The sequence below is a fragment of the Somniosus microcephalus genome, chromosome 34 (assembly GCF_052327205.1).
Source record: "Somniosus microcephalus isolate GS21.2 chromosome 34, FLI_Smic_1.0, whole genome shotgun sequence".
NCBI classification, from domain to species: Eukaryota; Metazoa; Chordata; class Chondrichthyes; order Squaliformes; family Somniosidae; genus Somniosus; species Somniosus microcephalus.
Genome location: NC_141020.1, coordinates 25,945,684 through 26,089,862, shown reverse-complemented (window position 1 = coordinate 26,089,862; position 144,179 = coordinate 25,945,684). Strand labels below are relative to the sequence as shown.

The following is a 144,179-nucleotide window of genomic DNA, read 5'->3' as shown; positions in this document are numbered from 1 at the left end:
AATTCATGCAAAACAGTTCAAAGATTCAGTCTCTGAGGAGGCCTCCTGATTCGAGTTGGATAACGCCTTTCAGGGGTCTCTGATTCTCGTTGCTGGGGTGACTCATCTAGCTGGTCTCTTATGGATTGGACATCATCATCAGGTACATTCACTTCTGAGGTAGATGCTTCAGGTTCACTAACTTCTTCCACGGTTGTCTCTGCCGTAACCATGGGTTCGACCCTTGTTCTCGATTCTACCAGTTGGTCAGCATGACGCCGTATTACATTTTCACCAATATCTACCGTGTACATCAGGGGTCCTTGTCTGGCCCGAATTGTTCCAGATTGCCATTTCTCGTTTTTATAGTCCCGGGCTAACACTGGTTGTCCTATTTCGAAACTCCGAGTGGTCTTGTTATTTATATGCTGGAACTGTTTGTTTTCAACTTCCCTCCGCACATTTGGTTTTAACAAGTCCAACCTGGACCGCAACCTCCTGTTATAGAACATCATGGCAGGACTTTGGTTTGTCACTGCATGAGTGGCGTTTCGATATGCCAGTAGGAATTTGTCCACCTTGTGTTGTAGTGGAATCTGATCTTCGCTCATGGCCTTTATTGCTTTTTTGAACGTTTGTACAAATCTCTCGGCCAACCCGTTTGTAGCCGGATGATATGGGGCAGAGGTATAATGTTTCACCCCATTCTTCTTCATGAATTTCTGGAATTCTTCTGACACGAACTGCGGTCCGTTGTCTGAACATATTTGTTCTGGCAATCCATTTCTTGCAAATATCATTCTTAGCACCGCGATCGTCTTTTCCGAGGTAGTGGTAGTCATCTTAATCACTTCTGGCCATTTAGAATGTGCGTCCACCGCAATTAAAAACATGGAGTCCATGAATGGACCAGCAAAGTCAATATGTACACGTTGCCATGGGGTTGAAGGCCATTCCCATGGATGCAGCGGTGCAATCGGAGGTGCATTTTGCACTTTTTGGCACCCTGAGCAGCTTTTCGTCAGATCCTCTATCTGTTGGTCGATACCCGGCCACCACACATAAGCCCTAGCAAGGTTTTTCATCTTGACTCCCCCCAGATGACCTTCATGCAGTTCCTTTAGAACTCTCTCTCTTAACTTAGGAGGAATAATCACCCTTGTTCCATGCATCAATGTTCCTTGACAGACGGACAGCTGTTCTCGTCTTGCTGAGAATGCCGGTAACAGTGGATCACCATGTGTTGGCCATCCCTTCACTGTCACTTCGTAGACCCGGGACAGTGTCGGGTCGTTCCTGGTTTCTCTTTCAATACTTGCATTGGTGACTGGTAAACATTCGATGATGGTCGAGTGAAATAACTCAACAGGGTCAACCGTCGGTGCCTCCTCCTCTGTAGGTAGTGGCAGGCGCGACAGCCCATCAGCATTACCATGCTGCTTTGTACCTTTGAATTCAATCTGATATTGATGTGCCCCTAGGAAAAGGGACCATCTCTGGAGTCTCTGTGCTGTCATCACCGAAACACCCTTCTTAGGGTTAAAAATGGATACCAACGGCTGGTGGTCTGTCAGAAGCGTAAACTTTTGGCCCTGCAGGTAATGATTAAACTTCTTTACTCCCCACACAAGGCTGAGAGCCTCCCTATCTATCTGAGCATAGTTGCGCTCAGCGGAGGTCAATGATCTGGATGCGAACGCGACTGGCCTCTCCAGGCCATTTGGCAACTTGTGTGAGAGTACTGCCCCAATACCATATGGAGAAGCATCACAAGCCAAACGAATAGGCAGCGTTGGGTTGAAGTGAGCCAACACTTCCTCTGAGGTGATCAATGCCTTGATTTTGCGAAAGGCCCTCTTACAGTCCTCGCTCCACTTCCATGGTACTCCCTTCTGCAAAAGAGCGTTCAGCGGGTGCAGCACCGTGGATAAATTTGGCAGAAACTTATGGTAATAGTTAATCAACCCTAGGAACGACCTCAACTGGGATACATTATCCGGAGCGGGAGCCTTCACAACAGCTTCGACCTTGTCAGGAGGCTTATGAAGCCCCTCCTGGTCAATGACATGACCACAGTACAAGATCCGCTTCTGAAAGAACTCACATTTCTGGCGATTAACTCGACGTCCATATTCTTTCAATCTGGTGAGCACCAGTTCCAAATTTGCAAGGTGTTCCTCGTCATCATCTCCTGTAATCAGAATATCATCCAGGTAACATTGTGTGCCTGGAATTCCCTGTAATACCTGCTCCATGACCCTCTGCCAAATTGCTGGAGCCGATGCCACTCCAAAAACCAGTCTATTATACCGGTACAAGCCTCTATGCGTGTTGATCGTGAGATACTGGCGTGACTCTTCCTCAACTTCCATCTGTAAGTACGCCTGCGCCAGGTCTATCTTGGTGAAGTGTTTCCTGCCAGACAACGAAGCGAAGATATCCTCAATCCGCGGAAGCGGATACTGCACCGTGTGAAGCACCGGATTAACAGTGATCTTGAAATCGCCACAGATGCGAACCTTCCCCGGTTCCCCCGGCTTGTTGCTCGATGAACGCTTCATGACGGGAACAATGGGCGTGGCCCACTCACTCCAATCTACCTTAGACAGTACTCCTGAACATTCTAGCCCTTCCAGCTCAGCTTCCACAGCAGGTCATATCGCATAAGGTACCGGTCTGGCTTTGAAAAATTTCGGGTTTGCATGTTCTTCAACCTTGATGTTTGCCGTAATTCCTCTCAGTGTTCCCAGTCCCTGTTGGAACACCTCTTTAGCATCGTCCAATATTCTGGACAATCGTTTAGGTTTGACATCTTTTTTACCAGAATCTACCGTTAGTGCTTTTAAGGAATGCCAGTCCATATTTATTTTCCTAATCCACTCCCATCCCAGTAGTGGTGGACCTCCCTCAGGTAGCACATATAAGTCCATTCCTCGACTTTCTTTGCCCTTGTGGACCACCTTTACCTCTATCTTCCCGATGGGGTATACTCTTTGCCGCGTGTATGTTTTCAATACAATCTCCGTATCCCGTAGGGGAATATGTGGGAATAACCTTTTGTAATCTTGCTTATTCATGACCGTCAATGCCGATCCAGTGTCCAATTCCATCTTCACTTGGACTCCTGCTATCTGAAGTGTGACCCAAATTGTTTGGAGGTCTGCTTCCTTACCAACATTGTGTACTCTTAGACTACCCAGTTCATTACTGCTGGAGTCTGAATCTGACTTCTGTTCGTTCGAACTGTTCTCTGTCACCTTGTGTACCTTTCTGTACTTTTCCTGCGGTGACTTTTTGTTGCTGGTCTTCTTTCCTGACCGGCATACTTTAGCTATATGACCAAGCCTGCCCCATTTTCTGCATTCCTGATTTTTGAACCAGCACTGGTTCTGATCGTGCATTGTCTTTCCACAACGATAACATTTTACTGTACCCAAGACCATTTGATTGGTGCTGAGTTCCGGTGACCGTAGCTGCATTTCCGCCGTGCCTCTCGCTGCGGCTTCGTGCGATGCTGCAATAGTGACAGCTTTATCAAGCGTAAGATCATTCTCCTCAAGCAGTCGCTTTTGTGTTCCTTCTTTTAACAATCCACACACAAATTTATCTCTCAGCGCATCTGCTAGTCCTGTTCCAAACTGACAGTACTTTGATAGCTTACGCAGTTCAATTAAAAATTCAGCGTTGCTTTCGTCTTTCAGCTGCGTTCTTCTGTAAAATTTAAATCGTTCCGCTATCATCAGCGGCGTGGGGTTTAAATGATTTTTCAGGACAGTAACAATATTCGCGAAAGTCTGATCCGCCGGTTTATCTGGTGATAGAAGGTGCTTCAATAGCCCGTATGTCTTCGCACCCATTGAGCTTAATAAGGTTAGTGCTTTCTCATCATCTGGTACCTTATTTGCTTTACAATAAACTTCCATGCATTCTACATACGTGGTCCAATCTTCGATATCGCTATCAAAGGTATTAATGTTCCCATGTTTAGGCATCCTTGCAAGTTTTTTAATTTTTCTTTTTCTCAAAATGGCGGCTTCCCGCGCTTGTCTTCTTCCCCCGCCTACTAAAATGGTGGCTTCCTGCGCTTGGCGGTCTTTCCCGCGCTCGTCTTCTTCCCCCGCCGACTACAATGGCGGATTCCCGCGTTTGCCTTCTTCCCCCGCTGGCTGCAATGGCGATTGCCGTGCTGCTGCCGTTCTCGCCTCCCCAGCGGTTCTCAATTCCCCGACGCTGCTTTGCCTCGCAGCTCCGCTTGCAGCCCGGTCCTTTACACCGGCTGCGTTTGAGTTCTCCGCGGCTCTCGTGCCTTAAGCTGCCCCAGTCGCTGCGCCTCTCGGCCTCGATTGCAGCCCGGCCCTTTTTACCGGCCGTGGTCGAGTTCTCCTCCCTTATTCCTCCGTTTTCCCTCCCCTACTCCACAGCCAACGCGGCCGACTTTCTGCTCGTGTCGCTGATCGGCTTACCCACCACCGTGGTAGAAGGGATGATCACTGCCTGTCGCTGATGGAGGGCTTCGTGGTCAGAATTTTTCTTTTTAACCCGGGTTCTCGATGCCTCCCGTGCGATGGTGCTCAGCAGGATGATGAGGGCGATGCCTCTTCTCGACGCCCGTTCTGAGGACGAAGCTGCCTTGGATGTAAAACTGCCGCAGGGTAAGATCGGACTCGTCGCCACTGTTAAGTCTGTGTGTCCCAGTTAAGCTTATTATAAATCACTGGACACAGACCACAAGAATAACTTTTAACAGGTCTTTACTATTCGGAGGTCAGGGCTGAACTGCCCAGCAAATCCCTACACAACACTTATATACCGGTGTGGTCACCACCGGTATTACAGTATACAGCAGCCAAGAGAAAGTAGTACGGCCTAGAAATTGAGTTGACGCCGCGCCAGGGCTTTAGCGCCGGAAATTTAGCGCCGGCGCTAATTCCCTTGCGCGCGCCAAAAATTCAGTAGCGCCGCGCCCAGACGGCTGCCGGCGCTACTGGCGGGCGTGAGCGCCTCCCAATGGGCGCTGAGTGCCGAATTGCGGCGCTAATCCGGCGCTGCGGCACCCGATGCGGTGCGGCAGGCTGGGGAAGTGCAGGCCTCCTCCTTCAGTTAAGGAGGAGCTGCCTGCACCCGCCCGCTGTCCGTTCAAATATTGAAAAAATGAGCCCGGCACCTCGGACAAGTGCCGGGCTTGCAGGCCAGACGCATCTGTTCCGCGGGGGGGGGGGGTGGAGGAGTCCGGGGAGGGAGGTGCGGCCAGGCAGCCGACGGGAAAGCGGCCGGCCGCCGCGCGACCTTAATGCGCCGGCGCAAACTCGGGGAAGACTCGGTTGCCAGAGTCTTAGTTGCGGCTGCCACGGGCGAGGCGGCCGCAACTGAATTTCGGCGCTGGGGCCCGTCGTCATGGCAACCGGGACGCTGCGCACACCGATGACGTCATCGGTGCCGGCGCAGCGCTACCGGTCTACCGCGGCGTAAGGGCCCCAGGCAATTTCGGCGCCGGCGCCAAATGCAGCGCTAGGCCCTCTAGCGCCGCAAAATCGGCGCTAAGGGCACTCAATTTCTAGGCCTACATCTCTTAAGGTAGTTCTCTTAAGGTGGAACAGGTTACATACACGACACTTACCTTCAGCGACTGGTGCACAAGGACACCAGGTCTCGTTGCACTTCCCCTTCTCCAAATCTATTGCCATTCAGATAATAATCTGCCTTGCTGTTTTTGCCACCAAAGTGGATAACTTCACATTTATCCATGTTATATTGCATCTACTATGCCATTGATGACATCATCAACCTTTTCCTTAAATAGTTGCAAGCCATTTGCATCAACTTTCAGACCAAGGTACACAACCTCGGGCTGCACAAAAGCACATTTGCTCCTTTTCAATTTGACATTGTGGACATTCAACCTTTGAAGCACTAAATCTAACACTTCTAGATTGTCTTCATCGCTGCTTGGTGCGATCAGCATATTGTCTTGATTGCATAAGCAATTTGGAACTCCTTGCAAAATCTTATCCATCATAGCCTGGAAGATTTTGGGGGAGGACTTTACACCTTACGGCAGCTTGGTGTACGAGTACAGTCCCTTGTGTGTGTTGATGGTGAGATACTGTTAACTCTCTTCATCAACATTCAGCTGAGCGTAAGCGGCGACAGGTCAAGCTTGGAGAAAACCTTTGACCCAGAGAGTACTGCATACAAATCTTGGGATGTAGGTAACGGGTACTGCTCATCGTCAACTGCTTGGTTGATAGTAACTTTGTAGTCGCCGCACAAGCGGGCAGTTCTGTCTGCTTTGGGCACTACCACAATCGGGGAAGCCCATTCACTTTTGTCAGTTTTTACGAGCACTCAGTTCTCTCTGAGCTTCACTAACTCTTCCTCCACCTGACTTTTCAACTCATAGGAGACCGGCCTTGCCTTACAATAGACAGGCTTCGCATTGGACTTGATGCGAATATGCACGTCATACCCAGTGATGCCCTCATAACTGTTTGTGAACATGCTTCCGTACTTGTTCATCATTGTGTCGAGTCGCTTCTTTGAAGCATCTACAATGAAGACATTTTTCCAGTCTAGATTAAACTTTCTCAACCAGTCTTTGCCCATGAGTGTTGGCCTGTTGTTGTAGCTCACTACAATAGGCAGCTTTACTGACTGGCCATTGTGTTGAACTGTACATTCCATTTGTCCACATGTCTCTAGGATTTCTCCGGAGTAGGTTTTTAACTCTACGGTACTCTTTGTAAGTGGTACTTGGTTAAACTTACTCTCATATGTGTCCTTACTCATGATAGAGCAGTCTGCCGCTGTGTCAATACACATATTAATATATTGCTCAAAGGTTGATCAAAGGTTTTGTACGGAAGTCTTTCTCACAACTGCCAGCATTGCCGCTAGTGGCATAGATACTGTAGGTGCCTAGTTCTTGAGCATCAGGTGTGTTCACTTCAATATTGTGAATTCTTCCCTTTTGTTGTCACTGCTCTGCATTGCCACTAGAATGGTTCTTACTTCCTGTTATATCCGAGTAGTAAGGTCCAATTAATTGATATAAGTGAGACTTCAGGAACTCAAAACTTTACTTTTAATTTACACAGAATAAGGAGAGAACAGGGCTCTTACAAGCTGCAAGCTTACAACTCTATTTCTTACTGCACGATGCATCCAAGATGGATGATCCTATGATGTCATTCCCACAATACAACATTACCTTAAAACACTGGTAAATGAACCCTTAACATTTGTCTCCCTCTGGTGGATAACTTAAGCATTACATCCAAGATTACTATATCCCCCCCTCTTAAGTTACAACAATTCTTAACAACATTCTTAAAAAGTCCATAAGGAAACTCCTTCAATGATAGTCCATCCTGAACAAATTTAACAGGTCGTGATCAATCGCTCGGGCAGCTTGTGAGACCTTGTTGAACGTCTTACAGTCAAGTCCCTGCTTGGTTGTGGTAGAGCCACCTGCTGCTCCTGAGCAGTACTCAGAGTATCTGACTCTGCTACGATGGTTTCCTCTTGATTAAGGGGTCCAGGTATCACTGTCTCTGTTCGTGGTGGTGGGACCACCAATGCATTTGGATAACTGGGGACCAACTTATCCTCCAACCTTTCCTCTGGAACCTCCAGTTCGATTTCCCTTTGTCTGGTCAGTATCTGATCCACATGTCTGCGTACTACCTGACCAGTTCCCAACATGACCCTATATGAAACTGGACCAGTCATTGAATCTATGATGCCAGGAATCCATTTTGGACCATAACTGAAATTTCTGATAAGGACCGCATCTCCTTCTCCAAAACTGCGGCTCTTTGTCCTTCTGTCATGGTTCTCCTTTTCTTTGAACTGTCGGTTTTCCACCTTCCTTTTTAGATCTGGGTGAACCAGGTCAAGAGTGGAGCGTAGTCGACGTCCTAACAATAACTCAGCAGGAAAGAGTCCTGTGGTAGATTGAGGTGTTATTCTGTAGCTGAACAGAACTCGTGACACCTTTGCTGTCAAACTCCCTTCTGCACTTTTTTTCATCATCTCCTTAATTGTTTGTACGGCTCTCTCCGCAAGTCCATTTGAAGACGGATGATATGGAGCTGAAGTCACGTGCACTATGCCATTGTTTCTCATGAACTCTTTTGTTTCTGTACTCACAAAACACGTGGCATTGTCACTTACTACGATCTCCGGTAGCCCTTGATTACTAAAACTCCTACGCAGGCAGTCTATAGTAACAGTAGATGAAGCAGAATTTACAGGATACACATCCATCCATTTGGAATGTGCATCAATGATTATGAGGAACACCTTTCCCATGAATGGACCCGCATAATCTACATGTAATCTCCTCCATGGTTTATCCGGCCACTCCCAGGGGTGGAGTGGAGCCGCTGCTGGTGCCTTCCTGTGTTCTTGACAAGTGCTGCATGTCTTGACAAGATTTTCTATCTGCTCATCTAGCTTGGCCACCACAAGTAACTCCTTGCCAAGGCTTTCATACGTGAAACTCCAGGATGACACTGATGTAGTTGCACTAGGATAGACTATCGTGCTGGCTGTGGAATAATCACTCGAGCTCCCCACAACACGCAACCATCCTGCACACTCAGCTCTGTTTTCCTGACACTGTAAGGTGTGAAATCAGTCCCTTCCGGATGTTGTGGCCAACCCCTCATTACATAGTCTCGGACTCTAGACAGTACTGGATCCTTACCTGTCCATGTCCTTACTTGTTCTGCGGTCACAATTGCCGTGTCCGTGTCCTCCAACATCAAAACTCTGTCCTCTGGAGCTGCATGGATAGGTGTACCTGGTAGTGGAAGACGGCTCAAGGCATCTGCGTTCCCATGGTACTTGCCCGCTTTGTAAACGATGACATACTCATATGCCCTCAACGTCACTGCCCATCTCTGGATTCGGAGTGACACCATCTGTGGTACTGCTTTCATCTCATTAAAAAGAGATAGAAGAGGTTTATGATCTGTGCATATGGTGAATTTCCTGCCATACATGTACTTATGAAACCTCTGTAACCCAAACATTACTGCTAATCCCTCTTTATCCAACTGGGAATAGTTTTTTTCCGCTGGGGTCAGAGTTCGAGACATAAACCCGATCGGTCTTTCAGTTCCATCTTCCATACAGTGTGAAAGAACTGCCCCAACCCCGTAAGGTGAAGCGTCACAAGAGAGAATGATGTCTTTCTCTGCATTGTAGTGAACCAACACATCCGAGGATAGCATCAGTTTCTTGGACTGTTCAAATGAACCCCTCTGTTCCTCTTCCCACTGCCACTGTGTCTCCTTGCGCAGTAGTTTGTGAAGAGGTGCTAACACTGTTGACAAGTTTGGTAAAAACCTGTTATAATAGTTTAGCAGTCCCAAGTAAGCTTTTAACTCAGTCACATTTGTAGGATCTGGTGCCTCCTGCAGTGCTTTTACCTTCTCCTTGATTGGATGGAGCCCTGTGGCATCCACTCTGTGTCCCAGGAACACTGCCTCATTCCCCATGAAAGTGCACTTACTCCTCTTGAGCCGTAACCCAGCCTTATCCAATCTTAGTAGTACCTCTCTCAGAGTGCTCAGATGCTCCTGGTCGGTTCTTCCCATCACCAGAATATCATCCAGATCGATGGAAACATGTGGAATCCCTTGCAGTACACCCTCGATAGTCCTCTGGAAGATAGCTGGACTAGATGAGACACCAAATGGCAAGCGGTTATAGGTAAACAAACCCTTGTGTGTATTTATGGTTACATACTTCTTGGATTCCTCATCTAGCGTAATCTGCAAGTAAGCATGGCTCATATCCAGCTTCGTGAATTTCTTCCCACCAGCCAGGTTTGCAAAAAGATCCTCAGTTTTAGGAATAGGATACTGTTCTAGTTTAGACACCCTATTTACAGTCAATTTATCATCTCCACAGATTCTTACCGAATTGTCCGGTTTTAAAACAGGTACAATGGGAGCTGCCCATTCTGAACATTTTACGGGTTCCAGAATGTTCTCCCGCAACAGACGATCAAGCTCAGCCTCTGCCTTCGGTTTCATGGCATAAGGCACAGGTCATTGTTTAAAAAATCTTGGCAGTGCCTCCTTGTCGACATAAATCTAAGCTGGGGGGCCATTAAATGTTCCAAGTTCTTCCTTGAACACATTCTCATGTTCACTCAACACTTCTTGCAAAGACAACTGTTTGCCTCTCTCCATTTGATTTATTGCTCTCCAATCTAATTTAAGCTCTCGTATCCAGCCCCGGCCTAACAAGTTTAGTCCAGAACCCGATACTACAACTACAGGTAGCTGTTCCACGATGTCCCTGTGTTGCACAGTTACAGTAGCTGTACCCAATGTTGTCACTCGTTCACCAGTATACGTTTTAAGCTTCATAGAGCAAGACTTTAACTCTGGAACTTTTGCACGGTTCCACAATTTTGAATACTCTTCCCTGTTCATTATGGTAATGCCACATCCAGTATCCACCTCAAAGTTGACCTTAGTGTCATTTACTATCAGTTGCAAAGTGATAGGATCCACTTTTGGAATATCCTCTACCATACTATGCATTATGAACACGTCATCTTCTTTCTCAGCTTCTCCACTGATGTGATGTGCTCCCTGTTTTTTCACTTCTCTTATTCGGTTTTGCTTTTCTCCCCCTTTAGGTTTGTATTCCTTTTCAGGGGCTTTTGCCCTGCATGCACGTTTTATATGTCCTTTTTTCCCACACTTGTGGCACTTTTCCTCCAGAAACTTGCATTCCCTTGCCAGGTGATCTCCATTGCATCTATAACATGCTTTTAAATGCTCACGTTGTGGTGTACGACTCATATTTAACTTGTGCACCAGCGTCTGACCTGCAACTTGCTTCGTAGTAGACCAGTCGCAACCTTGTATTTCTTTTACATCTCGGTTCGCTGTCTCTATTAATTGAGCAAGTTCCAACGCTTTTTCATATGTAAGCCCAGTCTCAGACAATAATCTCCTCTGCATTCGAGCATCCATTATTCCGCAAACCAGCCTATCTCTCAGCATGTCTTTCAAACTATTCCCATAATTGCAATCATGTGCCAGTTTTCTCAACACCGCTACATAATCCAACACAGACTCTCCCGGTATCCTGTTCCGTGAATTAAATTTGAAACGCTGTACAATCTCACTCGGTCTGGGATTGAAATGTTCCTTTAGCAAGTCCACTAATTCAGTAAATTATTTATCTCCAGGCTTTGCAGGACTGCATAAGTTTCTCAATAAACTATATGTCAGATGTCCCACCGAAGTTAGCAAAAAAGCTCTCCTTTTTCCAACATCGACAATATCATTTGCTACAAAGAAATGCTCCAATAACTCACAGTATTCGATCCAAGTTTGATTTTGAACATCAAAAGCAGAAATCTCTCCTACTCGAGTAGCCATGATTCAGATGCAGTGTTCTTGTATTTTCCCTTCTTCAAGTTGATACAGTTAATCCTCGTCACCAAATGTTATATCCGAGTAGTAAGGTCCAATTAATTAATTGATATAAGTGAGACTTCAGGAACTCAAAACTTTACTTTTAATTTACACAGAATAAGGAGAGAACAGAGCTCTTACAAGCTGCAAGCTTACAACTCTATTTCTTACTGCACGATGCATCCAAGATGGATGATCCTATGATGTCATTCCCACAATGCAACATTACCTTAAAACACTGGTAAATGAACCCTTAACATTTGTCTCCCTCTGGTGGATAACTTAAGCATTACATCCGAGATTACTATACTTCCTGCTTTCGATCAAGCTCTGCAAGCTGTTGAAATATGGCCTTGCTTCTGGCAGTGAAAACACTTTGCATTTCTGTATTGGCAGGACTGTGGTGAGTGATTTCCATTGCAGCGATAACAATTCACAGAATGTCAAACGTTAGGATTAGAGGGGGAAAAATTCGGTATCGCCCCGTTTGGGGCGTTAGTATTGGCGGTGCGCAAAGTTTAGCGCCAGGCGCAGGTTCTCGCCACCTCGAGCGATATTGGGTTGCAGCGCCCCTGAAGGTGATCATGGCACTAAATCAGGCGCTGCACGGTAGTCTTAAGGTGCTAACCCGGTGGCGCAACGCAATTTCTCCACAGGCGGGTGCAGCACAGGTGCTGTCAATAATCGATTTGACCTAGACACGCTGGCGCCAGTCAGCTCTTAAAGGGACGGATCGGTTTTCATCTGCAGCCACACTCTGCGCCTTGTAGGCCTCAAAATCGACGGTGACCTACCTGTGGCGGCCAAAACTTCAAGGACATGGAGAGGGTCAGGGAGAGAGTGCAGCGCTTCAGCGAGGGGGCATTGGATGCTCTGGTTGGCGCGGTGGAGCGCCGGTGATCTGTGCTGTACCCGGAGAATGGCAGGAGGCCTAATCAGACCGAATACCGCAGAGCTTGGAGGGAGGTTTCCCAAAGAGTCACCTCCAGCAGCATGGTGCCCAGGACTCCTGTGCAACGACATCACTCGGGTCGTTAGGGTGAGTGCCTTTTTCAGATTTATCTTCATCCCTCCCTTTGCACCTCACTTTATGGCCAGAGGGTGCGCAAAGCCCCAATGGCCAGCTGTCATCCAGCACCCATGGCCCTTTCTGGAAACACACATGCACATTCAGCTCAGTGCATAATGTAAGGGCTATTCTACCATGGGAGGCATGTGATGTCAGCTCAGGGCAGCATGTTTCATCACACCCCGCCCTTTCTCTTGCAGGCCAAGCTGGCGAGGAACCGCAGGCAGCAGCTTCGTACCGGAGGAGGCCCGCCTCACCTGCAGACCCTCACAGACCTGGAGGAGCGAGTCCACCAGATCGTTGCAAGCCGAATGAGTGGTCCCGTCGCCTCTGGAGCTGCCGACCCCATTGTGCACAGCGATGGTAAGGTCATCACCTTTTTGAACTCTCTCCTTCCACTTGTTCCCCCCACCAGCATGCTTTTTCACTCTGGACCCAACTCAGAGCATTGCAGAACTCATGCATCCCTTGCTGCCAACCTGTCCTTCCGCTAAAGCCACTCTTCAACCTCCCTGCTTTCAGATGCTGCATCACCAGCTCGGGAGCCGGGCCCTCAAGCTGCCACTGCGACTGACTCGGGAGGCGACGAGCAGGAGGAAGCCGGGCCATCCGTACCACCCTCAGGCGAGCCAGCCCATCTGCAGACTGGGGAGACTACTTCCCTGGAGCGGAGCGGGGGGGAATGCTCTGAGGAGGATCCAGCTCCAGGAACCAGCGGCCTGCAGCAACGCAAGGGGGGTAGGGAAGGTCGGAGGCCATCTCCCCGGAGGGCGAGTCAGGCCGCGAGTGCTGCTGCACAGAGCGCAGAAGAGGTGCGTGCCCTCGCAGAAATGAGCGCCCAGGCTGGGCAGAGGCACACTGAGCTCATGGCTGCAGTGGCAAGGATGCCTGAATCCATCAAGACACTGGCAAGGAGTGTCCAAGACTTCAGCGCAGCACAGGCAAGGAGTGCGCAGGACTTCGGGACAGCACTGGCAAGGAGTGCGCAAGACTTCGGGACAGCACTGGAAAGGATTGTCCAGGGCTTCACCGAAGCACTGGCTCCTGCCACGCAAGTGCTGAGTGCTGCCACGCAGTCACTCGCTGGCCTCATGCAGACACAGATTGAGGCCACGCGAGCACTGACTGCTGCCACCCTCGCTGGATCAGGCAGGATTACCCGGGGCCCTTGCAGCACCACAGCAGGCCAGCAATCTGTGGACCAGCCGATTGCTGCGTATGCTGCGGTGCTGCCCCGTCAGAGTGCCAGTGTGTCGGCCGACCAGGGAGCTGCTGTCCGTTCTCAGGATGACAGCATTCCTGATGCCACCACTGGCACGCCTCCACTGCAGCTGCCACCACCTGTAGGACAGACTGCTTCCACCCATGCAGAGTTGGAGCAGTCAGCAGCCGGGCCCTCCAGGCCCAGAGCTCGTCCAGGCCGTCCCTCAGGGGCATCTGCACTTTTGGACAGTCAGCAGGCCTCCCCCAGCCTTGCTGCAGCCACTGGGGTCCCATTACGGAGGAGCTGCAGGGAGGGAAGGGGCCAATCTCGCAAGCGAAGCAGATCACCATCGAGGGGGAAAAAGTAAAAGATGCTGCTGATGCCTGTTATTTGTAGAATTCAAGGCCGAGGATGCTGGTCTGAATGTTAGTTATGTTTTGGACAGTCTCCCGGGTGTGCGAGCCACTTATGTGGCAGTCTGTTTGTTTTGCTTTTTGTTGCCATTGCTTTGTCATGCGGGAAGGAAGCACATTTTGTAAAATAAACAACTTTCTTTATTTACAATGGCCATGTCTGCTCTTTACATACATTTTGCCCTTCACAGGCTTTGGGGTATCAGAACGGTTCCATTCCTGTTCTTGGAATGGCAGCAAGCATTCCCTCAGAGGGGCCTAGAAGCGACTTGCTATAAGCCTCTGACGGACGGCCCTTCCAGTTTGTGCCTCCCTCCCGTCTTGGTCCTCCTCCTCCTCCTCCTCCTCCTCCTCTGCTGGTGCTTCAATGTCTGGTGGCATTGGCTGGGTCCTGAGGATTGCCAGGTTATGCAGCATGCAACACACAACCACGAAGTGGGAGACTCGCTCTGGTGAGTACTGAAGCGCACCTCCGGAATGGTCCAGACAGCGGAACCATTGCTTCAGCACGCCGATTGTGTGCTCAATATTGTTCCTGGTCGCTTGATGGCTCGCATTGTAGCGTTCTTCAGCAGGGGTGCTGGGCGAATGGAGCGGGGTCATCAGCCACGGGCACAGAGCGCCAGGGACCCGGGTTCGAATCCGGCCTCGGGTGACTGTCTGTGTGGAGTTTGCACATTCTCCCCGTGTTTGCGTGGGTTTCCTCCGGGTGCTCCGGTTTCCTCCCACAGTCCAAAGATGTGCGGGTTAGGTTGATTGGCTATGATAAATTGACCCTTAGTGTTAGGGGGATTAAATACGTGGGGTTACGGGGATAGGGTGGGATATGTGTTGGTGTAAGGGTTACGGTGATCGGGTGGGATATGTGTCGGTGCAGGCTCGATGGGCCGAAATGGCCTCTATCTGCACTGTGGGGTTTCTGTGATTTTCTGTGAGGATAGCCCTTGTCCCCGAGAAGCCAACCTCCTGGGTGAGCCAGGGCCTCGAAAAGGTCTGCCACAGAAGTCTGGCGCAGGATGAAGGCATCGTGGCTGCTGCCTGGAAACTGGGTATTCACAGCGAGGGTCAGCTGTCGGTGGTCACAGACCAGCTGTACATTCATGGAATGGAACCCCTTGCGGTTGCGGAACTCCTCCGCATTTTCTACAGGCGCCCGCAAAACCACATGCGTGCAGTCAATGGCGCCCTGCACCATGGGGAAGTCCGCTATTCTTGCGAAGCCCTCTGCGCGCTCCCGCTGCTTGTCCGGGGTCATTGGGAAGGAGATGTACTGCCGCCTCCGTCTAAAGAGGGCATCAGTCACTTGACAGATGCAGCAATGCACCGCGAACTGCGAGATGTTGGCTATGTCCCCAGTTGCGGCCTGAAAGGAGCCGCTTGCATAGAAGTTAAGGGCAACAGTGATCTTCACAGCCACCGACAGAGATGTCCTGCACCTTAGCTGAGGCTGCAGATCTGGCTGAAGCAGGTGGCATAGCTCAGTCACTACCTCCCTACTAAAGCGCAGCCTTCGGAAACACTGCTCCTCCGACATGTTCATATATGAAAATTGCTGTTGGAAAACCCTGGCAGCGTAAGGTCTCGTGTGGCGACGTCTGTTGGCCCTCTTCCATCTGGCCATGCCTGCCCCTCTATCCCTGCGTCTCTGTGCCCTGTCAAGATGATTCAGCAGCAGGACATTCCCATCCAATGCAGCCCCCATATTAAGTGCGCACAGAAAGTTATCCCGTTTGAGATGCTCACCAGCAGCAAGGTAATGGTCAGAAGGCTGAAGTTCTTCTGCCAGCGCTGGCTCAATGTTGAAATGGCTCTCCGTGTGCAGCTGAGCAACTCTCTGTATCTCTCTAAGAAGTTGTGGTCCAAAAATGGCTGCCGCTTTTATACCACAACAGTCCCCTTTAAAGAATGCCCCCCGAGCCCGACAGTGACTGGGAAACGTTCCAGGTAAGCTGTCCTTATTAGCGCCAGGCGGAACGGAGGGGGGCGCCACTGAATTTCCGGTCCGGGGCGCCCCAAAGGCGTTGCACACTGAAATGATGTCATGATCTGCGTGCGCCGGTGAGCGGGCGCTACGGTTTAGCGCTGGCGCTAAATGTCCACTCAATATGGGGAGAGGCGCAGGGTTCGCTGCGCCCGGGCGCTAGTTGGTTAGCGCCCCACTTGTCGGCCTCTTTAGGCACTAACGGGTGGTGCAAACAACCGAATTTTGTCCCCCAGAGTGTTCTGTAACTTGGTCTGTGTGCGCTCCTTCACCAGTCCACACACAAACTCATCTCGCAACGCATGATCCAAAAATGTGCCTAAGTTACAATGCAAAGACAGGTTCTTAAGAGCCACAATGTGCTCACTGATGGTTTCACTTTGTTTTTGGTTTCTGGTACTAAACTTGTAGCTCTCTGCTATTTCTAATGGCTTTGGGTCGAAATGATCCTCGGGTTTCTCGACAATGTCTTCAATCGATGCATCCTTCGCTTTCCCAGGACTGCTTTGTCTTGGATGGTGTCGAGCTTCGTGAGTGTGCGAGAGGACAGAAGGCTGGAGGAGGTTGCAGAGTTAGGGTCAGGCAATGTCTCAAAAGGGTTTGAGGACTGAGGGTTGAGGATTTTAAATTTAATGTATTGAGATACATGGGACAGCGCAGGCCAGCGAGTATGGAGGAAATGGGTGAGGAGGACATGGAGCGGGAGAGGGTATGGACAGCTCGAAGCAAAACACTTCAGAAAGAGAAACAAACCTAGAGGATTTAAACAGTTCCCTTTGTGGAGGAGATTTTTTGGTAGTGACATAGCATGTGGTAGCCCTCTCGCCTCTGAGTCAGAAGGTCGTGGGTTCAAGTCCACTCCAGAGACTTGAGCACAAAATCCAGGCTGACACTCCAGTGCAGTGCTGAGGGAGTGCTGCACTGTCAGAGGTGCCGTCTTTCAGATGAGACGTTAAACCGAGGCCTCATCTGCTCTCTCAGGTGGACAATTCCGAAGAAGAGCAGGGGAGTTATCCCCGATGTCCTGGGGCTAATATTTATCCCTCAATCAACGTAACAAAAACAGATGATCTGATCATTATCACATTGCTGTGTGTGGGAGCTTGCTGTGCACAAATGGGCTGCCGCGTTTCCAACATTACAACAGTGACTACATTTCAAAAAGTACTTCATTGGCTGTAAAGCGCTTTGGGACGTCCTGAGGTTGTGAAAGGCGCTATAGAAATGCAAGTCTTTCTTTCTTTCTGGTTTTAAAAATATGCTCACCAGCAATGTTTCCCGTAACTTTTTTATGGACTACGTGGCCCCTTTAACGGCCCACTCCAAAGTCCGTGCATGCGCGGTGTTTTTCAATTTAAAAGCCGGCTCGGCGGCTGCACAGGACCCCCGGAGCGTTGCGCGGCCGCGCAGCTTAAAGGGGACATTGCTGACCGGGATTGCCAGTGTCTGAGCAGAGAAGTGGACTGCCGAGTGTGGAACTGACCCAAACAGAGCAGGAACATTGCAGCTTCAATCACCTATCAGTGCTGAGTGTGTTGGTTAGATCACAACAGGAGCCCCAGAAACCCCGAGGCTAAGGAGTGGGGAAATACCGGCCAAGGCTCCTGCTCCGGCCTGCTGTCTCCTAGCCCCGTTGAAAAGGACAAGTGAGTAAAAAGAGAAGAAAGAACTTGCCTTTCTCTAGCGCCTTTCACGCCCACAGGACGTCCCAATGAAGTACTTTTTCGAAGTGTCGTCACTGTTGTAATGCAGGAAACACGGCAGCCAATTTGCGCACAGCAAGCTCCCACAAACTGCGATGTGAAAATGAACCTCCATTCTGACAGATCCTTTAGCTCACCACCGTCTGGAGATGTGACCTGGAGCAGGCTGGGCCTGTACGGTTATAGCCTCGCAGCCGTGTGCTGCCTGTGTCAGGCGTGGCTCAGTGGGTATTGAGCCGATGTGAGGTGAGACAGAATTGGGTTTGTTTGTGATTCACGCCTAGATGAATATCCTGTCACACATGCAGAAAAAAAGACTTGCATTTCTATAGCGCCTTTCACACCCACCCGCCTTTCCAAAGCGCTTTACAGCCAATGAAGTACATTTGACGTGTAGTCACTGTTGTAATGTAGGGAACGAGGAATGGTAGTACAGTGGTTATATTACTGGCCCAGTAATCCAGAGGGCTGGGCTAATGATACAGAGACGTGAGTTTAAATCCCACCACGGCAGCTGGGGAATTTATATTCAGTTAATTAAATAAATCTGGAATGAAAATCTAGTATCAGTAATGGTGACCATGAAACTACCGGATTGTCGTAAAAATCCATCTGGTTCACTAATGTCCTTTAGGGAAGGAAATCTGCTGTCTTTACCCGGTCTGGCCGATATGTGACTCCAGACCCACTGCAATTTGGCTCACTCTGAAATGGCCCAGCAAGCCGCTCAGTTGTAATAAACCACTACGAAAAGCAATAATAAGAATAAAACCGGACGGACCACCCGGCCTCGACCTCGGCACCGGCTCCAGACACGACAACGGCACACCCAGCCCAGTCGACCCGGCAAAGTCCTCCTCGCTAACATCTGAGGACTTGTGCAAAAATTGGGAGATCTGTCCCGCAGACTAGTCAAGGAATTGCCTGACATCGTCACACTCACTGAATCATACCCTTCAGCCAATGTCCCAGAGTCCTCCATCATCATCACTGGGTATGTTCTGACCCACCAGGGGTGGCGGCAGTGGTATACAGTCGGGAAGAAGTGGCCCTGGGAGTCCTCAACATTGACTCCGAACCCCATGAAGTCTCATGGCTTCAGGTCAAGCATGGGCAAGGAAACCTCCTGCTGATTACCACCTACCGCCCTCCCTCAGCTGATGAATCAGTACTCCTCCATGTTGGACACCACTTGGAAAAAGCACTGAGAGTAGCAAAGGCACAGAATGTACTCTGGCTGGGGGACTTCAATGTCCATCACCAAGAGTGGCTCGGTAGCACCACTACTGACCGAGTTGGCCGAGTCCTGAAGGACATAGCTGCCTGACTGGGCCTGCGACAGGTGGTGAGAGAACCAACACGAGGGAAAAACATGTTTGACCTCGTCCTCACCAATCTGTCGCAGATGCATCTGTCCATGATAACATTGGTAACAGTGACCACCGCACAACGTTTGTGGAGACCAAGTCCCATCTTCACACTGAGGACACCCTCCATCGTGTTGTGTAGCAATACCACCGTGCTAAATGGGATTGATTCAGAACCGATCTAGCAGCTCAAAACTGGGCATCCATGAGGTGCTGTGGGCCATCTGAAGCAGAATTGTATTCCACCACAATCTGTAACCTCATGGCCCGGCATATCCCTCACTCTACCATTACCATCAAGCCAGGGGACCAACACTGGTTCAATAAGGAGTGTAGAAGAGCATGCCAGGAGCAGCACCAGGCGTACCGACAAATGAGGTGCCAACCTGGGGAAGCTGCAACGCAGGACTACACGCAGGCTAAACAGTGGAAGCAGCATGCTATAGACAGGGCTAAGCGATCCAGCAATCAACAGATCAGATCAAAGCTCTGCAGTCTTGCCACATCCAGTTGTGAATGGGGGTGGACAATTAAACAACTAACGGGAGGAGGAGGCTCCATGAATATCCCCATCATCAATGATGGCGGAGCCCAGCACGCGAGTGCAAAAGACAAGACTGAAGCATTTGCAACCATCTTCAGCCAGAAGTGTCGAATGAATGATTCATATCAGCCTACTCCTGAGGTCCCCACAATCACAGAAGCCAGTCTTCAACCAATTCGATTCACTCCACGTGATATCAAGAAACGGCTGAGCGCACTGGATACAGCAAAGGCTATGGGCCCTGACTATTTCCAACAAGCGAGAGTCTAACCACCGCCCCATGACATTCAATGGCATTTCCATCGCCGAATCCCCCACCATCAACATCCTGGGGGTTACCATTGACCAGAAACTTAACTGGGCCAGCCACATAAATACTTTGACTACAAGAGCAGGTCAGAGGCTGGGTATTCTGCAGCAAGTGTCTCACCTCCTGACTCCCCAAAGCCTTTCCACCATCTACAAGGCACAAGTCAGGAGTGCGATGGAATACTCTCCACTTGCCTGGATGAGTGCATCTCCAACAACACTCAAGAAGCTCGACACCATCCAGGACAAAGCAGCTCACTTGATTGGCACCCCATCCACCACCTTAAACATTCACTCCCTCCACCACCAGCGCACCGTGGCTGCAGTGTGTACCATCTACAAGATGCACTGCAGCAACTCGCCGAGGTTTCTTCGACAGCACCTTCCAAACCCGCGACCTCTTTCACCTAGAAGGACAAGGGCAGCAGGCGCATGGGGAACACCACCACCTCCAAGTTCCCCTCCAAGTCTCACACCATCCTGACTTAGAAATATATCGCCGATCCTTCATCGTCGCTGGGGCAAAATCCTGGAACTCCCTCCCTAACAGCACTGTGGGAGTACCATCACCACACGGACTGCAGCGGTTCAAGAAGGCGGCTCACCACCACCTTCTCGAGGACAATTAGGGATGGGCAATAAATGCTGCCCTTGCCAGCAACGCCCACATCCCATGAATTAATTAAAAAAATACGGCAGCCAATTTGCACACAGCAAGCTCCCACAAACAGCAATGTGATAATGACCAAACAATCTGTTTTTAGTGATGTTGGTTGAGGGATAAATATTGGCCAGGACACCGGGGATAACGCCCCTGCTCTTCTTCGAAATAGTGCCATGGGATCTTTTACATCCACCTGAGGGGGCAGACGGGGCGTCGGTTTAACATTTCATCTGAAAGACGGCACCTCCGACAGTGCAGCGCTCCCTCAGCGCCGCACTGGAGTGTCAGCCTGGATTTTTTTGCCCTCAGGTCTCTGGAGTGGGACTTGAACCCACAACCTTCTGACTCAGAGGCGAGAGCGCTACCCACTGAATCACGGCTGACACAACTAGCCCTTTGGGTGAGGTATGGAGGGAGGCCTCCAGCCCAGGGAACCATGTCCCAGCAAGACTTTGGAAGAGGAGAATGCATTAACTATTAGTCCTCACACTGAGCGCCTGTGATCAGATCAATCCCTTCCAGGAATTCCTGGAGTGTATACGGGATGGTTTCCTGGACCAGTATGTTGAGGAACCAACTAGAGACCAGGCCATCTTAGACTGGGTATTATGTAATGAGAAAGAATTAATTAGCAATCTTGTTGTGCGAGGCCCCTTGGAGAGGAGCGATCATAATATGATAGAATTCTTCATTAAGATGGAGAGTGAAGTAGTTGACTTAAGAGACTAGGGTCCTGAATTTAAATAAAGGAAACTACGATGGTATGAGGCACGAGTTGGGTAGGATTGATTGGGGAATGTTACTCAAACGGTTGACGGTGGATAGGCAAAGGCAAACATTCAAAGATCGCATGGATGAACTACAGAGTTTGTTAACATAAGAACATAAGAACATAAGAAGTAGGAGCAGAAGTAGGCCATACAGCCCCTCGGGCCTGCTCCGCCATTCAATAGGATCATGGCTGATCCGATCCTAGACTCACATCCACTTCCCTGCCCTCTCCCCGTAACCCCTAATTCCCTTATCTGCTAGGAAACTGTCTATCTCCGTTTTAAATCTATTTAATGTTGCAGCTTCCACAGCTCTCTGGGGTAGCAAATTCCATAGATTTACTACCCTCTGGGTAAAGAAGTTTCTCCTCATCTCAGTTTTGAAAGGGCAGCCCCTTATTCTAAGATTATGCCCCATAGTTCTAGTCTCACCCATCAGTGGAAACATCCTCACCGCATCCACCGTTTCGATAAGATCGCCTCTCATTCTTCTGGACTCCAATGAGTAGAGTCCCAACCTACTCAACCTTTCCTCATACGTCAACCCCCTCATCTCCGGAATCAACCGAGTGAACCTTTTCTGAACCGCCTCGAGAGCAAGTGTATCTTTTCTTAAATATGGAAACCAAAACTGCACGCAATATTCCAGGTGTGGCCTCACCAATACCCTGTATAACTGCAGCAAGACTTCCCTGTTTTTATACTCCATCCCCCTTGCAATAAAAGCCAAGATTCCATTGGCCTTCCTGATCACCTGCTGCACCTGCATACTAACTTTTTGTGTTTCATGCACCAGGACCCCCAGATCTCTTTGTACTGTAGCACTTTGCAGTTTCTCTCCATTTAGATAATAACTTGCTCTTTGATTTTTTCTGCCAAAGTGCATAACCTCACACTTTCCAATATTATATTCCATCTGCCAAATCTCTGCCCACTCACTTAGCCTGTCTATGTCCTTTTGCAGGTTTTTTATGTCCTCCTCACTCACTGCTTTCCCTCCCATCTTTGTATCGTCGGCAAACTTGGATATGTTGCACTCGGTCCCTTCCTCCAAATCGTTAATATAGACTGTAAAGAGTTGGGGTCCCAGCACTGACCCCAGTGGAACACCACTAGTTACTGATTGCCAGCCCGAGAACGAACCATTTATCCCAACTCTTTGTTTTCTGTTAGATAGCCAATATTCCACCCATGCCAGTATATTACCCCCAATCCCGTGATTTTTTATCTTGATCAGTAATCTTTTGTGTGGCCCTTGTCAAATGTCTTTTGGAAGTCCAAATACACTACATCCACTGGTTTGTAGGAATGTCTAGTTCCTATCAAAAGACTGAGGTCCACTCAGGCGATCAAATAAACGAGGTTTAATTAAAACTAACAGAGTTTAACGGATAATTACAGGAGAACATCGAATATAGGTCTAGTCAGTTCGGAGGCTCCATGAGGACTGCTTGGGCGGTCCCGTGGCTGAGGTCATGACGTCATCACGTTTTTCCCGCCAGTGGGGGATCAAGTGATGAACGGCTTGACGTCATCGCGTTTACCCGCGCTATTAAAGTGATCGCGCTCTGTACATGTAAACAGTGAAAACAAAGATACAGATTCAGGCTGTAGCTAACATATTATTAAAGGGAATTATATACAATTGATCAGAGTCCCTTAGTGGCTCCGCCACATGCGCCCCCCCAGAATTGTCTTTAACAGCAAAAGTTAAATAGCGAGGAGGCCTGACAAGCCTGTCAGATCGACTTCTGTAGCTTTGAAGTGGAAGCTGATGGACGGCGGGCGAGCTGGCGGGCGGTTCCATTTGATCTGGCACGGCGACTGTGGGCGGTCGGCCACGTTTCGGCAGTTGTGCGATCTCGACTGGGCGGTCAAGGTCCAAGTGAGCCGGCTTCAACCGGTCAACCGAAATGTGGTCTGGTTTACCTCTGATGTCGACCGAAAAAGTTTTGTCTCCCGGCTCTATCACGCGGAAAGGACCAGTGTAAGGGGGTTTGAGCGGATCCCGATGAGCGTCGTGGCAGATAAACACATAGTCGGCGTTCTTCAGCTCAGCTGGGACGTGGGAACTCTGCAAGCCGTGATGCGACGTAGGCACTGGAGCGAAACGTCTGGCTGCCTCCTGGTGGCTGATGAGCTGCTGGGATACGGACCATGGCTCTGTTGGGGTCGGAAGGAAATCCCCTGGTACGCGTAGCGGCTGGCCAAATACGAGCTCCGCCGAGGACAATTGAAGATCTTCTTTAGGTGCCGTACAAAGGCCCAAAAGGACCCATGGAAGCCTGTCCACCCAGCCCGCGCCTTGAAGGCTGGCTCGCAGTGCGGCTTTGAGCGACCTGTGGAATCGCTCGCACAGGCCGTTCGCCTGTGGATGGTAGGCAGTGGTGCGATGTAGCTTGACGCCGAGCCCTTGAGCCACAGCGTTCCAGAGCTCAGAAGAAAACTGCAGCCCATGATCAGACGAGATGTCCGCCGGTTCCCCGAAACGGGCGACCCAAGCGGAGATGAATGCCCTGGCGACGTCTGTGGAAGTGGTGGATGACAAAGGAAATGCCTCAGGCCATCTAGTGGTGCGGTCCACCATTGTAAGAAGATGAGTAAACCCATGCGAAGGCGGAAGTGGCCCCACCAGGTCCACATGCACATGATCAAACCTACGTTCCGGAACAGCGAAAGTGGCCAATGGAGCCTTGACGTGATGCTGCACCTTGGCCTTTTGGCAGACCACGCAGGTGTTGGCCCAGTCGCGGACATCCATGTGCATGCCCCGCCACACGAATTTGGACGACATCAGCCATTGCGAGGCCTTCATGCCAGGGTGCGACAGCCCGTGTATGGCATCAAAAACTTTTCGGCGCCAGGCGACCGGCACGATAGGGCGAGGATCTCCTACGGAGACGTCGCAGAGTAGCGTAGTGCCCGCGGCATGGAATTTGACGTCGGCCGCTTGGAGGCTAGAGGGGTTGGCCCTGTAAGATTGGACTTCCAGATCCGAGGCTTGATCCGCAGCCATGTGGGCATAGTCGATGCCGAGCTGGACTGCATGAATGGTCGCACGGGAGAGGCAATCCACCACCAGGTTGTCTTTACCGGACACATGCTGAATGTCAGTGGTGAATTCTGAAATAAACGTCAACTGACGTTGTTGCCGAGCTGACCACGGTTCGGCGATCTTGGCCATAGCGAACGTTAGTGGCTTATGGTCCACAAAAGCCGTGAACGGACGGCCCTCTAGCAAGAACCGCAAATGGCGGATGGCCAGAAAAAGGGCCAGCAACTCCCGGTCGAACGTGCTGTACTTCCGTTCGTTTTGCCGTAGTTGACGGCTGAAAAACGGCAGCGGTTGCCACGTCCCATGCACCCACTGTTCCTGCACTGCGCCGATGGCGTAGTCTGACACATCGGTGGTAAGGGCGATGGTGGCACCTGGCAGCGGGTGTGCCAGCATGGTTGCGTTAGCTAAGGCGCCTTTTGTGTCGACGAACGCCCGGTCCATGTCGACCTTCCAGCTGATCGGATCCTTGCCGGACTTGCCCTTGAGGGCCTCGTACAGGGGCTGCATGAGCAGAGCTGCATTAGGGAAGAACCGGTGATAAAAATTTACCATCCCGAGAAACTCCTGCAGGGCCTTGACAGTCTGCGGGCGCGGGAAAGAAGTAACTGCCTCCACCTTCGTTTGCAGGGGAATTGCGCCGTCCGATGTGATGCGGTGACCTAAGAAATCAATCTGCTGCAGGCCGAACTGGCACTTGGCCGGGTTGATGATCAAGCCGTGTTGACTGAGGCGTCTAAAGAGGGTGCGCAAATGGCAGATGTGCTCCTCTTTATTAGGGCTGGCGATGAGGATGTCGTCGAGGTAGACGAATAGAAACTTGAGGTCCCGAAGCACGGAGTCCATCAAGCGCTGGAAAGACTGTGCAGCGTTCTTCAATCCAAATGGCATCCGCAGAAATTCAAACAGGCCGAATGGGGTGATGACTGCAGTTTTCGGGACGTCTTGCGGGTGTACGGGGACCTGGTGGTAGCCACGGACAAGGTCGACTTTTGAAAAAATGGTATTTCCCGCCAAATGGGCAGAGAAATCCTGAATATGAGGGATCGGGTACCGATCAGGAGTAGTGGCGTCGTTCAGGCGTCGGTAGTCGCCGCAAGGCCGCCATCCGCTGCCAGGTTTCGGAACAATGTGGAGAGGCGAAGACCAGGGACTATTCGACCGGCGAATAATCCCTAGCCACTCCATCATGTCGAACTCCGCTTTCGCAGCTGCGAGCTTGCAGGTTCGAGGCGCCGGGCCCGTGCGTAGACCGGGGAGCCAGTAGTGGTGATGTGATGTTCGACACCATGTTTCGTGGCCGTGGAAGAGAAAGTGGGTCTGGTGAGGTCTGGGAATTCTCCGAGGAGGCGAGTGAAGTCATCCAGAGGTGGGAACGCACAGGAGACAGTGCGCGACACGGCGTTACCGCGGTGGCACGGGATGGAGTGAAAAGTGGCCGCATTGATCAACCGGCAGTGCCTTACATCCACCAGGAGGCCGTTGGCGCACAAAAAATCCGCCCCAAGGATGGCTTGAGAGACTTTGGCCATGATGAAATCCCAGTAAAACCGCTGGCCGCCGAAGCACACCTGGACCCGCCGTCTTCCGAAGGTCTGAATGGCCCCGCCATTAGCCGCCTTGAGGGAGGGGCCGTGCCCCCCCGGCTTGTATATCAAGATTTGAAGTGGGTAGGATGCTACACTGCGCCCCAGTGTCGCAGAGGAAACGTCGACCAGATAGGGAGTCGGTGATGAAGAGGAGTTTCACCGAATTACCGATTGCCATCGCAGCCGCGGGGCGCTCGCTATAACCGGTCCTCTTTCGACAGGGTTGCTGTTAGGGTTTTTTTGAGCGAAAAGCTGCAGGGAGGGCGACAGCATCTTGCTTTCGTGCCAAAACGGGCGTGGTAGGAGCACAACCCCGCAGGTTGAGGGACTGGAGCAGCGTCTGTAAGGGATGGGCGCCTCGTGGCAGCGCAGTACTGCTGTGTCACCGCGAAAACCTTGTCCGCTTCGGCAGCCAGCTCTGCGCAGTCTGTGACTTCCGACCTGGCTAGGGCAGCCTGAATTTGCTCCGGTAGCTGGCTGAGGAATAGCTCCCTGAAGAGGAAGCATTCCGGTTCGGGGCCCACGGCTTGGAGTCCCCGAGGCCAGGCATAGCGAGCAGCCGGCGGGCGCGCTCCGACTTCGTGAGCCCGAAGACCTGAAAGAACTGCGCCTTTATCGTTTCATACTTGCGATCTTCTGCTGAATTACCAAGCAGGCTGATGATCCACGAGGCTGTGGTGCTGGTTGGTTCAGTTACATACTGCTCAAGGAACCCATCCCTAATACACTCTATGAACTCTTCCTCAAGGCTGTCAAGCCCAATTTGATTAGTCCAGTCAATATGAAAGTTAAAATCCCCCATGATTATAGCTGTTCCCTTATTACAAGCCCCAACTATTTCCTGATTTATACTCTGACCAACAGAGTTGCAACTGTTAGGAGGCCAATAGACTACACCCACTAGTGACTTTTTCCCCTTATTATTCCTTATCTCCACCCAAACTGTTTCACTATCCTGATCCTTTGACCCAATATCATTTCTGACTATTGCAGTGATTCCATCCTTGATTAACATAGCAACCCCACCTCCCTTTCCTTCCTGTCTGTCCTTCCTAATTGTCAAATACCCTTGTATGTTTAGTTCCCAGTCATGATCATCATGCAGCCATGTTTCCGTAATGGCCACCAGATCATAACCATGTGTAGTTATTTGTACCGTCAACTCGTCTATTTTGTTACAAATGCTGCGTGCATTCAGATAAAGAACTTTCAAATATGTTTTCTGACAATTTGTTCCTGGTTTTACCCCTTTTACTACTTTACCTTTATCATCATACATTCTGTCCCTTCCTGACAAGCTCTGGTTTTTAATTCCCCCACTGCTACCTTGCTCTATTGCCTTCTCCGCTGTCATTTTTATTTTTCGCTTGTTCATCCCTGTTTAGCATAAAAATAAAACAAAGAAGGTGGCTCAACCATGGCTAACAAGGGAAATTAGGGATAGCATAAGATCCAAGGAGAGGACATATAAATTGGCCAGAAAAAGCAGTAATCCAGAGGATTGGGAGCAGTTTAGGATTCAGCAAAGGAGGGCAAAGGGATTAATTAAGAGGGGGAAAATAGAGTATGAGAGTAAGCTTTCAGGGAACATAAAAACTGACTGTAAAAGCTTTTATAGATATGTGAAGAGAAAAAGATTGGTGAAGTCAAGCGTAGGTCCCTTGCAGTCAGAATCAGGGGAATTTATAGTGGGGAACAAAGAAATGGTAACCAATTAAATACATACTTTGGTTCTGTCTTCACAAAGGAGGACACAAATAACCTCCCAGAGATGTTGGGGAACATAGGGTCTAATGAGAGGGAGGAACTGAATGAAATCAGTATTTGTAGGGAAATGGTGTTAGGGAAATTGACGGGATTGAAGGCCGATAAATCCCCAGGGCCTGATATTCTACATCCTCGGGTACTTAAGGAAATGGCCGAAGAAATAGTAGATGCATTACTGGTCATTTTCCAAAATTCTATAGACTCTAGAACAGTTCCCATGGATTGGAGGGTAGCTAATGTTACCCCGCTATTCAAAAAAGGTGCTAGAGAGAAAACGGGGAACTATAGACCGGTATGCCTGACATCGGTAGTGGGGAAAATGCTAGAGTCTATTATAAAAGATGTAAAAGCAGAGCACTTGGAAAGCAGTGACAGGATCGGACAAAGTCAACATGGATTTTGTAGTGTATGTGCCTTTAAGAGCCCCATGTGTACTGTAATGCCGGTAATGGCCACTCGGGCTATATAAGCCTGTATATTGTGTTGAATCAGTTAGTTCCCCTCCAGACTTTGTTTAGTAAACGCCTATGAAACCAATTCCTGTCTTCAGTGTCTCTATCAATACACAGACACAACAGTGGCGATGAATTGGAAACGGACTTACCTGCAATTCGGCAGCACCTCAAGGACATCGATTCCTCTGGCGTCCAAAGTTGAAGAAAAATCAAGAAAAAGAAAAAGCTGTGGTTTCACCAGCTAGCCAAGCTGGTGGCAGGTACTGCAATAATCCTTCCTGGGCGTCGGGCTGGGGCTCCAGCAGCTGGGCCAAGCAGCGAAAGCGGAGGCAAGCAGTAACAGACGGGGAGGGAGCACTTGGGAGATGGCCGGCGCTGCAAGCAGGTCGGCGTTCAGACCTAGAGAGAGAGTCCGGCGGGAACGAGTCTCCAACTGTAAATAAATAAATAAAAAGAACGGAAACCGCGGGAAACAGCATTGTCATCGGCAGCGCCATATCTTTTCTGCAGAAAAGAAAGAAAAGTGCGGAAAGCGCCATTTTATTTCCAGGATGCCTAAGTCTGGCAATATTGATGCTTTTGATAATGAGATAGAGGATTGGACCACATATGTGGAAAGAGTGGAGGTATATTGCACCGCAAATGGAATAGAAGATGAAAAAAAAGCTTCAGTACTGCTAAATCTAATGGGCGCAAAGACATACGGGCTGTTACGAAATTTAATCACTCCAGCCAAACCAAAGGACAAGAATTTTAAAGAAATTGTTGATACCCTACAGGAGCACTTAAACCCTACACCGCTGCTGATAGCAGAACGATTCAAATTCTTCAAGAGAAATCAACACAAGAATGAAAGTAACGCTGATTACCTCACTGAATTAAGAAAGCTATCAAAACACTGCCGATTCGGGGCAGGACTAGCAGATTATCTTCGAGACAAATTCGTCTGCGGTCTCTTGAGTGAAGGAACACAGAAAAGGCTGCTTTCTGAAAAAGATTTAACACTGGACAAGGCTTTCAGTATGGCTGTATCATACGAAGCAGCCGCAAGAGGAGCTGCAGAGATACAACAAAAGACACAAGACTTCGGCACCCATGAAATGACACAGGGTTTCGAGAGATGTTATCGCTGCAGCAGATCCACCCATGACCAGAGGGACTGCTGGTTCAAGGATAAAGCATGCAGGCAATGCGGAAAGATTGGACACATTGCACGGGTATGCCGATCTGGACAAAAAAAATCCACAGACAGGAAAAAAAAAATCAATAAAGAAAAGTACAGAAAGGTACAAATGATGACGGACAGTAGCTCCGAAGACCAGAAGAGCGATAGCGACTCCGAAAACAAGAGACTAAGCTGTCTCAAATTACATAATGTAATTGCCAAAGATGATTACCAGACCATTTGGGTTACCCTCACGATAGCAGGGTCCCCAGTTAAAATGGAGCTAGATACAGGATCAGCTCTGACCGTCATAAATCGACGGGATTACGAGCAGCTATTTCCGCATATACCTTTAAAAGACACATCCATTATCTTGAAAACATATACGGGGCAGAAAGTATACCCCAAAGGAAAAATAAAGGTGCCTGTTGTATACAACGGCAAGGAAATACAAAAGTTGTATTTATACATTCTACAAGATGGTGGTCCACCGCTGTTGGGACGTGAATGGATCAGGAAAATACGGTTAGACTGGCACTCCATTCAGGCACTGACGGTGACCAGTAAGAAAAAAAACGATGATGACTGTATTGATTTCTTTGTGGGTTCAATGACGAGACATTTATGAAAGAGAGTGGCCTAGAAATTGAGTTTTGGCTTAGCCAGGGCTTTAGCGCCGGAAGTTAGTGCCGGCGCTAAGTCCCCCTGCGCGCGCCAAAAATTCAGCAGGGCCGCGCCCAAACGGCTGCCGGCGCTACTGAAGGGTCTTTGCGGCGGTAAATCGGCGCGAACTGCCGTTTCGCGCCGCAATTCCGGCGCTGCGGCACCCGATGCGGTGCGGCAGGCTCGGGAAGTGCAGGCCTCCTCCTTCCCTTAAGGAGGAGCTGCCTGCACCCGGCCGCGGCCCGCAAAAATCTTTTTAAAAATGAGCCCGGCACCTCGGACAAGTGCCGGGCTTGCTTCTGTTCTGGGGGGGGGGGGGGGGGAAGTCCGGGGAGGGAGTTGCGGCCAGGCGGCCGGCGGGAAAGCGGCCGGCCGCCGCGGGGCCTTTAATGCGCCGGCGCATTTGCCAGAGTCTTAGTTGCGGCTGTCACGGGCGAGGCGGCCGCAACTGAATTTCGGCGCTGGGGCCCGTCGGCATGGCAACCGGGACGCTGCGCACACCGATGACGTCATCGGTGCCGGCGCAGCGCTACCGGTCTACCGCGGCGGAAGGGCCCCAGGCAATTTCGGCGCCGGCGCCAAATGCAGCGCTAGGCCCTCTAGCGCCGCAAAATCGGCGCTAAGGGCACTCAATTTCTAGGCCAATGTCTTTTAATCTAAAGTCTGTTCAGCTTCTTTATACAGCTTTTACAGGAGACATCAAGCTAGTGTTGCATCTAGAACGAAACTGAAACTAAATCCAAACTGCTTGTCTCCCACATGACCTCTGCTGGTCAGGCATAAGTAATCAATACCTGCAAACATGCTATTAAGGCATCATAATCGAACAGGCAAATACCATCTCTATTTGCTGATATCATTACATCTCCTTTCCTTAAAACAAAAGTATTTTACTTTTAACTAACAACATGTTTGCTTTGTATTAATCTGCATTTTAACTGTAACACTTAATGAACTTACATTATCATTATCATGATCAAGGCTTTTTAACCTTGCTTTGTGTGTTCACATGAAATATGTCAATACACTGGAACTTGAAGAAAGAATAAGATAACATTACTTCCTTCTATAACAATAGTCCTTAAATTTGCTCAATGAGTCTCTCAGGAGGCTTCACATGTCTTGAGGATTTTCTGATTGATTGTCCTTGAATCTGAGTTGTTGCCTCAGATGATTGGTTCTCAGCTGTGTGATCAGGTTGTTCAACAGTATCAGTCTCTTGACCTGCTGTGGCTGGTCCCATGAGAAGATCCCTACAATTTCTTCTCAGAACAGCACCCTCATCTGTCTGAGTGGTGTATGATCTTGGTTGAACTTCACTCAGGACAGTTCCCTTCTGAGTCCATGTGTTTGTTTTGTCTTTGAACCTTACTTGGTCACCAGTGTGGAGTTCAGGTAGGTTTTGTGTTCCTCTGTCATAGTAGTACTTTTGCTTTTCTTTCTGTTGCTCCTTGAACTTCCTCACTTTCTCCCCCTCTTTTATTTTCAGCAGGTTCTCCGGGATGGGTAGGTTTCACCTTAGCCGACATCCCATCAGGAGTTGGGCTGGTGACATACCACACTCGAGCGGCGTTGTGCGGTATACAAGCATGCTCTGGTAGAAGTCAGTTCCACTGTCTTTTGCCTTGTACTTCAGTCTTTTCACTGTGTTTGCGGGCTCTCCTGGGTCAACAGCTCTGGACAACGTGTCTGCTGTATACATCAGCTTACACAGTGTGTACGCAACATTCAGTTCATCATAGACTGTCTCTCCTTCGCTTTCCACAACGAGGACTCTCTTTACCAGGTTCAGTCTCTCACAGGCTTTTAAACCTAGTATGGCTTGCACATCCTTTGGCACCACGATTAATGCTAACGTGTGCTCTCTGTCCTTGTGTGTCACTTTGACAATGCATCTTCCTTTCACTGGTATTTCAGTACCTGAGTATCCTGTCACTTTCACTTTGATTCCATGTATCTTTGGTCTGGGTCTAATTTTCTTAAAATCAGTCTCTGATATCACATTAACTTGTGCTCCAGTATCCAATTTAAATGGAATGTGTATGTCATTCACTTTTAGTGTCAACATCCAGTCTCTTTCTTCTTCTTTGTTTTCAGACACAACATCTACATTGAACTCCTCTATCTCGCTTTCATCTACTGCATGGACCTTGCTTTGTTGCATTTGGTTCTTACAGCAACGGGCATAATGGTTGTTCTTGTTGCAACTATTGCATGTTTACCATATGCTGGACACTTTTTTGGTGGATGCTGTGTACCGCATCGACTACATGTCTTTCGATTGTCCCTTTCATTTTCGTTCGCTGGCCACGCCTCTTTTTTCACATTGGCGCTCTTTTTGTTAAACGGTTTGTGTCCGTTCTTACTCACTGCATCCACGTTGCAGCTATTGTCACTGAACAGCTCCTTTGCCTGCAACTTCACAGTCTCTGTAGCCCTACACAGTGCTATGGCTTTTCCCAGGTCTAGATCTTGCTCTCTTAGCAGTCTTTCCCTTAGACCATTATCTGGAATACCACACACCAGTCTGTCTTTTATCAGCGAGTCTGTCAGTCCCCCAAATTCACATGTTTTGCTTCGGTTTCTCAGTTCAGTCACATACTGATCAATAGTATCACCCATTTTCTGTACACATGTGAAAAATCTGTGCCTCTCAAATGTCACATTACATTTAGGTATGCAGTAGGCCTCAAACTGTTCCATTATTTTATCTAGCTTCATTTTGCCTCCATTAGCAGCGAATGTGAAGTTATTATACACCTCCAGCGCTTCATCACCCACGACATGTAAGAACAGTGACGATTTCCTTTCATTACTTTTCTCGTCAGCTCCGATTGCTGATAAATACAACCCCACATGTTGTTTGAACCTTCTCCAATTTTCAGCCACATTACCTGTCAACTGAAGCGTCGCCGGTGGGAGTAAACCTTCCATTTTTTCACTTCGTTAGCTATTCTCCAATGGTAAGCAATGATGTTCTCTTTTGGCTTGCTAATTTGTGGAGAGCTGATTTAACTTCAGATATTTTCTCTTCATCTCTTTCAATCACTTCTGACACCATGTATTGATTTCTTTGTGGGTTCAATGATGAGACATTTATGAAAGAGAATCAGTTTTAATCTAAAGTCTGTTCAACTCTTTTATACAGCTTTTACAGGAGACATTATGCTGTGATGCATCTTAAACGAAACTGAAACTAAACCCAAACTGCTTGTCTCCCACATGACCTCTGCTGGTCAGGCATAAGTAATCAATACCTGCAAACATGCTATTAAGGCATCATAATCGAACAGGCAAATACCATCTCTATTTGCTGAAATCATTACAATGACGTCATACCTGAATGATTAAAAGACATCTTGGCCAACGCCAAAGAAGTGTTTCAAGAGAAACTAGGAACCTTGAAAGGCATCACCGCCTCAATAAAAGTGGAAGATGCAGCAATTCCCAAGTTTTTTAAGGCAAGACCGGTGCCATACGCAATTCGTCCAGCAGTCGAGGCAGAGCTGGAGAATTTGGAAAAGGCAGGCGTATTATCCAAAATAGATTGGAGTGAGTGGGCAACACCCATCGTTCCAGTCATGAAGAAAGCATTGAATAATGATAAATCTGAAGAACAGAGAAAAATTCGCATCTGTGGAGACTTCAAGGTGACTGTAAACCCGATCCTTCACACGGTACAGTATCCTCTTCCGAGGATAGAAGATATTTTCGCCTCACTATCCGGAGGGAAACGTTTCACCAAAATTGACTTGGCACAGGCATATCTACAGATGGAGGTTGAAGAGGGCTCTAAAAAATATCTCACGATAAATACACACAAAGGTCTGTACCAGTACAATCGACTGGTTTTCAGAGTAGCATCCGCTCCAGCTATCTGGCAAAGAGCTATGGAGCAAGCCCTCCAAGGGATTCCGGGGACTCAATGCTACCTAGACGACATCCTTGTAACAGGAGAAAACGACAATGAGCACCTTGCCGATTTGGAGCAGGTGCTCAGTAGGCTGAGAGAACGGGGCCTACGAGCAAATCGCCCCAAGTGTGAATTTTTCCAAAATCAAATATCATATTGTGGCCACATAATTAATAAGGAAGGGTTGCATAAGTCACCTGAAAAAATTGAAGCGGTCATAAAAGCCCCAGCACCTGAAAATGTTTCACAATTAAGGTTGTTCCTGGGATTAATAAATTACTATCATAAATTTTTACCGAACTTATCAACTCTTCTACACCCTCTTAATGAACTGCTACAAACAGGAGTAATTTGGAAATGGAGCGAAGACTGTAAACGTGCCTTCCATAAATGCAAAGACTTAATCACGTCCAAAGAAGTTTTGGCTCATTACAACCCATCACTGCCAATCAGACTGGCGTGCAATGCATCCCCTTACGGCGTAGGAGCAGTATTATCGCATAAATTCCCTGATGGCTCAGAACAGCCGATAGCTTTTGCGTCACGCTCATTGAACTCAGCTGAGCGTAACTATGCCCAAATCGACAGGGAAGCACTCAGCCTGGTATGGGGAGTGAAGAAATTCAACCATTACCTACACGGACAAAAATTTACCTTGTTGACTGACCGTCAACCCCTCATCTCCATATTCAACCCTAAAAAGGGTGTTCCCATTATGACAGCGCAAAGGCTACAGAGGTGGTCCCTTTTTCTAGGGGCACACCAATACAACATAGAATACAAAGGATCAAAACAGCATGGGAATGCTGACGGGTTATCACGCCTACCGTTGCCAATGGTAGAAAAAGCACCTACCGTAGACACAGTGGAGATTTTCCACTCTACCATAGTCGAATGTCTACCAGTAACAAATTCTGCCATTGAAAGGGAAACTAGAAATGACCCGACTCTCTCACGAGTCTACGATTTAACAGTGAAGGGATGGCCAGCACATGGCGAACCACTCTTAGTCATAGAGTCATAGAGTAATACAGCACGGATAGAGGCCCTTCGGCCCATCGTGTCCATGCCGGCCATCAAGCCCTGTCTAATCTAATCCCATATTCCAGCATTTGGCCCGTAGCCTTGTATGCCAGCATTCTCGCAAAGAAGAGAACAGCTGTCAGTGTGCCGAGGAACCTTGATGTGTGGATCCAGAGTGGTGATTCCACCCAAACTCCAGGATAAAGTTCTAAAGGAGCTTCACGAGGGGCATCTGGGTGGAGTGAAAATGAAGAACCTAGCCAGGGCGTTTGTATGGTGGCCAGGTATCGATGGAGACATTGAAGAAATGACCAAGAGCTGCCTAGGATGCCAGAAGGTCCAAAACGCTCCACCCCAAGCCCCTCTACATCCATGGGAGTGGCCCTCATCTCCCTGGCAAAGGGTACACATCGACTTTGCTGGTCCATTTATGGACTCAATGTTCTTAATCGCGGTTGATGCACACTCCAAGTGGCCGGAGGTAATAAAGATGTCCTCCACCACCACGGAAAAAACCATCACAGTATTAAGGACCATATTTGCCAGGAATGGGCTGCCAGAACAGGTCTGTTCTGATAATGGACCGCAATTTGTGTCCAAAGAATTCAGGAAGTTCTTAAAAAACAATGGGGTTAAGCACTACACGTCCGCCCCATACCATCCCGCCACCAATGGATTGGCTGAAAGGTTTGTCCAGACCTTCAAGAAGGCCATAAAGGCCATGGGTAATGAAGACATAAAACTTCAGCACAAGGAGGATAACTTCTTGTTCGCATACAGGAATGCAACACATATGGTTACAAACCAAACCCCCGCCATGATGTTCTTCAATAGAAGCCGAAGATGCCGGCTGGACTTGATCAAGCCCAACATCAGAAGGGACGAGGAGAACCGGCAATTTCAAGGCATGAATGAAAGGCCAACTAGAACCTTCCAGATAGGTCAACAAGTTTTGGCCCGGGACTACCGTACCGAGAAATGGCAGCCTGGAACTATCTGCACACAACTAGGACCACTGATGTATACCATGGACATCGGAGAAAGCATAATAAGGCGCCATGCTGACCAAATCATAGAGTCATCCGAAAAGGGACAACCTACACCACAACTCTATACGCCTAACGATGAAGTAGAGATACCCATATCTACCTCCGATCCGGTGATACTGGAACCCGATGAATCCGACACTGGCATTCAAGCCGAATCAGCCTTGCCAAAAGAACCTACTACACCACCAGAAACTACTACACCACCGAGGCGTTATCCGGACCGAGTCAGGAAGCCTCCAGAGAGATTGACTTATAATTAATTAACTGCAGCAATGTGTAGATTATTTTTCTTGTAACATGTAATTAATAATTGCTTAAAATATTATGTACTGGTTGGCTAAAAGGGGAAGAATTGTAGTGTATGTGCCTTTAAGAGCCCCATGTGTACTGTAATGCCGGTAATGGCCACTCGGGCTATATAAGCCTGTATATTGTGTTGTATCAGTTAGTTCCCCTCCAGACTTTGTTTAGTAAACACCTATGAAACCAACTCCTGTCTTCAGTGTCTCTATCAACACACAGACACAACAGATTTACAAAAGGTAAATCGTGCTTGACTAATCTACTGGAATTTTGTGAGGATATAACTGGTAGAAAAATAAGGGAGAACCAGTGTATGTGGTGTATTTGGACTTTCAGAAGGCTTTCGATAAGGTCCCACATAAGAGGTTAGTGTGTAAAGTTAAGGCACATGGGATTGGGGGCAAGGTACTGACTTGGATAGAGAACTGGTTGGCAGACAGGAAGCAAAGAGTTGGAATAAACGGGTGTTTTTCCGAGTGGCAGGCAGTAACTAGTGGGGTACCGCAGGGATCGGTCCTAGGACCGCAGCTATTCACAATATATATTAATGATCTAGACGAGGGAACTAGATGTAATATCTCCAAGTTTGCAGATGACACAAAGCTGGGTGGGCATGTGTGCTGTGAGGAGGATGCCGAGAAACTCCAGTATGATTTGGACAAGTTGGGTGATTGGGCAGATGCATGGCAGATGCAGTATAATGTGGATAAATGCGAGGATATCCACTTTGGTGGTAAAAACAGGAAGGCAGATTATTATCTGAATGGCAATAGATTGGGAGAAGGGGAAGTGCAATGAGACCTGGGTGTCCTTGTGCACCAGTCGCTGAAGGTAAGCATGCAGGTGCAGCAGGCGGTTAAGAAGGCAAATGGTATGTTGGCCTTCGTAGCAAGAGAGTTTGAGCACAGGAACAAGGATGTCTTGCTGCAGTTCTACAGGGCCTTGGTGAGACCACACCTTGAGTATTGTGTGCAGTTTTGGTCGCCTTATCTGAGGAAGGATGTTCTTGCCATGGAGGGAGTGCAGCGAAGATTCACCAGACTGATACCTGGGATGGCAGGAATGACGTATGACGAGAGATTGGGTCGATTGGGCTTATACTTGCTGGAGTTTAGAAGAATGAGAGGGGATCTCATTGAAACTTATAAAATTCTAACAGGACTAGATGCAGGAACGATGTTCCCGATGGCGGGGGAGTCCAGAACCAGGGGTCACAGTCTAAAGATAAGGGGTAAGCCATTTAGGACTGAGATGAGGAGGAATTTCTTCACCCAGAGAGTGGTGAACCTGTGGAATTCTCTACCACAGAAGGCAGTTGAGGCCAATTCATTAAATATTTTCAAGAAGGAGTTAGATATATTTATTAAGGCTAAAGGGATCAAGGGATATGGGGAGAAGGCAGGGAATTTGGATGATCAGCCATGATCTCATTAAATGGCCTACCCCGCTCCTATCTTATATGTGTTTCTATGTTTGCAGTTCATTCCCGTCAGTTAATTCAGCCCCTATTTTCTGGTCCGTGTTTAACGGGGACAGAGTCTGGGGGAGGTGCTGCGTTATTTAAAAAAGTCTCCTCCACAAAGACGTACGTTTGAACCACAGGGAGAGCCTCTGTCTCAGTGACACACCTGCTGTAATCCATCACCCAGACTGTTGGACAAGTCCCAGTCAGACTGGGAGAATGCTACATTTAAAGGGGCAGTTCCCACATTAAAGGAAAGTAATTTAGAGTGTCCCACAGGCTCAGCGGGTGAAATAGAGATAACTTGGATTTCACGATGTCAGGACATCCCAAATCACTTCACAGCCAATGAAGTACAGTCGCTGTTGTGATGTGGGAAACGCAGCAGCCAATTTTACGCACAGCAAGCTCCCACAAGCAGCAATGTGATAATGACGAGATAATCTGCTTTAGTGATGTTGGTTGAGGGATAAATATTGGCCCAGGACACCGGGGTGAACTCCCCCTGCTCTTCTTCAAAATAGTGCCATGGGATTTTTTACATCCACCTGAGAGGGCAGGCGGGCCCTCGGTTTAACGTCTCATCCGAAAGACGGCACCTCCGACGGTGCAGCACTGGAGTGTCAACCGGGATTATGTGCTCGAGTTTCTGGAGTGGGACTTGAACCCAGGACTTTTTGACTCAATTGCGAGAGTGCGAGCCACTGAGCGACGGCTGCCACGCACAAAACAGCTCCCACATTTGTGGTTGCACCTCAACGTGTGTGTGAAACGCTGATCAATGTTTCTTGATCATTCCCACTCTTTGCTGCCCCCCTGGAAGCACATGGTGTGACCTATAATCTACAGACCCAGGGTACTGCAGGTTCGAGCTCCAGCCTGTGCTGAGTTAACGGTGCTTGGAACACTTCATTGTCACATTGCTGTTTGTGGGAGCTTGCTGTGCACAAATTGGCTGCCACGTTTCCTACATTACAGCAGTGACTGCGCTTCACAGAATCACAGAATCACAGAAACCCCACAGTGCAGATAGAGGCCATTTCGGCCCATCGAGCCTGCACCGACACATATCCCACCTGATCCCCGTAACCCCTACACCAACACATATCCCACCCTATCCCTGTAACCCCACGTATTTAATCCCCCTAACACTAAGGGTCAATTTATCATAGCCAATCAACCTAACCCGCACATCTTTGGACTGTGGGAGGAAACCGGAGCACCCGGAGAAAACCCACGCAAACACGGGGAGAATGTGCAAACTCCACACAGACAGTCGCCCCAGGCCGGATTCGAACCCGGGTCTCTGGCGCTGTGAGGCAACAGTGCTAACCACTATGCCACTAGTACTTCATTGGCTGTAAAGCGCTTTGGGATGTCCTGAGGTTGTGAAAGGCGCTATATAAATGCAAGTCTTTCTTTTCTTTCTTTACAAGTTGAGTATTTACAATTCGGCATAAATAGTCTGGGAGGGGCTGGTTCCTGAGAAGATTGCAATGCCCATTAAGTCTGCCGCTGGGGTCAGATCTAGGGTACTGTTGACCTAAGACCTGTGATTAGCTGGGGTAATGCAGGTAGAATCCACAGTTACTATTCGTTCGTAAACCATCCAGTTGGTGGTTGAATAAGAGGTTCCCTCTCCCAGGCTTCATTGCATAATCTAGGCCGAGACCAGTGCAATACCGAGGGCGTGCTGCACTGTCAGAGGTGCCGCCCTTTTGGCGTGGCATTGAGCGAGTTTTGATCATCCCACACCATTATTTGATGTCGAGCTGGGAGTTCTCCCCTGTGACCTGGCCAACATTACCTTCCCCAAGAAGGAAAAGAACAGATCAACTAGTCATTCATCGCCTGGCACTTTTTGTGGGATCATGCTGTGCGCAAAGTGTTGGCCGACAGTGGCTGCGCTGTGGATTCCTCTGTGGAACTTGGTTGTGAATTCAGCGGGACTTGTCTCTCAACAAATTGTGACCTTATCACTAAGCCCAGTTACCAGGGTGGGGTGGCCTCTTGCAAGAGAGGACAAGGAGATATAAGGGTCCCACCCACTTCTAGTGCTTGGTTTAGTGACAGTGTTCTTGTAATTCCCAGTACAAGGCTGGGCCCTATCCTCTGGAGTTCACTCCCTGAACCTCTCCGCCTCTCTACCTCTCTCTCCCCCCCTTTAAGACGCTCCTTAAAACCTACCTCTTCAACCAAGCTTTCGGTCACCTGTCGTAATATCTCCTTATGTGGCTCGGTGTCAAATTTTGTTTGATTACGCTCCTGTGCAGCGCCTTGGAATGTTTTACTACATTAAAGGCGCTATATAAATACAAGCTGTTGTTAAGTGGAGTGAATCATTTTTTTTATGTAAAGGAGCTCCCCACAGTCACAAGTTACTGTTCCTGAGACAGAAGCTGATGATTTGGAGCTGAATTTGGCTGTTTTTCTCCTGCCCAGGGGGCGGTAATTGCAAACTGCAGTCAGGTGAGAAGGAAATTGGCCCTAGAAATTGTGATTCTGTCTATAAACCTTGACTTTTCACTTCCAATCATTAGACACGCCCCCTCCGAGCTCTCCTCAATGGCCTCGTGGGGAATCGCACAACCTCGTGTGGTCCTGAGCCGTACCAACCAGCACGCTCCAGATTCACCCCCCTGACCCCTACCGAGCTACTCGATCGCAACTGGAGCTCCAGTTAGCCTCAGTACCTCTGGGTTTCTGAGGAGAGTTAAAAAAAAAAATGCCAGGGTTCCTGCTTCTGATCGCCGCCCAGTGATCACCCCAAAAATGGAGTGTACGTGCGCAGAGATGTTGGAATCTTGCTTGACTGTGATGCCACATGCAGTCGAATAGCCAGACTACATTCACTGGCAATGCTTACACACGGCCCTTTGTGCGGAGGGGGGGTACTGGAGGGTTCCTGGTGGTGCTGCCCCCACTCCTATGAATCAGCACCTTCAGCGGAGGGAGGGGAAGGAAAGAAGATGGATGCATTTCGTGATCTCAAGACAACCCAAAGTGCTTTACAGCCAATGAAGTACTTTTGAAGTGTAGCCACTGTTGTAATGTAGGAAACATGGCTGTCAATTTGCGCACAGTAAGCTCCCACAAACAGCAATGTGATAATGACCAGATAATCTGTTTCACTGATGTTGATTGAGGGATAAATATTGGCCCCAGGACACCGGGCGATAACTCCCCTGCTCTTCTTCTAAACAGTGCCGTGGGATCTTTTATATCCACCTGAGAGAGCAGACGGGACCTCGGTTTAATGTCTCAGTGAAAGCCGGCACCTCCGACAGTGCAGCACTCCCTCAGCACTGCACTGCACTGGCGCGTCCACCTAGATTGAGTGCTCGAGTCTCTGGAGTGGGACTTGAACCCACAACCTTCTGACGAAAGAGGCGAGAGAGTGAGTGCGACCCACTGAGCCCCGGAGAAAAGCAAACGCTTTCTAAAGAGAATCAGAAGCTTTGCTTTCTCTTCACGTGGCCCCTGGATTATTGCAGCTGCAGTAGATTTCACAGCTGGTATCAGTGTGAGTGGCAGTCTCGAACATCACGGATTAGGGGCACCAATGAAAAAGCACAATGCAATGCAGAGCTCTGAATCCAGTCATTGTTCGAAGATGTGTTGTTGCAGGTCAAAGAAACTGGTTGGGTACATCAGGGACCCAATTAACGAGGGTGGGGCTCTAAACTACCCGCAGAACTCCTCCCCCCCCCCCCCAAACCATCTAGCAGATGGAGCTTTAATGAGCTGCTGAGGAGCCCTGTCATTGGTGAGATACGTTGTCAATCAGGTTGTAGGGCAGATCATGCGCTGTGAAAGTTATGTCCAAACTGCAGGGAGATTATAGTGTTGAGGGAGGTAGTGAGTGGTAGGGAGTAAGTGCAGGCTGGAAAATGGGTTCGTATTCTTCACATGCCTCCAAGATTGATGATCTGCAGGGAATTATACAGGAGACAGGCTGTGAGTAAGCTGAGAACGGTTTGGAGATTCCTTTGTTTTTGCCTGTTCAGCTGTAACTGTTGGAGAGATTTCCTCCTGCGTGTTGCGTGTCGCAGAATTATAAGTGGGTTTTAAAAAGAAAGCATTTACATTTTCAGCATCTGTACTGCACAGACTGCATCTTCACTCTCTTCTGCTTTAAGTGCTTTTTTTGTTGGTTTGGGGAACTCTAAGCAAGCTCTCCTTGTCTCTCTTTATGTCTCTCAGTACTTGTGCCTGGGAGGAGTCGCTATTCAGGGTGTTTCTTCAAAGTTTGAAACTTGGATTTCAGCAAAATGGGCTTGGCAACGTGTCGAAGGTTCAAAAAATCAAATGTGTGCAGGCTATAAGACACGGCGTTGGGAAAGAGGAAGGTTTAAGTTTTAGGTGGAGACTCGGCATAAGGATTTAAGGTTGGTATGAAAGAAAGACTTGCATTTATATAGCACCTTTTAGGACATCCTAAAGTGCTTCACCGCCAATGAAGTACTTTTTGAAGTGGAGTCACTGTTGTAATGTGGGAAATGCGGCAGCCAATTTGCGCACAGCAAGCTCCCGCAAACAGCAATGTGATAATGACCGGATAATCTGTTTAGTGATGTTAGTTAAGGGTTAAATATTGCCAGCAGAGGAGTTGACCGGGGAGAACTCCCCCTGCTCTTCGAAATAGTGCCGTGGGATCTTTTACATCCACCTGAGAGGGCAGACGGGGCCTCGGCTTAACGTCTCACCCGAAAGACGGCACCTCCGGCAGTGCAGCAACTCCCTCAGCACCGCACTGGGAGTGTCAGCTGAGATTTTGTGCTCAAGTCTCTGGAGTTAGATTTCAACACATGACCTTCTGACTCGGAGGTGAGAGTAAAGGGTTTATACCAGAGATACAACCTTGTATAAAAAGTTGTGTGTGTGCGTGTGGATATATTGCAATTTAGGATTTGGAGAAGGGGTGAAAAGAGTGGGAATAATCCAGAAACATCGATCAGTGTTTCATAAGAACATAAGAAATAGGAGCAGGAATAGGCCACTTGGCCCCTCGAGCCTGCTCCGTCATTCAATAAGGTCATGGCTGATCTTGGGCTCAAAGCCACTTCCCCGCCCACTCCCCATAACCCTTCACTCCCTTATCTTGCAAAAATCTGTCTATCTCCATCTTAAATGTATTTAATGACCCAGCCTCCACGGCTCTCTGGGGCAGAGAATTCCACAGATTTACGACCCCCTGAGAGAAGAAATTCTTCGCACGCTCGTTGAGGTGCAGTGACTGTTCTGTAGGCAAATGTGGTAGTTGTTTTGTGCAGGTCAGCTGTGGCTCAGTGGGCAGCACTCTTGCCTCGGAGTTAGAAGGTCATGGGTTCAAGACCCACTCCAGCGACTTGAGTACAAAAATCCGGACTGACACTGCAGCGCAGTGCTGAGGGAGTGCTGCACTGTCAGAGGTGCCGTACTTCGGCTGAGACATTAAACCGAGGCTCCATCTGCTCTCTCAGGAGCATGTAGAAGGTCCCATGGCACTATTTTAAGAGGAGAAGGGAAGTTATCCTGAATCTCCTAGCCAACATCACTAAAAAAAACAGATTATCTGGTCATTATCACATTGCTGTTTGTGGGAGCTTGCTGTGCGCAAATTGGCTGCTGTGTTTCCTACATTACAACAGTGACTACACTTTTAAAAAGTATTTCATTGGCTGGGACATCTTGAGGTTATGGAAGGTGCTATATGAATGCAAAGTTCTTTCTTTATAGGGTTAAATGGGAAGGGGTTGGAGCCATCAGAATGGGAACAGGTTGTGTCCATTGACTATCAGTGGGAGTCAATGGGAAGAGGGCTGGTACATTGGCATTCTCCATACTGAGAAACATTTTGGCCGATTAACATTCCGTAAAATGGGGAAGAGTTGGTCGATTGGCATTCTGGGGACTAGGATTCTACAGAAAGAGATGGGGTTTTATACATTGGGAACAGGTTTGGCCCATGGGGTTCAGTAGAATGGGAGCTAACTTGGTCGTTTGGAATACTACAACATAACTGTGTGTATTGTACTGGGATCTAAAGTGTTAATGGAAAGGTTCCAGGAACCAGGAGTGTTCTTTTAACTGGCAAGGTCAGACAGATGATTAACACTTCGCGTACTGATAACATTCTTCTCTTTTAGTTACCAAGGCTCACATCTGCCGCCTGTACGATCGATTTGAAGGTTTGGACCAAAATAATCGAGGAAAGTTGACGTAAGTGGGGGGGAAAAAACTGATTGGTAACTAACCTTGGAAACCGAAGATGCTGGAAGCACACACAGCAGCCCCTGAAAGAGAGAGGTTAATGATTAGCTGGGACTTGGCCCTTTTCTTCTTAGGCAGTCCCTCGGAACCGAGGGTGACTTGCTTCCACATTAAAAATGAGTTCTCGGGTGACTGATGAGTCTAATGCAGGACCTACAGTCTCTGTCACAGGTGGGGCAGACGGTGGTTGAAGGGGCGGGTGGGTGGGGTGCTTGGGTTGACGTGCGCTCCTTCCGCTGTTTGCACTTGGCTTCCGCTTGCTCCCGGCGAAGAGACTCGAGGTGTTTGGCGTCTTCCCGGATGCTTCTCCTCCACTTCGTGCGGTCTTGGGCCAGGGATTCCCAGGTGTTGATGTTGCACTTTTTCAAGAAGGTTTTGAGGGTGTCCATTGAAGCGTTTCCTCTGCCCACCTGGGGCTCTCTTGCCGTGACAGAGCTCCAAGTAGAGCACTTGTTTTGGGAGTCTCGTATCGGGCATGCGGACGATGTGGCCCATCCATCGGAGCTGATCGAACATGGTCAAAGCTTCAATGCTGGGGATGTTGGCCTGAGCGAGAACGCCGACGTCAGTGCGCCTATCCTGCCAATGGATTTGCAGGATCTTGCAGAGGCAGCGTTGGTGGTACCTCTCCAGTGCTTTGAGGTGCCTGCTGTACATGGTCCATGTCTCTGAAGCATACAGGAGGGCGGGTATCACTGCTGCTCTGTAGACCATGAGCTTGGTGCTGGGTTTGAGGTCCTGGTCTTCAAACACTCTCTTCCTCAGGTAACCGAAGGCAGTGTTGGACTTCGTCATCGACATCTGCTCTTGTTGACAGTAGGCTCCCGAGGTATGAAAAGTGATCTACGTTGTCCAAGGCCTTGTCATGGATTTTGATAATCAGGGAGCAGTACTGTGTGGCGGTGGCAGGTTGGTAGAGGACCTTTGTCTTACGGATGTTTAGTGTAAGGCCCATGCTCCAGTATGCTTCGGTGAAGGTGTTGACGATGGTTTGGAGTTCGACTTCCGAGTGAGTGCGGACGCAAGTGTCGTCTGCATACTGTAATTCGATTGACAGAGGATGGGATGACCTTTGATCTGGACTGGAGGTGACGGAGGTTGAACAGTTTCCCGTTCGTTCTGTAGATTAGCTCCACTCCAGCGGGGAGCTTACTGAAGGTGAGATAGAGCATTGCAGCCAGGAAGATAGAGAAGAGCGTTAGTGCGATGACACAGTCTTGCTTGACTCTGGTCCGTACGTGAATTGGGTCTGTGGTGGATCCGTTGGTCAGGATCACGGCTTGCATGTCATTGTGAAGCAGGCGGAGGATGGTAACAAACTTTTGAGGGGAGCTGGATTTGAGGAGGGCACTCCATAATCCCTCATGGTTGACGGTGTCGAAGGCCTTTGTGAGGTCAAAGAAGGCCATGTACAGCGGTTGGTGCTGTTCCCTGCATTTCTCTTGTATTTGACGTGCGGTGAAGGTCATGTCCATTGTGCCCCTTGCTGTGTAGAATCTGTATTGTGATGCTGGGAGGAGCTCTTCAGCCACTGGCAGAAGGTGATTGAGGAGGATTCTTGCGATGACTTTCCCTGTGGCAGACTCCTCTGTAATTACCACAATCGGACTTGTCACCTTTCTTGAAGATGGTCACAATTACTGCGTCTCTGAGATCCTCGGCATGCTCTCCTCCTTCCCAAATGAGTTAATGTATTCGCGCCAGTAGTGCTTCTCTGCCATGTTTTAGCGCCTCGGCGGGGATACCATCTGCTCCTGAGGCCTTGTTCTTCAGTTGTCGGATGGCCTTTTCAACCTCATGCCCGGCTAGGGTTGTGCTGAGGTGGCGGCGGGTAGCATGCTGCGGGATGGAGTTGAGGACACTCGCGTCGAAGACAGAGTCTCGGTTAAGGAGATCTTTGAAGTGCTCCTTCCAGCGGGCACTGACTGCCCCTTTGTCCTTGATGAGCACCTCTCCGTTCTTGACCTGCAGTGGGGTAGGACCTTGGGTGCTTGGGCCGTAGGTGGTCTTGACTGCGCTAAAGAATCCACGCACATCATGGTTGTCGCCTAGCTGCTGGATCTCTTGCGTTTTCTCCACCCACCATCTGTTCTTTAGGTCGCGAGTTTTTTGTTGGACCTCAGGCTTCTGTAGAGCTGCTTTCTTGCTCACGGGTTCTGTTGCTGTTTCCAGATCAGGAATGCTTTGCGCTTGCGAATTATTAGCTCCTGGATCTCCTGGTCATTCTCGTCGAACCAGTCTTGGTGTTTCCTGGTCGAGTGACCGAGCGTCTCTTCACAGGTGCTGATTATGGAGGCCTTGAGTGCAGACCAGGCGCTGTGGACACTCTGTGTCTCTGCATCACTGGGAGTCGTCAGGTTGTTTGTGAGGCGCAGGCTGAATAGGGCTTTCTTAGCGGGGTCTTTGAGTGCTCCAGCGTTGATTTTCCTGCGGCATTGCTTCTGTTGCCGCCGCTGTTTTGGGGCTACATTGATGGAGATGACAGAGCGGATTAGACGGTGGTCTGTCCAGCAGTCGTCCGCTCCTGTCATGGTACGGGTGATGTGGATGTCCTTTCTGTCCCTCGCTCAGACGATGACGTAGTCCAGTACATGCCAGTGCTTGGAGCGAGGGTGTTGCCATGAAGCCTTGTACTTGTCTCTCTGACGGAACAAGGTGTTGGTTATGACAAGACCATGTGCTAAGCATTTCGTCAGGAGGCGGGTACCGTTGGAGTTGGCTTTCCCTACCCCCTCTCTGCCGATCACACCTCCCCAGGGGTCTCTGTCCTTTCCAACTCTGGCGTTAAAGTCTCCAAGGAGGATCAGCTTGTCGCCCGTTGGGACTCGGGACAGGGATTGTTCAAGGCTGGAGTAGAATTCCTCTTTGGTCTCATCTGTGGCTTCCAGTGTTGGGGCGTACGCACTGATGACTGCAGCGCACTGGTTCCGGGTTAGGGTGAACCGTAGAGTCATGAGGCCTTCGTTTATACCGCTAGGAGAGTCTCTGAGACGTTCAACTAGCTCATTTTTTATGGCTGCGAAGTGGGTGTGCAGTAATTGGCAGAGAGTGTTCTGTGCCATTGACTCACATGCCTGTAATGATCCATTGATCGTAATTTTTATGTGAAACCTTTGTACCTTCTTTGAAAGTAAACAGACCTGCCCAGGGAGGGCAGAATCCTTTCTCACAGGGAAGATGACAAACTTTGATCCAAATCTGTGCACTGGCTGCACGATGTCAGAACAGTCAGACCTGACCACCTCATGGTGCATTGGTGGCTTCCTAGCTTCTGTGTGGGGAATGCCCTGCCAGTATTTGACAAACTCCCGGGGATGCCATGCTAACCTCCGAAGGACTGTCAACTCAAAGGAAAACCGAGCTGTCGTTGGCATCCTGTGGACCCCCAAGGATTCCCCTCGTGTCTGGCAGTCCATCAACCCCAATTTGGAAACTCTATATTCTGTGGGGTTTTTTTAAAAGTGGGAAACACAGTTCAAGGACGAGAGCTAGAATTACACCGAATCTACAGGCCATTCGGCCCAACTGGTCTGTGCCAGTGTTTACAGGCCACACAAGCCTCCTCTCACCAGCTGTGGCTCGGCGGGTAGCTCCCTCGCCTCGAGTCCCACTCCAGAGACCTGAACACAAAAAACAAATGAGGGGCAATCGCACTGCTGGGAGGCCTGCAGTACCGCGGCGCTACGTGCCGACGCGCGTGTCGCTGCTGCACGTAGTGCCGCGATATTCAATGGGAGCGCCCCAAGAGGGAGGGGGAGCGCTTCCAGTAGCACCCGCCTCCTGCTTGGGGTGCTACCATTCAACTTCCGGCGCGGAGACACTAACTAACTATTTCAGTGCGCTAAAATAGCGCCCCGGCGAAGTTAGCGCCCCAAAGGGGGCACAAGCCAATTTCCACCCCCCCCCTATGATTCTATGATCTAGGCTGACACTCCAGTGCAGCTCTGTTGGAGAGCTGGATTGTCGGAGGTGCCGTCTTTCAGATGAGACATTAAACCGAGGCTCCGTCTGTTCTCTCAGGTGGATGTAAAAGATCCCACGGCCACTATTTCAAAGAAGAGCAGGGGAGTTCTCCCCGGTGTCCTGGGGCCAATATTCATCCCTCAACCAACATCACTAAAACAGATTATCTGGTCATTATCATTTTGCTGTTTGTGGGAGCTTGCTGTGCGCAAATTGGCTGCCACATTTCCCACATTACAACAGTGACTCCACTTCATTAGCGTAAAGCGCTTTGGGACGTCCTTTGGTCGTGAAAGGCGCTATATAAATGCAAGTCTTTTTCTCATCATCTCGCCCTATCAGCACATCCTGCTATTCCTTTCTCCCTCGTGTGTTTGTCCAGCTTCCCCTTAAATGTATCTATACTATTCACCTCAACCACTCCCTGTGGCAGCGAGTTCCACATTCTCACCACTCTCTGGGTAAAGAAGTTTCTCCTGAATTCCCGATTGGATTTATTAGTGACTATCTTATATTGATGATTGAAAAGTGGTTGAGGTAAATCAAGACATAAGTGGTGATGTGACACTGGGCTGAGGTTTATGTCCATAGAGGAAGGGGAGGGAGGAAGCGAGGTTCCCAATACTGACGCGCTGTCTCTGCGTCTGTCGCTGTCTGTATGTAGTTTGCAGCCCAGACCCATCTCGCGTTCGACCTGATGCTTGAAGGGAACAAGGGGCACGCACCAAGTGTCACTCATTTGATGTGCGACTCCTCAATCTGCTTTATAACTAACCTATTGTGATGCATCATTCTTCAATCCAATGGGCCTGTAATCTGTCTCCGACTTCCTTTGATTTTCAGTATCGCTCCTAAATACAACCTGCAGTTATTCCAATGCTCTTCTGGCTGCCAAAGTTCCCTTAAAGCTGCGCACCTGTGCACCCTCCAGCGCAGCGTCCATTCACCCGTCCACTGCACCCGCGCAGTGTCCATTGCACCCGTCCAGCGCACCCTCCAGTGCAGCGTCCATTCACCCGTCCACTGCACCCGCGCAGTGTCCATTGCACCCGTCCAGCGCACCCTCCAGCGCTGCGTCCAGCACACCCGCGCAGCCAGTTTTTCAATGTAAAGACCGCGTATGCATGGTATTCCGAATGGCCAGCACAGGGCAAAAAAAATGATAGGGAACATTACAGGCCGTTCCCCCCCCCACCCCCCAATCTTCCACATCTGTAAACATGAGCTTATCCACCATTCTGCTGCCCGTATCTGTAGTGTATATACCTTTAAGGGGGGAACTATGTTTTACAGCTCATGTATACTGCAGTACCGGCAGTGACCACACCTGTATATAACACTGAGTAGTAATCTGTACAGATCAGTTGCAGTGTGAGCCACGTTGAGTAAACACCTGTTGTACCATTCTCCGCAGTCTGTGTCTTATTATACACGGACGTAACATTGGCGACAAGGCAGGTTCGAACCTACCTGCAACTCTGAATCACCTCCCGGGGATTCGTTCCTGGAGATCAGTGGATTGGAGCTCAAGGCCAGAGACTCGGGCGTCGACCACGGGCAACCGCCCAGTCATCCAGCAGAGACTCAAGAATTGCGGGGGAGGCTGTCGAGAGCCAGGCTTGGCTTTCCAGTTGAGGTGGTCCAGCGAAACGGGCTGGCAACAGGTAGTGCGCAGACCCTTCCCGGACAGCGGCGGGCTAGAGCCCGACCGAGCGGCACAGCAAAGGGCCGAGCAGCGTCGATGGGGGAGAGAGAGAGAGGGCAGAGCGCACAGGGCGTAGCCGGTGTTCAGGGGCCGAGCAGCGTCGGAGAGAGGGAGAGAGAAACGCGCAGAAACCCGCGAGGCACTGCCATTGCCACGAGGACTGCCGAGAGCGGCGTTGGCAGCAGCGCAGGAGAAGCGCGCGAAACATACAAGGTGCCGCCATTGCCACGAGAACTGCCGGGAGCGGCGTCGGCAGCAGCGGGGGAGGAAGGAAAGCGCAGGAGACGCCATTTTAAGCCATTGGGAGACGCCATTTTAAACCACACCCAAAATGCCGAAGAGTGGCAGTATCACCGCATTTGACAATGAAGTCGAAGATTGGACTACATATGTCGAACGAATAGAGGTGTACTGCAAGGCAAATGGGGTGTCAGATGACAAGAAAGCGTCGGTATTGTTAAATTTAATGGGTGCAAAGACGTATGGTTTATTACGAAATCTGGTAACGCCAACGAAGCCAATAGAAAAGAGTTTTGAAGATATAGTAACGATACTAAAGGAACATTTAAACCTCACACCGCTGCTGATAGCAGAAAGATTCAAGTTTCACAAATGGAACCAGCATAAGGATGAAAGCAATGCTGATTATTTAACAGAACTGCGCAAACTATCGAAACACTGCCAGTTTGGAGCGGGACTGGCAGATACCTTAAGTGACAAGTTTGTGTGTGGGCTTCAAAGTGAAGGAACCCAGAAACGGCTTTTATCTGAAAAGGACCTTACGCTGGAAAAGGCTTTCAGCATTGCGGTATCATATGAAGCAGCAGCACGGGGCGCTGCAGAGATACAACAGAGACCGCAAGAATATGGCACAAATGACATGTCATGTGGAACAGAGAAGTGCTATCGCTGCGGCAGAACAACACACGACCAGAATGATTGCTGGTTCAAAGACAAAGTGTGCAGACAGTGTGGAAAAGTAGGGCACATAGCACGAGTCTGCAGGTCGGGAAAGAAAACCAACAATAAGAAACCGACCAAAGGGAAGTACAAGAAGGTACATAAGATAACGGAGAATAGTTCAGACGAACAAAAGAGTGATAACGACTCCGAAAGCAGGGAACTGAGTTGTCTGAAACTACATAATGTGATCACAACGGAAGATCACCGAACCATTTGGGTCACTCTCAAGATAGCAGGAGTCCAGGTAAAGATGGAATTGGACACAGGATCAGCCCTAACAGTCATAAACCGACAGGACTACGAGCGGCTATTCTCACACATACCCTTGAGAGACACAAAAATTATTTTGAAGACGTACACGGGGCAAAAAGTCTACCCCAAAGGAAAAATAAGGGTGACCGTTATATATAACGGTAAGGAAACATCAAAACTAGACCTGTATGTATTGCAAGATGGAGGACCACCATTACTGTGATGTGAATGGATCCGGAAAATACAACTGGATTGGCATTCCATACAGGCACTGACTGTGGCTGACAAAAAGGATGATGACGCCACACCTGGGCGACTGTCAAAGATCCTAACTGACGCGAAAGAAGTGTTCCAGCAAGGACTCGGAACACTAAAAGGCATGACAGCGATGATTAAAATTGAAGAAAACGCAAGCCCAAAATTTTTTACAGCCAGACCGGTACCTTATGCGATCCGCCCAGCCGTCGAAGCAGAGCTGGAGAGTCTGGAGCGTTCAGGTGTACTGTCCAAGGTAGACTGGAGCGAGTGGGCTACACCCATCGTCCCTGTGATGAAAAAGTCGTTGAGCAGCATGCCTGGGGAACCAAGGAAGGTTCGCATCTGTGGGGACTTTAAGGTAACAGTGAACCCGGTCCTTCACACCGTACAATATCCACTTCCGCGGATTGAAGATATTTTCGCCTCGCTATCTGGAGGTAAACGCTTCACTAAGATTGATCTTGCCCAGGCGTATTTGCAAATAGAGGTAGAAGAAGCATCAAAAAAAATCTCACAATCAACACCCATAAAGGTCTCTACCAATACAACCGGCTGGTATTCGGGGTAGCATCAGCTCCGGCTATTTGGCAGAGGGCAATGGAACAAGTCCTGCAAGGGATCCCAGGGACCCAGTGTTATTTGGACGACATCCTGGTCACGGGCGAAAATGACAGTGATCACCTTGCCAACCTGGAGCAGGTGCTCACTAGATTGCAGGAATATGGGCTCCGAGCTAACCGCCCCAAATGTGGGTTTTTTAGAAAACAGATCTCGTATTGTGGCCACGTTATCGATAAAGAGGGGTTACATAAGTCCCCAGAGAAGATTGAGGCAGTAGTCAAGGCTCCAGCACCGGAAAATGTGTCACAACTGAGGTCGTTCCTCGGGCTGGTAAACTACTACAATAAGTTCTTGCCAAATTTGTCTACAATACTACACCCACTGAACACCTTGCTGCAAACTGGGGTGCCATGGAAGTGGAGTGACGAATGTAGACGAGCTTTCCAGAAGAGCAAAACACTAATCACATCGAAAGAGGTATTGGCCCATTACAACCCAGCATTACCAATTCGGTTGGCATGTGATGCGTCACCCTACGGCATTGGAGCGGTGCTGTCGCACAAATTCTCGGACGGCTCAGAGAGGCCAACAGCCTTTGCGTCACGATCACTAACCTCAGCTGAGCGTAACTACGCCCAGATTGACAGGGAGGCCCTCAGCCTAGTGTGGGGAGTGAAAAAGTTCAATCACTATCTGCACGGGCAGAAATTCACCTTGCTGACTGATCACCAGCCTCTTGTCTCCATTTTTAATCCGAAGAAGGGCGTTCCGGTGATGACTGCGCAACGACTACAAAGATGGTCACTTTTTCTAGGGGCGCACCACTATGAGATTGAATATAAGGGCACGAAACAGCATGGAAATGCTGATGGGCTATCACGCCTGCCACTGCCTACTGCGGAGGAAGCACCAGCAGTGGATCCTGTCGAAATATTCCATTCGACTATAGTTGAATACCTACCAGTAACTAACGCTTGTATCGAAAAGGAAACCCGAAATGACCTGACACTGTCTCAGGTATATGATTTGACGGTGGAGGGATGGCCAGCACATGGCGACTCACTGTTGCCAGCATTCTCGACAAGGAGCGAACAGCTGTCAGTGTGCCAGGGGAGCTTGATGTGTGGATCCCGAGTGGTAATTCCACCCAAGTTAAGGGATAGAATGCTCAATGAGCTTCATGAGGGTCATCTAGGAGGGGTAAAAATGAAAAGCCTAGCCAGGGCTTATGTGTGGTGGCCGGGAATCGATAAACATAAGAACATAAGAAATAGGAGCAGGAGTAGGCCAATCGGCCCCTCGAGCCTGCTCCACCATTCAATAAGATCATGGCTGATCTGATCCTAACCTCAAATCTTCTATCACTCTCCATCCACCCAAACCCATGTGATCTCCCGGGAGAGGCGAAAAACCAGATAAAAGACCCAATGGCCAATTTGGGAGAAAAAAATCTGGGAAATTCCTCTCCGACCCATCTAGGCGATCGAAATTCTTCCAGGAGATCACTCTGTCCCTATATTTTCTACAGTACTTACCTTCTGTAAAGGTGATCTCCACCCCAGCCAGGAACAGGAATAAAACCATCTCCTGAAATCTAACACAGAATTAGAACACAGTAGGAGCAGAACCAGGCTACACGGCCCCTGGGCCCACTCCACTACACACAGGGCCATGACCATTCCGAACCTAGACTCATGTCCAATTTCCTGCCCGCTCCCCGTAACCCTTAATTCCCTTTACTTCTAGGAAACTATCTATTTCTGTTTTAAATTTATTTAATGATGTAGCTTCCACAGCTTTCTGGGGCAGAAAATTCCACAAACCTACCACCCTCTGAGTGAAGAAGTTTCTCCTCATCTCAGTTTTGAAAGAGCAGCCCCTTATTCTAAGATTATGTCCCCTAGTTCTAGTTTCACCCATCATTGGGAACATCCTCACCGCATCCACCCGATCAAGCCCCTTCACAATCTTATATGTTTCAATAAGATCGCCTCTCATTCTTCTGAACTCCAATGAGTAGAGTCCCAATCTACTCAACCTCTTATCATATGACCACCCCCTCATCCCCGGGATTAACCGAGTGAACCTTCTTTGTACTGACTCGAGAGCAAGTATGTCTTTTCTTAAGTATGGACACCAAAACTGTATGCAGTATTCCAGGTGCGGTCTCACCAATACCTTGTACAACTGCAGCAATACCTCCCTGTTTTTATATTCCATCCCCCTAGCAATAAAAGCCAACATTCCATTGGCCTTCTTGATCACTTGCTGCACCTGCATACTAACTTTTTGAGTTTCGTGCACCAGGACCCCCAGATCCCTTTGTACTACAGTACTTTCCAGTTTCTTGCCATTAAGATAATAACTTGCTCTATGATTTTTCCTGCCAAAGTGCATAACCTCACACTTTCCAGTATTGTATTCCATCTGCCAAATCTCTGCCCACTTACTTAGCCTGTCTATGCCCCTTTGCAGGTTTTTTATGTCCTCCTCACTCACTACTTTCCGTCCCATCTTTGTATCATCTGCAAACTTTGATATGTTACACTCGGTCCCCTCCTCCAAATTGTTAATATAGACCGTAAAGAGTTGGGGACCCAGCACTGACCCCTGCGGAACACCACTAGTTACTGGTCGCCAATCTGAGAACGAACCATTTATCCCAACTCTCTGCTTTCTGTTAGAGAGCCAATCCTCCACCCATGCCAGAATATTACCCCCAATCCCGTGATTTTTTATCTTGAGCAATAATCTTTTGTGTGGCACCTTGTCAAATACCTTTTGGAAGTCTAAATACACTACGTCCACTGGTTCCCCTTTATCCACCCTGTATGTTACTTCCTCAAAAAACTCAAGCAAATTTGTCAAACATGACTTCCCCTTCATGAAACCATGCTGAGTTTGTCCTATTAAATAATGTTTATCCAAATGTCCCATTACTGTCTCCTTAATAATGGACTCTAACATTTTACCAACCACAGATGTTAGGCTAACAGGTCTATAGTTTCCAGCCTTCTGCCTACTACCCTTTTTAAATAAGGGTGTTACATTAGCAGTTTTCCAATCTGCCGGGACCTTTGCTGAGTCCAGGGAGTTTTGGAAAATTATTACCAATGCATCCACAATCCCTACCGCCACTTCCCTCAAGACCCCAGGATGCAAGCCATCAGGTCCAGGGGATTTATCCGCCTTGAGTCCCATTATTTTACCAATTACCACTTCCTTAGTGATTTTAATCGTATTTAGTTTCTCCCCCCCTAGAGCCCCCTGTTTGTCCAGTGTTGGGATATTCTTAGTGTCCTCTACTGTAAAGACTGATACAAAATAATTGTTCAGTGTTTTTGCCATCTCCATGTCGAGAGCAAGTATGTCTTTTCTTAAGTATGGACACCAAAACTGTATGCAGTATTCCAGGTGCGGTCTCATCAATACCTTGTACAACTGCAGCAATACCTCCCTGTTTTTATTACCATTACCACCATTAATTTCCCGGTCTCATCCTCTAAGGGACCAACATTTACTTTAGCCACCCTTTTTCTTTTTATATAACTATAGAAACTTTTGCTGTCTGTTTTTATATTTTTTGCTAATTTACTTTCATAATCTATCTTCCCTTTCTTAATCAATCTTTTAGTTATTTTTTGCTGTCTTTTAAAGACTTCCCAATCTTCCATCCTCCCACTAGATTTGGCTACCTTATATGCCCTTGTTTTTAGTCGGATACTATCCTTAATTACTTTACTTAGCCACGGATGGCTATCTTTTCTTTTACACCTTTTTTTCCTCAGTGGAATATATATTTTTTGGAAGTTGTAAAATAACTCCTTAAATGTACACCACTGATCATGTACCGTCTTATCCTTTAATCTATTTTCCCAGTCCACTCTAATCAATTCTGCTCTCATACCTTCATACTCTCCTTTATTCAAGCTCAGCACGCTTGTTTGAGATCCAACCTTCTCACCCTCTAATTGAATATGGAATTCAACCATGTTATGGTCACTCATTCCAAGGGGATCCTTTACTAGGACATTTTTAATTAATCCTGTCTCATTACACAGGACCAAATCTGTAGTGTATGTGCCTTTAAGAGCCCCATGTGTGCTGTAGTGCCGGTAATGGCCACTCGGGCTATATAAGCCTGTATATTGTGTTATATCCGTTAGTACCCTTCCAGACTTTGCTTAGTAAACACCTATGAACCAACTCCTGTCTTCAGTGTCTCTATCAACACACAGACACAACAGTGGCGACGAAGTGGAAACGGACTTACCTGCAATTCGGCAGCACCTCAAGGATATCGATTCCTCTGGCGTCCAGAAGACTCAAGAAAGTGAAAGAAGCTGTGGTTTCACCAGCTGGCCAAGCTGGTGGCAGGTACTGCGCTAATCCATCCTGGGCGTCAGGCTGGGGCCCCAGCGGCTGCCTCTACAGCTGGGACAAGCAGCGAAATCGGAGGCAAGCAGTAACAGATGGGGTGGGAGCACTCAGGAGACGGCCGGCGCTGCAAGCAGGTCAGCATTGAGACCTAGAGAGAAAATCCGGCGGGAACGAGTCTCCAACTGTAAATACATAAATATAAAAAGAACGGAAACCGCGGGAAATAGCGTTGTCATCGGCAGCAGCGGCGGGAAAGCGTGGGAAACGCCATATCTTTTCTAAGATGCCTAAGTCTGGCAATATTGATGCTTTTGATAGCGAGATAGAGGATTGGACCACATATGTGGAAAGAGTGCAGGTATATTGCACTGCAAATGGAATAGAAGATGAAAAAAAAGCTTCAGTACTGCTGAATCTAATGGGCGCCAAGACATACGGGCTGTTACGAAATTTAATCACTCCAGCCAAACCAAAGGACAAGGATTTTAAAGAAATTGTTGATACCCTACAGGAGCACTTAAACCCAACACCACTGCTGATAGCGGAACGATTCAAATTCTTCAAGAGAAATCAACACAAGAATGAAAGTAACGCTGAGTACCTCACCGAATTAAGAAAGCTATCAAAACACTGCCAATTCGGGGCAGGACTAGCAGATTATCTTCGAGGCAAATTCGTCTGCGGTCTCTTAAGTGAAGGAACACAGAAAAGGCTGCTTTCTGAAAAAAATTTAACACTGGACAAGGCTTTCAGTATGGCTGTATCATACGAAGCAGCAGCAAGAGGAGCTGCAGAGGTACAACAAAAGACACAGGACTTCGGCACCCATGAAATGACACAGGGTTTCGAGAGATGTTATCGCTGCAGCAGATCCACCCATAACCAGAGGGACTGCTGCTTCAAGGACAAAGCATGCAGGCAATGCGGAAAGATTGGACACATTGCACAGGTATGCCGATCTGGACAAAATAAATCCACAGACAGGAAAAAAAAAATCAATAAAGAAAAGTACAGAAAGGTACAAATGATGACGGACAGTAGCTCCGAAGACCAGAAGAGCGATAGCGACTCCGAAAACAAGAGACTAAGCTGTCTCAAATTACATAATGTACTTGCCAAAGATGATTACCAGACCATTTGGGTTACCCTCACGATAGCAGGGTCCCCAGTTAAAATGGAGCTAGATACAGGATCAGCTCTGACCGTAATAAATCGACGGGATTACGAGAGGCTATTTCCACATATACCTTTAAAAGACACATCCATAATCTTAAAAACATATACGGGGCAGAAAGTATACCTCAAAGGAAAAATAAGGGTGCCTGTTGTATACAACGGCAAGGAAATACAAAAGTTGTATTTATACATTCTACAAGATGGTGGCCCACCGCTGTTAGGATGTGAATGGATCAGGAAAATACGTTTAGACTGGCACTCCATTCAGGCACTGACGGTGACCAGTAAGAAAAAAAACGATGATGACGTCATACCTGAACGATTAAAAGACATCTTGGCCAACGCCAAAGAAGTGTTTCAAGAGAAACTAGGAACCTTGAAAGGCATCACCGCCTCAATAAAAGTGGAAGATGCAGCAATTCCCAAGTTTTTTAAAGCAAGACCAGTGCCATACGCAATTCGTCCAGCAGTCGAGGCAGAGCTGGAGAATTTGGAAAATGCAGGCGTATTATCCAAAATAGATTGGAGCGAGTGGGCAACACCCATCGTTCCAGTCATGAAGAAAGCATTGAATAATAATAAATCTGAAAAACAGAGAAAAATTCGCATCTGTGGAGACTTCAAGGTGACGGTAAACCCGCTACTTCACACGGTACAGTATCCTCTTCCGAGGATAGAAGATATTTTCGCCTCACTATCCGGAGGGAAACGTTTCACCAAAATTGACTTGGCACAGGCATATCTACAGATGGAGGTTGAAGAGGCCTCTAAAAAATATCTCACGATAAATACACACAAAGGTCTGTACCAGTACAATCGACTGGTTTTCGGAGTAGCATCCCCTCCAGCTATCTGGCAAAGAGCTATGGAGCAAGTCCTCCAAGGGATTCCGGGTACTCAATGCTACCTAGACGACATCCTTGTAACAGGAGAAAACAACAACGAGCACCTTGCCAATTTGGAGCAGGTGCTCACTAGGCTGAGAGAACGGGGCCTACGAGCAAATCGCCCCAAGTGCGAATTTTTCCAAAATCAAATATCATATTGTGGCCACATAATAAATAAGGAAGGGTTGCATAAGTCACCTGAAAAAATTGAAGCGGTCATAAAAGCCCCAGCACCTGAAAATGTTTCATAATTAAGGTCGTTCCTGGGATTAATAAATTACTATCATAAATTTTTACCTAACTTATCAACTCTTCTACACCCTCTTAATGAACTGCTACAAACAGGAGTAATTTGGAAATGGAGCGAAGACTGTAAACATGCCTTCCATAAATACAAAGACTTAATCACATCCAAAGAAGTTTTGGCTCATTACAACCCATCACTGCCAATCAGACTGGCGTGCGATGCATCCCCTTACGGCATAGGAGCAGTATTATCGCATAAATTCCCTGATGGCTCGGAACGGCCGATAGCTTTTGCATCACGCTCATCGAACTCAGCTGAGCGTAACTATACCCAAATCGACAGGGAAGCACTCAGCCTGGTATGGGGAGTGAAGAAATTCAACCATTACCTACACGGACAAAAATGTACCTTGTTGACTGACCATCAACCCCTCATCTCCATATTCAACCCTAAAAAGGGTGTTCCCATTATGACAGCGCAAAGGCTACAGAGGTGGTCCCTTTTTCTAGGGGCACACCAATACAAAATAGAATACAAAGGATCAAAACAGCATGTGAATGCTGACGGTTTATCGCGCCTACCATTGCCAACGGTAGAAGAGGCACCTACAGTAGACCCAGTGGAGATGTTCCACTCAACCATAGTGGAATGTCTACCAGTAACAAATTCTGCCATTGAAAAGGAAACAAGAAATGACCCGACTCTCTCACGAGTCTACGACTTAACGGTGAAGGGATGGCCAGCACATGGCGAACCACTGTTGCCAGCATTCTCGCAAAGAAGAGAACAGCTGTCAGTATGCCGAGGAACCTTGATGTGTGGATCCAGAGGGGTGAATCCACCCAAACTCCAGAATAAAGTGCTAAAGGAGCTTCACGAGGGGCATCTGGGTGGAGTGAAAATGAAGAACCTAGCCAGAGTGTTTGTATGGTGGCCAGGTATCGATGGAGACATAGAAGAAATGACCAAGAGCTGCCTAGGATGCCAGAAGGTCCAAAATGCTCCACCCCAAGCCCCTCTACATCCATGGGAGTGGCCCTCATCTCCCTGGCAAAGGGTACACATCGACTTTGCTGGTCCATTTATGGACTCAATGTTCTTAATCGCGGTTGATGCACACTCCAAGTGGCCGGAGGTAATAAAGATGTCCTCCACCACCACGGAAAAAACCATCACAGTATTAAGGACCATATTTGCCAGGAATGGGCTGCCGGAACAGATCTGTTCTGATAATGGACCGCAATTTGTGTCTGAAGAATTCAGGAAGTTCTTAAAAAACAATGGGGTTAAGCACTACACGTCCGCCCCATACCATCCCGCCACCAATGGATTGGCTGAAAGGTTTGTCCAGACCTTCAAGAAGGCCATAAAGGCCATGGGTAATGAAGACATAAAACTTCAGCACAAGGTGGATAACTTCTTGTTCGCATACAGGAATGCAACACATATGGTTACCAACCAAACTCCCTGTAAGAGCCATAAAAGCGCCACTACACTCCCGCCATGATGTTCTTCAATAGAAACCTAAGATGCCGGCTGGATTTGGTCAAGCCCAACATCAGAAGGGACGTGGAGAACCGGCAGTTTCAAGGCATGAATGAAAGGCCAACTAGAACCTTCCAGATAGGTCAACAAGTTTTGGCCCGGGACTACCGTACCGAGAAATGGCAGCCTGGAACTATCTGCACACGACTAGGACCACTGATGTATACCGTGGACATCGGAGAAAGCATAATAAGGCGCCATGCTGACCAAATCATAGAGTCATCCGAAAAGGGACAACCTACACCACAACTCTATACGCCTAACGATGAAGTAGAGATACCCATATCTACCTCCGATCCGGTGATACTGGAACCCGATGAACCCGACACTGGCATTCAAGCCGAATCAGCCTTGCCAAAAGAACCTACTACACCACCAGAAACTATTACACCACCGAGGCGTTATCCGGACTGAGTCAGGAAGCCTCCAGAGAGACTGACTTATAATTAATTAACTACAGCAATGTATATATTATTTTTCTTATAACATGTAATTAATAATTACTTAAAATATTGGCCTAGAAATTCAGTAAGGCGCTCCAAGCTTTGCGCCCAGTTACCGCCTAAAGAGGGCTTCTGCGCCAGTAGAGGAGGTTGCGCTGATATTGAGCTCAGCGGTAATGGCGGCGGTAGCCGGTAGCGCTGCGCTGGCACCGATGATGTCATCGGTGTGCGCAGTGCCCCGTTTCCGCCCCGATGCCGGCCCGACGCCCATATTCAGTTGCCGCTGCCTCCTCCGTGGCGGCCGCTACTAACACCCGGAGACCAGGGCCTTACTGCAGCCTTAGTGGGGCGCATAAAGGTGGAGGTGCGGCCGGCCGCTTTTTCGGCGGCCGCCTGCCCGCACCTCCTTCCCCGGCCTCCTCCACCACCCCCCCCGCGGCATTGCCGGCTGCTTTCCGCGAGCCCGGCACTTCTCCGTGGTGCCGGGCTCATTTGCCGGCACAATCCAGCGGCGATCTTCCCATTGCAGGCACCTCCACCTTAAGAGAAGGAGGAGGCCTGCAGTACCGCAGCCTGCCGCACCGCATCGGGTGGCGCAGCGGCACTTAGAGTGCTGAAATTCAGTTTCAGCGCCCCAAGCGGGGGCGGGCACACCCTGGAATAGCGCCCGGTTCCGACTTGGGGCGCAAAAAGTGAATATTTGACGGTCGCACATGGCTCCGCGCCCAGCGCTAACTTTTGGCCGTTAGCCAGCTGGCAGGGCCATAGTGAATTTCTAGGCCATTATGTACTGGTTAGCTAAAAGGGGAGGAATTGTAGTGTATGTGCCTTTTAGAGCCCCATGTGTGCTGTAGTGCCGGTAATGGCCACTCGGGCTATATAAGCCTGTATATTGTGTTAAATCCGTTAGTACCCCTCCAGACTTTGCTTAGTAAACACCTATGAACCAACTCCTGTCTTCAGTGTCTCTATCAACACACAGACACAACAAAATCTAAGGTTGCTTGCCCCCTGGTCGGTTCAGTTACATACTGCTCAAGAAACCCATCCCTAATACACTCAATGAACTCATCCTCAAGGCTGCTCTGCCCAATTTGATTTGTCCAGTTAATATGATAATTAAAATCCCCCATAATTATAGCTGTTCCCTTATTACAAGCCTCAACTATTTCCTGATTAATACTCCGTCCAACAGAGTTGCAACTGTTCGGAGGCCTATAGACTACGCCCACTAGTGTTTTTTTCCCCTTATTATTCCTTATCTCCACCCAAACTGTTTCACTATCCTGCTCCTTTGACCCAATATCATTTCTCTCTATTATAGTGATTCCTTCCTTTATTAACATAGCCACCCCACCTCCTCTCCCTTCCTGCCTGTCCTTCCTGATTGTTAAATAACCTGGTATGTTTAATTCCCAGTCATGGTCACCCTGCAGCCATGTTTCTGTAATGGCACAAGATCATACCCATATGTCGTTATTTGTGCCGTTAACTCATTCATTTTGTTACGAATGCTACGTGCATTCAGATAAAGAACTTTCAAATATGTTTTGCAACACTTAGTTCCTGTTTTTTCCCTTTTTAGTACTTTACTTTTTACCCCATACCTTCTGTCCCTTCCTGACACGTCCTGTTTTTTAATTCCCCCACTGCTACCTAAGTCTATGACCTTCTCTGTTGTCATTTCTATTATTTGCTCTCTAGAAACCTCCCCCCCCACTAATTAGTTTAAAGCCCTCTCTACAGCCCTAGTTATATGATTCGCCAGGACTCTAGTTCCAGCAGTGGCCAAGTGGAGTCAGTCCCAACGGAACAGCTCCCTCCTGTCCCAGTACTGGTGCCAGTGTCCCAAGAAGCAAAACCCATTTCTCCCACACCAGTCTTTGAGCCACGCATTTAACTCTTTAATTTTATTTATCCTAGCCAAATTCGCTCGTGGCTCAGGTAATAACCCAGAGATTATTACCCTTGAGGTTCTGTTTTTTAATTTGACTCCTAGCTGCTCATACTCCTTTAACAGAACCGTCTTCCTTGTCCTATCTACGTCGTTTGTACCAACATGGACCACGACAACTGGATCCTCCCCCTCCCACTCCAAGTTTCTTTCCAGCCCAGAAGAGATGTCCTTAACCCTGGCACCGGGCAGGCAACACAGCCTTCGGGACTCCCGCTCTTGACTGCAGGGAACCCTATCTATCCCCCTAATGATACTATCCCCTACCACTACAACATTTCTTTTTACTCCCTCCACTTGAGTGGCCCCCTGTACCACGGTGCTGTGGCCAGGTTGCTCATCCTCCCTGCAGTCCCCGCTCCCGCCCTCACAGGGAGTAAGAACCTCGATCCTGCTTGACAAGAGCAAGGGCTGCATCTCCTTCAACACTACATCCTGGATCCCTGTACCTTCCTCGCTCATAGTCACACCGTCCTGTCCCTGACCACAGACTACATCTGCAGTAATTAACTTCATAGGTGTGACCATCTCCTGAAACATAGAGTCCAGGAACTTCTCCCCCTCCCTGATGTGTCGCAGTGTCTGAAGCTCAGTCTCAAGCTCTTTAACATGGAGGTTGAGTTCCTCTAGCAGCAAACGCTTATCGCAAATGTAATCACCATGAGCCTCAATAGGGTCCACCAGCTCCCACATTTTGCAACAGTGACACATCACCTGTTCACCCATATCTATGTAATTAATTAAATTTATTATTATTAGTTATGAAGGCCCTCTGCCCCGATGAAGATGATACTATTACACCACTATTCAATAGGACTTACCAACTTAAAGGAATAAAAGAGAAGGAAGAAAACCAACCAACCAGCTGATCACCAACCTCCTCCTTGAATACTGTCTGTGGGGCCTGTTTGGTTGACTCGTCTCGCTGCTCCGCCTCCACAGTGCTGTCTAGCCTGGGAGTGGGGAAAATAGAACAAAAAATACACCCTCACCTCCCACTTGCCCGAACTCTCCCTCTTACCAAACTCTAGCAGCACTCAATGCACAGCACTCCGTGCAAGCACTAGTCCCGCCCCTTTTATACCCAGATTCTACTTCCGGGTTAAACTCCCCAATAGTTTAATATACACTTAAAAATTAAACACACTTCAAATAAACAAATCGAGGACCTGACCAAGAGCTGCTCAGGATGCCAGAAAGTCCAAAATGCACCACCACAGGCCCCTCTACACCCATGGGAGTGGCCCTCATCTCCATGGCAACGGGTGCATATTGATTTTGCTGGTCCATTCATGGACTCAATGTTTTTAATAGCCGTGGATGTGCACTCGAAATGGCCTGAGGTCATCAAAATGTCCTCCACCACCACGGAGAAAACTATTGCAGTCCTACGGATCTTTTTTTGCCAGGAGCGGCTTGCCAGAACAGATTTGCTCCGACAACGGACCACAGTTTGTGTCCAAAGAGTTCCGGAGGTTCTTGAAAAGGAATGGGGTAAGGCATTACACATCCGCCCCGTATCATCCAGCCACAAATGGATTGGCTGAGAGGTTCGTACAAACCTTTAAGAAGGCAATAAAGGCTATGTACAATGACAACATTCCGCTGCAGCACAAGGTGGACAATTTCCTGTTTGCCTACCCGAATGCGACACATGCAGTCACCAACCAGGCCCCAGCCATGATGTTCTTTAACCAAAGGTTAAGATCTCGCCTGGATTTGCTCAGACCAAACGTACGAAGAGATGTTGAGAGTAAGCAATTCCAGCACATCCATGAGAAGCCAACAAGGAGCTTCAATGTAGGGCAACCAGTCTTGGCCCGTGACTACCGAACAGAAAAATGGCAGCCAGGAACAATATGCACACGGCAGGGCCCACTAATGTACACAGTGGACATTGGGGAGAGCATCGTGAGACGCCATGTTGACCAGATCCTAGAGTCACAGGAACAAGTCAACCCCATGCCTCGCCCATACGTACCTGGTGAGGAACCCGACGTACAGGTCGCATCTACCCCAGAAACAGTAGCATCGGAAGCTGATGAACCAACCAACGACAGGGGGCCAGAATCGCCTCCGCACCAATAGCAAGACACTCGGGAAAGGCACTATCCAGAAAGGATCAGGAAGCCTCCCCAAAGACTGAATATATAAATAGACTATTTTCAGCTAATGTTGCATGTTAAAAGTGTTAATTGTAATTAGTTTGATATTTAATTGTTAAATGAGTGTTATGGTACTGTTAATCTAAAAGGGGAGGAATTGTAGTGTATATATATACCTTTAAGGGGGAACTATGTTTTACAGCTCATGTATACTGCAGTACCGGCAGTGACCACACCTGTATATAACACTGAGTAGTAATCTGTACAGATCAGTTGCAGTGTGAGCCACGTTGAGTAAACACCTGTTGTACCGTTCTCCGCAGTCTGTGTCTTATTATACACGGACGTAACAGTATCCTAACTCGTTCCAAGTCCCATTCACCATCACCCCTGGGTTCACTGATCTATATCTATGGTTCGGCAGCTCATCAATTTTTAAAATTCTCATCCTCGTGTTCAGATCCCTCCCTATCTCATAGAGTCATAGAGTCATAGAGTAATACAGCACGGATAGAGGCCCTTCGGCCCATCGTGTCCGCGCCGGCCATCAAGCCCTGTCTAATCTAATCCCATATTCCAGCATTTGGCCCGTAGCCTTGTATGCTATGGCATTTCAAGTGCACATCCAAATGCTTCTTAAATGTTGTGAGGGTTTCTGCCTCCACAACCCTTTCAGGCAGTGAGTTCCAGACTCCAACCACCCTCTGGGTGAAAAAGTTCTTTCTCAAATCCCCTCTAAACCTCCCGCCCTTTACCTTGAATCTATGCCCCCTAGTTATTGACCCCTCTACTAAGGGAAAAAGCTCCTCAGCATCCATCCTATCTATGCCCCTCATAATTTTGTACACCTCAATCATGTCCCCCCTCAGCCTCCTCAGCTCCAAGGAAAACAAACCCAACCTGCCCAGTCTCTCTTCATAGCTGAAGCGCTCCAGCCCTGGTAACATCCTGGTGAACGTCCTCTGCACCCTCTCTAACGCGATCACATCCTTCCTGTAGTGTGGCGACCAGAACTGCACACAATATTCCAGCTGTGGCCTAACCAGTGTTTTATACAGCTCCATCATAACCTCCTTGCTCTTATATTCAATGCCTCGGCTAATGAAGGCAAGTATCCCATATGCCTTTTTTACCACCTTATCCACCTGTTCCGCCGCCTTCAGGGATCTGTGTACTTGCACACCCAGATCCCTCTGACCCTCCGTCTTGCCTAGGGTCTTTCCATTCATTGTGTATTCCTTTGCCTTGTTAGTCCCCCCAAAGTGCATCACCTCGCACTTTTCCGGGTTAAATTCCATTTGCCACTGTTCCGCCCATCTGACCAACCCATCTATATCGTCCTGCAGACTGAGGCTACCCTCCTCGCTATTTACCACCCTACCAATTTTTGTATCATCCGCGAACTTACTGATCATACCCTTTACATTCATATCCAAGTCATTAATGTAGACCACAAACAGCAAGGGACCCAGCACCGATCCCTGTGGTACCCCACTGGCCACAGGCTTCCAGTCACAAAAACAACCTTCGACCATCACCCTCTGCCTTCTGCCACTAAGCCAGTTTTGTATCCAATGTGCCAAGGCACCCTGGATTCCATGGGCTCTTACCTTCTTGACCAGTCTCCTGTGCGGGACTTTATCGAAGGCCTTACTGAAATCCATGTATACCACATCCACTGCGTTACCCTCATCCACACACCTAGTCACCCCCTCAAAAAATTCAATCAAATTAGTCAGACATGATCTTCCCTTGACAAAGCCATGTTGACTATCCCTGATTAATCCTTGCCTCTCCAAGTGGAGACAAATTTTGTCCCTCAGGATTTTTTCCAATAATTTTCCTACCACTGATGTTAGGCTCACTGGCCTGTAGTTCCCCGGTTTTTCCCTACTACCCTTCTTGAATAATGGTACTACATTAGCGGTTCTCCAGTCCTCTGGCACATCCCCTGTGGCCAGAGAGGTCCTGAATATATGTGTTAGAGCCCCCGCAATCTCCTCCTTTGCCTCACACAGCAGCCTGGGATACATTTCATCCGGGCCTGGGGATTTATCCATTTTTAGGCCAGCTAAAACCGCCAATAACTCCTCCCGCTCGATGTTAATATGTTCGAGCATATCACAGTCCCCCCGCCCTATTTCTATGTCTACATCGTCCTTCTCCATAGTGAAAACAGATGCAAAAAATTCATTTAGAACCCCTCCTACATCTTCCGGCTCCACACACAGATTGCCACTTTTGTCCCTAATGGGCCCTATTTTTTCCCTAGTTATCCTCTTACCCTTAATATACTTATAAAACATCTTCGGATTTTCCTTTATTTTGCTTGCCAGTGTTATTTCATGGCCCCTCCTTGATCTCCTAATTTCTTTTTTAAGTATCCCCCTGCACTTTTTGTACTCCTCTAGGGCTTCCTCCGTCTTTAGCCTTTTGTATCTACCAAAAGCCCTCCTTTTTTTCCTAATCCATTCTCGTATATCCCCTGACATCCAAGGTTCCCTGTGGTTTTTGGAACCACCCTTGACCTTTACGGGAACATGTTGCCATTGTATGATCTCAATCTCCCTTCTGAAAGCCTCCCATTGCTCCGATGCGGATTTTCCTACAAGTAGCTGATCCCAGTCCATTTTGGCCAGATCCTGCCTTATCCTATTAAAATCGGCCTTCCCCCAATTTAGAACCTTTATTTCCGGCCCATCCCTGTCCTTTTCCATGGCCACCTTAAATCTTACCATATTATGGTCACTATCACCAAAGTGCTCACCTACTAGCACTTTTTCCACTTGGCCGGCCACATTCCCTAGAATTAGGTCCAGTACCGCCCCCTCTCTTGTAGGACTTTCTACATGCTGGCTCAAAAAGCTCTCCTGGATGCACTTTAAGAATTCTACACCCTCTGAGCCTTTCACACTCTGACTATCCCAGTTAATATTGGGGAAGTTGAAATCCCCCATTATTATTACCCTATTATTTGCACATTTCTCTGAGATTTGCCTACATATCTGTTCCTCTATCTCCCCCTGACTGTTTGGAGGCCTATAGTACACTCCCAGCAAAGTGCTTGCCCCCTTTTTGTTTTTAAGCTCCACCCATATGGCCTCATTAGAGGACCCTGCTAATATATCATCCCTCCTTACTGCAGTAATTGACTCCTTAATTAATATTGCGACACCCCCTCCTCTTATACCTCCCCCTCTGTCTCGCCTGAAGATTCTGTACCCCGGAATATTGAGCTGCCAGTCTTGCCCTTCCCTCAACCATGTCTCCGTGATAGCAACAATATCATACTCCCATGTGTTTATCAACACCTTCAGTTCATCCACCTTATTCGCAAGACTCCTTGCATTAAAATAGATGCCATCCAGCCTTGCCCTTATATATTTGCCCTGTCTACCAAGCTGACTTGTTTTTTTCTCTATAATTGGCAGCACATCCCCCACTATTTCAGCTCCCCTCTGTATCCCATCCCCCTGCCAAGTTAGTTTAAACCCCCCCCAACAGTGCTAGCAAACCTCCCCGCAAGGATATTTGTCCCGCTCTGGTTCAGGTGCAACCCGTCCGACTTGTACAAGTCCCACCTTTCCCAGAAGCAGGCCCAGTGATCCAGGAAAGTAAAACCCTCCCCCCTACACCAACTCTTTAGCCACACATTCATCTGCTCTATCCTCCCATTCCTATACTTACTAGCACGTGGCACTGGGAGTAATCCAGAGATTACAACCTTTGAGGTCCTGCTCTTTAATCTGTTACCTAGCTCCCTAAATTCTTGATGCAGGACCTCATCCCTCTTTTTACCTATGTCGTTGGTACCAATGTGGACCACGACCATTGGCTGTTCACCCTCCCCCTCCAGAATGCCCTGCAGCCGCTCAGTGACATCCTTGACCCTGGCACCAGGGAGGCAACAAACCATCCTGGATTCACGTCTACGGCCACAGAAACGCCTATCTGTTCCCCTTACTATAGAATCCCCTACCACTATTGCTCTCCCACTCTTTTTCCCCCCTTCCTGGGCAGCAGGAGCACCCCCAGTGCCAGGAAGTTGGCTGCTGCTGCCTTCCCCTGGTGAGTCATCCCCCTCAACAGTATCCAAAGCGGTATACTTGTTTGAAAGGGGGATGCCCGCAGGGGTTCCCTGCACTACCTGCCTGCCTTTGTTGCTCCGCCTGATGGTCACCCCCTGTGCTGCCCTGCCCTGAGGCGTGAACAACTCGCTAAACGTGCTATCCACGAGCCTCTCAGCATCGCGCATGCTCCAAAATTCATCCACCTGCAGCTCGAGCGCCGCAATGCGGTCTGCAAGTAGCTGCAGCTGGATGCATTTCCCGCACACATGGTCATCAGGGACACTGGCAGCTTCCCTGATTTCCCACATGGAGCAAGAGGAGCAGAACACGGGTCTGAGCTCTCCTCCCATGACTTACTCCTTTAATTAATTAAAAAATTTATTCAATACCCCAGTTACAGGTATACTCTAGGGCGCTTTATTTACCAACTGTCCCCACTACACCACAGAAATGTAACACCACAGAATTCAAGCTTGTATTGAAAAGAGAGAAATACTCACCAACCAATCACTTACCTGCTCCCTGGTGACGTCACACTTGGATTACTTTTTACCTCTCTCCTCTGCTGTTGATTTGGTCGGGCCTCTGCCTTGGCGCCGGTTTTTATACCGGGCTCACCTCCTCCGCTGCTGCTCTCCCCCGAACTGGTCGGGCCTCTGCCTTGGCGCCGGTTTTTATACCGGGCTCACCTCCTCCGCTGCTGCTCTCCCCCGAACTGGTCGGGCCTCTGCCTTGGCGCCGGTTTTTATACCGGGCTCACCTCCTCCGCTGCTGCTCTCCCCCGAACTGGTCGGGCCTCTGCCTTGGCGCCGGTTTTTATACCGGGCTCACCTCCTCCGCTGCTGCTCTCCCCCGAACTGGTCGGGCCTCTGCCTTGGCGCCGGTTTTTATACCGGGCTCACCTCCTCCGCTGCTGCTCTCCCCCGAACTGGTCGGGCCTCTGCCTTCGCGCCGGTTTTTATACCGGGCTCACCTCCTCCGCTGCTGCTCTCCCCCGAACTGGTCGGGCCTCTGCCTTCGCGCCGGTTTTTATACCGGGCTCACCTCCTCCGCTGCTGCTCTCCCCCGAACTGGTCGGGCCTCTGCCTTGGCGCCGGTTTTTATACCGGGCTCACCTCCTCCGCTGCTGCTCTCCCCCGAACTGTAACCTAGTCCCTCCAAGATATCTGTGCTCCTCCAATTCTGCCCTCTTGAGCATTCCCGATTTTAATCGCTCCACCATTGGCCGTGCCTTCAGCTGCCTGGGTCCTAAGCTCTGGAATTCCCTCCCTAAACCTCTCCGGCTCTTTCTCCTCCTTTTAGATGCTCCTTAAAACCGACCTCTTTGACCAAGTTTTTGGTCACCTGTCCTAATATCTCCTCCTGAGGCTGGGTCAGATTTTGACTGATTCTGCTCCTGTGAGGTGCCTTATGACGTTTTACTGTATTAAAGGCGCCATATAAATGCAAGGCGTTGTGAATCTCACTACTAGATTCTCCCTGACGTTGCCAGCTTGGATCAAACTCCTCCAGTAAGCTGATGGTCTGCTCTTTCACAGCCCCAGTGAACACCTTTAGCAGCAGAAGCAGTGTCCTGAGACACCGTGGTTCGCTCGCTCCCAAGTCCGTGTGCAGGATGAGGGATTGGGAATTGCACAGGGAATCACGCCCCCGAATACTGAAAGGAAATTGTCTGCGCACCCCTCCTAGTGTGAGCAGATCGTTCAAGGGGGCAGTCCAATGTGCAGGAGAGGCAACTGCTGTTATCTGGCCCACATTGTTAGCAAATCATGTTTAATGGTTAATTTACAACTGAGATTTGTAAATAAGCTTTAGTAACAGCAGAGATCAGGGAGAAGCAGTCGGTGCCTACTCCCATTTTTGTTCCCTGATGTTGTGAAAGGCTTCACTCTGTCTGTCTCTCGCGCCCACTCTGTCTCTCGCGCCCTCTCCATCTGTGTCTCTCTTCGACAGAACTTAAGGCTCTGTCTTCAGAAATTGAGCACATAAATCGGCCGACACTCCAGTGCAGCGCTGAGGGAGCGCTGCGCTGTCGGAGAGGCAGTGCTGAGGGAGCGCTGCGCTGTCGGAGGGGCAGTGCTGAGGGAGCGCTGCGCTGTCGGAGGGGCAGTGCTGAGGGAGCGCTGCGCTGTCGGAGGGGCAGTGCTGAGGGAGCGCTGCGCTGTCGGAGGGGCAGTGCCGAGGGAGCGCTGCGTTGTCGGAGGGGTAGTGCTGAGGGAGCGCTGCGCTGTCGGAGGGGCAGTGCTGAGGGAGCGCTGCGCTGTCGGAAGGGCAGTGCTGAGGGAGCGCTGCGCTGTCGGAGGGGCAGTGCTGAGTGTAGTGTATGTACCCGTCTACCTTTAAGAGAACTATTGTATGTAACCGTTCACCTTTAAGAGAACTATTTTAGGTGTGGCACTACTTTGTTTGGCTTCTGTATACGGTAATACCGACGGTGACCACACCAGTATATAAGTGTTGTGCCAGGAGTTATTGGGCAGATTCGCCCTGACCTTCGAATAGTAAAGTCCTGTTTTAAGTTACTCTTGGAGTCTGTGTATTAATTAACTAAACAACCCACAGACTTTACAGTGGCGACGAGTCCGATCGTACCCTGCGGCAACAATAATTCCGAAGCAGTTAACGAGCGTCGAGAAGAGGCAACCGCCCTCGTCATTCTGCTGGGAGAAAACTCGAGTCTGCAGAGCTGGAAAGGAGGAAGAATTCAGAGACAAAGACTTCCATCAGCAACAGGCACTGACTGTCCCTTCTGCCACGGTGAGGAGTGAGCCGATCAGCACGAGAAGCAAGGCGGCCACGGTGACTGTGAGTAAGGGAAAAGTAAAAAGAATAACCGGAGGATAAGGGCGGTGCACTCGACCACGGTCGAGGGGGAAAGGAGCCGGACAGAAGTCGGGCCCAGAGGCGCTGAGACTGGGGCAGCGTGGAGCAAGGAAGCCGCGGTACAGACAGGCTGGGGACGCAACGGCGTCGTGAGACAGCTAGACCGCGACCGGCGAAAAAGGCCGGGCAGTGACCGAAGCCACGAAGCGCTGCGACCGGGAGCGTAGGCGCGGGAAGATATAAAAACTCAGCCGCAGCCGGGGAGGGAAGCACTGGACTGCGAGACGGCTGGGAGAGGCGTTTGGGAGCCGAGCGAGCGGGAGAGGCAGAGCCGACCAAGGGAGACTGCGCGAGAGCCAGTCCAGCGGCTGAAACTGTTCTCCGTCAACAGGGTGTACCCAGCGCCGGTAGAGCCGAGCGAGCGGGAGAGGCAGAGCCGACCAAGGGAGACTGCGCGAGAGCCAGTCCAGCGGCTGAAACTGTTCTCCGTCAACGGGGTGTACCCAGCGCCGGTAGAGCCGAGAGAGCGGGAGAGAGACCGAGCCCGAGCAAGGGGAACTGAGCGAGAGCCAGCCCAGCGGCTGAACCTTTTCGCCGTCAACGGGGCGTACCCAGCGCCGGTTGCCTTGCCGAGAAAAGGGAAAGCACTGAAGCCGACGCGCAGGCTGTGAATCTGAAAGCCAGCGGCCGTCGCCTGTGGGGGAAAGTGTACCCCTCCCGCTAGGGAAGAAACGCGGGAAGCCGCCATTAGGCGGGGAAGAAGACAGAAGCGGGAAACCGCCATTGAAGTGGGCGGGGAGAGAAGATAAGCGCGGGAAACCGCCATTTTCGCGGGAAAACCGCCATCTTAGAAAAAAAAAGTTAAAGAAATAATTCGGGGTGTTATCAGAAAGAGAGGAAGATGCCTAAGCGTGGTAACATCAACGATTTTAATGCCGAGGTAGAAGACTGGGCCACGTACGTGGAACGCATCGAGATCTATTGTGAGGCCAATAAAATAGAAGAAGATGACAAAGCTATAACCTTGCTAAACTCGATGGGCGCGAAGACATACGGGCTCTTGAAGCATCTACTATCACCAGCTAAACCGGCGGATCAGGCTTTCGATGATATTGTGGCTGTTCTGAAGGATCACTTGAACCCCACACCGTTGATGTTGGCGGAACGATTCAAATTCTATGCGAGAACACAACGGAAAGACGAAAGCAACGCAGAATACTTGGTCGAACTGCGTAGACTAGCGAAATACTGCCAGTTTGGAGGGAATCTGACAGAGGCATTGCGAGACAAGTTCGTGTGCGGGTTGGCAAAGGAAGGAACGCAAAAGCGACTACTCGAAGAGAACGACCTTACACTTGACAGGGCTGTCCTTATTGCAGCATCGCACGAAGCCGCAGCGAAGGGAACTGCGGAAATGCAGCTAAAGACAGCAGCACTAAGTGTGGATCAAATTACCTCGACAACAACAAAATGCTATCGTTGTGGGAAGACAACACACGACCAGAACCAATGCTGGTTTAAGAACCAGGAATGTAGGAAATGTGGCAAACTGGGTCACATAGCTAAGGTATGCCGGTCAGGGAAGAAGACCAACAACCAAAGGACCAACAACCAAAGGAAGCCATCACAGGAAAAGTACAACAAGGTACACAAGGTGGCTGAGAAGAGTTCAGACGAACAGAATTCAGACTCAGACCCAAACGGCCAGGAGCTGGGTAGTCTGAGAATTCACAATGTGAGTAAGGAAGCTGACCTACAAACTATCTGGGTCATGCTAAAAATAGCTGGAATCCAAGTGAAAATGGAGTTGGACACTGGATCAGCTCTATCAGTCATAAATCGAAGGGATTACCACCGGCTATTCTCACATATACCCTTAAGAGATACCAAGTTCGTATTGCAGACATACACGGGGCATAAAGTATACCCCATGGGAAAGATAAGAGTCAAAGTGAGAGATAGGGGTAAAGAACACCCAAGAATGAACTTATACGTACTACATGAGGGAGGACCACCACTTCTAGGACGGGAGTGGATCAAGAAAATAGACATGGAATGGCACTATCTAAAAGCCATAACGAGTGAGAACTCGGTGCAGACAATCAGCTCAGATTCTGAAACGGATGACGATAAGACCAACCCAAATATGAAAGACAAGGCTGAAATGGACTAGCCGACGAAGGTTGGGAAAACGAAGGCATGCATAAAGGCTTATGCTCCAGAGAAGAACAAAGTTTCAGAGCAGAACTCCACTGAACAACGACAACCTAGTTTGACAGAAAATTCTGAGCCTGTTCAAGTTACGGACATATCCATGACGGAAGAACACCGAGCTCGGACTCAAACTTATTTCAAATTACGACAACAATTAGAACAATTGAGTTACCGTCTCGTACAAGAGATGAAAACAATGAAAAAGTTCTATGACACCGAATGGGAGAATCTGGAAAGACAACAGAAGCAGCTAGCTCAAGCAGAGAGCGACCATAGAGCCATCGTGACCAATTACCGATCACATCTCCCTTATGCTATTCAGGAGTTAGAATATTTGCAGGAAGAAGCAAATGAAGAGGAATCTTCAGGAAGCCAGGATTTTATTCCAGTTCTTCTCTACGACTCCTTACAAGCAGAGTGTGAGAAGTTGAAAGAACAGTATGAACAGGCCCAGGCTACAATTCTGGAAGGGGTTAACTCGGCAACCTCCGAAAAGCTAGTTTCAGTGGAAGCATATGAGCAACTGAAGGTTGAACATGAGCAAGAAGTCCAAAGGCTGCAGGAAATTCTTGATGAGCTCAAGGCCAAGACAGACTCATCGGTAGAAGTTCCATCCATAGATGAGAAATTAGAGGTGAAAGACATGGCAGAACATGAAAGACAAGATGTACAAGAACTCATAAAAATATTAAAGGAAACCCAAGACAAATATGGGGCGGCAATGACCGAGATTCAACAACTTGAAGAACAGATTCAACTGGGAATCCGTTCAGTGGAAGAAAAGGGAACTGTAAGAAACACAGAGACTGTAAGAATGGCCTCTGAACATGAGCTAGAGAGCATCAAGGCGCAACTTCTCCGAGCGCTGGAAGCCAAAGTACAAGAGGAAAAGAAGGTGAAAGCATTGGAGGAAAAGGTGGATGAAATGGAGAAGACTCTGACCCACAGTGTTCCCGTGGAAGAGTTAACGGTCAGCCAACTCCTTCATATGCTGAAGGACAAGACTCTACAATGGGAACAATCTGAACACGAGCTTCAATCTTCAAAGGGAAGGAGTTCGGAGCTCTCAAAAGTTATGGAAATAGCTGAGGTTGCAACACAGATTTTACAGGGATGCCAAAAGTACGCTGAATCACGTCAATGTGAACAGCAGAATGTTGAAACAGCTGCTCCAGTAGAAGGATTGAATAGCCTGATCAATCAATCCCCGAGGGAAGGGGAAGTGTTGAAATCACAAACGAGGTCATTAGTGAAGGATTTGCAGGAAACCCAGGAAGAGCGGGATGAATATGAACGCATGAAGAAGTCTCTTCAGGAAAGATGTCTAGGGAGGGAACAACAGTCGGCTAACGTCCAGTTGGGTACGGAAGAAGTAGCAGGCCCTCTCACTAGACTAGCTCAGGACGACACCGAATATTACCATGACCTGTTGAGTGACACGGAATATTACCATGACTTGGTCTGCCCAGCTTGTGATGAAAACTCCCAAAGTGCAGAAATCAGGATGAAGCACTTAAAGTCTAAGGAACATAGGGAGATGGTGGCGCTACAGCTGGCAGCGGATAAGGGAGCCCCGAGCGTCTCCAAGAAGCAGAAAAGAAAAAGACGAAGCAGAAGACGATAACCATCTAAATCATTATCACTTCTATCAGATCATGCACGTGGGCCCACGAAGGGGGCCAAATCAGTTGGAAAGTAGGAAAAATTACCAAGGCAGTCCAGCTTTTTGTAAAAGTCAGCACTGCTGGTTCAGCAGGACGGAAGTTCAAGCTGTTAAGCCAAGGGAAAGACTATTGGATGAGTCACGCTAGAAATGTGAACCGGCTACACCACAGAGATGTTGTTCGGACCGAGTCAAGACCAGAGACTGAACCTGTGAACTGTTCCCGCAGAGACTGAATCTGTGAACTGTTTCCCGCAGAGACTATACCTGTGAATTGTTTTACATGAAGTTGATTATATGTTATGTTTAATGGGGAATAAGTATGTTGTAAGCTAAAAAGGGAGGATTGTAGTGTATGTACCTGTCTACCTTTAAGAGAACTATTGTATGTAACCATTCACCTTTAAGAGAACTATTTTAGGTGTGGCACTACTTTGTTTGGCTTCTGTATATGGTAATATCGACGGTGATCACACCAGTATATAAGTGTTGTGCCAGGGGTTATTGGGCAGATTCGCCCTGACCTTCGAATAGTAAAGTCCTGTTTTAAGTTACTCTTGGAGTCTGTGTATTAATTAACTAAACAACCCACAGACTTTACACTGAGGGAGCGCTGCGCTGTCGGAGGGGCAGTGCTGAGGGAGCGCTGCGCTGTCGGAGGGGCAGTGCTGAGGGAGCGCTGCGCTGTCGGAGGGGCAGTGCTGAGGGAGCGCTGCGCTGTCGGAGGGCCAGTGCTGAGGGAGCGCTGTGCTGTTGGAGGGGCAGTGCTGAGGGAGCGCTGCGCTGTCGGAGGGGCAGTGCTGAGGGAGCGCTGCGCTGTCGGAGGGGCAGTGCTGAGGGAGCACTGCGCTGTCGGAGGGGCAGTGCTGAGGGAGCGCTGCGCTGTCGGAGGGGCAGTGCTGAGGGAGCGCTGCGCTGTCGGAGGGGCAGTGCTGAGGGAGCGCTGCGCTGTCGGAGGGGCAGTGCTGAGGGAGCGCTGCGCTGTCGGAGGGGCAGTGCTGAGGGAGCGCTGCGCTGTCGGAGGGCCAGTGCTGAGGGAGCGCTGCGCTGTCGGAGGGGCAGTGCTGAGGGAGCGCTGCGCTGTCAGAGGGGCAGTGCTGAGGGAGCACTGCGCTGTCGGAGGGGCAGTGCTGAGGGAGCGCTGCGCTGTCAGAGGGGCAGTGCTGAGGGAGCGCTGCGCTGTCAGAGGGGCAGTGCTGAGGGAGCGCTGCGCTGTCGGAGGGGCAGTGCTGAGGGAGCACTGCGCTGTCGGAGGGGCAGTGCTGAAGTAATGAATCATAGGTGCAATGCTGTGCCGTGTCTCCCAGGAGTTGGGAAAGTGCTGTGCAAACACAAATCCTTGGCCTAGAAATTCAGTAGGCTTAGCGCCGCATTTGAGGCGCTAGAGGGCCTAGCGCCGGAGTTACGGCCAGTTAAGAAATTCCCTGGGGCCCTAAATCGGCGTTGCACCGGTAGCGCTGCGCCGGCACCGATGACGTCATCGGTGTGCGCAGCGTCCCGGTTGCCGTGGTAACCCGGCCCCAAGCCGAAATTCAGTTGCGCCCGCCTCGCCCGTGGCAGGCGCAACTAAGACTCTGGCAACAGAGTCTTCCCCCAGTGTGCGCCGGCGCATAAAGATGGAGCGGCGGCCGGCCGCGTTCCCGGCGGCTGCCTGCCCGCACCTCCCTTCCCGGACTCCTGCATTCCCCCCCCGCGGCCCTGATCAGTGTCTGATGCGAGCCCGGCATTTCCCCGAGGTGCCGGGCTCAGATGTCGGGTCAATCCGCCGGACAGTTGTCGGCTGCAGGCAGCTCCTCCTTAACAGGAGGAGGAGGCCTGCAGTTCCCCCGCCTGCCGCACCGCATCGGGTGCCGCAGCGGGGGATTAGCGCCGGGAAACCCAAGTTCACGCCCGTTTTGAGGCGCTAAAGGAGGGTTTTAGCGCCCGCCGCCGTCTGGGCCCGGCGCACCCGAATTTTCGTCGCGCGCTACCGCATTACCGCTGGCGCAAACTTTCTGGCGCTACAGCCCTGGCAAGACCAGAACCCAATTTCTAGGCCCTTGTCTTTTCCAGCCGGGAAGATTTCCAGCGTATCGGAGAGCTTGCAGTGAATCCGCTGGGAGACCGAATAATCAATGCTTTCTTTCCTGACGGGTGAGTGACTTCTTCCAATGAGATTAGGGGCAGGAAGAGACGGGTAAGTTGTGTACCTATCTCGGGGAGAGGGAGGGGAGGGAGGGGTAGATGTGTATGTATCTGTGCCTCACTTTCCTGTGTGCGCTCGATCGATCCTGGGCTTGATGAACACAGACATTGAGTGCTAAAGCAAGGAAGTTATGCCAAACCTTTATAAATCACAGGTTAGGCCCCAGCTGGAGTATTGTGTCCAATCTGGGCACCGCACTTTAGGAAGGATGTCAAGGCCTTGGAGAGGGTGCAGAGGAGATTCACTAGAATGGTGCCAGGGAGGAGGGACTTCAGTTATGTGGTGAGATTGAGATACTGGAGTTGTTCTCCTTGGAGCAGAGGAGGTTAAGAGGTGATTTAATGGAGGTGTTTTGATACAGTAAATAAGGAGAAACTGTTTCCAGTGGTAGGAAGGTCGGTAACCAGAGGACACAGATTTAATGTAAATGGAAAAAGGTGTGGTTGAGGAGAATTTTTTTTTTACGCAGCGAGTTGTTGTGATGTGGAACGCGCTGCCTGAAAGGGCGGTGGAAGCAGATTCAATAGTAACTTTCAAAAGGGAATTGGATAAATACTGGAAAGGAACAATTTGCAGGGCTGTGGGGAAAGAGCAAGGGGGAGTGGGATGGCTCGTGTGGAGCACAAACCTGCCCGGCCTGCTTCTGTGCTGTAAATAATTAGTAATAATTTGTAATAATTGAATAGCACTTTGAAAGGGCCGGCACAGGCACGATGGGCCGAATGGCCTTATTCTGTGCTGTATCATTCTATGATTAACAGGCCAGCTCACTTTTGGCTTTTTTCTCTTTCCAACCTCCTTCACAGTAAGCAGACTTTGGATTTCCGTTCATTCATCCGGATCCTGGCGTGCTTCCGGCCCGTGACAAAGGACAGATCAGCCGATCCCAATGCGCCAGAACCGATTAATAGCCGAAGCAACAAGCTGCGGTGTAAGTATGGCAAGCTCCTAACCAGCTCTCCCAGGCCTGGTCGACACATGGAGGCGATTGTTCCAGCTTAACTTTTGACCCTCGGCCTGGCCCTCTAAAGCTCGGGCGTTGGTGTGCTTGTATTGGGTTTGGGGACCTCCTAATGCCACCAGCTCCGCAAGGGCCGGATTCTGCTTGCCCACTGGAAACTCCAGAGTCAATGTGCCAGATTCACCCATCTCTGGCAGCTGGCCAGCGAGTTTACTTTGGCTTATTGGCTTAGAAGCTATAAACGCACTGTAAAAGTAGCTCTGGTTATTTTTTAATTCATTCTTAGGATGTGGGCGTCGCTGGCAAGGCCAGCATTTATTGCCCATCCCTATTTGCCCTTGAGGAGGTGGTGGTGAGCCGCCTTGAACCGCTGCAGTCCGTGTGGTGAAGGTGCTCCCACAGTGCTGTTAGGGAGGGAGTTCCAGGATTTTGACCCAGCGACGATGAAGGTATGGCGATATATTTCCAAGTCAGGATGATGTGTGACTTGGAGGGGAACTTGGAGATAATGGTGTTCTCCTGTGCCTGCTGCCCTTGTCCTTCTAGGTGGTAGAGGTCGCGGGTTTGGGAGGTGCTGTTGAAGCCTTGGCGAGTTGCTGCAGTGCATCCTGTAGATGGTGCACACTGCAGCCACGGTGCGCCGGTGGTGCAGGGAGTGAATGTTTAAGATGGTGGATGGGGTACCAATCAAGCAGGCTGCTTTGTCCTGGATGGTGTCGAGCTTCTTGAGTGTTGTTGGAGCTGCACTCATCCAGGCAAGTGGAGAGTATTTCATCACACTCCTGACTTGTGCCTTGTAGATGGTGGAAAGGCTTTGGGGAGTCAAGAGGTGAGACACTTGCCGCAGAATACCCAGCCTCTGGCCTGCTCTGTTTCTGCTGTGGTATTCAGTGCCAAAAGGACAGATAACCCTCTGTTGGCCATGGTATCTTTACAGTACAACTTTTAAGTTTCAAAGGAAACTTTTAAGGGACAGTAGGTGATCTTTGTGGCTTTATTCCAAGGACAGGGCCAGAAGTTGAAGAATTAATGCTGCTTGGATCACAATTAATATCCCAGCACACTTTTCTGTTTCAGAGCTCCCAATGCACATTGAGAAATTGCCTCAGGTATGGGTTCACGGGGTCCTGACGCTTGGGGGGTGGGGGGGAGGGGGAGGTGGGGTCAGTGGTCATGCCATGCGGGGGTGAGGTCACAGGGTCCTGGCGTGGGAGTGGGGGGTCTCGATGCCACACCTACCCTATTGGCTAAGGTTACTGGACAGAATGCTACTGTATTTCCCAGCTAGATTGTGGGAGGGGGAGGGGGAGGGGGAGGGGGCCGGGCTGGCGGCGGGGGGGGGCGGTGCACAGACGAGCAGCAGGAAAATAAGCGAGTGAAAATTCCCGTTTCAGGAAAGTCTACCCTACCCATGTCATTGCTTCCCCCAGTGGCCCGGGTTACTAGACTCCTGCCTTCCTCAACTGTTGTGCAGCGTCCGTGCCGATGTGTGTGATTGACACGAGTGTTCTTTCAGCGATTGACGATGCACATCAGTATTAACCCTCGACCTTTTTTTTCCCCTCTCATTTCAGTCGCTTTTCAACTGTATGATCAGGACCAAGATGGGAAGATCTCGAGGGAGGAGCTTTTCCAGGTAAACGCCGGAGTGAGACGGTGGTGAAATTTGGAAACAGAATCATTCTCCTCCTCCTTCGGAGCAAGCTGTCCAGCCAGAGGCTTTCTTTGCCAACTCTCCCAGTCGAGATCCCGATTTCAGTGCAGCGGTTTTAGTGACATATCTTGCATTGAGTTCTTGGTTTGGTTAGGTCTCTTGTCTTTGGGCCCGAAGGTCGTGGGTTCAAGCCCCACTCCAGGAGTTGAACTCCTGTTCAAGGGCTGACCCCTCAGTGCAGTACCGAGGGAGTGCTGCTTTGTCAAAGAGGAGCTGTCCGTCAGGTGGCGACGTTCCACGTTCCACTGAGGTACTGTTTCTGGGTCCTTTTTATTATATGTGGAATGAATCATAGAATCATAGAAATTTACAGCACAGAAGGAGGCCATGCGGCCCATCGTGTCCGTGCCGGCCGACAAAGAGCTCTCCACCCTAATCCAACTTTCCAGCTCTTGGTCCGCAGCCCTGTAGGTTACGGCACTTCAAGTGCATATCCAAGTACTTTTTAAAATGTGATGAGGGTTTCTGCCTCTACCACCCTTTCAGGCAGTGAGTTCCAGACACCCACCACCCTCTGGGTGAAATAAGTTCTCCTCAACTCCCCTCTAATCCTTCGACCAGTTACTTTAAATCTCTGCCCCCTGGTTATTGACCTCTCTGCTAAGGGAAATAGCTCCTTCCTATCCACTCTCTCTAGGCCCTTCATAATTCTATACACCTTTAATTAAATCTCCCCTCAGCCTCCTCTGCCTATCCAATCTTTCCTCATAGCTAAAATTCCCCAGCCCTGGGGTGCAACATCCTCGTAAATCTCCTCTGCACCCTCTCTAGTGCAATCACATCTTTCCTGTAATGTGGTGACCAGAACTGTGCGCAGTACTCTAGTTGCGGCCTAACTAGTGTTTTATACAGTTCAAGGATAACCTCACTGCTCTTATATTCTGCGCCTCGGCTAATAAAGGAAAATATCCTGTATGCCTTCTTAACCACCTCATCTACCTGTCCTGCTACCTTCGGGGATCTATGGACATGCACTCCAAGATCCCTCTGATCTTCTGCACTTTTCAGTATCCTACCATTTATTGTGTGTGGCTGCTGTCTCTAACAAAAATAACTATTTCAAAGTATTTATTGTAAAAAGTGTATGGAGACCTTCCTGTGAAATGTGACCAGCTAATATTGTGTAGAAGTCGTCGTTGTGGGTTGTAACTAAAGCAAACTTTTAGTTCTGTGTTAAACTGTTTCTAATTGTTAGAATTTTAAAACAACCAGAATTGAAATGGAGGCTGATTTCTCTTGGCCAAGTTTTGAATTGATCCCAGTTTTCTGAGAACATCGAACCTTAGAGCACAGAAAGAGGCCATTCGGCCCATTGTGCCTGTGCCGGCTCTTAGAGAGAGCTCTCCCATTAGTCCCACTCCCCCCCGCTCTTTCCCCACAGCCTAGCAAATTTCTCCTTTACAAGTATTTATCCAATTCCCCTTTGAAAGTTACTATTGAATCTGCTTCCACCGCCTTTCCAGGCAGCGTGTTCCAGATCACAACAACTTGCTGTGTTAAAAAACAAATTCTCCTCATCTCGCCTCTGGCTCTTGCTAGTTACTTTCAATCTGTGTCCTCTGGTTACATCGGATATACGGCACAGAAACAGGCCATTCGGCCCAACCAGTCCATGCCGGCGTTTATGCTCCACTCGAGCCTCCTCCCGTCTTTCCTCATCTAAATCTATCAGCGTAACCCTCTATTCCCTTCTCCCTCATATGCTTATCTAACCTCCCCTTAAATGTATCGATACTATTCGCTTCAACCACCCCCTGTGGGAGCGAGTTCCACATTCTCACCACTCTGAGTAAAGAAGTTTCTTCTGAATTCCCTGTTGGATTTCTTGGTGACTATCTTATATTGATGGCCTCTAGTTATGCTCTTCCCCACAAGTGGAAACACTCTCTCTGTATCCACTCTATCAAATCCTTTCATAATTTTAAAGACCTCTATTAGGTCACCCCTCAGCCTTCTTTTCAAGGGAAAAGAGACTCAGCCTGTTCATCCTTTCCTGATATGTATACCCTCGCATTTCTGGTATCATCCTTGTAAATCTTCTCTGCACCCTCTCCAGTGCCTCTATATCCTTTTTATAATATTGCGACCAGAACTGTACACAGTATTCTAAGTGTGATCTAACCAAGGTTCGATACAGGTTTAGCATAACTTCCCTACTTTTCAATTCTATCCCTCTAGAAATAAACCCTAGTGCCTGGTTTGCTTTTTTTATGGCCTTGCTAACCTGAGTCGCAACTTTTAGTGATTTGTGTATTTGTACTCCGAGATCCCTTTGTTCCTCTACCCCACCTAGACTCACACCCTCCACCGACCCTCATGCCAGTGGAAACAGTTTCTCATAGAACCATAGAAAGTTACAGCGCGGAAGGAGGCCATTTCGGCCCACCGTGTCCGCGCCGGCCGACAAAGAGCTATCCAGCCTAATCCCACTTCCCAGCTCTTGGTCCGTTGCCCTGCAGGTTAGAGCATCCCAAGTGCACATCCAAGTACTTTTTAAATGTGATGAGGGTTCCTGCCTCTACCACCCTTTCAGGCAGTGAGTGCCAGACCCCCACAACCCTCTGGGTGAAGAAATTTCCCCTCAAATCCCCTCTAAACCTCCCACCAATTACTTTAAATCTGTGCCTCCTGGTTTTTGATCCCTCTGCTAAGGGAAATAGGTCGTTTCTATCCACTTTATCTATGCCCCTCATAATTTTATACACCTCAATAAGGTCTCTCCTCAGCCTCCTCTGTTCCAAGGAAAACAGACCCAGCCTATCCAGCCTTTCCTCATAGCTAAGATTCTCTACTCCCGGCAACATCCTTGTAAATCTCCTCTGTACCCTCTCTAGTGCAATCACATCTTTCCTGTAATGTGGTGACCAGAACTGCACGCAGTACTCTAGCTGAGGCCTAACTAGTGTTTTATACAGTTGAAGCATAACCCCCCTGCTCTTGTATTCTATGCTACGGCTAATAAAGGCAAGCATTCCGTATGCCTTCTTAACCAGCTTATCTACCTGGCCTGCTACCTTCTCCTTACTTAATCTATCAAAACCCTTCATAATTTTGAAGACCTCTATCAATTTTTTTATGTACTCATTCATGGGATGTGGTCATTGCTGGCAAGGCCAGCATTTATTGCCCATCCCTAATTGTGCTGAGAAGGTAATGGTGAGCCGCCTTAATGGCTCGCTGGGCCATTTCTGAGGGTAGTTAAGAGTCGACCACATTGCTGTGGGTCTGGAGTCACATGTAGGCCAGACTGGGTAAGGACGGCAGATTTCCTTCCCTGAAGGAGATCACAGAACCAGATGGGTTTTTACAACAATCTGATAGTTTCATGGTCACCATTACTGATACTAGCTTTTTATCACAGATTTATTTAATTAACTGAATTCAATTCACAAACTGCTGTGGTGGGATTTGAACTCTTATCTCTGGATTATTAGTGCAGGTCTCTGAATTACAAAATCTGCTCTATAGTGACATTCTTTGATTTCTGGGGGAGCCAGGATGCAGAAGCCTGGTTCTAACTAAATGATTGCCCCACTGAAGGACAATGGGTATTTATGTAGTCTAGTTCCTGCCAGTCAGACATGGGATTGGCACTCCATCCACCACCTTAAACATTCACTCCCTCCACCACCGGCGCACCGTGGCTGCAGTGTGTACCATCTACAAGATGCACTGCACCAACTCGCCAACGCTTCTTCGACAGCACCTCCCAAACCCACGACCTCTTCCACCTAGAAGGACAAGGACAGCAAGCGCATGGGAACACCACCACCTCCGAGTCACACACCATCCTGACTTGGAAATATATCGCCGTTCCTTCATCGTCGCTGGGTCAAAACCCTGGAACTCCCTCCCTAACAGCACTGTGGGAGAACCTTCTGTAGACTGCAGCGGTTCAAGGCAGCGGCTCACCACCACCTTCTCGAGGGCAATTAGGGATGGGCAATAAACGCTGGCCTTGCCAGCGACGTCCACATCACAGGAACAATTTTTTTTTTAAAGGATGGTTTGAGTTGTTGTAAGTATGTGAGTTGGCCAATGAATGCATTATGCCAGACATGGCTAAACCATCAGCACGGTTTTGTTAAGAGGGGTTCAGGTTGTACACTGTTTAAAAGCATAGGCATATACGTGAGACCTGACTGAGCATATTTCAATGGCCTCCAGCTGTCATCGACTGAAGGAGTAAGCGAGACCTGTATTAACGTCAAAGTGACAAAACCCAATATGTATTATGGTCTGTCCCGTGTTTCACACTGCCTCTCCCCATGCAACGGGGCTGATGGAGGGTCAAGAAAAGAAAGACTTGCATTTCTATAGCACCTTTCACGACCACCGGATGTCCCAAAGCGCTTTACAGCCAATAAAGTACTTTATGAAGTGGAGTCACTGTTGTAATGTCGGAAATGCAGCAGCCAATTTGCGCACAGCAAGCTCCCACAAACAGCAATGCGATAATGACCAGATCATCTGTTTTAATGATGTTGGTTGAGGGATAAATATTGGCCCCAGGACACCGGGGAGAACTCCCCTGCTGTTCTTCAAAATAGTGCCATGGGATCTTTTACATCCACCTGAGAGAGCAGACGAGACCTCGGTTTAAAGTCTTATCTGAAAGATGGCACCTCTGGCAGTGCAGCACTCCCTCAGCACTGCACTGGGAGTGTCGGCCTAGATTTTCGCGCTCAAATCTCTGGAGTGGGACTTGAACCCACAACCTTCTGACTCAGTCGAGGGTGCTGCCCACTGAGCCACAACTGACACACTGAGACCAACCTCCTACTTCGCATTCTTCCGAGACTCAGACTGTCTGTTTTCTTGTTTTGAAACAATCTATATATTGTTCGTCCAACATTTATTTAAATTCAATTAATTAAAGAGTAAGTCATGGCAGGACAGTCCGGCCCCATGGTATGCTTCTCCTGCGCTATGTGGGAACTCAGGGACACTTCCTGTGTCCATGACAACTACATGTGCAGGAAGTGCATCCAGCTGCAGCTACTGACAGACCGCATTGCGGCACTGGAGCTGCGATTGGATGCATACTGGAGCATTCGCGATGCTCAGGACATCGTGAATATCACGTTTACGGAGTTGGACACACCACAGGTAGAGGTTGGACAGGAAGAAAGGGAACGGGCGACCAACAGGCAGAGTACTAGGCGCAGGCAGGTAGTGCACGGGTCCCCTGTGGCCATCCCCCTCTCCAACAGATACACCACTTTGAGTACTGTTGGGGGGGATGGCTTATCAGAGGAAGGCAGCAGCAGCCAACTTCCTGGCACCAGGGGTGGGTCTGCTGCACAGAATGGGAGGAAAAAGGGGGTAGAGCTATAGTAATAGGGGATTCAATTGTAAGGGGAATAGATAGGCATTTCTGCGGCCGCAAACGAGACTCCAGGATGGTGTGTTGCCTCCTTGGTGCAAGGGTCAAGGATGTCTCCGAGCGGCTGCAGAACATCTTGGAAGGGGAGGGTGAACAGCCAGTTGTCGTGGTGCATATAGGCACCAACAATATAGGTAAAAAGCGGGATGAGGTCCTAAAAGCGGAAAATAGGGAGTTAGGAGATAAATTAAAAAACAGGACCTTAAAGGTAGTAATCTCAGGATTGCTACCAGTGCCACGTGCTAGTCAGAGTAGAAATAGAAGGATACTTCAGATGAATACGTGGCTAGAGGAATGGTGCCAGGGGGAGGGATTCAAGTTCCTGGGACATTGGAACTGGTTCTGGGCGAGGTGGGACCAGTTCAAACTGGACGGTCTGCATCTGGGCAGGGCTGGAACCGATGTCCTAGGGGGAGTGTTTGCTAGTGCTGTGGGGGAGGGTTTAAACTAAAATGGCAGGGGGTTGGGAACCTGAGCAGGGAGACAGAGGAAAGGGAAACAAGGATAAAAGCAAAAGATAGGAAGGAGAAAAACAAAAGTAGCAGTCAGAGAAATCAACGGTTTAAATCAAACGTGGCCACAGTAAATAATAATTCTAATAGGTCTAAGAGCGTTAAAAAAACAAGCCTGAGGCTTTGGCCTAGAAATTCAGTTGCGTTTGCACCCAATTAGGGGCGAAAGAGTGGGTTGCGCCGGAAGTTGCGTCGCGCCCGAAATTAGGTGGGCCCTAACATCGGCGTTAGCCGGTAGCGCTGCGCCGGCACCGATGACGTCATCGGTGTGCGCAGTGCCCCGGTACCGCCCGAAACCACGCCGATCCCCATCTTCAGTAGCGGCCGCCTCTTCCGTGGCGGGCGCTAACAACATCGGGAGACCGGGTCCTTACTGCAGCCTTAGCGGCGCAAGTTAAGGTGGAGGTGCGGGGCGGCCGCTTTTTCGGCGGCCGCCTGCCCGCACCTCCTTCCCCGGCCTCCTCCACCACCCCCCCCCGCGGCATTGCCGGCTGGTTTCCGTGGAGCCTGGCACTTCTCCGTTGTGCCGGGCTCTTTTTCCGGCACTTGCAATCGGGGCTCCGGCCGTTGCAGGCACCTCCCCCTTAAGAGAAGGGGGAGGCCTGCAGTACAGCAGCCTGCCGCACCGCATCGGATGGCGCAGCGGGACCGGGAGCGCTGAAATTCACTTTCAGCGCCCCAAGCGGGGCGGACACACCCTGTACCAGCGCCCGGTTCCGCTTTGGGGCGCTGAAAGTGAATATGGGGCGGGCAGAACTGGCTCCGCGGCGGGCGCAAAATTTTCGGCGCAAACGTGCTGGCGGGGCTATACCCAATTTCTAGGCCTTTGTGTCTTAATGCGAGGAGCATTTGTAATAAGGTGGATGAATTGGCTGCGCAAATATAGGTAAACGAATATGATTTGGTTGGGATTACAGAAACGTGGCTCAAGGATGGCCAAGACTGGGAACTCAACATCCAGGGGTATTCGATATTCAGGAAAGATAATGAAGGATATTAGCTCTGATGATGTGGAATCTGTATGGGTAGAATTGAGAAATACTAAGGGGAAAAAAACATTAGTGGGGGTGGTATATAGACCTCCAAACAGTAAGGCGGAGGTTGGGATGGCATTAAAAGGGAAATTAAAGAAGCGTGCAATAAGGGCACAGCAGTCATCATGGGTGACTTTAATTTACATATAGATTGGGCCAACCAAATTAGTAACAATACTGTGGAGGAGGAATTCCTGGAGTGTTTACGGGATGGTTTCCTGGACCAATATGTCGAGGAACCAACCAGAGATCAGGCCATCTTAGACTGGGTATTATGTAACGAGAAAGGATGAATTAGCAATCTTGTACGAGGCCCCTTGGGTCGGAGCGATCATAATATGATCGAATTCTTCATTAAGATGGAGAATGAAGTAGTTGACTCAGAGACTAGGGTCCTCAATTTAAATAAAGGAAACTACGATGGTCTGAGGAGCGAGTTGGGTAGGATTGATTGGGGAATGGCACTCAAAGGGTTGACGGTGGATAGGCAATGGCAAACATTCAAAGACCGAATGGATGAGCTACAGAATTTGTTCATCCCAGTTTGGCATAAAAATAAAACAAAAAAGGTGACTCAACCATGGCTAACAAGGGAAATTAGGGATAGCATAAGATCCAAGGAGAGGACTTATAAATTGGCCAGAAAAAACAGTAAACCTGAGGATTGGGAGCAGTTTAGGATTCAACAAAAGAGGACAAAGGGATTAATTAAGAAAGGGAAAATAGAATATGAGAGTAAGCTTGTGAGGAACATAAAAACTGACTGTAAAAGCTTTTATAGATATGTGAAGAGAAAAAGATTGGTGAAGTCAAGCGTAGGTCCCTTACAGTCAGAATCAGGGGAATTTATAATGGGGAACAAAGAAATGGCAGGCCAACTAAATACATATTTTGGTTTTGTCTTCACAAAGGAGGACACAAATAACCTCCCAGAGATGCCGGGGAACATAGGGTCTGATGAAAGGGTGGAACTGAAAGAAATCAGTATTTGTAGGGAAATGGTGTTAGGAAAATTGATGGGACTGAAGGCCGATAAATCCCCAGGGCCTGATAATCTACATCCCAGGGTACTTAAGGAAGTGGCCCTAGAAATAGTAGATGCATTGCTGGACATCTTCTAGAACTCGATAGACTCTGGAACAGTACCCATGGATTGGAGGGTAGCTAATGTTACTGCACTATTCAAAAAAGGTGGTTGAGAAAAAGTGGGGAATTATACACCAGTAAGCCTGGATATATGCGAGGTTATCCACTTTGATGGCAAAAACAGGAAGGCAGATTATTATCTGAACAGCAATAGATTGGGAAAAGGGGAAGTGCAACGAGACCTGGGTGTCCTTGTGCACCAGTCGCTGAAGGTAAGCATGCAGGTGCAGCATGCGGTTAAGAAGGCAAATGGTATGCTGGTCTTCATAGCGAGAAGATTCGAGTACTGGAGCAAGGATGTCCTGCTGCAGTTGTACAGGGCCTTGGTGAGACCACACCTTGAGTATTGTGTGCAGTTTTGGTCGCCTTATCTGAGGAAGGATGTTCTTGACATGGAGGGAGTGTTATCTTAATGTTGTGTCCTTCAATAATCAGACAACAGGCTGCAGGGAACGATCAACAGGTGTTTACTGAATGAGGGTTACTCTAGAACTAACTCTACAGATCACTACTCAGGGTTTATATACAGGTGTGGTCACTGCCGGTACTACAGTATACAGGAGCTGTAAAAAGTAGTTCTCTCCCTTAAGGTATATATACATTACATACATTACAATTCCTCCCCTTTTAGATTAACAGTACCATAATACTCATTTAACAATTAACATTTTTAATATACAATGTTACATGAAAATAGTTCATTCATATATTCAGTCTCTGGCGAGACTTCCTGATTCTTTCTGGATAATGCCTTTCCCGAGTGTCTCGCTCTTGGTGCGGAGGCGATTCTAGCACCCTGTCGTCAGTTGATTCATCAGCTTTCAATGCTATTGTTTCTGAGGTAGATGCGACCTGTACGTCGGGTTCCTCACCAGGTACGTATGGCCAAGACATGGGGTTGACTCGTTCCTGTGACTCTAGAATCTGGTCAGCATAGCGTCTCACAATGTTCTCCCCAACATCCACTGTGTACAGTAGTGGCCCCTGCCGTGTGCATATCATTCCTGGTTGCCATTTCTCTGTTCGGTAGTCGCGGGCCAAGACTGGTTGCCCTACATTGAAGCTCCTTGTCGGCTTCTCATGGATGTGCTGGAATTGCTTACTCTCAACATCTCTTCGTACATTTGGTCTCAGCAAATCCAGACGAGATCTCAACCTTCGGTTAAAGAGCATCATGGCCGGGGCCTGGTTGGTGACTGCATGTGTCGCATTTCCGTAGGCGAACAGGAAATTGTCCACCTTATGCTGCAGTGGAATGTCATCATCGCACATGGCCTTTACTGCTTTTTTAAAGGTTTGTACGAACCTCTCAGCCAATCCATTTGTGGCTGGATGATATGGGGCGGATGTGTAATGCCTTACCCCATTCCTTTTCATAAATCTTCGAAACTCTTCGGACACAAACTGTGGTCCGTTATCAGAGCAAATCTGCTCTGGCAAGCCGTTCCTGGCAAAAATGGTCCGTAGGACTGCAATAGTTTTCTCCGTGGTGGTGGAGGACATTTTGATCACCTCAGGCCATTTCGAGTGCGCATCCATGGCTATTAAAAACATTGAATCCATGAATGGACCAGCAAAATCAATATGCACCCATTGCCGTGGAGATGAGGGCCACTCCCATGGGTGTAGAGGGGCATGTGGTGGTGCATTTTGGACCTTCTGGCATCCTGAGCAGCTCTTTGTCAAGTCCTCGATTTGCTGATCGATCCCCAGCCACCACACATAAGCCCTAGCAAGGCTTTTCATTTTCACCCCTCCCAGATGACCTTCGTGAAGCTCATTGAGCAATCTCTCCCTTAACTTGGGTGGAATTACCACTCGGGATCCACACATCAAGGTCCCTTGGCATACTGACAGCTGTTCTCTTCTGGATGAGAATGCTGGCAACAGTGAGTCGCCATGTGCTGGCCATCCCTTCACCGTCAAATCATATACCCGAGACAGTGTTGGGTCATTTCGGGTCTCCTTCTCTATACCAGCGTTAGTTACTGGCAAGCATTCAATTATAGTCGAATGAAATATTTCGACAGGATCCACTGCTGGTGCTTCTTCCACAGTAGGCAGTGGCAGGCGTGATAGCCCATCAGCGTTTCCATGCTGTTTCGTGCCCTTATACTTGATTTCATATTGGTGCGCCCCTAGAAAAAGGGACCATCTTTGTAGCCGTTGCGCAGTCATCACCGGAACGCCCTTCTTTGGATTAAAGATGGAGACAAGTAGTTGGTGGTCAGTCAGCAAGGTGAACTTCTGCCCGTGCAGATAGTGATTGAACTTTTTCACTCCCCACATTAGGCTGAGGGCCTCCCTGTCAATCTGGGCGTAGTTACGCTTGGCTGAGGTTAGTGACCGAGACGCAAAGGCTACTGGCCTCTCCGAGCCGTCCGGGAATTTGTGCGACAGCACCACTCCAATGCCATAGGGTGATGCATCACACGCCAACCGAATTGGTAGTGCTGGGTTGAAATGAGCCAACACCTCTTTTGATGTGATCAATGCTTTGCTCTTCTGGAAAGCTCGTTTACATTCGTCACTCCACTTCCATGGTACCCCCATTTGCAGTAGGGTGTTCAGTGGGTGTAGTACGGTAGACAAATTCGGCAAGAACTTATGGTAGTAGTTCACCAGCCCGAGGAACGACCTCAGTTGTGACACATTTTCCGGTGCTGGAGCCTTGACTACTGCCTCAATCTTTTCAGGGGACTTATGTAACCCCTCTTTATCAATAATGTGGCCACAATACGAGATCTGCTTCTGGAAAAACTCGCATTTGTGGCGATTAGCTCGGAGCCCATATTCCTTCAATCTAGTGAGCACCTGCTCCAGGTTGGCGAGGTGATCACTGTCATTTTCGCCCGTGACCAGGATGTCGTCCAAATAACACTGGGTCCCTGGAATCCCTTGCAGGACTTGTTCCATTGCCCTTTGCCAAATAGCCGGAGCTGATGCTACCCCGAACACCAGTCGGTTGTATTGGTAGAGACTTTTATGAGTGTTGATCGTGAGGTACTGTTTCGAGGCTTCTTCTACCTTCATTTGCAGGTACGCCTGGGCCAGATCAATCTTAGTGAAGCGTTTCCCTCCAGATAGCGAGGCGAAAATATCTTCAATCCGCGGAAGCGGATATTGTACAGTGTGAAGAATTGGGTTCACTGTCACCTTAAAGTCCCCACGGATGTGAACCTTCTTTGGTTCCCCAGGCGTATTACTCAACGACCTCTTCATTACAGGAACGATGGGTGTAGCCCACTCGCTCCAGTCCACTTTGGACAGTACTCCTGAACGTTCCAAACCTTCCAGCTCTGCTTCGACGGCTGGGCGGATCGCATAAGGTACCGGTCTGGCCTTAAAAAACTTTGGGCTTGCATTTTCCTCTATTTTGATCATCGCTGTTATGCCTTTTAGTGTTCCGAGGCCCTGCTGGAGCACTTCTTGTGCGTCATTTAGCATTTTTGACAGTCGTCCAGGTGTGACGTCATCATCCTTTTTGGCATCTACAGTCAGTGCTTGTATGGAATGCCAATCTAGCTGTATCTTCCGGATCCATTCACGTCCTAGTAGTGGTGGTCCTCCATCTGGCAATACATATAGGTCCATTTTTGGTGTTTCCTTGTCGTTATATATAACGTTCACCCTTATTTATCCTTTGGGGTAGACTTTTTGCCCCGTGTATGTCTTCAAGACAATCTTTGTATCTCTCAAGGGTACATGTGTGAATAGTCGCTTGTAGTCCCTTCGGTTTATGACTGTTAGGGCTGATCCTGTGTCCAATTCCATTTTCACTTGGACTCTTGCTATCTTGAGCGTGACCCAGATAGTTTGGTGATCCTCCGTTTTGATCACATTATGTAGTTTCAGACAACCCAGCTCCTTGCTTCCGGAGTCTGTATCACTTTTCTGTTCGTCTGAACTACTCTCCGTCACCTTATGTACCTTCTTGTACTTCTCCTGTGGAGATTTCTTGCTGCTGGTTTTCTTTCCCGACCTGCAGACTCTTGCTATGTGTCCTACTTTTCCACACTGTCTGCACACTTTGTCCTTGAACCAGCAATCATTATGGTCGTGTGTTGTTCTGCCGTAGCGATAGCACTTCACTGTTCCGTATGACATTTCATTTGTGCCATGTTCTTGCGGTCTCCGTTGTATCTCTGCAGCGCCCCGTGCTGCTGCTTCATGTGATACTGCAATGCTGAAAGCCTTGTCCAGCGTAAGATCCTTTTCTGATAGAAGCCGTTTCTGGGTTCCTTCACTTTGAAGCCCACACACAAACTTGTCCCTTAAAGTATCTGCTAGTCCCGTTCCAAACTGGCAGTGTTTCGATAGCTTGCGCAGTTCCGTTAAATACTCAGCATTACTTTCATCTTTATGCTGGTTCCTTTTGTGAAACTTAAATCTTTCTGCTATCAGCAGCGGTGTGGGGTTTAAGTGGTCCTGTAGGATTGACACTATGTTTTCAAAATCCTTTTCTACTGGCTTCTCTGGGGTTACTAGGTTTCAAATCAAATCAAATCAAATCAAATCAACTTTTTATTGTCATTGTTAGTGCACAAGTGCAGTACAACGAAATGTAGGCTTGCGGCTCCCGAGAGTGTACATTTAGATTAAGACATTAAACATTCAACATGTATTGATTTCTTTGTGGGTTCAATGACGAGACATTTATGAAAGAGAATGGCCTAGAAATTCAGTAGGCCTAGCGCCCCATTTGGGGCGCTGGAGGGCCTAGCGCCGGAGTTATGGCCAGTTTAAAAATTCCCTGGGGCCCTGGAATCGGCGGTAGACCGGTAGCGCTGCACACACCGATGACGTCATCGGTGTGCGCAGCGTCCCGGTTGCCATGCCGACGGGCCCCAGCGCCGAAATTCAGTTGCGGCCGCCTCGCCCGTGGCAGCCGCAACTAAGACTCTGGCAACAGAGTCTTACACGACTTTGCGCCAGCGCATAAAGGTGGAGCGGCGGCCGGCCGCTTTCCCGCCGGCCGCCTGCCCGCACCTCCCTCCACGGACTCCCCCACCCCCCCCCCCCCCGCGGAACAGATGCTTCTCGGCTGCGAGCCCGGCACTTCCCCGAGGTGCCGGGCTCATTTTTGTGGCGATTTAACCGGACAGCGGGCGGGTGCAGGCAGCTCCTCCTTAACTGAAGGAGGAGGCCTGCACTTCCCGAGCCTGCCACACCGCATCGGGCGCCGCAGCGCCGGAATAGCGCCGCAATGCGGCGCGTAGCGCCAGTTTTCAGGCGTAAACACCCTTCAGTAGCGCCGGCAGCCGTTTGGTTGCGGCGCTACTGAATTTTTGGCGCGCGCAGGGGGACTTAGCGCCGGCGCTAACTTTCCGGCGCTAAAGCCCTGGCACGGCGCCAACTGAATTTCTAGGCCAATGTCTTTTAATCTAAAGTCTTGTTCAACTCTTTTAACAGCATTTACAGGAGACATCAAGCTTGTGATGCATGTAGAACGAAACTGAAACTAAACTAGACTGCCTTGCTTGCCTCGGTCACATGACCTCTGCTGGTCAGGCACAAGCAATCAATACATGCAATCATGCTGGTAGGTGTGGTGTATGTAACCGTTCCACCTTTAAGAGAACTATTTTAAGAGATGCACTACTTTATCTTGGCTGCTGTATACTGTAATACCGGTGGTGACCACACCGGTATATAAGTGCTGTGTAATGATTTATTGGGCAGTTCAGCCTGACCTTCGACTAGTAAAGACCTGTTGAATTTATTCTTGTGGTCTGTGTGCAGTGATTCTTATTAACAATAACTAGAACACACAGACTTAACAGTGGCGACGATGACGATCTTACCCTGCGGCAGAGATATATCCAAGGCAGTTTAACGGGCGTCGAGAAGAGGCATCCGCCCTCATCATCCTGCTGAGAAAAGACTCGGGTCTGAAGAGCAAGGAAGAATCCTGACACGAAGCCTTCCATCAGCAACAGGCAGTGATCATCCCTTCGACCACGGTGGTGGGTAAGCCAATCAGCGACGAGCAGCAAGTCGGCCACGTTGGCTGTGAAGTAGGGGAGGGAAAAACGGAGGATATAAGGGCGGAGAACTCGACCACGGCCGGGGAAAAGAGCCGGACAGAAGTCGGGGCCAGAGGCGCTGAGACTGGGGCAGCGTAAGGCACGGGAGCCGCGGTGAATGCAAACGCAGCCGGTGTAAAAGACCGGGCTGCAAGCGGGCTGGGAGACGCAACAGCGTCGAGAGAGAGCTCGACCGCGACCGGGGAAAAAGGCCGGGCAGCTACCGAGGCCGCGAGGCGCGGGAGAAAATAAAAAAAAAAATTTTTTAAACCGTGGAGAACTCAGCCGCAGCCGGGGGAAAGGACTGGACTGCAAGAGGGGCTGGGAGGCACGATTTGAGAACCGCTGGGGAGGGCGAACGCAGCAATACCGCAATCGCCATTACAGCCAGCGGGGGAAAAAGGCAAATGCGGGAAGCCGCCATTTTCGTAGGCGGGGGAAGAAGACAAGCGCGGGAAACCGCCATTTTGAAAAAAAAAAATAAAAGAAAAATTTCTTTTTGTTTCTCAAGAAGATTGCGAGGATGCCTAAGCGTGGTAACATCAACGATTTCGATGCCGATGTTGAAGATTGGGCCACGTATGTAGAATGCATAGAGATTTATTGTAAGGCAAATAAAATATCAGATGAAGATAAAGCACTAACCTTACTAAACTCAATGGGTGCGAAGACATACGGGCTATTGAAGCATCTTCTATCACCAGCTAAACCGGCGGATCAGGCTTTCGCTAATATTGTTGCTGTCCTGAGAAATCATTTGAACCCCACACCGCTGATGTTAGCGGAACGATTTAAATTTTATGCGAGAACGCAACTGAAAGAGGAAAGCAACGCAGAGTATTTAATTGAACTGCGTAAGCTAGCGAAATACTGTCAGTTTGGGGAAAGACTGACAGAGGCACTGAGAGACAAATTCGTGTGTGGATTGTCGAAAGAAGGAACACAAAAGCGGCTGCTTGAAGAGAATGATCTTACACTTGATAAGGCTGTCACTATTGCAGCATCGCACGAAGCCGCAGCGAGAGGCACTGCGGAAATGCAGCTGAAGGCAGCGGTACTCAGCGTAGATCAAATGGCTTTGGGTACAGCGAAATGTTATCGTTGTGGAAAGACAACACACGATCAGAACCAATGCTGGTTTAAAAATCAGGAATGTAGAAAATGTGGCAAGCTTGGTCACATAGCTAAAGTATGCCGGTCAGGAAAGAAGACCAGCAACAAAAAGTCACCGCAGGAAAAGTGCAGAAAGGTACATAAGGTGGCTGAGAAGAGTTCGGATGAACAGAATTCGGATTCAGACTCCAACAGCAAGGAACTGGGTAGTCTGAGAATTCACAATGTGAGTAAGGAAGCTGACCTACAAACTATCTGGGTCACACTTCAGATAGCAGGAGTCCAAGTGAAGATGGAATTGGACACCGGATCGGCGTTGACGGTCATGAATAAGCAAGATTACAAAAGGTTATTCACACATATTCCCCTACGGGATACGGAGATAGTATTGCAGACATACACGGGGCAAAGAGTATACCCCATCGGAAAGATAAAAGTCAAGGTGGTACACAAGGGCAAAGAACACCAAGGAATGGACTTATATGTACTACCTGAGGGAGGTCCACCACTTCTGGGACGGGAGTGGATCAGGAAAATAAATATGGACTGGCACTCCCTAAAAGCAATAACGGTAGATTCCGGAAAAAAAGATGTCAAACCTGAACGATTGTCCAGAATATTGGATGAGGCTAAAGAGGTGTTCCAACAGGGGCTGGGAACACTGAGAGGAATTACGGCAAAAATCAAGATTGCAGAACATGCAAATCCAAAATTTTTCAAAGCCAGACGATACGATGCGATACGACCTGCTGTGGAAGCTGAGCTGGAAGAGCTAGAATGTTCAGGAGTACTGTCTAAGGTGGACTGGAGTGAGTGGGCCACGCCCATTGTTCCCGTCATGAAGCGTTCATCGAGTAACAAGCCAGGGGAACCGGGGAAGGTCCGCATCTGTGGAGACTTCAAGATCACAGTTAATCCGGTGCTTCACACGGTGCAATATCCGCTTCCGCGGATTGAGGATATCTTTGCTTCATTGTCTGGCGGGAAACACTTCACCAAGATAGACCTGGCGCAAGCGTACTTACAGATGGAAGTTGAGGAAGAGTCGCGCCAGTATCTCACAATCAACACGCACAGAGGCTTGTATCGATATAATAGACTGGTTTTTGGAGTGGCTTCGGCTCCAGCAATTTGGCAGAGGGCCATGGAGCAGGTATTACAGGGAATTCCAAGCACTCAATGTTACTTGGACGATATCCTGATTACAGGAGATGACGATGAGGAACACCTTGCAAATTTGAAACTGGTGCTCACCAGATTGAAGGAATATGGACTTCGAGTTAATCGCCAGAAATGTGAGTTCTTTCAGAAACGGATCTCGTACTGTGGTCATGTCATTGACCAGGAAGGGCTGCACAAGTCACCTGACAAGATCGAAGCTGTTGTGAAGGCTCCCGCTCCGGAAAATGTATCCCAGTTGAGGTCGTTCCTAGGGTTGATTAACTATTACCATAAGTTTCTGCCAAATCTATCCACGGTGCTGCACCCGCTGAACGCTCTTTTGCAGAAAGAAGTACCATGGAAGTGGAGCGAGGACTGTAAGAAGGCCTTTCGCAAAAGCAAGGCATTGATCACCTCAGAGGAAGTGTTGCCTCACTTCAACCCAACGCTACCTATTCGTTTAGCTTGTGATGCTTCTCCTTATGGTATTGGAGCAGTACTCTCACACAAGTTGCCAAATGGCTTGGAAAGGCCAGTCGCATTTGCATCCAGATCATTGACCTCCGCTGAGCGCAACTATGCTCAGATAGATAGGGAGGCTCTCAGCCTTGTGTGGGGAGTAAAGAAGTTTAATCATTACCTGTAGGGCCAGAAGTTTACACTGCTGACAGACCACCAGCCGTTGGTATCCATTTTTAACCCTAAGAAGGGTGTTTCGGTGATGACAGCACAGAGGCTCCAGAGATGGTCCCTTTTCCTAGGGGCACATCAATATCAGATAGAATTCAAAGGTACAAAGCAGCATGGTAATGCTGATGGGCTGTCGCGCCTGCCACTACCTACTGAGGAGGAGGCACCGACGGTTGACCCGGTGGAGTTATTTCACTCGACCATCATCGAATGTTTACCTGTCACCAATGCAAATATTGAAAGGGAGACTAGGAATGACCCGACACTGTCCCGGGTCTACGAATTGACAGTAAAGGGATGGCCAGCCCATGGTGATCCACTGTTACCGGCATTCTCAGCAAGACGAGAACAGCTGTCCATCTGTCAGGGAACATTGATGTATGGAACAAGGGTGATTATCCCTCCTAAGTTAAGAGAGAGAGTTCTAAAAGAACTACATGAAGGTCATCTGGGGGGAGTCAAGATGAAAAGCCTTGCTAGGGCTTATGTGTGGTGGCCGGGTATCGACCAACAGATAGAGGATCTGACGAAAAGCTGCTCAGGGTGCCAAAAAGTCCAAAATGCACCTCCAATTGCACCGCTGCATCCATGGGAATGGCCTTCAACCCCATGGCAACGTGTACATATTGACTTTGCTGGTCCATTCATGGACTCCATGTTTTTAATTGCGGTGGACGCACATTCTAAATGGCCAGAAGTGATTAAAATGACTACCACTACCTCGGAGAAGACGATCGCGGTGCTAAGAACGATATTTGCAAGAAATGGATTGCCAGAGCAAATATGTTCAGACAACGGGCCACAGTTCGTGTCAGAGGAATTCCAGAAATTCCTGAAGAAGAATGGGGTGAAACATTATACCTCTGCCCCATATCATCCAGCTACGAATGGGCTGGCCGAGAGGTTTGTACAGACGTTCAAAAAGGCATTAAAGGCCATGAGCGAAGATCAGATTCCACTGCAACACAAGGTGGACAATTTCCTACTGGCATATCGAAACGCCACCCATGCAACAACAAACCAAAGTCCTGCCATGATGTTCTATAACAGGAGGTTGCGGTCCAGGTTGGACTTGTTAAAACCAAATGTGCGGAGGGAAGTCGAAAACAAACAGTTCCAGCATATCAATAACAAGCCCACTCGGAGTTTTGAAATAGGACAACCGGTGTTAGCCAGGAACTATAAAAACGAGAAATGGCAATCTGGAACAATTCGGGCCAGACAAGGACCCCTGATGTACACGGTAGATGTTGGTGAAAACGTAATGCGACGTCATGCTGACCAACTGGTGGGATCGAGAACAAGGGTCGAGCCCATGGTTACGACAGAGACAACCGTGGAGGAAGTTAGTGAACCTGAAGCATCTACTTCAGAAGTGAATATACCTGATGATGATGTCCTATCCATAGGGGATCAACTAGATGAGTCACCCCAGCAACGAGAACCAGAGACCCCTGAAAGGCGTTATCCGTCTCGGATCAGGAGGCCTCCTCAGAGACTGAATCTGTGAACTGTTTTTACATGAAGTTGTGTATATATGTTATTATGTTATATTAAATGGGGAATATATACTGTTAAGCTAAAAAGGGAGGATTGTGGTGAATGTAACCGTTCCACCTTTAAGAGAACTATTTTAAGAGATGCACTACTTTATCTTGGCTGCTGTATACTGTAATACCGGTGGTGACCACACCGGTATATAAGTGCTGTGTAATGATTTATTGGGCAGTTCAGCCTGACCTTCGACTAGTAAAGACCTGTTGAATTTATTCTTGTGGCCTGTGTGCAGTGATTCTTATTAACAATAACTAGAACACACAGACTTAACAGTAGGCATCATAATCGAACAGGCAAATAACATCACTATTTGCTGATATCATTACATCTCCTTTTCTTAAAACAAAAGTATTTTACTTTTAACTAACAACATCTTTTCTTTGTATTAATCTGCATTTTAACTGTAACACTTAATGAACTTACATTATCATTATCATGATCAAGGTTTTTTAACCTTGCTTTGTGTGTTCACATGAAATATGTCAATACACTAGAACTTGAAGAAAGAATAAGATAACATTACTTCCTTCTATAACAATAGTCCTTAAATTTGCTCAATGAGTCTCTCAGGAGGCTTCACGTGTCTTGAGGATTTTCTGATTGATTGTCCTTGAATCTGAGTTGTTGCCTCAGATGATTGTTTCTCAGCTGTGTGATCAGGTTGTTCAACAGTATTAGTCTCTTGACCTGCTGTGGCTGGTCCCGTGAGAAGATCTCGATGATTTCTTCTCAGAACAGCACCCTCATCTGTCTGAATGGTGTATGATCTTGGTTGAACTTCACTCAGGACAGTTCCCTTCTGAGTCCATGTGTTTGTTTTGTCTTTGAACCTTACTTGGTCACCAGTGTGGAGTTCAGGTAGGTTTTGTGTTCCTCTGTCATAGTAGTACTTTTGCTTTTCTTTCTGTTGTTCTTTGAACTTCCTCACTTTCTCCCCCTCTTTTGTTTTCAGGAGGTTCTCCGGGATGGGTAGGTTTGACATTAGCCGACGTCCCATCAGGAGTTGGGCTGGTGACATACCACACTCGAGCGGCGTTGTGCGGTATACAAGCATGCTCTGGTAGAAGTCAGTTCCACTGTCTTTTGCCTTGTACTTCAGTCTTTTCACTGTGTTTGCGGGCTCTCCTGGGTCAACAGCTCTGGACAACGTGTCTGCTGTATACATCAGCTTACACGGTGTGTACGCAACATTCAGTTCATCATAGACTGTCTCTCCTTCGCTTTCCACAACGAGGACTCTCTTTACCAGGTTCAGTCTCTCACAGGCTTTTAAACCTAGTATGGCTTGCACATCCTTTGGCACCACGATCAATGCTAGCGTGTGCTCTCTGTCCTTGTGTGTTACTTTGACAATGCATCTTCCTTTCACTGGTATTTCAGTACCTGAGTATCCTGTCACTTTCACTTTTATTCCATGTATCTTTGGTCTGGGTCTAATTTTCTTAAAATCAGTCTCTGATATCACATTAACTTGTGCTCCAGTATCCAATTTAAATGGAATGTGTATGTCATTCACTTTTAGTGTCAACATCCAGTCTCTTTCTTCTTTTTTGTTTTCAGACACAACATCTACATTGAACTCCTCTATCTCGCTTTCATCTACTGTATGGACCTTACTTTGTTGCGCTTGGTTCTTACAGCAATGGGCATAATGGTTGTTCTTGTTGCAACTATTGCATGTTTTACCATATGCTGGACACTTTTTTGGAGTATGCTGTGTACCGCATCGACGACATGACTTTCGATTGTCTCTTTCATTTTCGTTCGCTGGCCACGCCTCTTTTTTCACATTGGCGCTCTTTTTGTTAAACGGTTTGTCTCCGTTCTTTCTCACTGCATCCACGTTGCAGCTACTGTCACTGAACAGCTCCTTTGCCTGCAACTTCACAGTCTCTGTAGCCCTACACAGTGCTATGGCTTTTCCCAGGTCTAGATCTTGCTCTCTTAGCAGTCTTTCCCTTAGACCATTATCTGGAATACCACACACCAGTCTGTCTTTTATCAGCGAGTCTGTCAGTCCCCCAAATTCAGACGATTTGCTTCTGTTTCTCAGTTCAGTCACATACTGATCAATAGTCTCTCCCATTTTCTGTACACATGTGAAAAATCTGTGCCTCTCAAACGTCACGTTACGTTTAGGTATGCAGTAGGCCTCAAACTGTTCCATTATTTTATCTAGCTTCATTTTGTCTCCATCAACAGCGAATGTGAAGGTATTATACACCTCCAGCGCTTCATCACCCACGACATGTAAGAACAGTGACGATTTCCTTTTATTACTTTTCTCGTCAGCTCCGATTGCCGCTAAATACAACCCCACACGTTGTTTGAATCTCCTCCAATTTTCAGCCACATTACCTGTCAATTGAAGCGTCGCCGGTGGGTGTAAACCTTCCATTTTTTCACTTCGTTAGCTATTCTCCAATGGTAAGCAACGATGTTCACTTTTGGCTTCCTAATTTGTGGAGAGCTGATTTAACTTCGGATTTTTTCTCTTCATCTCTTTCAATCACTTCTGACACCATGTATTGATTTCTTTGTGGGTTCAATGACGAGACATTTATGAAAGAGAATGTCTTTTAATCTAAAGTCTTGTTCAACTCTTTTAACAGCATTTACAGGAGACATCAAGCTTGTGATGCATGTAGAACAAAACTGAAACTAAACTAGACTGCCTTGCTTGTCTCGGTCACATGACCTCTGCTGGTCAGGCACAAGCAATCAATACATGCAATCATGCTGGTAGGCATCATAATCGAACAGGCAAATAACATCACTATTTGCTGATATCATTACACAACATACATTTGGCTTGTCGTATATTAATATTAACATAAACATAACCATAATAAAGTGCATTGGCAGATGTGCAGGCTTTAGAGTTTATTTGTGGAGTTCAGTAGGATGACAGCCCTGGGAAAGAAGCTGTTCCTAAATCTGGTCGTACGGGTGCGAATGCATCTGTAGCGTCTCCCAGATGGCAGGAGGGTGAACAGACTGTGGTTGGGGTGGGTAGGGTCTTTGATGATCAACCGTGACCTCCGTAGACAGCGTTTCTGGTATATGTGCTCGATGGTCGGTAGCCGGGTACCGGTAATGCGTTGGGCAGTTTTGACTACCCGCTGCAGGGCTTTCCGGTCATAGTAGCTACAGCTGCCATACCATACTGTGATACAGTTTGTCAGGATGCTCTCTATTGTGCAGCGGTAAAAGTTAGAGAGGATCAGGGGTGACAGGTTACATCCCTTCAGCCTCCTTAGGAAATATAGGCGCTGCTGGGCCTTCTTCACCAGAGAGGAGGTATTGAGGGACCAGGAGAGGTCTTCCGTGATGTGGACTCCGAGGAACTTAAAGCTGTCCACCCTTTCCACCACAGCCCCATTGATGTGGATGGGGGTGTGACTTCCGCCTTTAGACTTCCTGAAGTCCACAATGATTTCTTTGGTTTTCTTGATGTTAAGGGCCAGGTTGTTATCGGCGCACCACTTCACGAGATGCTGGACCTCCTCCCTGTAGGCTGACTCATCGTTGTTGGTGATCTGGCCTACTACCGTGGTATCATCCGCAAACTTGATGATGGTGTTGGAACCATGAACAGCCACACAGTCGTGGGTGAAGAGGGAGTAGAGGAGGGGGCTCAGCACACATCCTTGTGGGGCCCCCGTGTTCAGTGTCAGGGGTGGGGAGGTGTGGTTACCTAATTTGACAGACTGGGGTCTGTTTGTTAGGAAGTCCAGGGTCCAGTTGCAGAGGAAAGTGTTCAGGCCAAGAGTTTGGAGTTTGGTGGCCAGCTTGTTGGGGACGATAGTGTTGAATGCTGAGCTGTAGTCTATGAACAGCATTCTGATGTAGGTCTCCTTACCATCTAAGTGATTCAGTGCCGAGTGTAGAGCAGTTGTGATTGCATCCTCCGTAGATCTGTTTGCACGATAGGCAAACTGGTGTTGGTCAAGAGAGGCGGGAACACTGGCTTTGATGTGAGCTAAGACCAGTCTCTCGAAACACTTCATTATGATGGGTGTGAGTGCGACAGGTCGATAGTTGTTCAGGCACGTCACAGCCGTTTGTTTTGGCACAGGAATAATGGTAACGGTCTTGAAGCATGTAGGGACTACTGCCTGGGCCAATGACAGATTGAAGATGGCGGTGAAGACATCAGCCAGCTGATCAGCACATTCCTTGAGTACCTGTCCAGGGATGCTATCCGGTCCAGCAGCCTTTCGTGTGTTCACTCCGCGTAAAACACCCCTTACGTCGGAGGTCGACAGAGTGAGCACCTGGTCTTCCGGGGGTGGCAAGGCTTTGGTAGCCGGCTCCCTGTTGTCCCTGTCGAAGCGAGCGTAGAAGTTGTTAAGCTCCTCCGGAAGGGAGGCATCGCTAACCGGGGTGCTGGTGTTTTTGTCCTTGTAGTCAGTGATGGACTGGATGCCTTGCCACATGCGCCGGGGGTCCGAGTTGTTGTGGAAGTGATCCTCTATCCGCAGTGTCTGTTTCCTTTTGGCAGTCCTGATACCCTTTTTTAGGTTGGTCCTAGCTGCACTGTAACCCGCCGCGTCGTCAGATTTAAATGCTGCGTCGCGTGCTTTCAACAGTGAGTGGACCTCTCCATTCATCCAGGGTTTCTGGTTGGGGTATGTTCTGATATTTTTATGGGTCGTGACGACCTCGACGCTGCTGTTAATGTAGAATAGCACTGTGGATGCGTATTCCTCGATGTCATTATGGGCAAACATGCCCCAATCAGTGCGTTCGAAGCAATCCTGAAGCTCCGATACTGCCCCCTCTGGCCATACTTTCACTGCTCTCACTGATGTTCGCCCCCTTTTGATGAGCGGTTTGTATGCCGGGGCTAGAAACAGGGAGAGGTGGTCAGACTTCCCAAGGTGGGGGCAGGGAATGGCCTTATAAGCGTCTACAATGCTCGTGTAGACTTGATCCAGTTTTTAGGTTTATGTGATTGAAGTCCCCCGCGACGATAAAAGCTCCGTCTGGGTGCGCAGTTTGTTGTTCGCTGATGGCCCTGTAGAGGTCCTTCAGTGCTAGTTTGGCATTAGCGTGTGGTGGGATGTAGACCGCAGTGATGATAACAGCCGTGAATTCCCGAGGCGGGTAGAAGGGTCTGCACCTTACCATGAGGAATTCCAAATCAGCCGAGCAGGATCTATCGATTATGTCCATGTTAGTGCACCAGGCATTGTTAGTGTAAATGCACAAACCGCCTCCCTTGCTCTTACCGGGGTCTGCAGTTCTGTCGGCGCGGAAGACCGTGCGTCCTTCTAGTTGGATGGTGGTGTCAGGGATGCCGTTGTTCAACCAGGTCTCTGTGAAGGTCATGGCGCAGCATTCCTTTGTCCTTTTCTGTGAGGAGAGATCAAGTTTGATCTCATCCATTTTATTTTCTAGTGACCTGACGTTGGCCAGGAAAATACTTGGGAGGGAGGGTTTGTGTGGGGCCCTCTTCAGCCTGTTTTGGATACCGGCCCTCTTACCCCGCTTCTGCTTGCATTCCCTGCGCAGTCTGCGCCGACTTCCGGCTGGGGAAGGACGCCACGCTGGTCCCGGGGGTCGGGCGATGTCGGGAGGCAGATCGATGTCGCCGAGTGTGAGCCGCACGCAGTCGGCCCCGATGTCTAGGAGCGTCTGCCGGCTGTACGGTAGGTCTGCCCTCAATTCCCGTATCAGCAGAGTCCAGAAGAGACTCAGAAGGAGGGTGAAAACGCTCAGTCTCGGGAGAGACAAAGCCACTGCGTCCGGGTGCGCCGCCATATTTAGTCAGTTTCGTAGTAAGCCATACGTTTTTGCACCCATTGAATTCAACAATACCAGCGCTTTCTTGTCATCTGGCACTTCATTCGCCTTGCAGTATACTTCTATGCGTTCGACATATGTCGTCCAATCGTCGACTTCATTGTCGAACGCTGTGATACTGCCTCTTCGGCATTTTTGGGTGTGGTTAGACTGGCTTAAAATGGCGTCTCCCGTGCTTTCCTTCCTTCCCCGCTGCGGCTTAAAATGGCGTCTCCCGCGCTTTCCTTTCTTCCCCGCTGCGGCTTAAAATGGCGTCTCCCGCGCTTTCCTTTCTTCCCCGCTGCGGCTTAAAATGGCGTCTCCCGCGCTGCTGCCAACGCCGCTCTCGGCGGTCCTCGTGGCAAATGGCGACGCCCTGTGGGTTTCGTGCGCTGCTCCTGCGCTGCTGCCAATGCCGCTCTCTGCGGTCCTCGTGGCAATGGCAGCACCTCGCGTTTTCCTGCGCGCCTCTCTCCCCCGTTGACACTGCTCGGCCCTTGAACACCGGCTGCGCTCTGCTCTCTCTCGTCTCTCCCCCCGTTGACGCCGCTCGGTCCTGAACACCGGCTGCGCCCTGTGCGCTCTGCCCTCTCTCTCTCCCCCGTCGACGCTGCTTGGCCTTTTTCTGTGCCACTCGGTCGGCTCCAGCCGCTGCTGTCCGGGAAGGGTCTGCGCAGTACCTGTTGCCAGCACATTTCGCTGGACCACCTTGACTGGAAAGCCAAGCCTGGCTCTCGACAGCCTCCCCTGCGATGCTCAAATCTCCGCTGGATGACTGGGCGGTTGCCCGTGGTCGACGCCTGTGCTTCTGGACTCGACCTCCTTCCACTGTTCTCCAGGAGCGAATCCCTGGGAGGTGATGCAGAGTTGCAGGTAGGTTCGAATCTGCGTCGTCGCCAATGTTATATCCGTGTATCTTAATGTTGTGTCCTTCAATAGTCATACAACAGACTGCAGGGAACGATCAACAGGTGTTTACTGAATGAGGGTTCAAACTGCAACTGACTGTACAGATCACTACTCAGGGTTTATATACAGGTGTGGTCACTGCCGGTACTACAGTATACAGGAGCTGTAAAAAGTAGTTCTCTCCCTTAAGGTATATATACATTATATTACATACATTACAGGGAGTGCAGTGAAGATTCACCAGACTGATACCTGGGATGGCAGGAATGACGTATGAAGTGAGATTGGGTCGATTGTGCTTGTATTCGCTAGAGTTTAGAAGAATGAGAGGGGATCTCATTTTGAAACTTATAAAATTCTGCAGGACTAGACAGACTAGATGCAGGAAGGATGTTCCCGATGGTGGGGGAGTCCAGAACCAGGGGTCACAGTCAAAGGATAAGGGGTAAGCCATTCAGGACAGAACTGAGGAGGAATTTCTTCACCCAGAGAGTGGTGAACCTGTGGAATTCTCTACCACAGAAGGCAGTAGAGGCCAATTCATTAAATATATTCAAGAAGGAGTTGGATATATTTCTTAAGGCTAAAGGGATCAAGGGATATGGGGAGAAAGCAGGGACAGGGTACTGAATTTGGATGATCAGCCATGATCGCATTGAATGGCGGAGCAGGCTCGAGGGGCCGAATGGCCTACTCCTGCTCCTATCTTCTATGTTTCTATGTAACTTCACCGGACGTGCGGTGTAAACAAGGTTTCACTCGCACTTACAGCAAAGTTACGACATTGGAGTGAGAGAGACTTAGAGGAAATTCCTGGCCCCGCCCTTAAAAATAAAAATGTAGCAAAAAAAGAGGCTGGATTGTGAAGATACATGGACCAGCATGTAACACATTTGTGTGGCATTCCTTTGAAGATTTAGCGGAACTAACCTATTTAATATCAAACGATAAATGTCTGCATTAAGATAGTGTTGGTAGTTGTCGGCCGTGATCAGCATTTGTTTTTATTTGCCCTCAGGATTTTGGCCACATTTATGGGTAAACTCTAGTTACCCTGGGCCGGGAGAAGCTGATCGGCACCTTTGGTGATTTTGTTCGTAGGCCAGTAAAGAGGGATCTGGTTAGAAACCAATGACACCAGACCGAATAGCGGTGTCGGGTCCACTTCCCTGAAGGACATTAGCGAACCAGTTTAGTTTTTACAAAATCCAGTAGCTTTCACTGATGCAGGTTATCAGATTTATTGAATTTAGTTTGAGAATAGGATTTACTTGTGACCCATTGTGTTGCTAGTCCAGTAACATTTCTTTTATTCGTTCATGGGATGTGGGCGTCGCTGGCAAGGCCGGCATTTATTGCCCATCCCTAATTACCCTTGAGAAGGTGTTGATGAGCAGCCTTCTTGAACCACTGCAGTCTGTGTGGTGAAGGTACTCCCACAGTGCTGTTCGGGAGGGAGTTCCAGGATTTTGACCCAGCGACGATGAAGGAACGGCCGATATATCCAAGTCAGGATGGTGTGTGACTTGGAGGGGAACTTGGAGGTGGTGGTGTTCCCATGCATCTGCTGCCCTTGTCCTTCTAGGTGGAAGAGGTCGCAGGTTTGGGAGGTGCTGCCGAAGAAGCCTTGGCGAGTTGCTGCAGTGCGTCTTGTAGATGGTACACACTACACTACTCTCTGTACCTCTTTCATCCACTGTTGGTGACAATTTCTAGGCTAATATAAAATGTGAGTTTTTTTTTAGGTACTTCGGATGATGTTGCAGGCACAGGTTACAGATGACCAACTGGACAGCATCACTGATCGAACCATTCAGGAGGCTGACCTGGATGGGGACGGAGTCATCTCTTTTGAGGAGTTCAGAAAGGTACTTTCCCCCCCCCCCCCACTAAAGAACTGGATCCAATCGACCATGTGAATCAAGTGTTGGGGAGAACTTATTGATCAGACAGTGAGCTTGCCCAGTGCATCAGTTGGCTAATTCACTGCAATGGTAATAGTGAAGACACACAGACCAGGGAGGAGCTGGGTCAATGTGTGGTCTTGTTGAGACAGTTGGTCTCCATGTGGGGGTGGGGAGCAGTGAGCATGCTAGAATTGGCCTGGTTTAGGGGGTTGGGGAGGATGGTGGGAGGAGAACCAAATTCTACTCCTACGATAGCAAAATACTGCGGATGCTGGAAATCTGAAATAACAACAGAAAATGCTGGAAAAACTCAGCAGGCCAGGCAACATCCGTGGAGAGAGAAACAGAGTCAACTTTTCAGGTCAAAACCCTTCGTCAGAACTGAGAAAAAAAGCAGGAAATGAAACGGATGTAAAAGTAAGTTAGGGGGCTGGGAAATGGGGGAGGGGATGAAAGAACAAAAGGGAAGGTCTGAGAGGTGAAGAGACATTGAGAGATATTCAAGGCGAGACGAGATGGTAATAGGACAGGTAAAGAGACAAAGGATGGCTCTAGATGAAGTGTGAAATGCGCTGGCAGAGTGAGAGACAGCTGCCGTGTGGGAGAGAGAGAAAAACCCAGAAAAGGCACAAACCAAAAGTGTGGATAAAAAATATATAAAAATATGATGGGGGCCGAGGTTATGATCTGAAATTGTTGCACTGGATATTGAGTCCGGAAGGCTGTAAAGTGCCTATTCGGAAGCTCAGTGTAAGCTCGAGGAACAGCACCTCATCTTCCGATTAGGCACTTTACAGCCTTCCGGACTCAATATCCAGTTCAACAATTTCAGATCATAACCTCGGCCCCTATTATTTTTATATATTTTTTATCCACACTTTTGGTTTGTGCCTTTTCTGGGTTTTTCTCTCTCCCACATGGCAGCTGTCTCTCACTCTGCCAGCGCATTTCACACTTCATCTAGAGCCATCCTTTGTCTCTTTACCTGTCCTAATACCATCTCGTCTCGCCTTGAATATCTCTCAATGTCTCTTCACCTCGCACAGACCTTCCCTTTTGTTCTTTCATCCCCTCCCCCGTTTCTCAGCCCCCAAACTGGCCTTTTCATCCGTTTCATTTCCTGCTTTTTTCTCAGTTCTGACGAAGGGTTTCGACCTGAAACGTTAACTCTGTTTCTCTCTCCACGGATGTTGCCTGGCCTGCTGAGTTTTTCCAGCGTTTTCTGTTGTTATTTCAAATTCTACTCCGGCTCATTCTCCAGCGATTCCTGTTGGAAGATCCCGTGTATGGATGCCGGGTGAGGGATGTGATAGCCTCCGATTATTTGACTAGGCTGCTGGAGCTCTGTGCCTAGGCTCAGGCCTGACGAATGGCCACTTGTGAGATCCCTCTAATTTTTTTTTGGGGGGGGGGCGCTGCGGGTTCCCTTTAACGGGCTGTGCAGCCCATTCCAATGTCCGTGTATGTGCAGGTTTTATATTTAAAAGCCAATGAACAGGCTGCACGGGAGCTATAGAGTGCTGCATGGCCACGCAGCTTAAAGGGAACATTGTACCCGAGTGTTGGATGTATATAGAATATTGTCATGTATCCCTATTGCCCATATATGGGGGTATTATAGGATATTGTCATGTATCCCTATTGCCCATATATGGGGGTATTATAGGATATTGTCATGTATCCCTATTGCCCATATATGGGGGTATTATAGGATATTGTCATGTATCCCTATTGCCCATATATGGGGGTATTATAGGATATTGTCATATATCCTATACCTCTAATGCAAGCTCGCGCTGTAGGGAAACACTGAAAGGCCTGGTTAATACTCTTTATTAACTCTCGTCAATGAGATAATAAAACACAGCCCCTTACACAAGATAAGGCACCAATTGTAACTCTCATACCAAGGACTCCTCAGGAGCACGCGAGCTTGTAGTCTTGACTGCTTCCGCTAGCCCCAGCAAGACTAGGTCAAGTATCCAAGGATCTCCAGCTTGTTGTATCTTTTTTAGATTTACTTACGCAGGACAAACGTGGATCCCTAGGTCGTCACAATCTGTGTTTATGCTGCAGGTCCGTAAACTGGCTTAGTGCTTAAGGTTCGCTGCTATCATTCGTTGTGCAGGCCCATTAATGTCTTGTTTATTAATGTTCATTCCACTCCAGACATTCCACGAGTCCTCATTTGTTCTCTCTAGCATTCAAAGTCTTGTCTCTTTCCAGTACATCCATAGCACCAGCCTAATCCTACCAGGCGACTCCCCTACAATCTCCCAACTATCTGGCAACATTGCTCATCTCTTCTCGTGGACAGCCAATGGCTCCTATATTCCAGGACTGACCAATATAGCCATTGCAGAATGAGTATCAGTGGGCAGCACTCTCGCCTCGGAGTCAGTAGGTTGTGGGTTCAAGTCCCACTCCAGAGACTTGAGCACAAAAATCTAGGCTGACGCTCCAGTGCAGCGCTGAGGGAGTGCTGCACTGTCGGAGGTGCCGTCTTTCTAATCAGACGTTAAACTGAGGCCCCGTCTGCTCTCTCGGGTGGACGTAAAAGATCCCGCGGCACTATTTCAAAGAAGAGCAGGAGAGTTATCCTCGGTGTCCTGGCCAATATTTATCCCTCAATCAACATAACAAAACCAGATTATCTGGTCATTATCACATTGCTGTTTGTGGGAGCTTGCTGTGCGCAATTGATTGCCGCGTTTCCTACATTACCACAGCGACTACACTTCAAAAAATACTTCATTGACTGTAAAGTGCTTCGGGACGGCCTGATGTTGTGAAAAGCGCTGTGGAAATGCAAGTCTTTTTAACCTGGTGCTCTATAATTGCACCAAGAACGGGCCGCACCCAGGGACTCGTACACAAACGCCTTTAGCGGAGACTTTGAACGGGGGTAAAGGGGGAATTGGGGAAACACTACATGAACTGTTTAACGTCTCTCCGCTTCTCCCTCTGTCTCGCTTTTTGCAGTCACTCGAGCATGTTAACTTGGAGCACAAGATGAGCATTCGATTTCTTCAGTAAGGCCTGGAGACTTGGTTGGACGGACAGCCTGTCTCTGACCTGTGGCTTGCTGCCGAACATTCCTGGGAGAATAAGTGGACGGAGGTGTGAAGTGTGTGCTGATAAACTGCCATATTAAGATTTGTGCATTGAGATGTAAGTGGCTTCCTCCTCCCTATTTCCTTTACCCCCACCCCTCGGTCCCACCCCTCGGCCCCACCCCTACCACCATGTTTCACTGAGTTTCTCTGCTGAGTTTTGGGCCCTGTACAGAAACTGGGAGATTTCAGGCTCCATCCCCAGCCTGTGCGGAGTTCTCTGATCACTGGCGGGTTGGCAGGAAGGGGATTTCAAATCACCTCTGCGTTCTGTTCATAGAAACATAGAAACATGGAAGATAGGAGCAGGAGTAGGCCATTCGGCCCCTCGAGCCTGCTCCGCCATTCAATGCGATCATGGCTGATCATCCAAATTCAGTACCCGGTCTCTGCTTTCTCCCCATATCCCTTGATCCCTTTAGCCTTAAGAAATATATCCAACTCCTTCTTGAATATATTTAATGTATTGGCCTCTACTGCCTTCTGTGGTAGAGAATTCCACAGGGTCACCACTCTCTGGGTGAAGAAATTCCTCCTCATCTCTGTCCTAAAAGGCTTACCCCTTATCTTTAGACTGTGACCCCTGGTTCTGGACTCCCCGACCATCGGGAACATCCTCCCTGCATCTAGTCTGTCTAGTCCTGACAGAATTTTATAAGTTTCAATGAGATCCCCTCTCATTCTGCTAAACTCCAGCGAGTACAAGCGCAATCAACCCAATCTCTCCTCATACGTCATTCCTGCCATCCCAGGTATCAGTCTGGTGAATCTTTGCTGAACTCCCTCCATGGCAAGAATATCCTTCCTCAGATAAGGCAACCAAAACTGCACACAATATTCAAGATGTGGTTGCACCAAGGCCCTGTACAACTGCAGCAAGACATCCTAGTTCTTGTACTCAAACCCTCTCACTATGAAGGCCAACATACCATTTGCCTTCTTAACCGCCTGCTGCACCTGCATGCTTACCTTCAGCGACTGGTGCACAAGAACACCCAGGTCTCTTTGCATTTCCCCTTCTCCCAATCTATTGCCATTCAAATAATAATCTGCCTTCCTGTTTTTGACACCGAAGTGGATAACCTCACATTTATCCTCCTCACAGCACACACGCCCACCCAGCTTTGTGTCGTCTGCAAATTTGGAGATATTACATCTAGTTCCCTCGTCTAGATCATTAATATATATTGTGAATAGCTGCAGGCCTAAGACCGATCCCTGTGGTACCCCACTAGTCACCGCCTGCCACTCGGAAAAAGACCCGTTTATTCCAGCTCTGCTTTCTATCTGCCAACCAGTTCTCTATCCAAGTCAATACCTTGCCCCCAATCCCATGTGCCTTAATTTTACACGCTAATCTCTTATGTGGGACCTTATCGAAAGCCTTCTGAAAGTCCAAAGTTCAGTGATGCTCCGTTTCCCCCCCCCGGCCCTGGCTGGAAGCTACATGTGTGACTGTCGGGTGAGGTCAGAATCACACTTTGGGGGGCGGGGAAGGTGGCGCTGCCTCCTCTGGTTGAATGGCCTGCTGACATAACTCAACCATGAATGAAGCCACGGTGGGTAAGTTACTGAAGGGCTCACGGAGCCCATAGCCCAGCAAGGAGAGGTGGTTAGTCAGAGGAAGATAAAGAAAAGCAGCTAGTGTGGTTTACAATCCCCACTTTCTCTTTCCTTTATTCTCTCTCTTGCCCGCCAGTGCTTTTGCTTACCTAATAACAGTCAATGCACTCCAAATGCAGCCGGTGCCGTGGAGCAGTGTGAGGTGCTCTATATAAATGCGTGCTCTCTAAAGCTCCCCTCTCACGGTGCTCCCGGTTGAGATGCTCCTGATGCTGTTAAACTGGCCCCATTTACACAGCAGGCAGATTTCAGAACACGGGCGGCCACAGACCCGGGAGTCGGGCTCGATCGTTCACCGCGGGGGATTGGGGAGGGTCCGATACAGACCGGCAATCACCAGCGCTGGCCTGTAGGGGGGCCGGGGCTGAGTGCGCGGGGAAACATGGCGGCACTTGCAGCCATTACTATAATCACGTGCGCTCTCTGGACACCACCTGACGTGTCACAGGTCCCAGCTATTGTCAGTGACCGTCCTGTAATAAAGGGTAACATGGTCTCCTTCAGAGCCTTATAAACATGTGCCAGCCTTCTCTCGCTCTCTCTCTCTCCTTCCTCCCCCGGCCCCACAAGACTCGTGTCATTGTGAGACTGGAGTTCCCGTCTCTGTGGCGCTCACGGTCTTGTGTGACTGACCCGCCCCGTGAAGCGGAGAATCCCTCCGCCTTTCTGAGCCCGGTAGCCACGCTGATATAACAAACCCTGAGGCCTTCTTTGCCATGGAAACGGCCAACATTGGGACAGTCCCAACTAACGTGCCATTGAATGGATTTACTTTAAAACGTTCCAGATTGTTTGACGGTTTCTTTTTCTGTTGCCACGCAGCTCAATGGATTTGTAATGAATAAAATGATTCTGCAAATGGACTGTAAATGTTTAGTTCTGTTGTTGTTCAGGCTGATTTTTCTCTCCCTCCTGTGAAGGTGTTGACTCCTTGGCTACGGTTCCACTGGCCTCACTTGCGCACTTCACACCAATGTTCGTTCTCCACCTGCGCGCGAGTGTTGACCACCAGGCCCCTCCTAGCTGATCCCTGTCCACTTCACCAACGTCCTTCCCAGTGGGTGTCGGCCGGGGCTCAGTGGGCAGCACTCTCTCACCTCGGAGTCAGGAGGCTGTGGGTTCCAGCCCCACTACAGAGACTTGAGCACAAAATCTAGGCTGACAATCCAGCGCAGTTACTGAGGGAGCGCCGCACCGTCGGAGGTGACGGGGCCTCGGTTTAACGTCTCATCTGATAGACGGCACCTCTGACAGTGCAGCGCTCCCTCAGCACTGCACTGGGAGTGTCAGCCTAGATGTTTGTGCTTAAGTTTCTGGAGTGGGACTCGAACCCACAACCTTCTGACTCTACCAATACCGAAGAGCCCAAGTTTCTCCAGCTTTTCACCATAACTCAGATCTTTGACACTAGGGATTAGCAGTTCTCTGCACTGCCTCCAGTGCTGAGGGAGTGCTGCACTGTCGGAGGTGCCATCTTTCAGATGAGACGTTAAACCGAGGCCCCATCTGCTCTCTCAGGTGGACGTGAAAGATCACGCGGCACTATCTGAAGAAGCGCAGGGGAGTTCTCCCCGGTGTCCTGGCCAATGTTTATCCCTCAAACATCACTGAACAAAACAGATTTACTGGCCTTGCTGCTTGTGAGAGCTTGCTGTGCGCAAATAAGCTGCTGCGTTTCCTAAATTACAACAGTGATTGGACTCCAGAAAAGTACTTCATTGGCTGTAAAGCACTTTGGGACGGCCTGAGGTGGTGAAAGGCGATGTAGAAAGACAAGTCTTTTAATTACTAGAAAGCATTTACGAGGAGAATCCTCCTTCTTCCACCCCCGGCCCACCCCTCTTGGCCAACCATTGCTGCCCTGATCACCACCGCGCCTGAGATCAGCTATCCAGCCACATACCAGGGTTCTTATCTGGGACTTTCTGGTCTGGACCGCTCGGTTCCGCAGATTCGGCAGCGCATTTACAACCTTTTTATGGCTCAGTGGACAGCACCCTCTCTCGCTTCGGAGTCAGGAGGCTGTGGCTTCAAGTCCCACTCCAGAGACTTGAGCACAGAATTCCAGGCTGACGCTCCATTGTTGAAGCTGCTGTCTTTCAGCTGCAATGTTAAGCCGAGGGCCCCATCAGCCTGGTCAGGTGGCTGTGAGAGATTGCAGGGCACCTTTGCCATTAAGTGTACGGGGGATCGCCCCCGGTGACTGTACATGAGGGGATCGCCCCCGGTGACTGTACACGAGGGGATCGCCCCCGGTGACTGTACACGAGGGGATCGCCCCCGGTGACTGTACACGAGGGGATCGCCCCCGGTGACTGTACACGAGGGGATCGCCCCCGGTGACTGTACACGAGGGGATCGCCCCCGGTGACTGTACACGAGGGGGTGAGTTCCTGATCTCTCGTTGGTCTGTCCAAGGTGGCAATGTCCGCCCTCTAATGGCAGTAGCTGAGAGTGAGAGGAAGGCGGAGCCAGCTCTCCCCCTTGCAGCCAGTGCTGAGAAACCTGGTAGGCAGCCCGGGAACAGACAGCAATCTTCAACAGAGACTGGCAGTCGACAAGGGAGCTGTACAACCGGCAATATATTTAGAAACATGATGAGGGACTTCTTTTTAAATGTAATGGTTTTGCAATGCACGGGTCAGACCTCATGTCAGTTATTGGGTTCAACTTTGGGTGCCACATCATAAAAGGACATACTTGGAGTAGAAAGGCCACAGCAAACACTGCAGAAAGGGGATGAGCTAGGAATAGAGAAACTTAAGGTCTAAAGTCTAGGGCAAAGGTTGTTAAAGGGGACCTTAATGAAGCCCATTAAATATTAAAAGAAATAGATAAGATAAAGGTGGTTTATGACTTCAAAGTCCGTCCAAGTTGAACCAGAGGATATAAAGGGAAAGTACACTTTGGAATAAACATCAGGAAGAAGTTATTTGGAATAATCTACAAAACACGGTGGTAGAGTCAAAAACATTGGGATCATTAGACGCCACAAGGGGAGAGCTCACCCAGTAGGTGAGCTCCAGTGGGCCAACTGGTCCATTGTCATCCCGACGATTCTGGGCTTCAGTATCGAGCCTTGAAACCTCATGCCTCAGCTGCTGATTTCATCACCTCACTGGACCAAACGACGCACAGCTTCAGTGTCCTGCTCCACCTTGAGCTAGGGTTCAACCCCCACATCTGGCGCCTCACCAAGACCTCTCGCTTCCATCTCCAGAGTATTGTCCATCTGCTCCACTCTATCACCGCCCCCACCCCTTCCCCCTCACTGTCACTGAAACACGCCTCCATCACCGCAAGGCTTCCTCCCTCCAACACTCTCCGCAACTCCACTTTATACTCCAATTCATCCATAACTCTACCACACCTATCTGATCCCACACGTCTTTCACTCCTGCCCTCGCCGACCCTTTCGTTGGCTTCAGTCCCCCGACTAATTCGAGCCCCCGTTCAGACCCCTCCATGGCCTCACTCTGTGCAATCCTCTCCAGGCCTGAGTAGGAGCCTGCGCCCTCCATTCCTCCGACCCTGGTCCAGTGCGTGTCCCCATCATCCGCTCCACCGTCGGTAACAGAGCCTCCAGCCACCTCAATCCTTATGGTAGCACTCTCTCACCTCTGAGGCAGAAGGTCGTGGGTTCAAGTCCCACACCAGAGACTTAAGCACAAAAATCCAGCCTGACGCTCCCAGTGCCGTGCTGAGGGACTGCTGCACTGTCAGAGGTGCCGACTTTCGGATGAGATGTTAAACCGAGGCCCTCTCAGGTGGCACCATTTTGAAGAAGAGCAGGGGTGGGAGTTCCCCCCGCTGTCCTGGGCCAATATTTGATCCCTCAGCCAGCACCTAAACCCCAGATGAGCTGGTCATTATCACATTGCTGTTTGTGGGATCTTGCTGTGCACGCATTGGCTGCCACATTTCCTACATTACAACAGGTAGTGAAATACTTCAAATTTATTTCATTGGCTGTGAAACGCTTTGGGACGTCCCGAGGTCGTGCAAGGTGCTATATAATTGCAAGCTCTTTTTATTATTTCGATAAATAAATATAACCTGTTGCAGTAACAAGACCTTCCTGCTGGTGGCACTGGTGAGAGAAAGAGCTCAACAGCACCATCTGCAGGAGATGTGAGTTACTGCAACAGGTCCTCAACAAAATGAGCAGTGATTCATTTTATAGAAAGAAAAAATAGAATTTAACAGCCACAAAATGGATGACACTATTTTTTAGGTGCACAGTGCAAGAAATGTCAGTCAAATTAAAGATATCCTGTAATTTTGTGCTCTGCCAAATAATTTCAACAATGATTATCTTCAATAATTGCATCACAAGTCTTGCTAGGAATGGATCCGTTCTTCAGCCTGTCGGGGCCTCTCTCCTGTCCAGAGTGCAGCTCAACCCCAAGGTTGAAAAGAGTAAAGAGGATGAGGTAAACCAGGAAGGGGTGATCGAGTGCCAAGCTTTGATTTTACAAGCCTGAGAATCATAGATAGAATTACATAGTGTCAGCTGTGTCTCAGTGGGTAGTACGCTTGCCTCTGAGTCAGATGGTTTAAGTCCCACTCCAGAAAACTGAGCACACAACGCTAAGCTGATCCTCCAGTACGGTGCTGAGAGAGTGCTGCACTGTCAGAGGTGCCGTCTTTCGGAGGAGACGTTAAACCGAGGCCCCGTCTGCTCTCAGGTGGACGGAAGAGATCCCATGGCACTATTTCGAAGAAGAGCAGGTGTCCTGGCCAATATTTATCCCTCAATCAACATCACTAAAAGCAGATTATCTGGTCATTATCACATTACTGTTTGTGGGATCTTGCTGTGCGCAAATTGACTGCTGCGTTTCCCACACTACAGTAGTAAAGCACTTTGAGATGTCAGGTGGTTGTGAAAGGCGCTGTATAAACGTAAGTATTTCTTTTTTACAATTTACAGCACAGAAACATGCCATTCGGCCCATCTCCTCTATGCCAGTGCTTATGCTCCACACCAGCCTCCCCCCTCTTTAATTCATCTCACCCTATCAGCATATCCTTCTATTCCTTTCTCCCTCATGTACTTATCTAGCTTCCCCTTAAAGGCATCTGTGCTATTCGCTTCCAACGCACTCTTGGCCAGTTTCCCACGTTCTACCCTCTGTAAACTTCAGGTCATCCAAGACTCGGCTGCCCGGGTCCTAACTCGCACCAAGTCCCATTCTCCCATCACCCCTGTGCTCGCTGACCTACATTGGCTCCCGGTTAAGCAGCGCCTCGATTTCAAAATTCTCATCCTTGTTTTCAAATCCTCTCTGTAATCTCCTTCAGCCCCACAAACCCCCCGAGATATCTGCGCTCCCCTAATTCTGCCCTCTTGAGGATCCCTGATTATAATCGCTCCACCATTGGTGGCCGTGCCTTCTGTTGCCTGGGCTCTAAGCTCTGGAATTCTCTTCCTAAACCTCTCCGCCTCGCTACCTCTCTTTCCTCCTTTAAGACGCTCCTTAAAACCTACCTCTTCAACCAAGCTTTTGGTCACCTGCCCTAATTTCTCCTTATGTGGCTCGGTGTCAAATTTTGTCTTATAATACGCCTGTGCAGCGCCTTGGGACATTTTAGTACGTTAAAGGCGCTATATAAATACAAGTTGTTGTTGTTGTTTCAACCACTCCCTGTGGTAGCGAGTTCCACATTCTCACCACTCTCTGGGTAAAGAAGTTTCTCCTGAATTCCCCATTGGATTTATTAGTGACTCTCTGATATTTCTAACTTCTAGTTTTGGTCGACCGCAAAAGTGGAAACACCTTCTACATCTACCCAATCGAACCCTGTCATCATTTTACAGGCCTCTAACAGGTCACCCCTCAGCCTTCTCTGTTCTTGAGGTAGGAGCCCCAGCCTGTTCAGTCTTTCCTGATACTTATAACCTCTCAGTTCTGGCAGCATCCTTGTGACTCTTGATTGCACCTTCTCCAGTGCCTCGATATCCTTTTTGTAGTACGGAGACCAAGAAGGAAAGACTGAGGGAGGACAAGAACAGTTTGGAAGTCCTGGGTAAGGTTGAGTTGGAGTAGGAGATGGGGAGATGAGACTTAATTTCAGCATAGTAAGGATATAAGGCAGAGGAAGAGTATGTAAGGCGGCGTGTTTAGAGATCAGGAGGAATAAGAGAGGAAGGTTGATTGAGGAAGCAGGAATATTGACTACAGGAACGAGAGAGACAGGAAAGGTTGTGGTGCAGAGAGAACGATTAGAGGCTAGAGAAGAGAGAGGCATCAGACAACCAGTTCTTTGCTTGTATCTTGTGCCAAGAGGTGTTAGAGGAGGTTACCCAGATATCAGAGCAGTGGTCAAGCCTTGGACAAACTTGGTCTTTATAGCGAGTTCGCAGTAGTCTAGGAAAATACAAGTGTTTGGCGTGGAACAGTTTTCCTGGAAGCAGCTTTAGCAATGGAGATAAGTAGGAGTTCCATTTGAGACCAGAGGCGATGGTGCCAGGAACGCCAATATCACAACACAGCAGGACGCCCTTCAGCCCATCGCGCCTGTGCCGGCACTTTGCTAAAGCAATCAAAAACAAACTCCATTACAGAAGAACATAAGAAATAGGAGCAGGAGTTGGCCATTTAGCCCCTCGAGCCGGCTCCCCCATTCGGCCCCTCGAGCCTGCTCCACCATTCAATAAGATCATGGCTGATCTTCTACCTCATCTCCACTTTCCTGCACTATCCCCATATTCCTTGATTCCCTTAATATTCAAAAATCTATCGATCTCTGTCTTGAATATACTCAATTGTTTTGATTTCTTTTTGGGTTCAATAAAGACTCATTTCTGAAAGAGAATGTTGTTTAATCTAAAGTCTTGTTCAAGACTTTCTACAGCTTTTTACAGAACACACTATGCTGTGATGCATCTAGAATGAAACTGAAAGTAAAACTCCTCTGGACTGCTTGTCTCTCACATGACCTCTGCTGGTCAGGCACAAGTAATCAAAAACACAGACAAATATGCTGTAAGGCATAAGTAATCAAACACAGACAAATATCATCACTATTTGCTGATATCATTACACTCAATGACTGAGTCCTCTGGGGTAGAGAATTCCAAAGATTCACCACCCTCTGAGTGAAGAAATTTCTCCTCATCTCAGTCCTTACTCCATCCCCATAGCCCTGCAATTTCCTTTGCTTCAAGTATTTCACCAATTGTTCCTTAAGAAAAGGCAATGCCTCAAATATTCCATGTGGCAAAGCATTTTATGCTCCAATAACCTTAAATGTAATGACATTTCCCCTAACCTTTCTCCTTACTCTCTTAGTGACAATCTTCAATTGATGACCTCGCATCATTGGTTCCCCAACCATTTGAACAAGTTATGTCCTGATTTACTTTATCAAAATCCTTCATAATTCTCTTTAAATCTCCTTAGCCTTCTCTGGTCCAGTGGAAATAGTCCCAGTGTCTCAAATTTCTCCCCATAACTATAGTTTATCATTACTGCTAGCAGTGGAGTCACCGTTGTAATGCAGTAAACACGGCAGCCAGTTTGCACACAGCAAGCTCCCACAAACAGCAATTTTTATTCTTGTGGTTTAAGGATACAGTGATCAGACCATGAATGTTTAGTGTAGCCCATCTACTACAGGATTTAGCGGTTACAATTGGCTGATGCTTATCCTATGAGGCTTCTCACCAGTATAAATGGGTTGGCTCCACTATTACAGACACCAGTTAGGTCAAGAGTAGCAGGTATCAGCTTAAGTGATAAAAGTGGGAGAAGGAAACTCACCAACATGTACTCTTAAACCCTTCCCCAATCTCGGCAGACTCCACCAGTCAGAAACCATGCTTCCACCCAGTTAGAGGCTGATCCGTGGATGGAGACCTGACTTCATGACGTAATTGTCATGATGTGTGCAGGGTGGGTGGTCTAGGAATTGGCATGGAGCCCGCTCTCTGTTGCAACCTACTTGCATCAGAAGATATTTTGCATCAGGATACAGGTACACAGAGGAACAGGAACATAGGAATTGCTAGACGAGAATAGACCACGGTCCATCCTGGTAATCACATGATCCAACGATAATGGAGTTGTTGACTAAGCACAGCGATCAATCTCTATCAATGAGTCTACAGCAGACCCAGACATGAGGTGAGGAAAACCCCCAGTGGTGGAGAGCTTTGGGAACCCCAGGTCCAAACTTACCTGTTCCTCCCGAGCTCGCTGCACTCACCACACCTCATGTCTCCAATTACTTAGAAACTTTATCCCAAAAATGTTATTTTCTGAAAGAAATCTATCCAAATATGCATTTAAATGAATCAATTCTAACTGCTTCCACCACTTCCCTAGGGAGCCTGTTCTATAGATTGACCCCTCGCTCTCTGAAATATTGTTTCCACAGGCTAGTTTTGAACTTATCCCCCTTCAAGTGCAGGCCGAGTCCTCTGGTTCCACTGTTCTGGACACGGTGAAACAACTTAGAAACATAGAAAAATAGCAGCAGGAGTCGGCCATTCGGCCCTTCGAGCCTGCTCCGCCATTCAATATGATCAAGGCTGATCCTCTATCTCAATACCATATTCCCGCTCTCTCCCCATACCCCTTGATGCCTTTTGTGTCTAGAAATCTATCTATCTCCTTCTTAAATATATTCAGTGACTGGCCTCCACAGACTTCTGTGGTAGAGAATTCCACAGGTTCACCACCCTCTGAGTGAAGAAATTTCTCCTCATCTCAGTCCTAAATGTCCTAGCCCGTATCCTGAGACTGTGACCCCTCGTTCTAGACCCCCCAGCCAGGGGAAACATCCTCCATGCATCCAGTCACGGTCGACATTGTTATGTATTGTGTGTTCTCCTCCCACCTGTGGTGGCGCTGTCACAGGAGATAAATGGTTGGGGGTTCTCTCGGTTAAGTTTAGCTCTCTTTGTTCGGAACTTCCCAGAACTTCCTTTCCTTCCAATAAAGCACTTCATGTTTGAATCTCTGGGTTCTGAGTCCTAAATTGTGACTAGGTAGAAAGGTACCGGCACAACAAGTGGCGACGAGGATCGGATGAATCTGTGTTGTGGGAACTTCCTTGTTTTCGACTACAAAACACTCGGAACAGAGATTGCAGCATCACATTAACGTTACGGCAGTGAGTAAACAGAAATTTTAATTTGAAACGTGAGATGGCTACTATATTAGGAAACATCGGTGATTTTGATGAAAATGTGGAGCAATGGAGCGCATATACGGAACATTTTGACTATTTGTATAGGCGAATGCGATGGCAAATGAAAAGGTCGTGCCTACCTTTTTGAGTGTAATCGGGCCGAAGACATTCAATTTACTTCGCAGCCTTGTGCAGCCAGATAAGCCAGGAACTAAAACATATAAGCAACTAGTGGAAATTCATGGAGCACATTTTTCACCAAAACCTCTGGTTATTGCTGAGAGATTTAGATTTCACAAACGGAATCAAGAGGAGGGGGAATCAGTGACAATGTTTATTGCTGTTTTAAAAAGGTTATCAGAACACTGCGAGTTCAAGGAGGTGCTGAAGGACACCATTAGAGACAGACACACAGAAGCGCCTTCTTACTGAGGACAGCCTTACTCTTGAAAAGGCCATTGAAGTTAGTGTTTCCATGGAGATGGCGGAAAAGGAGGCTCACCAGTTGAGTTCAACAGGGAGAGTTCACAAGGTGTAGTCTGAGCCTAAAGGTGCGCGGAACGGCACATGTTACCGTTGTGGGAAAACGGGCCATCATGCTAATGACTGCTGGTGTACGGAGCTGGAATGCCGAAATTGTGGCAAAAAGGGTCACATTGAACGCGCCTGTAGAGGTAAAAAAAGAACAGAGCTGGGAAGCATGGAAGCAAAATGTCTGTATTTGGAGCAAAACAGAGGGGAGCGACACCTCTGAGGAGGAAGAGTTGCACATACTGACGGTTGCAGGTGGTCCAAATGGCTACTGGGTGTCACCACTGGTGGAGGGACAATCAGTGCGGATGGAGGTGGACACAGGCACGGCTGTGTCCCTTGTTTCAGACACTGTCTACAACAAAATGCTAAAGCATCTTACCCTTCAGCCAACAAACATTGTGCTAAAGACGTATACCGGCGAACCTGTGGCCATGAGAGGCGCCATTGAGGTGACAGTTAAATTGAATGGACAGACTGCAAAACTGCCACTATATGTGGTAAAGGGAAATTACCCATCGCTACTGGGACGTGCGTGGCTAGAGAAAATCACGCTGGACTGGCCTGCAGTCCGCATGATGTCAAAAGGGGAGTCAGGTCTGACTGCAGTTTTAAACAAGCATGCAGAACTCTTCAATGGTGAACTTAGGAGCATGAAAAAGATCAGCGTGAGACTGGACATTAAACCTGACAGCAAGCCGAAGTTTCACAAAGCCTGACCTGTACCCTATGCAATTAGGCCAAAAGTTGAGGCTAACTTGGAGGCCTTAGTCGAGAATGGAGTCCTGGAGCCTGTGAGCATGAGCAAATGGGCCACACCCATTGTTCCTGTCCTGAAAAAGGATGGATCTGTTCAAATCTGCGGGGATTTTAAAGTGACGATTAACCCGGTGCTGTCTGCGGAACAGTACCCTCTTCCCCTCATTGATGATCTTTTTACGGGCCTGGCCAGAGGGCAAAAGTTCAGCAAAATAGACTTATGCCAGGCTAATCTACAAATGCATGTCGATGACAAATCAAAGCAGCTGCTGACAATTGTGACACACAAGGGGCTATACAGGTACTGCCGCCTTCCGTTTGGAATTACGTCAGCCCCTGCTCTATTCCAAAGGGCAATGGATCAGATTTTGAGTGGACTGCCAGGAGTCCAGTGCTACCTGGACGACATCCTTGTCTCTGGGACAAATGAGGAGGATCATCTTCTGAACTTGGACGCGACACTACAACGACTGAAAGAGTACGGACTCAGAGTTCGTAAAGACAAATGTGAATTCTTTCAGTCTTCAGTTGAGTACCTGGGGCATGTGATTGAAGCTACTGGCCTCCATAAGGCGCCGTCAAAGGTCAAGGCAATCGTGGAGGCCCCAGCACCCCAGAATGTGAGCCAGTTACGTTCATTTCTGGGGCTACTTAACTACTATGGGAAGTTTATTCCAGACTTAGCAACATTGCTGAAGCCGTTACATCAGTTGCTATGTCAAGGCAAAACATGGAAATGGACTGAACTGTGCAACGAAGCTTTCGCCCAAGCAAAGAAAGCATTGCTGAAATCGGAGGTCCTGACACACTTCGACCCAAAGCTACCCGTGCAGCTAGCATGTGATGCATCACCATATGGTGTGGGAGCAGTCATATCCCACATCATGCCTTCGGGTGAAGAGAAACCTATCGCCTTCGCATCACGCACCTTGAACAAGGCCGAGAGTAACTATGCGCAGATCGAGCGCGAGGCCTTGGGAATCGTTTTTGGAATTCGAAAATTTCATCAGTACCTGTTTGGGAGAAGGTTCACACTCCTGATGGACCACGGTCCATTGACTTCAATCTTCGGGCCCCACACCGGAATTCCGTCTCTTGCTGCAAGCAGGATGCAAAGGTGGGCTTTACTGTTGTCAGGACACACATACGACATCAAATATCGCAAATCAGACTTGTACGGCAACGCAGACGGTCTCTCAAGGCTGCTCTTGCCTGTTACTCCCCCAGAGCCTCGTCAGATAGACATCTTCTACTTTAGACAAGTGGAGGGAGCACCTGTCACTGCAGTTCAGGTGCGAAGGTACACCCGCAACGATCCAGTTCTGTCTGAGGTAATGGACGATGTCATTCGAGGGAGAGCTATAGGAGATTCTCCTAGTTTGAAACCTTACGTTTCAAAAAGAAATGAGCTCTCCGTCCAGGCAGGTTGTCTTCTTTGGGGACGCCGTGTCATAATTCCGCCACCTCTGAGGGAACCTATACTGCAACAACTTCATACAGGCCACAGTGGGATGGTTCGGATGAAGGAAATGGCAAGAAGCTACTTCTGGTGGCCAGGCCTCGATGGGAATATTGAGGAGAAAGCCAAAACATGTTCCCCATGTCAAAGGGTCCGGAATGTTCCACAGCTGGCAACCCTACACCCCTGGGATTGGCCTGCAGAAGTGTGGCAGCGAGTACATGTGGACTTCGCCGGTCCTTTCGAAGAGAAGATGTTTATGGTGGTTGTAGACGCTCATAGCAAGTGGCCGGAGGTCGCTGTGATGAGGTCCACCACGGCAGAGAAAACAATTGAGAAACTTGGTGAGATGTTCAGCCGTTATGGCTCACCGGAACAACTCGTAAGTGACAACGGTCCACAATTTGTATCACAGGAGTTTGCAACCTTCCTGCATGTGAATGGTGTCCAACACATCAGGTCTGCGCCCTATCATCCCTCTACTAACGGCCAGGCAGAAAGGTTCGTGCAAACTTTGAAGCACGCCTTGAAGGCATCGCAAGGTCAGGGCTCAATCCACCAACGTCTGAACAGCTTCCTGTTGTCCTACAGGAACGAGCCGCATGCCACAACCAAAACTTCCCCCGCTTCGCTCATGATGAAGAGGCAGTTGCGGACAAGTTTTGACTTACTCAAACCTCCAAGGGCAGAGCAGATTGTCCATCGTCAACAACAAGCTCAAGTTGAAAAGAGAGAGAAAAGAGCCAAGGAGAGACGGTTTCATTCGGGAGAGCACGTCCTAGCTCGAAACTACAACACTGGACCGGATCGCGCAGACGGGCCCTGTGTCTTACACGGTTGAGACTGCTGAGGACGTCGTCTGGAGAAGACACACAGATCAACTGTTGCTAGGAGCAGAGACAGCCACAGAGGCTCCAACGGCTGGTTGGCCTGAACCGTTTCCGGATGATACCGCAAACCAGCATCCTTTGCCACAGTGCTCTTCTCCAACACAGGAAGTCAAAGAGACTGTTCTACCTGTGCAAACTCCTGACTTTCGACTGACACAGGCACCTTCTCCATCCAGGCCTGTGTCAATGCCTACTGCTGTGGAAGCCAGTGATGACCACTGGTATCCTGTCAGAGAGCGGCGGCCTCCAAGATGCTTGGATCTGTAGGCTTAGTGACTTACCCACAAGACTGGGGCAGAATAAACCCCAGGGTAAAGTTAGGGTTTGAGGCAGTCTACCTCTACCCTAGGTTCGTTGCGTGCATTGAAAGTAACTTACCTGTTGAGGAATAATGTGGACCTTTCATTTAAGAGGGGAGGAAATGTTATGTATTGTGTGTTCTCCTCCCACCTGTGGTGGCGCTGTCACAGGAGATAAATGGTTGGGTGTTCTCTCGGTTAAGTTTAGCTCTCTTTGTTCGGAACTTCCCAGAACTTCCTTTTCTTCCAATAAAGCACTTCATGTTTGAATCTCTGGGTTCTGAGTCCTAAATTGTGTCTAGGTAGAAAGGTACCGACACAACAGACATTAGCCAGCCCTTTTAGAATCCAAAAACCAGCAATCACATCAACTCTCGACCTTCTCTTCTCCAGACAGAACATGCCCAATTTACAGAATCGCTCCTCGTAAACCAATCCCTCCATCGCCTCAATCATTCTGAGTGCTCTCAAGAACAACAACAATTTGCATTTATATAGCGCCTTTAACGTAGTATAACGTCCCGAGCGTTGTTCCTGTTAAACTGCTCAGCCACGCAGCCGCACAGCGGTCTAGACATCCCGTGCAGGCGCTTGCAGCTTTACAATGGGAAAACCGGGCATGCGCGGGCATTTGAATGGGCCGCACAGCCCAAAGAAAAAAATTAGCGGGAACATTGGTCCTAAGATGCTTCACGGGAGCGATTATCAAACAAAATTTGTCACTGAGACACATAAAGAGACAGGTGACCACAAGCTCGGTCAAAGAGGTTAAGGAGCTTCTGAAAGAAGGAGGGAGAGGTAGAGAGGCGGAGAGATTTAGTGAGGATTGCTCTCTTCTGTATCCTTTCAACAGCTGCAATATCCTTTTTGTGGTGAGCACAACGGTACACAGTATTCTAAGTGCGGTCCCACCAATGATTTATAAAGTGGTAGGATTACCTCACTATTTCAGCTCACTTTTGACCTTTTGATACATTCCCAACATCTGATGTACTTTACTCGCTGCCACCGGGCATTGTTGGGATAGCTTCAATTTATTGTCAATCGGGACCCCTATAGTAACGCTACCGATGTCCCCGGAGGAGGTTGTATCCTTTACAGGGTGGACTGGCGGGTGAGATGAAACATGTGCTATAACTCACCTGTGAAGTACATAGAAACAGAAGATAGGAGCAGGAGTAGGCCATTCGGCCCCTCGAGCCTGCTCCGCCATTTAATGAGACCATGGCTGATCATCCAAATTCAATACCCTGTCCCTGCTTTCTCTCCATATCCCTTGACCCCTTTAGCCTTAAGAAATATATCTAACTCCTTCTTGAATATATTTAATGAATTGGCCTCAACTGCCTTTTCTGGTAGAGAATTCCACAGGTTCACCACTCTCTGGGTGAAGAAATTCCTCCTCATCTCTGTCCTAAATGGCTTACCCCTTATCTTTAGACTGTCACCCCTGGTTCTGGACTCCCCCGTCATCGGAACATCCTTCCTGCATCTAGTCTGTCTAGTCCTGTTAGAATTTTATAAGTTTCAATGAGATCCCCTCTCATTCTTCTAAACTCCAGCGAATATAAGCCCAATCGACCCAATCTCTCCTCATACGTCATTCCTGCCATCCCAGGTATCAATCTGGTGAATCTTCGCTGCACTCCCTCCATGGCAAGAACATCCTTCCTCAGATAAGGCGACCAAAATTGCACACAATACTCAAGGTGCGGTCCCACCAAGGCCCTGTACAACTGCAGCAAGACATCCTTGCTCCTGTACTCGAATCCTCGCGCTATGAAGGCCAACATACCATTTGCCTTCTTAACCGCCTGCTGCACCTGCATGCTTACCTTCAGCGACTGGTGCACAAGGACACCCAGGTCTCGTTGCACTTCCCCTTCTCCCAATCTATTGCCGTTCAGATAATAATCTGCCTTCCTGTTTTTGCCACCGAAGTGGATAACCTCACATTTATCCACATTATACTGCATCTGCCATGCATCTGCCCAATCACCCAACCTGTCCAAATCATACTGGAGTTTCTCGGCATCCTCCTCACAGCACACACGCCCACCCAGCTTTGTGTCGTCTGCAAACTTGGAGATATTACATCTAGTTCCCTCATCTAGATCATTAATATATATTGTGAATAGCTGGGGTCCTAGCACCGATCCCTGCGGTACCCCACTAGTCACTGCCTGCCACTCGGAAAAAGACCCGTTTATTCCAACTCTTTACTTCCTGTCTTGCCAACCAGTTCTTTATCCAAGTCAGTACCTTACCCCCAATTCCATGGGCCTTAATTTTACACGCTAATCTCTTATGCGGGACCTTATCGAAAGCCTTCTGACAGTCCAAATACACCACATCCACTGGTTCTCCCTTATCTATTTTACCAGTTACATCCTCAAAAAATTCCAGTAGATTAGTCAAGCACGATTTACCTTTTGTAAATCCATGTTGACTTTGTCCGATCCCGTCACTGTTTTCCAAGTGCTCTGCTATTACATCTTTTTTAATGGACTCTAGCATTTTCCCCACTACCAACGTCAGGCTTACTGGTCTATAATTCCCCGTTTTCTTTCTACCACCTTTTTTGAATAGTGGGATTACATTAGCTACCCTTCAATCCATGGGAACTGTTCCAGAGTCTATAGAATTTTGGAAGATGACCAGCAATGCATTTCTATTTCTAGGGCCACTTCCTTAAGTACCCTAGGATGTAGATTATCAGGCCCTGAGGATTTATTGGCCTTAAATCCCGTCAATTTCCCTAACACTATTTCCCTACAAATACTGATTTCATTCAGTTCCTCCCTCTCATTAGACCCTATGTTCCGCAACATCTCTGGGAGGTTATTTGTGTCCTCCTTTGTGAAGACAGAACCACTAAGTATGTATTTATTTGGTCTGCCATTTCTTTGTTCCCCATTATAAATTCCCCTGATTCTGACTGCAAGGGACCTACGCTTGACTTCACCAATCTTTTTCTCTTCACATATCTATAGAAGCTTTTACAGTCAGTTTTTATGTTCCCTGCAAGCTTACTCTCATACTCTATTTTCCCCCTCTTAATGAATCCCTTTGTCCTCCTTTGCTGAATCCTAAACTGCTTCCAATCCTCAGGTTTGCTGCTTTTTCTGGCCAATTTACATGTCCTCTCCTTGGATCGTATGCTATCCCTAATTTCCCTTGTTAGCCACGGTTGAGTCACCTTTTTTGTTTTATTTTTACGCCAAACAGGGATGAACAAATTCTGTAGTTCATCCATGCGATCTTTAAATGTTTGCCATTGCCTATCCACCGTCAACCCTTTAAGTAACATTCCCCAATCCATCCTAGCCAACTCGCGCCTCATACCATCGTAGTTTCCTTTATTTAAATTCAGGACCCTAGTCTCTGAGTCAAATACTTCACTCTCGATCTTAATGAAGAATTCTGTCATAATATGATCACTTCGCCCCAAGGGGCCTCACACAACAAGATTGCTAATTAATCCTTTCTCATTACATAATACCCAGTCTAAGATGGCCTGATCTCTAGTTGGTTCCTCAACATATTGGTCCAGGAAACCATCCTGTATACACTCCAGGAATTCCTCCTCCACAGTATTGTTACTAATTTGGTTAACCCAATCTATATGTAGATTAAAGTCACCCATGATAACTGCTGTGCCCTTATTGCACGCGTCTCTAATTTCCCATTTAATGCCATCCCCAACCTCAGCATGACTGTTCGGGGGTCTGTATACAACTCCCACTAACATTTTTTGCCCCTTGGTATTTCTCAGCTTTACCCATACATATCCCACATCATCAGAGCTAATATCCTTCCTTACTATTGTGTTAATCTCCTCTTTAACTAGCAATGCTACCCCACCTCCTTTTCCTTTTTGCCTTTCTTTCCTGAATATTGAATACCCCTGGATGTTGAATTCCCAGCCTTGGTCACTCCATAATCCCAATTATATCATATCCGAGGGGACTGCTCGAGGGGAGGCTGGAGGCTCGAGGGGAGGCTGGAGGCAGGGGACCATCATCCTGTATATCTGGAGTTGGGGTACTGGTGGACGGGTGCCTTACCCCCCTCCCGTGTGCCTGGTGTCTGTTGCCTCTCTTATTTCTCCTGAAAAGTAAAGATACAGCGAAATTCCCAGTGGAAACCCACTGTGGCCTCATTAGATATGGGGAGGTGGGCAGTAAATGTAAAGTAGAGGAGAAAAATATAAATGGCGAAGCAGTGGAAGCACAGCGAGAACTTATTATCGCGCCTTTCACAACCTCAGGATGTTCCAAAGCGCTTCACAGCCAATGAAGAGCTTTTGAAGTGTAGTCACAGTCGTGAGTAATCGCACAACCTCGTGTGGTCCTGAGCCGTACCAACCAGCAAACTCCAGGTTCACCCCCCTGACCCCTTCCAAGCTACTCGATCGCAACTGGAGCTGTGATTGGGGAGCTCCAGTTAGCCTCAGTACCTCTGGGTTTCTGAGGAGAGTTTAAAAAAAAAGCTGCCAGGGTTCCTGCTTCTGATCACCGCCCAGTGATCACCCCAAAAATGGAGTGTACGTGCGCAGAGATGTTGGAATCTTGCTTGACTGTGATGCCGCGTGCAGTCGAATAGCCAGACTACATTCGCTGGCAATGCTTACACACGGCCCTTTGTAGGGGGGGGGTACTGGAGGGTTCCTGGTGGTGCTGCCCCCACTCCTATGAATCAGCACCTTCAGCGGAGGGAGGGGAAGGAAAGAAGATGGATGCATTTCATGATCTCAAGACAACCCAAAGTGCTTTACAGCCAATGAAGTACTTTTTGAAGTCACTGTTGTAATGTGGGAAACGCAGCAGCCAATTTGCGCACAACAAGCACCCACAAACAGCAATGTGATAAAGAAGTGTTAGATGGCAGGAATGACGTATGAGGAGAGAGTGGGTCGATTGGGCTTATACTCGCTGGAGTTTAGAAGAATGAGAGGGGATCTCATTGAAACTTATAAAATTCTGACAGGACTGGACAGACTAGATGCAGGAAGGCTGTTCCCGATGGTCGGGGAGTCCAGAACCAGGGGTCACAGTCTAAAGATAAGGGGTAAGCCATTTAGGACAGAAATGAGGAGGAATTTCTTCACCCAGAGAGTGGTGAACCTGTGGAATTCTCTACCACAGAAGGCAGTAGCGGCCAATTCATTAAATATATTCAAGAAGGAGTTAGATATATTTCTTAAGGCTAAAGGGATCAAGGGATATGGGGAGAAGGCAGGGACAGGGTACTGAGTTTGGATGATCAGCCATGATCGCATTAAATGGCGGAGCAGGCTCGAGGGGCCGAATGGCCAACTCCTGCTCCTATCTTCTATGTTTCTATGTTTCTAGATCCACCACTCTGACTGAGATTCGTTAACCCAGCACAGGCTGGAGATTGAACCTGGATCACTCTGGGTCTGTAGATTATAGGTCACACCACATGCTGCCAGGGTCAGCGGCGGCTTAGTCTGCAGCACTCTCGCCTCTGAGTCAGATGGTTGTGGCTTCATTGTCCCACTCCAGAGACGTGAGCACAGAGTCCAGTGAAGTACTGAGGGGTGCTGCCAATTAAGTACTTTTGAAGTGTAGTCACTGTTGTAATGTAGGAAACACAGCAGCCAATTTCCACACAGCAAGCTCCCATAAACAGCAATGCAATAATGACCAGATTATCTGTCTTAGTGATGTTGGTTGAGGGATAAATATTGGCCCAGGACACCAGGGAGAACTCCCCCTGCTCTTCTTCAAAAGAGCACCATGGGGTCTTTTAGACCAGAAGGAGCAGACCTGAGTGGGTGCGGAGCTGGGAGCGGAGCTGGGACCTGAGCGGGAGCGGAGCCGGGAGCGGAGCTGGGAGCAGAGCCGGGAGTGGAGCTGGGAGCGGAGCCGGGAGCGGAGCTGGGAGCGGAGCCGGGAGCGGAGTGGGGAGCGGAGCGGGGAGCGGAGCCGGGACATGAGCCGGGAGCGGAGTGGGGAGCGGAGCCGGGAGCGGAGCCGGGAGCGGAGCCGAGAGCGGAGCCGGGAGCGGAGCCGGGACATGAGCCGGGAGCAGAGCCGGGAGCGGAGCCGGGAGCGGAGCCGGGAGCCGAGCCGAGAGCGGAGCCGGGACATGAGCCGAGAGCGGAGCCGGGAGCGGAGCCGGGAGCGGAGCTGGGACATGAGCCGGGAGCGGAGCTGGGACATGAGCCGGGAGCGGAGCCGGGAGCGGAGCCGGGAGCAGAGCTGGGAGCGGAGCCGGGAGCGGAGCTGGGACATGAGCCGGGAGCGGAGCCGGGAGCGGAGCGACTCAACACAGGTAGAATTTGAAAGAGTGACATCAGAGTAAAAAAAAACTAAAGTGATGTCAGCACAAGGGAAGGAGCTGATTGGTGAGTAGCTGGTGAGTGTTTCTTTTTAAGCCTTGAGTTTATTTCTGTTAAGTTAGTTAATAGTCTATTAAATGGAGGCATTGCAGGGCACCTCAGTCCCGTGGGATGCACATCTTGTGCCATGTGGGAACTCCAGGACGCTCCTGGACAACCACATGTGCAGAAAGTGACGTCAGCTGGAGGCGCTCGAGCTCCAGGTTTTGGAGCTTGAGCAGCAGCTGGCGTCACTGCGGTGTATCCATGAGGCTGAGAGCTACGAGGATAGCACGTTTCAGGAGGTGGTCACCCCGCAGCGCAAGAGTGTGCAGGCAGGGTGACCGTTAAAAAGACAAGGAGGACCAGGCAGCTAGTGCAGGAGTCCCCTGAGTGCATCTCGCTCTCGAATCGGTATGCACTGAATACTGGTGAGGGCGATGGTTCCTCTGGGGAGTACAGCCAGAGCCAAGTACATGGCACCATGGGTGGCTCAGCTGTATGAGGGGGGGCGGGGTGGGGGGGAGGAAGAGGGGAGGGAAAGCAATAGTGGTAGGGGATTCGATAATTAGGGGAACAGACAGGCGTTTCTGCGGCCGCAGACGTGATTCCAGGATGGTATGTTGCCTCCCTGGTGCCCAGTCAAGGATAACACTGAGCGGGAAGGGTGAACAGCCAGAGGTCATGGTCCATATCGGTACCAACGACATAGGTAGAAAGAGAGATGAGGTCCCGCAAACAGATTTCAGGGAGCTAGGAAAGAAATTAAAAAGCAGGGCCTCAAAGGTAGTAATCACTGGATTACTACCAGTGCCACGAGCTAGTGAGTGTAGAAATAGAAGATAGAGCAGATGAATTTGTGGCTGGAGAGATGGTGGAGGATTCCTGGGACATTGGGACCGGTTCTGGGGGAGGTGGGACCTGTATGGGTGGACGGGTTGCAACAGAGCTGGGACCAATTTCTTTGCGGGGGGGGGGGGGGTTTGCTAGTGTTGTTGGGGAGGGTTTAAACTAATTTGGCAAGGGGAGAGGCAACAGGATGTAGCGTTAGAAAGGAGAAACAAGGTGCACAAAGGATTGGGAGAGACAGAACGCACTAGAGTAAGAAATAGTACGGTATTAGGTGGGGTCAGACTAAGAGAGAATACAAGAAGGTCTAAGACAGGTTTACAGTGCACGAGTGTAAACGAAACGTGGTAAATAAGGTTGGTGAGCTGCAGGCGCAAATAGCCACATGGGAATATGATGTCGTGGCGATAGCGGAGACCTGGCTCAAAGAAGGGCAGGATTGGGTACTAAATATTCCTGGATATAAGGTGTTCAGGAAAGATAGGGAAGGAAAGAAAGGAGGTGGGGTGGCAGTATTTATTAAGGAGAATGTTACAGTGCTGGATGGAGAGAGAGGATGTCCTGGAGGGGTCAAGGACAGAATCTATTTGGTTAGAGTTGAGAAACAATAGAGGTGCCATTACACTACTAGGTGTATTCTATAGGAGGCCAACTAATGGGAAGGATATACAGGAGCAAATTTATCGGGAAATTACAGAGCGGTGCAAGAACTATAGAGTAGTGATAAAGGGGAACTTCAACTATCCTAACATAGACTGGGATAGTAATAGTGTAAAGGGCAGAAAGGGGGAAGAATCTCTGAAGTGTGTTCAGGAGAACCTTCTTGATCAGTACGTTTCCGGCCCAACGAGGAAGGAGACATTGCTGGATCTGGTTCTGGAATGAGGTGGGTCAGGTGGATCAAGTTTCAGCAGGGGAACATTTAGGGAACAGTGATCATAGTGTCATAAGATTTAGGTTAGCTATGGAAAAGGACAGGGAGCAATCTAGAGTAAAAATACTTAATTGGAGGAAGGCCAATTTCAGTGGGTTGAGAACAGATCTGGTCCGGGTAAATTGGAATCAAAGATTGGCAGGCAAAACTGTAATTGAACAATAGGCTGCCTTTAAAGAGGAGATGGTTCGGGTACAGTCGAGGTACATTCCCATGAGGAGGAAAGGTAGGGCAGCCAAAGCCAGAGCTCCCTGGATACCGAAAGAGGTAGAGAGTAAGATGAAGCAGAATAAGGGGGCGTATGATAGATGTCAGGTTAAGAATACAAGTGAAAACCAGACACAATCATAGAATCATAGAAAGTTACAGCACAGAAGGAGGCCATTCGGCCCACCGTGACTGTGCTGGCCGACAAAGAGCTCTCCAGCCTAATCCCACTTTCCAGCTCTTGGTCCGTAGCCCTGTAGGTTACGGCACTTCAAGTGCGTATCCAAGTACTTTTAAAATGTGATGAGGGTTTCTGCCTCTACCACCCTTTCAGGCAGTGAGTTCCAGACCCCCACCACCCTCTGGGTGAAAAAATTTCTCTTCAAATCCCCTCTAATCCTTCTACCAATTACTTTAAACCTATGCCCCTGGTTATTGACCCCTCTGTTAAGGGAAATAGGTCCTTCCTGTCTGTTACGTCCGTGTAATAATAAGAAAAGGACTGCAGAGAACGATCAACAGGTGTTTACTCAACGTGGTTCAAACTGCAACTGACTGTACAGATCACTACACAGGGTTTATGTACAGGTGTGGTCGCTGCCGGTACTACAGGATACAGGAGCTGTAAAAAGTAGTTCTCCCCTTTAAAGGTACATACATTACAATTCCTCCCCTTTTAGATTAACAGTACCATAACACTCATTTAACAATTAAATATCAAACTAATTACAATTAATACTTTTAACATGTAACATTAACTGAAAATAGTCAATTTATAAATTCAGTCTTTGGGGAGGCTTCCTGATTCTTTCTGGATAGCGGCTTTCCTGAGTGTCTTGCTCTTGGTGCGGAGGCGATTCTAACACCCTGTCGTCAGTTGATTCATCAGCTTCCAATGCTATTGTTTCTGAGGTAGATGCGACCTGTACGTCGGGTTCCTCACCAGGTACGTATGGCCGAGACATGGGGTTGACTCGTTCCTGTGACTCTAGGATCTGATCAGCATGGCGTCTCACAATGTTCTCCCCAACATCCACTGTGTACATTAGTGGCCCCTGCCATGTGCATATCGTTCCTGGTTGCCATTTCTCTGTTCAGTAGTCGCAGGCCAAGACTGGTTGCCCTACATTGAAGCTCCTTGTCGGGTTCTCATTGATGTGCTGGAATTGCTTATTCTCAACATCTCTTCGTACATTTGGTCTGAGCAAATCCAGGCGAGATCTCAACCTTCGGTTAAAGAACATCATGGCCGGGGCCTGGTTGGTGACTGCATGTGTCGCATTTCTGTAGGCTAACAGGAAATTGTCCACCTTATGCTGCAGTGGAATGTTGTCATCGCACATGGCCTTTACTGCTTTTTTAAAGGTTTGTACGAACCTCTCAGCCAATCCATTTGTGGCTGGATGATACGGGGTGGATGTGTAATGCCTTACCCCATTCCTTTTCATAAATCTTCGAAACTCTTCGGACACAAACTGTGGTCCGTTATCAGAGCAAATCTGCTCTGGCAAGCCGTTCCTGGCAAAAATGGTCCGTAGGACTGCAATAGTTTTCTCCGTGGTGGTGGAGGACATTTTGATCACCTCAGGCCATTTCGAGTGCGCATCCACGGCTATTAAAAACATTCAGTCCATGAATGGACCAGCAAAATCAATATGCACCCGTTGCCATGGAGATGAGGGCCACTCCCATGGGTGTAGAGGAGCATGTGGTGGTGCATTTTGGACCTTCTGGCATCCTGAGCAGCTCTTTGTCAGGTTCTCGATTTGCTGATCGATCCCCGGCCACCACACATAAGCTCTAGTAAGGCTTTTCATTTTCACCCCTCCCAGATGACCTTCGTGAAGCTCATTGAGCACTCTCTCCCTTAACTTGGGTGGAATTACCACTCGGGAGCCACACATCACTGTCCCCTGGCATACTGACAGCTGTTCTCTTCTGGATGAGAATGCTGGCAACAGTGAGTCGCCATGTGTTGGCCATCCCTTCACCGTCAAATCATATACCCGAGACAGTGTCGGGTCATTTCGGGTCTCCTTCTCTATACCAGCGTTAGTTACTGGCAAGCATTCAATTATAGTCGAATTAAATATTTCGACAGGATCCACTGCTGGTGCTTCCTCCGCAGTAGGCAGTGGCAGGCGTGATAGCCCATCAGCGTTTCTGTTGTGTATGTACCTTTAAGAGAATAACTGGTCTCAGACTGCAGTACCGGCAGTGACCACCCCTGTATAAAAGGCGCTGGTAAGCCTCTGTAGTTTCAGTTTCCCGATTGACTCCTTTCAGTAAAGACTTGTTTTGTTCAACTCCTGCTGTCCGTGTCTCAATCATACACGGACATAATACTGGCGACGAGCAGATACAAACTTACCTACAGTCTGCACCACCTCCTGGGATCCATTCCTACAGCGAAGTGAGCAGAGGTCGAGGCCAGAAGGAAGAAAGAAGCAGTAGAAATGGGCGTCGACCGTGGGCATCCGCCCCTGTGTTAGCGGAGTTGAAGATTGCTGGAGAAGCTGTCGAAAGCGGGGCCTGGTTCCTGTCGACGGTGCTTCAGCTAATCGGGCTGGTGGCAGGTAGTACACTGATCCTTCCTGGGCTGCGGCGGTTGCGAACTCGAGCGGGTGGCTTGCAACGGGGCCGAGCAGCGTTGTCGGGAAGAGGAGAGAGAGAGGGTGGAGCACACAGGGCGCGGCCGGTGCTACGAAGCCGGGCTGCGTATAGACCCGAGAAGAGGGAGGCAAGAGTCCCACAGGGTAGTTCCACGACGGGAAAATAATTATAAAAAAAGAAATATTAAACGCGCAGGAAACCGCGAGGAGCTGCAGGTTGCAACGGAAACCGCGGAAAGCAGCGCTAGCAACAGCGGGGAAGAAGGCAAAAGCGCGAGAGGTGCCATCTTAATCAGCGGGGGAAGAAAGCAAAGCGCGGGAGGCGCCATTTTGTTAAATCGGGGAAGAAGGCAAAGCACGGGAGGCGCCATTTTAGATTTTCAAGATGCCGAAGACTGGCTGTATCACTGCCTTTGATAATACAATAGAGGACTGGACCACGTATGTGGAAAGAGTCGAGGTATATTGCGAGGCAAACGAAATAGCCGATGAGAAAAAGGCATCGGTATTGCTAAACTTAATGGGCGCTAGAACGTACGGCCTATTGCGGGACCTGATTACTCCAGCCAAACCGAAGGCGAAGAGTTTTAACGAAATTGTTGCTGTCCTACAGGAACACCTAAACCCTGCACCGCTGTTGATAGCCAAAAGATTTAAATTCCACAGGAGAACTCAGCATAAAGATGAGAGCAATGCTGAGTACCTTACGGAACTATACAAGCTATCAAAGCACTGGCAGTTCGGAGCAGGACTGGCAGATACACTATGGGACAAATTTGTCTGTGGACTCCTGAGTGAAGGAACACAGAAGAAGTTACTCTCACAGAAAGAGCTGACGCTAGATAAGGCTTTCAGCGTGGCAGTATCGTACGAAGCAGCAGCCAGGGGAGCTGCAGAAATTCAACAAAAGCCACAGGAATACGGCACCCACGAAATGACACGGGGATTTGCAAAATGTTATCGCTGCGGCAGAACTAACCATGACCAGAAGGACTGCTGGTCCAAGGACAAAATATGCAGGCAATGCGGAAAGATGGGACACATTGCATGAGTTTGCAGGTCTGGGAAGAAGACCAGCGACAACAAAAAGGCTACTAAGGAACCGTACAAGAAAGTACAAAAGATGACGGACAGTAGTTCCGAAGACCAGATGAGCGATAGTGAATCCGGGAACAGGAGACTAAGCTGTCTCAAACTTCACAATGTAATCGCAAAAGAGGATCACCGAACCATTTGGGTCACCCTCACGATAGCAGGGTCCCAAGTTAAAATGGAATTGGATACAGGATCAGCGCTAACCGTCATGAATCGACGAGACTACGAGCGGCTATTCTCACACATACCCTTGAGAGAGACATCCATCGTCTTGACGATGTATACAGGGCAAAAAGTATACCCCAGAGGAAAAATAAGGGTGCCTGTCGAATACAACGGCAAGAAAATACGGAAATTGTATCTCTACATACTGCAAAATGGTGGACCACCGTTATTGGGACGTGAATGGATCAGGAAGATAAGCTTAGATTGGCACTCCATTCATGCAATGACGGTGGACGGTAAAAAAGATGAAGACGTCACTCCTGGACGATTGTCAACAATCTTAGCTAACGCCAAAGAGGTACTTCAACAAGAACTGGGCACTCTTAAAGGCGTAACCGTCTCGATAAAAATAGAAGAGAATGCAATTCCCAAGTTTTTCAAAGCAAGACCTGTACCATATGCAATTCGCCCAGCCATCGAGGCAGAGCTGGAGAATCTGGAGAAGGCAGGCATGTTGTCTAAGGTCGACTGGAGTGAGTGGGCGACACCCATCATTCCTGCCATGAAGAAAACGTTAAGCAATAACTCTGAGGAGCCAAGGAAGGTTCGCATCTGTGGGGATTTCAAGGTGACGGTGAACCCAGTCCTTCACACAGTACAATATCCTCTTCCAAGGATAGAAGACATCTTCGCCGAACTGTCTGGAGGGAAGCGTTTTACAAAAATTGACCTAGCACAAGCATATTTACAGATGGAGGTTGAAGAATCCTCCAGGAAGTATCTCACGATAAACACTCACAAAGGTCTTTACCAGTATCATCGATTGGTATTCGGAGTAGCATCGGCTCCGGCGATATGGCAAAGAGCGATGGAACAAGTCCTGCAAGGGATTCCGGGGACTCAGTGTTACTTGGACGACATCCTTGTGACAGGTGAAGATGACAGTGAACACCTTAACAACCTAGAACAGGCGTTCACTAGACTACGGGAACATGGGCTACGAGCCAACCGCCCCCAAGTGCGAGTTTTTTAAGAAACAGATATCGTATTGTGGCCACGTGATTGATGAAGAGGGGTTACATAAGTCCCCTGACAAAATTGAAGCAGTTGTTAAGGCCCCAGTGCCTGAAAATGTGTCGCAACTGAGGTCATTCCTCGGATTGGTGAATTACTACCATAGGTTTTTGCCGAATTTGTCCACAATCCTGCACCCACTGAACGCCCTGCTACGAGCGGGAGTAGCATGGAAATGGAGCAATGACTGTAAGCGGGCCTTTCAGAAGAGTAAGGACTTAATCACTTCAAGAGAAGTATTGGCTCACTACAACCCAGCACTGCCGATCAGACTGGCGTGTGATGCGTCTCCCTACGGCATTGGGGCGGTACTGTCACATAAATTCCTTGATGGTTTAGAGAAGCCAATAGCTTTTGCATCACGCTCGTTAACTTCTGCCGAGCGTAACTACGCCCAGATTGACAGAGAGGCCCTCAGCCTAGTGTGGGGGGTGAAAAAGTTCAATCACTACCTGCACGGTCAAAAATTTACTCTACTAACCGATCATCAACCTCTTGTCTCCATTTTCAACCCTCAGAAGGGCGTACCGATAATGACAGCGCAACGGCTGCAGAGGTGGTCCCTTTTCCTAGGGGCACACCAATATGACATCGAGTACAAAGGAACTAAACAGCATGGGAATGCTGATGGATTGTCACGCCTACCGTTGCCGACGGTGGAAGAAGAAGACCTTGCAGTGGATCCAATGGAGTTATTCCACTCGACCATAGTCGAATGTCTCCCTGTGACGAATGCAAACATAGAAAAGGAAACACGGAATGACCCAACACTATCACGGGTCTATGATTTAACGGTGAAGGGATGGCCAGCACATGGCGAACCACTGCTGCCAGCATTCTCGCCGAGAAGAGAACAGCTGTCAGTGTGCAGAGGAACCTTGATGTGTGGATCCAGAGTAGTAATTCCACCTAAGTTGACGGATAGAGTACTCAATGAGCTTCATGAGGGTCATCTGGTTGGGGTAAAAATGAAGAACTTAGCCAGAGCGTTTGTGTGGTGGCCAGGAATCGATAGAGAAATCGAAGAGATGACCAAGAACTGTGCAGGATGCCAGAAGGTCCAAAACGCCCCACCACAAGCTCCTCTGCATCCATGGGAGTGGCTCTCATCTCCATGGCAATGGGTGCACATTGATTTTGCTGGTCCCTTCATGGACTCGATGTTTTTAATTGCGGTGGATGCACATTCAAAGTGGCCAGAGGTAATAAAAATGTCCTCAACCACCACAGAAAAAACTATCACAGTTTTGCGAACCATATTCGCCAGGAATGGGCTGCCTGAACAGATTTGCTCTGATAATGGACCACAGTTTGTGTCTGAAGAGTTCCGGAGGTTCTTAAAGAACAATGGCGTTAAGCAATACACATCTGCCCCATATCATCCAGCCACTAATGGATTGGCCGAGAGGTTTGTCCAAACATTCAAGAAGGCTATCAAGGCAATGTGTAATGAAGATATACCCCTACAACACAAGGTGGACAACTTCTTGTTTGCCTACCGGAATGCGACACATGCGGTTACCAACCAAACTCCAGCCATGATGTTCTTCAATCGAAGACTACGATGCCGCTTGGATTTGGTTAAGCCAAACGTCCGAAGAGATGTGGAGAACAGGCAGTTTCAGAATATGAATGAAAGGCCGACCAGGAGTTTTAAGATAGGTCAACCAGTTTTGGCCCGGGACGACCGCACTGAGAAATGGCAGCCAGTAACGATTTGTACACGACAAGGACCTCTCATGTATACTGTGGACATTGGGGAGAGCATTGTAAGACGCCATGCTGACCAGATTCTAGAGTCACTGGAAAACGTCAACTCCACACCACGATCTGATACACCTGGTAATGAAATTGACGTTCCAATTGCAGCTACCGCAGAACCGGTAATATTGGAAGCAGATGAACGAAACAAAGACATTGATCCCGTCGCAACATTGCCAGAAGAACCTGATACCCCAAAGAGGCATTATCCAGACAGAATCAGGAAGCCTCCTCAAAGACTGAACTTATAATTGCTTAAACTTAACCAATGTATCTAGTAACAGTAATTGTGATTGTAATTCGTTATCATTTAGTTGTTAAATGAATGTTATGTACTGTTTATCTAAAAGGGGAGGAATTGTTGTGTATGTACCTTTAAGAGAATAACTGGTCTCAGACTGCAGTACCGGCAGTGACCACCCCTGCATAAAAGGCGCTAGAGAGCCTCTGTTGTTTAGTTTCACTATTGACTTCCACCAGTCAAGATTGTTTGTTTTCACTCCTGCTGGTCCGTGTTTCAATTATTCACGGACTTAACACATAAGGTGACGGAGAGTAGTTCAGACGAACAGAAGAGTGATACAGACTCCGGAAGCAAGGAGCTGGGTTGTCTGAAACTACATAATGTGTGTAAAGTCCGCGCCTCAATAATACACGGACTTCGGGAGAACAGTTAACAGGTACTTTACTGAACAAGAGGCAGATTGAAACTGAAACTACAGAAGCCTGCTAGGGCCTTTTATACAGGGGTGGTCACTGCCGGTACTGCAGTCTAAGTCCAGTTATTCCCTTAAAGGTACATACACAACAATTCCTCCCCTTTTAGATAAACAGTACATAACATGCATTTAATAACTAAATAATAACTAATTACAATTACAATTTTCTCAGTAATATATACATCAACTGAAATAGTCATTTATAAGTTCAGTCTTTGAGGAGGCTTCCTGATCCGGACTGGATAGTGCCTTTCTCGAGTATCCTGTTCTGGCGGTGGAGTCAATTCTGGCTCATTGTCATTGGTTGGTTCGTCAACTTCCAATACCCCTGCTTCTGAGGTAGACGCAATCTGTACTTCGGGCTCATTACCAGGTGCACATGCTTGTGGTACAGGTTTGGCTTGTTCCTGTGACTCTAGAATCTGGTCAGCATGGCGTCTCACGATGCTCTCTCCAACGTCCACTGTGTACATTAGTGGTCCCTGCTGTGTGCATATCGTGCCTGGCTGCCATTTTTCTGTTCGGTAGTCGCGGGCCAAGACTGGTTGCCCTATCTTGAAGCTCCTGGTTGGCTTCTCATTTATGTGCTGGAACTGCTTTTCCTCAACATCTCGTCTTATGTTTGGTTTGAGCAAATCCAAGCGACATCTTAGTCTCCGGTTGAAAAACAGTATGGCTGGAGTTTGGTTGGTTACTGCATGTGTCGCATTCCGGTAAGCAAACAGGAAGTTATCCACCTTGTGTTGCAGTGGTATGTCGTCATTATACATTGCCTTTATGGCCTTTTTAAAGGTCTGAACAAACCTCTCAGCCAATCCATTTGTGGCTGGATGATATGGGGCAGATGTGTAATGTTTCACCCCATTATTCTTCAGGAACCTCCGGAAATCCTCAGACACAAACTGTGGGCCAATACTTCTTTTGAAGTGATTTGGCATTTACATTCCTGAAAGGCACGCATCACTCCATTTCCATGTTACACCAGTTTGAAGGAGGGCGTTCAGTGGGTGCAGAATTGTAGATAAATTCGGCAAGAACTTATGGTAGTAGTTCACCAACCCGAGGAACGGCCTCAGTTGCGACACATTTTCTGGTGCTGGAGCCTTGACTACAGCCTCAATCTTGTCCGGCGACTTATGCAACCCTTCCTCATCAATCATGTGGCCACAATACGAGATTTGTCTCCTGAAGAACTCGCATTTGGGACGGTTGGCTTGTAGCCCATATTCCTGCAATCTCGTGAGCACCTGTTCCAGGTTGGCAAGGTGTTCATTGTCATTTTTGCCCGTAACCAGGATGTTGTCCAAATAACACTGGGTCCCCGGGATCCCTTGCAGGACTTGTTCCATTGCCCTCTGCCACATAGCCGGGGCCGATGCTACCCCAAATACCAGCCGATTGTACAGGTAAAGGCCTTTGTGAGTGTTTATCGTGAGGTATTTCCTAGATGCTTCTTCCACCTCCATTTGTAGATACGCTTGAGCCAGGTCAATCTTTGTAAAACGTTTCCCTCCAGATAGTGAGGTGAAAATATCTTCTATCCGCGGAAGCGGATATTGTACTGTGTGCAGGACTGGGTTCACAGTCACCTTGAAGTCCCCACAGATGCGAACCTTCCTTGGCTCCCCAGGCGTGCTGCTCAATGCTTTCTTCATTACCGGAACGATGGGTGTGGCCCACTCGCTCCAGTCCACCTTAGGCAGCACCCCCGAACGCTCCAGACTCTCTAGTTCAGCTTCCACAGCTGGGCGTATCGCGTATGGCACCGGTCTGGCCTTGAAAAATTTTGGGGTTGCGTTATCCTCAATCTTTATGGTTGCCTTTACTCCTTTTAGAGTCCCAAGTCCTTGTTGGAACACCTCTTCCGCGTCAGATAGAATTTGTGACAGACGTCCAGGTGCGACGTCATCATCTTTTTTGTCAGTCACAGTTAGCGCCAGAATGGAATGCCAATCCAATTGTAGCCTTCGGATCCATTCACGTCCCAATAATGGTGGTCCTCCATCTCGTAGTATATACATGTATAGTTTCTGTACTTCCTTTCCGTTATATTCAACTGGCACCCTTATTTTTCCTCTGGGGTAGACTTTTGCCCCGTGTATGTCTTCAATACAATGGACGTGTCCTTTAAGGGTATGTGTGAGAATAGCCGCTCATAGTCTCATCGATTCATGACAGTTAGGGCTGATCCTGTGTCCAATTCCATCTTCACTGGGGACCCTGCTATCATGAGGGTGACCCAAATGGTTCGGTGATCTTCTTTTGCGATCACGTTGTGTAACTTTAAACAACTTAGTCGCCTGCTCCCGGAGTCCTTATCACTCTCCTGATCTTCTGAACTACTATCTGTCAGTTTCTTTACTTTCCTGTACTGTTCCTTAGTAGTTCTTGTCGTGTTGGTCTTCTTTCCCGACCTGCAGACTCTTGCTATATGTCCCATTTTCCCTTGGATTTGGTTAAGCCAAACGTCCGAAGAGATGTGGAGAACAGGCAGTTTCAGAATATGAATGAAAGGCCGACCAGGAGTTTTAAGATAGGTCAACCAGTTTTGGTCCGGGACGACCGCACTGAGAAATGGCAGCCAGGAACGATTTGTACACGGCAAGGACCTCTCATGTATACCGTGGACGTTGGAGAGAGCATTGTAAGACGCCATGCTGACCAGATTCTAGAGTCACTGGAAAACGTCAACTCCACACCACGATCTGATACACCTGGTAATGAAATCGACGTACCAATTGCAGCTACCGCAGAATCGGTGATATTGGAAGCAGATGAACGACATTGATCCCAACTCAACCGTGCCAGAGGAACCTGATACCCCAAAGAGGCATTATCCAGACAGAATCAGGAAGCCTCCTCAAAGACTGAACTTATAATTGCTTAAACTTAACCAATGTATCTAGCAACCGTAATTGTGATTGTAATTAGTTATCATTTAGTTGTTAAATGAATGTTATGTACTGTTTATCTAAAAGGGGAGGAATTGTTGTGTATGTACCTTTAAGAGAATAACTGGTCTCCGACTGCAGTACCGGCAGTGACCACCCCTGTATAAAAGGCGCTAGTAAGCCTCTGTAGTTTCAGTTTCCCGATTGACTCCTTTCAGTAAAGACTTGTTTTGTTCAACTCCTGCTGTCCGTGTCTCAATCATACACGGACATA

General features: G+C 48.7%; 1 protein-coding gene and 1 pseudogene across 1 annotated transcript; one reads left to right on the top strand and one right to left on the bottom strand.

Moving 5' to 3' along the window:
• The first annotated feature begins 41,691 nt into the window (after positions 1 to 41,691).
• Positions 41,692 to 113,039, top strand: chp2 (calcineurin-like EF-hand protein 2). The gene is made up of 7 exons (XM_085973598.1): positions 41,692 to 41,848; positions 44,020 to 44,092; positions 77,405 to 77,485; positions 78,344 to 78,468; positions 80,073 to 80,134; positions 107,279 to 107,401; positions 110,423 to 113,039. Exons 1-7 carry the CDS (start codon positions 41,782 to 41,784, stop codon positions 110,474 to 110,476), a joined length of 585 nt encoding a protein of 194 aa, XP_085829724.1. The 5' UTR covers positions 41,692 to 41,781; the 3' UTR covers positions 110,477 to 113,039.
• On the bottom strand, positions 46,291 to 48,788 carry LOC147096896 (uncharacterized; annotated as a pseudogene).
• Positions 113,040 to 144,179: the final 31,140 nt, after the last annotated feature.

Coding starts and splice junctions, on each gene's coding strand:
- chp2 (XM_085973598.1), top strand. CDS start 41,782: ATGGGTTCGTATTCTTCACATGCCTCCAAGATTGATGATCTGCAGGGA. Junction 80,135..107,278: donor CGAGGGAGGAGCTTTTCCAG/GTAAACGCCGGA, acceptor GTTTTTTTTTAG/GTACTTCGGATGATGTTGCA. Junction 107,402..110,422: donor CTTTTGAGGAGTTCAGAAAG/GTACTTTCCCCC, acceptor CGCTTTTTGCAG/TCACTCGAGCATGTTAACTT.